Here is a 144,179-nt window from a genome sequence, read left to right as displayed (position 1 = left end):
ACCCTACCATACAATCACCTAATTACAAAAGCGAGAGAGAAAGATAGATAAGAAAAACCCCAGAAAAAAAGCTATACACGTGCACCGATCTACCACGGTATGTGTAAACCTTTTTACAAAAAGAGCGAGCTTTGACATTTCGTGACATGAGTCAAGATACTTCATGCACAATAATTTTTTTGACAAATTTAATTATATGTTGTATCATAGTATGATTTTGAAACATTGTGGTATCACAAAATGTTTTTAGAAAAATGAACAGCTGAACAGTATTTTGAGATTTGTCCCCTTTCTTTGCATAAAAAGTGGACAAAAACCGTAAGCTGCTAATTCCACACAAAATCTAAGCTTTGATGTTTTCCTCCGTTGTTGAACCATGCACAATCGTGCCTTCAGGAAATTCAACCTCTCTGGCTCTTTTGTAAACATGGGACTGTGATGTCATGGGTTACTCGTTCCGTTCATCAACACACTGAATATAATTATTTAGCGGTGCATTTTAAAGGCACTGGGCACATTTGGTAATTGCCAAAGACCAGTCTTCTCACGTGGTGTATCTCAACACATGCATAAAATAAACCTGTTATCTTTTTAGCTCAATTGGTCGTCAAAGTTGCGAGAGAATAATGGAAGAAAAACACCATTGTCGCACAAATTGTGTGCTTTCAGATGCTTGAATTCGAGACCTCCAAATCAAATATTATATTAGTGAGAAATTACTTCTTTCTCAAAAAGTACACGTTACTTCAAAGGAAGCCGTTTCTCACAATGTTTTATATTATCAACAGCTCTCCATTGCTCGTTACCAAGTAACAATTATTTTGAGTAATTACCTGCCAATAGTGTCATGAAATCGAATATAGTAACGACGGAACGGAATTGCTTCCACCACAGTCCATAATATTATTTACACAAAATGGGGGGTCTACACATTTCCAAGGTACAGAAATCCACTTTGAAGCCAAGTATAATTATTGTTTGCTGTCAAGTAATGGACTTAATTTATCACGAGCAATCCAGTGATCCTGCAATAGACACACGAGCATGAGATGAGGCTAGTCCTGTTGGATAATAAAGACTTGACATTCTCTCAAACAGGATTAAACGACTGCGCAAAGACACACTATAATATGCAGCCAGTCCTGTCGATAATTAATTTAGATGATATCTTTGCCAAATAGTCAGGCAATTTGCTCTCTCTCCGCAAACAGGAAGTACGGGCACTGCGTATTATACTGAAAGACGGCTTAATTATCATCATTATTTAACAAGTGCTTAATCTGCGGTGGATTCCATTAATATAATGGTTAATAAGAACATCTTGGATAAGGCATGGTCGGTCTTGAAGATAATGATAGTAGAAAGATTCCCGTAGAATATTACTTGCTGGGGTGCTGTAGTTTTTACGAAATTAGTAAAACAATCACACACAAATAACTGTCTTCTCGGTTTTAGCATGTGACACGTATTTACCAGTTATGGTGTTTTATCATGATGCTAAAATAACTTTCGTCTTACTGAGATGAACATTATTTTTGTGACTCTTTTTACCCCTTTTTAAAAAAACTACAGCACCCCAGCTAGCAAGTAATATTTAAGTGATGCTTTCTACTTTCACTTTCTTCAAACCGTGTAAGCTGAATGTAAATCTGTGGACATTGTGCTTTGTGTCCTACAAAAAGTACCCAAATCCTTTAAGGTAAAGTCATGCCATGTGAGAATCTTAATCATGTTTGCCGCCATTTTGTCTACTCCACGTTTTTTATATTAGCCAAACGAATGATCCAGACTATATAGTCCAGCAGCGGTTTGAATCCATCGATAAAGAACATAGGTCATCCATGGACGCTCAAGTTATCCCTTAAATACACCAAATCAATAGTAAATTCCCTTGCTTAGTAGACCATCGATAAACTAAAGCGTTTATGCAGAGAAAATACGTACATAAAAACATGTGCACTGTACTTTATACATCTTATAATATTTAAGCTAATGAATTAATTAAACAACACATCTATAAATAACGTCAACAGTATTTGTGAAACAAGCTCAATTGAGCCCGATGTTGGGCATTGATACTGTGTTTCACTGTTTGGATGGAATCTTGGGAATTTTTTAATCAGTTGAGGTTTGCGGTAGCACCAATAATGTAAATCTATTTTGAGTAGTGTTGGTTCTGAAAAGAACCGTTGGTTGACAACTCCAAATAACTCTTTAGATTTGTATCGGGGGAGGGGGCGACTTATGTATACAAGAGGAAGAGTGTACTATTTCAAATGTCCACAGATTTACAATAAACTTAAAAAGTTTGAAGATAGTGATAGTGGGAAGCTTCCCTTCAAATATTACGTACTGAGGTTCTGTGGTTTTTGAGAAATGAGTAAAACAAGTCACACAATAATTTTCGTCTCAGGAAGGTTGACAATTATTTTAGCATGTAAAATCCCATTAACCAGTTATGATATTATACCAAAACCATAGCATAACTGGTTAATACGTTTTTACACGCTAAAACTGAGACGAAAATTATTTGTTTTACTAATATCTCAAAAACAACAGCACATCAGTGAGTAAAATTTCAAGGGAAGCTTTCTACTATCATAATCTTCGAATGTAAGTTTAATGTAAATCTGTTGACATTGTGTTTTGTGTTAGGAAAAGGTACATAGACCCTTTAAAGTATGGGAACATAGGGGACCCTCTGACATGGTTTGAATAAGCTACATAACTAGAAATACACAGGACTTTATTGAAATTAAAAACTGCATTCAGGGAAGATGTTTGGGTATACAGAGCATGCGCGGACTTTTTTTAGTCATGGTTATTTATGATTGTAATGTGACGTAGGAGCGAGGATGGTTGAAGTAGGAACGGATGTCTAACATTACGTTGGGGGAGAGCGTGTAGTGTCTTCATTCATCTGTTTTCCCCGTATGATATGCCCAGATAATAAATTTTTTATTAGGCCTAACACAGTTAATTTAGAATTTCGGGATGAATTGTTATCAGATTGATAGCGATTATTTTCATTTCTATAGCAATGCCGCGGGGGGCGGGCGGGGGGAGGGGGGGTGAGGGACAGCGCGTACCATTCAATTCATTAGGGCCGGATAAGTCAATGTTCTCGTGTTACTTTAATTTGCCACCTTTGGTAATTGTCAAAAATCGGTATTCTCTTTTGCAGCATATGCAGAACATAGCAAACCTATGAACATTTTGCTAAAATTGGTCATCGAATTTGCAAGAGAACACGCTTGTTGCCTTACTTTGTGTGCTTTCAGATACATAATTATTTGATCGAGAAATATTAAAATTACCACTTTCTCAAAAACACTACTTCAGATGGAGCCGTTCCTCAACAATGATTTATACCATTAACATCTCGTCATGGCTCGTTAGGCTACCAAGTAAGTTTTTATGATGACATTTTTCATGATGAGAATATTATGATTCTAAAAATCGTTTGGCTTCAGGATTTTTCTGTTCTCATTTTGATCTTCACTTTCAAATAATGACAACCTCCTGACTGCTGCCTATACTTTCTCTTTCCCATTAGTTCGGTGACAGTCGTTCGCGTTATCTCTTAAAACGAAATTGATGATCCAGAGATTTATTGTGTCCTTATGCTCTACAGAGAATAGCAAAGAATAGCAGAGTCACATTGGTGATGAAATGATAACATTTTGATGACTAGGAAAAGGCTTTTTATTGCAACCAATAATCGAGGTGACTTAGTACACGCTAATGATTACAAAAGACGTCTACACGCCACAAAAGGTTATCGTCTGGGCAAGGCCCAAGTGTGTCCATACGAACCTTTTTGCATTATACCCACTGCGCAAGCGCTAACCGTTGAATGGGATGCATTCTGGTCTAGCTAGCGATCAAACTTGATCGCTATGTAGCTAGACCATCATGCATCTCATTTCATCTCTAAATAATCGCGTACCGATTATTTGCGATATGGTTTTTCCAAAAATATAGTTTACAGAATGCAAGTTATTTATTAATTCAGTACTCCATTTTCACGGATGCAATTTCAAGAAATCAAAATCACATGACGATTAAATGCTATCTCTTGTTATCAATTTTATTATTGTTTACATGAAGTTTTACGCTCTTGACTTGAAACCAAATCCCAGAGAGAAACAGACAATCATGTAAATGATGGTCACTGCGTCACTTTTTACATTTAGTAGACATTCAATGACTTTAAAGAAAGATTTCATTTTCATTTTTACATTAAAAAAAAACAACCTTGATACGAGGACCGTAAACTTTCTTTTTTTGGTTTTAAATTTTAATATTTGTTGATGATCTTTCAGTACAGTATGAGCATACTCGTGAATAGACGAAGCCTATGATGTAAGTAAAATCATTTTAAAATAGACATGTCCTGTTTGTTTGCTTATATGCCATTCTATTTATTAATTTTATTTATTTATTGTTATTTATTTATTAATAGGCCTAATTGTTCTTTGAATTAAGTTTGATAGAATTTTTTTATGTATCTACTTCTACTTCGACTTTACTACTCGGCAAAGTCCCATGATGGGATATCACGCCAAGATTACTGTATCCGTATTTTTATATATTATTTGGGCCGTATTATTCTTTGTATAATAGATGTACAATTTATATTTTTTGTATGTTACATGTTAAAATATAATATCTACTTGTTCCCTTTTTCATGCACTCACCTGTAACCGATTATATTTCTAAAATTTCCTTCATCTTTGTTTTAATTTATTTATAACAAAACAGGCCCACTATTTTATTCTAAAACATTTTGAAATATCCCTGAATGTCTCAACTTTTGCTTAGAACTATGTTTATCACACAGCATGTACACACAGAAAAACAGATATGTCTTTAATATTATCGCTGAGTGAGGTCTTGATTTTATGTTATCCTTTTTATTGTATATGAGAGTACATTAGCAGGCGGAAGCAGAATGCAATCTCGCTGCACGATCGCGCATAATAGACGCTGAGCATGACATTCAATTCTAAATCAAGTAAGAATCATTCGAAGATAAATTGACGATCAAAGATTGCGTCCAAACCTTCCATTAGGAAGGGTCGCCTCGCCCGAGTTCCCCCAAAGAGAATCGCAGATTCGAGGAAATTGGATATTGAAGAACGACTCATCCCCATGTTCAGATAACGGTGTTGATATTGTCGACTCATGGATGGGTTAGGTACAAGGTACAACTGGGTAACATGAAGCATGAAGGGCTTTTGACAATCAAAGATGTCGTCCAAACCTTCCATTAGTAAGGGTTGACTCGCCCGAGTTCCCGAAAAGAGAATCACAGATTCCAGGAAATCGGATATTGATGAACGCCTCATGTTGCCCATGTCCGGATCGTGGTGTTGATGTTTTTCGACACATGTGTGGCTTGGGTACAATCATAGAGCAAGGGTGCAAGTTAGGTACAACTGGGTAAAATACAACATGAAAGGCTTTAGACGATCAACGATTGCGTCCAAATCCTCCATTTGGAAAGGGCCGCTTCGCCCGAGTTCCCCAAAGAGAATCACAGATTTGAGGAAATCGGATATTGATGATCGACTCATGTTGCCCAGGTGTTCGGCTAATGGTGTTGGTATTGTTGACTCATTAGTTTGCACTGTGGGTGGGTTTGGGTCCAAGGTAGCCTACAACTGTGAAACAAATAAAACATTTATGAAGGGCCTTGGGAAGCTCATTTTAAAAACATTAATAAATCATACATAATTAAATAGTTTAACATAATGAAGGACCTTGGAAAACTCGTTTGATGCATAGTTAATTAGCCATGAAGCTTAAGGTTTGGAAAGCTTATTTAAATACATTAGTACAAAGTGGTAGCTAAACATTTATGAAGGGCTTTGGAAAGCTGATTCAATTTGTTGTTGCTAGTAATAAATCTCAAAGGAAACTGACTGGGTAAAAATTAACGAAACAAATTGGTTTGAATAAAGACAAATCTTACTACAGCGGAACCAAAGACATTCGGAGTACTGTGCCCGGCACTCTACCAACTGAGCTATAATTCTGGTTAAAGGGAAGGTACACGTTTGGTAGTTACTCAAAACAAATATTAACTTAAAAACTGACTTGGTAACGAGCATTTGAGAGATGTTGATAGTATTAAACATTGTGGGAATTGACTCCCTCTGAAGTAACGTTGTTTTTGAGAAATCGGTAATTTCTCACTAACATAATAAAAGACTTCTAGCTAGAAGTCTTTTATTCCTATCTGAAAGCACACAAATTCGTCCAACAAGGGTTTTTTTTTTCTTTCATCTTTTTCTCGCAACTTCGATGACCGATTGAGCCCAAATTTTCACAGGCTTGTTATTTTATGCTTATGATGGGATACACCAAGTGAGAAGACTGGTCTTTGACACAAACGTGTACCTTCCCTTTAAGCGCCGGCACGTTAATCCGTAGTTCACTGGTTCAAGTCCCGCTGTGGTCAATTTGTCTTTATTTAAACCCAAATTAAAAACATTAAAACAAACACATAGACTTAATAGCCAAGCAAGTGCCAACCATACACTTTTTGAAAAGTTGTAAATTTGTAAATTGTACGCAAATACAAAAGGTTTGATCCAGTTGAAATGTGATCCAAACTAAACCTAGAAAATTAAACATGATTGCAGACATTCATGAACTTGTTACTATAACCTACTAACCTTGTGTATATACAGACCATACAATTAACAGTGTTCATTTGAAACTTTCTGATCTGAGCTTTGAATGCCATTTTGATTGACAGATGGAAATAACGCTATAAGTCTGTGCATTTTTTTTTTAGCAAATTGTTGTGGATGTCCACCATTTTTACAACGTTCGAAGGGTACCCAAATCTATCATAAAGTTCGAAAACACACGAGACACATTCTGAAGAATAATGCAAAGCATCTTTCTCGTAAAGTGGTATAATGTCTGAGATATAATAGTTTGGCATTTGATGAGATTGTACCTTTGATGATACAAATATGTTATGATCGTACAGTCACAGTATATCATGGGAAAGATATTTCCCTACAGGGCCATCCATCCCAGATATTTTGTTCTTTGAAAATATTTTACGAAATGGCAGCCATTCTCCTTTTTTTTCCTAGTTCAAATCTGCGATGTTCATCGTAGCTTAATATCTTTCACGTGGCATACCTGAATGTGTGCTAAATTCCATGCTTGTATTATAACCAATTGCACATTCCCCCTAATAATACCCCTGTCTGCCCACTGGACAATGTTTCTATTGACGAGTGAACATTCATGTAACTATGCTACATTGTTATTAGCGATATTTATGGCCACCTTTTTTTGTTTACAAACTCCGACACCAATTTACATTTGGCAGTTTTTCGTATCAGAAAAAAAAAATGACAACATGCTTGGCATTATAATTTACCCGTTCTAATTGTTAAGCATTTCCTTTTTGTAAAGATGGTTTTGTTTTTGTTTTTTTGGCTTGCACATTTGCTTAATATAAATATAAACAGCATTTGTATTGAACGATAATTAGTTTATTTTGTATGCAGTGAGTAGGTCTTGATGACTCTTCTTAAAAATGCACTGGTTCGACAGTTGAGGGCGCTATGATATGAAATCACAATCGGTGATTCAGCCATTAAAGAGAAGGCGTATAACTCAATTAATGGCAATATATACTTTTGATTAGAAGCCTACAGCAGCTTTATGTATTCTGGTGGGCAGTACACATACCTTATGTCATTTGGAGTTGTAGATTTCCTTGCATGAAGGCCACGTAACCGAAATATACTAACAAACAAAATACAGTGGTGCAGGAAAATATACCCGGTCATAATAATTAGAACACAAGTACAAGCGTTATAAAAGTAACAACTGAACAAGTTTTGAGACTCGTCCTTTTTTCATAACAACAGTTGATTAAATGTGAGCTTATGTTTTTTTCCACTAAGGCGGTACGGAAGTCGTGCTTGCAGAAAGTCCAAGCTATGTGACTCTTCGTGTCTGTTATTAAGACTTTGTCACAGGTCACCCTTGCATAATCTCAGAACGCCAAAAAAAGTATGCACCAAAAAGGGATCCGTCAGTAATACTCTCAGATATAACATTTGCCTTATTTAAAGAAACACGTTGCCTTGGATCGGACGAGTTGGTCTTTGAAAAGTGTTTGAAACCGTTTGTTATGAAATGCATATGGTTAGAAAGATATTTTAAAAGTAGAATATAATGATCCACACAACTAACACGGTCGGCCATTTATGGGAGTCAAATTTTTGACTCCCTTAAATGGTCGACCGTGTTAGTTCGTGAAGTAAAAGGAAAACCACGCAATTTCGAGGCAAGTTTGTGTGGATCATTGTATTCTACTATTAAAACATCTTTCTAACCATATGCATTTTATAACAAACGGTTACGAACGCTTTTTAAAGACCAACTCGACCGATCCAAGGCAACGTGTTCATTTAAGGCATCGCATGTAAACTCAAATATTTACCGCAAACATAAAGTCCATGTCTGCGTCACGCGTGATGCTCAAAAAGTTATTATAGGAGTCATGTAATGATAAATGTAGAACGATTGGACACTTATTTGCTGAAGCGTCGTTTCCAAACTGAACGTTCCCGCCCGTTCGTCCCAACGAAACAAGGTCGTGTCACGGAGGGCAAGGTTGTGTCTAAGCCTACATGGATTCGTCCATGTTGTTTCGATTTAGACTTCAGAGTGCGGGGGTGGATGAGTTTTCATGTTAGAATCTATGTGTGTGAGCAATGGTTAATATAACATTTGAAAGCAGTTCGTTCGTGCATTGCCTCAAGTTTTCAATTAAATGAGAATGACAAATTTAACTGAGTGATTATATTTTTCGACACTCATTAACATTCAAGATGTTTAATGTTCGCATTAATTACAATCAGCTATGAACTTACATAAAAGATGCACCGTAAGTGACTGTTGCCACACATCTTGAGATATTAGGATGGCCAGCATGATAGTAGATTGAATGGAACCAAAATCCGCAGCATTTTGTTTCTCAAGGGTGCATTGTTAAAGACAGTGTACACTATTGGTAATGGTCAAAGACCAGTCTTCTCACTTGGTGTATCTCAACATATACATAAAATAACAAACCTGTGGAAAATTTGAGCTCAATTGGTCGTCGAAGTTGCGAGATAATAATGAAAGAAAAAACACCCTTGTCACACGAAGTTGTGTACGTTTAGATGGTTGATTTCGAGACCTCAAATTCTAAATCTGAGGTCTCGAAATCAAATTCTTGGAAAATTACTTCTTTCCGAAAACTACGTTAATTCAGAGGGAGCCGTTTCTCACAATGTTTTGTACTATCAACCCTCTCCCCATTACTCGTTACCAAGTAAGGCCTTATGCCAATAATTATTTTGAGTAATTACCAGTAGTTTCCACTGCCTGTAAAGACATGAGGTTACTGAGTTGTTCATCTACACACCCTAACTAAAACGCCACCCCAACCTAAAAGTATTCAATTAATGGAAACCACAATGAGCCTGCTGGGCAAAATTCTGTCCCGACCTTAAAGAGACAGCATGCAGTTCCCATGTTCACACATGGAAGGTATTTGACAAAACCCACATAGTGCTTCGTTTACCATTCACCGAGGCAGCAGACTTTCTTTAGTATTAGTGTGTGCATAAGGCAGTGATGTAGTCTTAGAAACTTAAATGTCAAACGCATACGATTAGCATATCGCACAGCACGGGTCTGTTACCCGCCGGATCGCAGTGCACAATGCAAACCATTTCCACGGAGTCGTGAACCAGACTGTGGAAGCTGCGCAAGATATTGCTCAAGATAACTCGCCTTTCTTTCAACTATAGAAACAGCAACTTACAGCGTTGATAGTTACACGAGAATCATTAAAACAATCGTGTCTAACCGCCAAAGGCCAAACTTGCACCAACAAAAACAAGACCAAGAGCCACACAAACCAAAAGCACAAGCACAAGCACATAAGCACATAAGCACATTGGCAACGACAGATCAACAATGACAGCGACAATGGCAACCTCATCCACCACCACCACAACAGTAACAACCACAATCACACAATTTATGTTTCAAATTTGACAAACGATACAAAAATTTTGTATTATTTGTCGTTTTCCACCACATACTCACAATATTTGCAACTGTTGTTTGGGTATACAAGCTTGTAGGGCGAAGAAAATAAACAAATAGTTGTAAAAATTGTTTGGAAATAAGGTTTTTTTTTAGTTCGTAATTTTCACTGTGTGAGCATCGGTGAACCATAGAGAAATACAGTCCTCCTATGGGTCTCTCGACTCCCCCCTTGTGCAAACAATTATGACGTGTCTCAGTTTGCTAATTCCTCAAGAAGTAACACTAACAGTGGAGGTGGAGAACAACATTCATGTCGCTTCACCCAAGAGTTCGCCATCCTGTCTCATATTCCCTGGAGGCGTACATTGTTACTAATGTAATGGTAAACAGACATTTTAATGGTTTATTGTATCCAGTTTTTATTCATTTTGTAAGGTAACCTTGGTTTTTAAATGCCAATTCTTTTAGTTAAACGTCATAGCTGTTTCCGGTTCTTCCGTTTTTTTTTTAATGAAATTGTGTCGTCCAACTATTGTTTTTTTAAACCACGGCTCCGGACTTCGGATTCGGTTTGGCACCTTCTGCCTGATTGAAGTCCCGTACCCAAAGTATATGTTTTCAAAATGACTTACGGAGCCAAAGTAGGAGCCAAGTCATAAGTCCAAAACACCCTTACTGTCTCACTTCGAGCCACGCGTGACGGACCTCTATCTACGAATCAAATACGGCGAATCAACAGTAGAAGACTCATTTGCCATACCTCAATTACTGTCCAACAATATACAATCCCAAAACGGTATTTATAAGATCTGACATCAAAATGACAATCCCTTTGTGGCATTTTTATAGTGCCAGTTAAGCTCTAAAAAATATTGCCAGTCTAATGAATGCGTCTCTATTATACATTAAAATTTATTCCGTGTGAAAAGAAAGTATTTATAACGGAAGTCTGAAAGATAAGGCTTAGAATACATGGAGTAGGCGTTGGCCTATACAAGTTTGGTAATTTGCATATTCAATTTTGAGATGCTGTAAATAATATTGAACGTTTAAGAGAATTTTTTACTCTTCCCTTTCGAGCGCCCGAAATCACACCTGGATACACAGAAATTATGTCCACGTTTTGTATTTAGCTTTTTGGAAAACGCATACAAATATTTTCCTTCTTAATTTAAATTAAAACGCGTTTCCCCCTTGCACCATATACAGCGACCATCCACCCGTTAGTTCTGCTTGTCGACTATGATGCACAAACTAAAAAAAGTTGCGTTCCCCGAAGAGGCTTGGGCCTACAGTATTAAAACAATGTGATATCCTTTTTTTTAAACCAAAAATTAAGAAATCTTGTTTTTCGTCCATTATATCGAAAGAAAATGTAAGCTGTTTATTGTCTTATGTATAGTTGGAACATAGCTCAATTTGTCATATATAGAGTTTTAACATAATTAATTTGTGCAATGAAGATTATATAAATTCTTGCTTAGTTTAAACAGGGATGGCTTCAGCCGATGAATCACGAGAGAGAACAAAAATTATAAAAAATAAGTCTCAATATGCCCAGCCTTGATTCATACTATTTCACAGATATTTTTATTTTTGTTTACACAGATTTTTGCTATTTATTTTTTACTTTACTGTTACACTTAGACCTATAACAGTGTTTATCTTCTCAAAATACACCAACAAACAAGAACACATAATTTTATTGAATTAAAGACTGCCCTTTGTCAAATTGAGCTATTGTGATGCATATTATTTCCCAATACATACTTATACCCACAAGTGAGGAAAAAATACAAATCCCTAACTCAATTACAGTTATGCGAAATGTAATTTTACTTCGTACTCTTTCAGAGCGAAATTTGAACAATGATGTCATCGGAAATAAACAACAATTGGACTGTAAATTCCAATGGGGAATTTATTTGCCAGTCATAAAGTCAAACTCAATGCCATTTTGATTGAAGATACATTCAAATTCAGGAATGAACTGAAATTTCTTTGTACAGACCATTATTATTTGAAATGCGACGACATCGGACATACACTGAAGGGTATCACACACAGTGACATTTTACAGCATTTAACGTGAGGTTAGAGACTTGTCTTTTATTCCCATTTCATGAGGACTCTATCCATTGAAATATGACGGGATCGCAAGACTAAATTTGAGCTCTTTAAAGAAATGCATGACACTGCAGCTGTGTATGTTCCTCACAGGAACTCATTGATGTTCGCAGTCGGTATTTGCAGAGCAGAGAAAACGCCCCCAGCGGTCACACATTATCTCTATTTATCAACTACAGTTGCAGGGAGTCCAGCCAATATCATACCTCACATTGCTCCAAGCACATTCTCGCAAAGCGGTGGCTAGAAATTGTTATTTTCTTTGACAGGTCCCCGCTAGTAAGACGAAGTGCTGACTAAAGTCTGGGCATTGAACCATTGAGATATGAAACATGGAACATTTAAATGTACAACAATTAGGGTTTGATTTCGAATAATTGAGATAAAAAGAGCTGTAAATTGAGTGTTGGGGCGACAATGGAGTTCGGTTACTCACTTTTCCTCGGGTTGAACGCTATTGGGCTGGGGCTGTTAAAGATCGAAATATGACCCAGCCAATATAAATAGAAATTGCTTGTGAGACATGTGTTGTTGGATGTATTGATTTACTTTTGTCTGGAGACATGCAGCCACGAGTTATACAATACCACATTTATCGAACTTTTTATTCCCATCTCATTTCAAATCGTATGGATCTCAATTGTAATTGAAGTGGGGGCCCCTAATGTTTATGACCATTAAATATGTAAAGAAACTGTGAAAATGTCAGCAAATTTAAAAAGGTGTTTGTGGAAGTGTCGTTTTTGTCTTTGTTTTGTTTTTGCATGTGGGTGTGGCTTCACGCTAGGGGTTATTCTTCATGCCATAAAGTGATCGATTGAGACCATCAATCATCTGCCAGTTTCCAGTGAAAGCTAATACAGGAATAGAATAGAGAAATATTATCCTGAATTCTTAAAGGCACTGGACACCTTTGGTAATTGTCAAAGACCAGTATTATGACTGGGTGTATCCTAACATATAGGCCATGCAAAAAATATTCTGACTGGGTGTATCCTAACATAATTATAGGCCATGCAAAAAATAACCAATTAATCTGTGCAAATTTGGACCCAATTTGTCATCCAAGTTGCAAGAGAAATTAAAGGGAAACCTTGTTGCACATTATTATTGTGCTTCCAGTTGGCCTAACAAATATATTAAAAAACTTCAGACCTGAAGCCTTGTATTATTGCTTTAGTAAGAGGGAGCCGTTTCTCACATTGCTGTTTACTATCAACAGCTCTCAAATGCTTATTACCAAGTAAGTGTTTATGCCTACAATTAAAATACATTAAATACAAGGTATATTTTCGCTTTAAGTAGCTGGTTCGCATTGAAATATTCAATTTGTATTTTAGCGGATGAACACAAACTATTGGGTTGTAATTTAGTTTTGTTCACTGTTCGATGAATGTAATTACTCGATTAACATTTAACAATTTCACGCGCAGAGTTTTACGCGGCTTCGGGCTATTGAGGTAATCTCCATAAGTGACTACTCCATAAGTGACTAAGTTGAAGTGAAGATTTTAGGCTTATAAGTACCCGGTATTTAAAGGCACTGGACACCATTTTTTAACTAGCATAAAAACTTACTTGGTAACGAGCAATGGAGAGCCGTTGATAGTATAAAACAGTGTGAGAAACGGCTTCCTCTGAAGTAACTTAGTTTTTGAGAAAGAAGTCACTCAGATTAAAATACTTCAGACCTGTAACCTTTTCAGGCATCTGGTGTTTTCTCTTTGATTATTTTCTTGCAATGACCAAAAAGACAAAATGAGCCTAAATGTTCTCAGATTTTATTTTATGCATAATGTTGCGATAAACCAAGAGAAAACACTGGCCTTAGAAAATTTTACCAAACGCGTTCAGTGCCTTTTAAGAGTTAAAGTAAGAAAACTAAACATTAAATAGTATCCGAACTGAGCGAAAACCGAGACAGGGGTATGTAGCAGCAACGTCATGGCTACCATGGCAATTTTTATTCAATTTGAAGAATTCCAATTGAATTTTCCACACTGTGATAAAAATACAAAAAAGGTACATTTTCAGTCTTTATTGGTGCCTTGAAATGACTTGTCAATTGGTCGAACGAAATTCGAGTCAAGTGAAACGCTGCGAGGCTTTTTTGACAATCTTCATTGCTTTCAAAATGAAGAAAACAAATCCAAACTTCTCCATGGTTATTTATGAGCATTGAATCATCTCTTGCCTCTGTAGTCAATAATCGGCATCAATGTTTTCGTGACTAGAGATAAGTATTACATTAAAGTGCTGTTTCTGTATTGAATGTTAGCAACAACAGACTACCACAATAATGTAAACCCCTCTATAGCGGAAGAATAAGGAGTTGCTTATCATTACTGAAGTAATACACAGGACAACACAAATGTAAGGTTTAAATCCAAAAGGCAAACGATGGCAAACAAAAACCCTTAATTTATAGCGCCTTCACCCTGACAGCGAATGTGATGTAGTCCTATCGCTTGATTGGTGATGTCACGCAGGGGTCGATTTACGGCCGACTGCATTCACACCCTGTTCAAGTTTTAAACAGTATATATGGATGTTTATTTTTCAATTAAATCAACGTACGCAGTCGAGAATCATTATTTTAAGGCAGTGGACACTATAGTGGTAATTACTCAAAATAATTATTAGCATAAAAACTTACTTGGTAGCAAGTATTATGGGTATCTGTTGATAGTATAAAACATTGTGAGAAACCGCTCCCTCCCTCTGAAGTGACGTATCTTTCAAGAAAGAAGTAATTTTCTACGAATTTGATTTCGAGACTTCAGAATTAGAATTGGAGGTATCGAATTCAAACATATGCAAGCACACAACATCGTGTGACAAGGGCGTTTTTTCTCTTCATTATTCTCGCAACTTCGACGACCAGTTGAGCTCAAATTTTCTCAGGTTTGTTATTTTATGCATATGTTGAGATACACCAAGTGAGAAGACTGGTCTTTGACAATTACCACTAATGTCCAGTGTCTTTAAAAATAATATAAGGCTATCTCCTGTTAAAATATACTGAAGATTATGAGTTTCGGCGTTTGTTCGTTTTATCATGAGCGTGAGTTCAATAACATGCACACTATACACCAGCCAGCCTAGACATGGAAATGTATGGATTATTCACCATGAAGACCTGAAATTATTCACATTCTAACCTTTGGAAATATTCTCCTTGGAATCAAGGTGTTTTGAATTAAAAAAAAAACCGCTAAACACTGATGGTGTCTCTTTCATGATGTGTTGAAGTCTACGTGACATGGAAATGTACTGAATGTTACTGAATCTTGTGTTAACGAAAAATCATCTGATAATACAGTTCCTTTGAAAAGTCACGGCCGTTCCAAGTGAGAGGAGCTGTTTAAGAAAACGGAAATAATGAGCATTGACTTGCAAATTTAAAAGACGAAACTGTCTCTAAATGGGTTTGAATCGACATCGGAAAGTGCTTATCAAACCAACTCAATTCAGGAGCAAGATATACTCACTGCTGGGAATTCTATGGTTAGCTTCTTACCTCGAATATTGATTGGTGAATTGGGCCCAGAAACACACGGCTGTATTGTAAATCTAACTAAAATTTACCAACTTTTAGCGTGATTTTTACCCTTTTTGACACCTTTTTATGTGTATTAAAACTCTCTTTAGAATGCACGTCAGTGAATAAATGTCACTTACAATACAAACTTTGAAGGTCAAAGACGTTAAGGCAAATTCTGAATTACAATATTTTCTGATCTTTATAATGTTAAAGGCAGTGGACACTATTGGTAATTACTCAAAATAATTATTGGCATAAAACGTTTCTTGGTGACGAGTAATAGGGAGAGGTTGATGGTATAAAACATTGTGAGAAACGGCTCCCTCTGAAGTGCCGTAGTTTTCGAGAAAGAAGTAAATTTCCACGAATTTGATTTCGAGACCTCAGATTTAGAACTTGAGGTCTCGAAATCAACCATCTAAACGCACACAACTTCGTGTTTTTTTCTTTCATTATTATCTCGCAAGTTTGATGACCGATTGAGCTCAAATTTTCACAGGTTTGTTATTTTATGCATATGTTGAGATACACCAGCTGTGAAGGCTTGTCTTTGACAATTACCAATAGTGTCCAGAGTCTTTAAAACGCTCTTAGAATGCACGTCACTGAATAAATGTCACTCATAATACAAACGTATAGAAGGTCAAAGATGTTAAGGCAAATTCTGAATTACAATATTTTCTGATCTTTATAATGTTAAAGACATTTCTTGTAAAAGGGAATTCAAAATTCTCAATACATATTCATTATTGACACGGTATTGGGTGAATTGTATGTATAAATCCATCATAAATACATTGATAACAAAAATTACAAAGTACAGGATTTGAAACTTTGCATGGTGGAAAAACAATATGGAAAGGTTTGCGGTAGCACCATGTAATGACTATCTTTGTGTTCTGAAAATAACTGTTGGTTTCAACTCGACGTTCTGATCTTTATAATGTTAAAGATTGACAAATTATGGATTACCTCCAGATCTCTTTATTTGTTTTAATGTGTCAATCAAATGGATTATATTTAAAGATTTTACTTTGATTAAACCCCTAACATATTATAACCTTCTTTCCCCTAACACGTCAGAAAGAAATCCGAACAGAAAATAATCATGAGGCCCCATTAAGCCGCGCATTTACATTTCTCCGCTCTGGGCATACTATACCCATCTAGATTATTCACGCATATTATAACACGTCTGCTTGATTAATGCCTTCAACCAGTGCCTCTTTAATTTAGATCGCGCGGTTTCGTATTTCAAAAAATGTTTTCTGCATTTCATTTGATTATGCATGTCCATTATGTCCAAATTGGAAATAGTGGCCCCATGATCTTATTTGCTTTTTGGCGTGAATTATCATAGCCTGGGTTTAATGCTGCGTATACGGCGTTAACGTACGCTAATAGAGAAAAGTAAGAAACTACCAGGCTATGTAGTACGGGCTTTGAACCGAGCGGACGGGCAGACTCTGCGCACTAAAAAAGCAAAATTGCAGACGGAGGTAAAATGCTGAAAAGATTTGATGAATTGTGAAATGGCCGACTGAAGATAAGGCTCCAGGGCGCAGACGACATCTTCGCTCAGCCCCTTCGTCAAGAAAAAAATAATGCCGGCTAGAATATTTGTTTAAAACCCCGACAATATTTGGTTTAAATATGCGGGATGTGTTAAAACGGAACTGACTTTATGAGTAATGTATTATTGCATTCATTGACAGTGAGTGTGGAGAGCGGGGGTACACAGTCTACCGCAGCGGTCGGCCTTGCCTCGTGGGTCGCGCATTCAAAATGAGCCAGCATTCAATGTAGACATTTTCGTGCATCATGTGCAGGTGTTACTAGTCTGTCTGACGTGCGCGTCGCCTCAAAACAAAAAGTGCTGTTATGATTCATTCTACTGATTGTCTTCGCTCGAGAAGGATCAGGATGTTTTATGTTGCCGTGGTGTGCTTGAAATGACTCATCCGTTTCTACTGTCTTTCTCTCTTGTTCACGACAGGGACCATAAACGCATTGCCGAGAAACAAGCCGAGAAGCGGGAGCAGCAGCTGCTGGCCATTAGCGAGCAGACAGCCACGGCACTGTCGCATACAGAGGAACCCCCGACCAGGACATCTCGCTCCCTTAGCACACCAGGTCTCCTGCTTGAACAGAGGCGACCGTCTGCCTTCGCTCCTCCTCCACAAGCTATGGAGAGGCGCTGGACACGCGCCGGGCTCGAGTACCGCCATGAAGGAGGCGTGGTACACATACATAAATCGGAGGACAATGCTCCGGACTCTGGAGACTCCGACTCCAATATTGCGTACAAGCGTCATCATGATAGCGGTGAGCCACCGATATCACCAAGGGGCAAATCAACCCCTGGAACAAAACCAAAGAAGCTTCCATGCGTACCGCCTCCGCAGGTCCAAATTCAGGTGTCTTTGACCCCACAGAGCGACTCCAACGGTGACACGACGTCAGTGGAAGAAGTGACCGTTACACCGAAACCCGTAAATGTATGCACATCGGGTGACGGGTCCCGAACTCAGACTGTAACGGAGATATCAAGTAACGAAGGAAGTAGTAACGTCACTAAGACCACTAAGGTGGCTGCGGACTGGGTTTAATGATTGTATTGGTCACAGCAATTCTATCAGATCAGACTATGAAACTGACAAAATCTTCGATGGGTTATCTATGGAGTTCATTCAAAGTACGCCAGCTAACAACCAAGTTGGATTATGTTAAAAGTAACCTACTGTCTTCACTTCATTATGCATTATGACCATTCGGACTCAAACCAGTTTTACATAATAATGCAAAATAAACGCTTCAGACTTCAATCTGTGAAAAAAAAAAAAAAAAAAAAATCCAAAACGAAAATGTAACAGATTTTTGAGGTCGAATCTACTTCCCCTGACAATGAGTCAAGAAGAATCATCGGTTTTTACTTAAAGCTTCGCTTGGAATTGAATGTAATTATCATCGATCCAGTATTGGGCCCGTCTGGCTATTCCGCCGCAATGGAGCAATCGTCATGGACAAAGGAAAGATGCACAAACTACACTGGTTACATCGTACATCACGGTCGGGGATGCGGCGTAAGATGATGCCTCTATATTTACGAGCTGAGCATCATTATGGTTGAAAGACTGCATATTATGGAGATGAGGGTTAGACCATGGAGGAAGAAACCTCCATGGTTAGAGCTTGTCGTATTTAAATTAACCCAACCTTTATAACGATTTATACAGTGATCAGTGGGGACTGAAGTGGCTTATGGTTGTGTGCCACGTGGGTTGCGTCAGCCATTTTGAACGACTTCGTTCTGTGGTCTCGTTGACGCTGTCTGGCAATGGCGTGATGGCTTCGGCTATGTCCCTGGACAATGGTCATAGCCAAAGTCACCCAAAGTCGGACTTAATTTTACAAAATAAAACTAGCGAATTGATGTGGAAAGCTATGGCTGTGATGCGATGATTTGATTCAAAGTATCAGTAGCCCAAAAATATTACAACTTTGCGTCCGCAAAAATTCATAATGATAATGTGTGTCTATTACTTTGTCCGTCTCCATCAGCGTAGCGTGTTAATATGCTAAAGGTGCATTTCCGCATACACAATTAATGAATGCAACTTCAAAACGTGCTTTAAATAATGGTAAGAGTGCACTCTTTAACCCAGCCGGTTGTTTCTTCTTGTAGAATGAGATTACGTTTTGCTCTATCGACGAAACACTAAAGGCACTGGACACTATTGGTAACTACTCAAAATCATTGTCTTTTTGTTAGCATGAAAACTTACACGAGCAATGGAGCCGTATGAAACATTGTGAGAAACGGCTCCCTCTGAAATAGGAATTTTTTCACTCAAATAATAAGACTTCAGGCCTGAAGAATGATTTTAAAAGGCATCTGAAAGCACACACATTTTGTGCAACAAGGGTGTTTATACCAGTTGAGTCCAATTGAGTCCACAGATTTGTTATGCCTATGTTTTACATGTGTTGGGATACACCAAGTGAGAACACTGGTCTTTGACAATAGTCAAACGTGTCCAGTGCCTTTAAAGATGTAGCAAGTTTATATTACATATGAATCTATCTATCTAATCAAACAAATCTAATCAAACAGTGTAGTTTTGATTGAGATAGATGAAAATTGCTTTATAATTACAAGTTCTGTTTCACAGGGTTAGCATTTCTAACCTAAACTAAACTGCAAACAACACGTCGAAAGACCAGTTTATGCCCTTTTCTCTGTTAAAGCTTTTGTTCTAATGCATTATCAACTAAAACATCATACATTTATTGCTGGCATGTTTTTTTGGCAAAAGTAAATGCTTAGAGAAATAAAGCCAAAGTTAAAACATTCACCGATATCTCCAAAATGATATCTTTTTACTTTGCTAACAACCTTATGAGTGCTTTAATAGTATGCACATCGGTGGTATTTGATATTATCAAAGCGCTACTTTTTCTCACTATAACTTGCTGATCTCCTTATAATATAATGTGCAAATGCTATCGTTTGTATCTAAAAAATCATGATTTGAATCCTATTATAATCCTATATTAACCCTAGGAACAAGTTCGTGGAATTCTATAGGATAATTTATAGGATTCTATGGAAAGGTTTTTCGTCACTTCCTATAATAGGATTTATCTATGATTCGATTATTTGTTGTAGATTCCTGAGTGATTTGTTTTTTGTTTTATATAAAAGGGATCATTAACATTATTGTAAGAGTACTATCCCAGCCTTGTGTAGGCCTCGTATTTTTTATTGTGTAGACAGTTACAAAAAGAATAACATTCCATTATAGCCAAACATAAACTATTTGGGAGCCATTTTGTTCCTTCAAAGCAAACACTTCTAGCTATAGACAGTTACAATACAAGCTTTGTACAGTATGGCACTCTTGCTGGTTACCATTATGGCTTTCATGCTAATAAATGAAGATAGATTTGTGCGTTTAACTCTGGGAAAAAAAACCTGGATGACTTCGAAACACCAGTTAACATGACTCCGGATTTCCAACATTGATTTGAAAAGGTCACCAAGCGTGTGTTGAATGCACGTATCGATGTGTCCGTCGGTGTTTTGGACACTTTCTCTCTGCGGTCGCAGAAGTCAGACATGTTGATTTAGCGTTTATTTCTTCGGCTGGGTGACATAACTTACATGCACTCCGGACGTCTGACATTTCTCCATCCTCTAAGAGGTTGAAAACAACAGCACTAAATCGCCCACGCTTTCATAAGACACAGGTACATCTTTGACAACACATTGACAGATTTAACGGGAGTGTATTAACCGAAGGCATATTTTGTGCAAAACTGCTTCTTGAAGCTTTAGGCATACCACTACTTCTCTTTGAAGTAAAATCGATACCGCAAAATAGTATTTTCCGAGAGCCTGTCGGTATCGTAACAAGCAGGCATGTGGATGTTTTCAAACTCCTGTATTACGTCATAAATATTTTTAAGCTCCATGCTTGGCGGTAGTTAATGCTAACTGTCTCTAATCAATTTCTGAAATAAAAAGGAAAACATTATTGACGATACTTCCCTTTTTGTTAAGTTATGCATGAGCACGATGAACAAATTTGTTCATTCGAAACAATGTACTGCTTTTGTTACACACATTGTTTAACAGGATCATCTGTCTTCTCAGTGTCTTAAATATTTTGTACCTTCTAATTTATCTAGTATGGTTTGATGATAACGCGTATAATAGTCATCAAAACGGATAGATTGAAATGTTGATAATTATACAAGATTGACTCGTAAGATTCGCAGTATGTTTTTGCAGATCTGCTTCGATTAGAAATAGCAAATGGCATCACTATAAATTTTGTTTTAGCAAAAACAACACATCAGAAAAACTTGCCGAGGTGTTATTCTTTGACAACGAAATAACATTGAAATCTGCCTTAATTAAATTTGTATTTTGTGTTTTCTACGGGACGACCTATTTTAAATTTAGATGCCAGTCGTTTCTCAAACACCTCACAATTTCCTTTTACACCAAGCAATAACTTTTTTAATCAACGCACGTGGGACTCAAATTCTAGTTTATTTCGGAAGTTCAAAACGACTGATTGTTTTTCACCTGAATAACTTGATCAAGTCTTCTCGATCAAACCAAGGAATGACCAATGGCACAATCAAGTTAACCATCAAAACAAGAGGCACTCTCGCTTGAGTGGTTCCTAGTGGAAAATTTAATAAAAGGTGGGCTGAGTTAGTAATGGTCTTGACGGTCAACACCTCTGGGCCGATTTGTTTATTTATATATTTTGTTCGAGCTACTATGCAGAATATTTCACTGATTGCAAGTTAAAGTTCAGATCAAAGTATAAACTGGTTAAACCGGTTACGTTAAAGGTTGGTCTTTAGTAACGTTCAGTTGTTTAAATACAGTGGACACTATTGGTTTTTGCCAAAGGCCAGTCTTCCCACTTGGTGTATCTCAACATAATGCACTCAACCACAAACCTGTGAAAATTTGAAGAAAAAACACCCTTGTCACACGAAGATGTGTGTTTTCAGATGCTTGATTTCGGGACCTATAATTCCGAGGTCTCGAAATAAAATTCGTGCAAAATTACTTCTTTCTCGAAAACTACGTTACTTCAGAGGAAGCCGTTTCTCACAATGTTTTATAACATCAACAGCTCTCCATTGCTCGTTACAAGTTAATTGTTATGCTAACAATTATTTTGAGTAATTACAAATAGTGTTCACTGCCTTTAATCCTGTAATATAGATACAATACAAGTAACATGTGAATGCATTTCAAAGGTTGTAGTATTATTGAGATATTGCTCAATTTCTAGAGTGGTTCTGTTCACGCAGGAAGAATAATCCGTGATTGGAATACACAATCTGATAAATATTTCATGCAAAAACATTTCTCAGATCGAAATATATTTGGAATCCCACTCTCTAAAACCACATTCCTTTTAATTGTTTCTCATAATGCCATACATTATCAACAGCTGCAGTGCTTCTTATACCAGATGTAATTTTTAATAGTCACTATTTTTGGAGTAGTTACCAAAGAACAAAGATGCACATTGTGGCAAACATTGAAAGAAATCACGTGATTCTGAAACTGGCAAAATATTGTCAGCAACTTGCTTAGCACAATGCTTAGCACCAATACTCACCCCTCTGGGAGCGTTTTCTTATTCCACTGAACCAGAGTGAAATGTGATATGAAATTGACCCTGTGTAGCTTAAGGGGATTATCTGCTGGGGGTAAATAAGAGATTAAGGACTCAACCAGAGGATTATTCCTGAACGCATTTCCCCAAACGGATTAAAATTAAATCTTGAAGGAACTTGTTGGGTTACGGAAGGTAAGGGGTGCATAAATCAAAACAATAAATGGAAAGTATATATAAAACGCATATGCAGTCAATCGTTTTCGACTTCAGTAAAATCTGTATGCTTTTCAGAAAATGTGTTGAACGATTTCTGGATTCAAAACACATCACTGGGGAATTTCCTTTCATCAACAACCAATGCTCTTTAATTGTCAATACACCCTCGATGTCGTCGAACCAATGCGTTCAATTTCACCGCAAAAACAAAGAGGCTTCAAGACGGTAAATTAATAATATCCCGACTACACCCGAGTTTGAGATTTTACTTGGGGCTATGAAATCATCCGTGTTATTTACAAACGAAATAGAGTCCACAGCGTTTAATTACTTTTGTTAGGTGAGAACACTTTCGGTTTTCCCGCCCTCAGCGTGAAATCGTCCGTAAATACCGTACTCCTTATGAAGTGTATACCTGAAACAGTTGATATGTCCTTTACGCAGACATAATAGGGCCTACAAAATTTCTAATTTTCTGAACTTTTATTTTATTAAAACATAATGAAGCAGTCATTTTTACTAGACCTATGGTGGGACTCGAGGGTTAATGTCACACATGCAGGGATCCCTTCCTGTACACTATAATAACTGTGTTTAAAGTTTAAACAAATATGTTGCACCCACTTTTTAAACATGTTTAAATGATAAACATATTTGGAAGTTGTAGCAATCAAACACACACAAGAATCTAAACATGTTTTAGGTTAAACATGTGAAAAAAATGGGTACAAAACGTATGCTTAGAAATGTGTTGAAAATCTGACATTGTTTCTATAGAGTGTAGTTATTATTCGTTACTCGCTGAAAGTGTTGAGTTCTCTAATGTTTGGTCCACCATTTCCAGAGCCAACCACTTCGGTATGGAGTTAGTTGTTGCATTAATTGCCATGCAATACTTATTGGAATGCAAACTGTTAAATTCTGGATCGGCTACACTGTGGGCCCATTGGATAATCACACATGATGTTATGACGTCATCTTTTATGTCTGGTCTGGCTCCTTGACTCCTTTAAAGAGACACGTTGTCTTGGATCGGGCGAGTCTATGAAAAGTGTTTGAAAGCGTTTGTTATAAATTGCGTGGTTAGACAGATGTTTTTAAAGTATAGAATAAAATGAGAAATTGCGTGGTTTTTCTTTGCGAACTAACACGGTCGGCCATTTTGTGGTCTCAAAAGTTTGACTTGTAATTTTCGAGGCATTTTTGTGTGGATCATTATATTCTACTTTTTAAAACATCTTTCTAACCATGCATTTTATAACGGTAGGCTAACAAACGCTTTTCATAGACCAACTCACCCGATCCAAGGCAACGTGCCTATACATCTTTTTCATATAGACGCTATAAATATAATATGAACAACAAAGTAATCTATAATTATTTGACGGTCTGAAGCATTCTTTCCTTGTGATGACAAAGGCTGTTAGATGATTTGTAGATAATGTGCAATTCGGCCTCACTTAAAATGCTTATTGAAAGAATGGCCGCACAATTTCCATTTAAGCGTACCGCTAAAAACCATTACATTAAATATATATACTGTATGTACATGTTGTAAATGCAAATTTTTTGTTGTTAAAGTAAATTAAGTCGTTCTTTTCTAAAATGGTTTTGTTACTGAATTATTGAAAAAAGGTGCAATATTGTGTAATGTGTTTATTTATAGACTTTAAAAAATGTAATGAAAGGCCTAACCTACAGTGTAAATAATCGGAACGTGTTGGTACCTAATACAGCCCTATTGGGAAACACAAGTTGCAACGAGCCATTTATAGCATAGCCTAACGTGCACCTTGGTACCCTGAAACTAAAAGCGGTCTAAAGCTACTGTGTAATGGTGGTTTTTATGTGTCCCCTCGCGAAAGTTTGGGGGCGGGCGGTAGGGGGCACATGCACACACCGAAACACATGTCGCATGCAATTATGTCCTCTATGCAATCATGTCCGCCGGACACATTTGCATATGCAGTTGTGTCCGTCCCCGTGCAAAACCGCCATTGCAGGTAATTACACGCCCTTGGTCGACGGAACACGTTCGCAATTTTTGTTTACAAGCTGAGTGGATGTCATGAATGACATGGGAAATGTTCGGCCGTTGGGTATTCGCTGCAATCATAAAATATGTGAATATTCATGCTGCATATATGTAGGTTCAGTACATGTACAGTCATGTACAAGTCCGCCGGACGTTTTTGCATAGCCCCGGACACGATTGCATATGCAAAAGTGTCCGGAGCGGACACTATTGCATGGCGGACACAATTGCATCTGGCACCAGCCGCATTAGGATTTGGTACCTTACCATTGTCGGAAGCACATCACTGCTCAGCTCAGCTGATGTCTTAAGCAACAGGGGTCCGTGATTTGGTTCGGGAGGGACAGGCGAAAAACTCTGTCGAAATCGGTAAGGCCTACGTCTGACTGTTTCACTTATCAATGGTGGATAAGTACAGAAAGAAAAAATACTAAAATTATTCCATGCAATACACAGACAATGTAAATAGTACACTCGAATAAATAAAAATGTGTTTTTTGGTGGAAGTGCAAAACAACACTCTAAATAAACTATGGGCAACTTAGAAGCATTTATAGGCCTACTGGAGTTTCAACAGCGACATTGATGGGCTGGATAGGTTAACTCGTGAAGCTCACTGCCTCAAGTTCCAGTGAAACAATTATAACTTGTTCAAAAACAGTTGCTGATTATTTTCATTATCGTAACCTGTAATTATAATGTAATGCCTTTGGTGAGAATTTAAAATTGTTGTTAATCCTGTATAAACGACCCAAGAATTAAAATCAAATTTATCCACAATTTACTAAGTGTGGTTTCGAATTTGTCACTGCTTCTCACTCTTTCTCTCCAGCTGTGTTTCTCCAAATTCCTTCGTCCCTGCTCAGTTGACTCGGTGGTGAACATGGAGCAATGGTGAACGAGATCAATACCCCAGTACTAGTACTTATAAACCGTACTAGTTGCTGGAGTTCACAGTTTGATTTAGAAACAAAGAAACTAAAAGATCCAACCTTCTCGTAATCCCATTGCTCCCTAAATCCCTACAAAATGTTAGTCTCAAAAACAAAATCGAGTTTATGACATTTTTCTAAATGGAAACTTTCTGTGCGGGATATCACTCAAAAACCCCAAACTGGAGGACCGTCTGCATGCACTGCAACGTTTACGCTACGTGTAAAAGTGTGCCATGATTATTCAAACGAGCGTGCGCAAAATGTGAGGAAAACAAATCAAAAATGGCGGACCGTGAGAGTTTCTGCCCAAGATGTCCCACTTTGGGTGCGCCGTTTTACTGCATTATGGACACTGTAATTCATCCCAGAAAGAATGAACATCTACCAGAACCACTGTGGCTCAGGTAAGTTATGATTAATGGTATGTAGAAAACTTGGAACATCTAAGAAAATCCAAAACCAAGTCAAAAGTAATTTGAAATTGTATCGTCCACCCACCAGCCGAACCATGTTTCGCTGGTAGTTCGTATCGTGACGTTATTTTTAGGCGCCTTTTGTTGGTTGGTTCACATGATTATAAACAGACGTTACGTAATCTGTATTTTAATTCAGTCTCTGGACTGCGACAAGCAGATGTTTTTACAATAAACCAATAATAATAATAATGAGATGGGCTGTCAAAATCACTGCTTGAAATATATTTCTGAAAAAAATTAGACCAAGTTACTGGGATGCTTACCATTTTTTCTTCGAAATTTGTCATTTTCGGTCGTACGACCAATATAAAAAGACAAATTTCGAAAAAGGAGTAAGACCCTTACAGCGCCCCAGTAACTAGGTCTAGGGAAGAATTGCTATTGCAATTTCTGCAAGTTTTTAAATTAAATTTTGAACTTAAGTTGAAAGTTGCTTTTTATTTAAAGGCGCTGTACACGTTTGGTAATTGCCCCAAAACCAGTGTTCTCACTAACTTGGTGTATAAATAAGCATAAAATAACAAGCCTGTGAAGATTGGGGCTCAATCGGTCATCGAAGTTGCGAGAAAATGATGAAAGAAAAAACACCCTTGTCGGACGAATTTGTGTGCTTTCAGATAGAAATAAAAGACTTCTAGCTAGATGTCTTTTAATATTTTAGTGAGAATTTACCTCTTTCTCAAAAACTGTTACTTCAGAGGGAGTCGTTTCCCACAATGTTTTATATTGTCAACAGCTCTCCAATGCTCGTTACCAAGTCAGTTTTTAAGTTAATATTTGTTCTGAGTGTGTACCTTCCTTTTAAGCTAATATCAGATCGAAATTTCAATAATGATGGTTAAATGAATAATAACTTAACAAGATGACTGTTAGGCTACAAGCTTTTTGCTTGGCTCTCAACTTTTTCACAAATATTGCTGTCTATGATCCTCAAAGTAGTGTAAATTCCTCAACACATGTTAGATTAGTGGTTGCTGATCATACTGGATACTTTTCTCAAAGATTGACTGCTGAGAAAAGTAACATCTGGAGTGTTTTTCCAACAAAAATCCTTCATCTTCAAGTAGTCTTGCAAGCCAGTAGCATCATTCAGTGCACCCCTGACCGACCCCATTGTCCTGCCAGCCATTGCCAACATCCTGCCAGCCTGAGCCACTACCAGTATCCTGCCAGCCATTGTCAGCATTCTGCCAGCCATTGTCAAAATCCTGCCAGCCATTGTTCACCTCAACTCCCTGTGCACTACACCAAGCTCTCTGTTGGTGTGCATCAAATATGGCTGAACATTAAACCAATATATGGATCCCACAGACGCAGTAAGTTTGGCAAAGCTCAAGTCAACTACTATCCTAACTCCACAGCTACATTTAACATCAATCTTAATGTCTGTGGAGATATAGAAGTTAATCCTGGACCTGTTAAAGATCCCTGTGGTAAATGCAGTCGTCCCGTTAAGTGTAATCAAAGATCTCTTCTTTGTGAGGACTGCAATTTATACTGGCATCAGAAATGTATTCCTGACATGACTGTTACTCAGTACACATTACTCATTGCAAGCACCATCGACTGGATTTGCCCTGGATGTACTTTAGCTGCATCTTTACCATTTGCTTCTTGTAGTGATGCTTCATTCCTTAGTGTCTTTGAAAATCACACCACTGACCAACTTGAATCTTCTGACACTGCATATTCCAACCAACATGAACACAAAGATGTCTCTCCTAAGACAATTTCTGGATTGCTGTTTAACGCCCGCAGTTTAAGCAGTAAACAACAAGATTTTCGATCGTTCTTGGCACTCAACCCCATGGACATTGTGTTTGTCACTGAGACATGGATGTCACCCAGTCACACTGACACAATTTCTTCTTGCATATCCGGTTACACAAGTATTCGGCGTGATCGAGACAGTCGAGGCGGTGGCATTATGATAACAGTCAATGATCAATTACAACCAGTCCACCTTGATCAGTTTGACTCTATGGACATTGAACTTACTTGGGTGTCCTTGACTTTTAAGAATTCCAAATGGCTGGTTGGTCTTCTCTACAGACCTCCTAACTCAGACATCGCATTTTTTGACAAGCTGCAGAATGCATGTGATTCAGTTCAACCTCATCTTCATAACTACGAAGGTGTTATTCTACTTGGAGATTTCAATATAAATTGGCAGCATGATTCTGCATCTACTGCGCATCTTCAAGAAATCGCTAACTCTCTAGAACTCACACAAATAGTTAACGATGTAACGCGACCTTCAAACAACTCGTCCTCATCAGGGTCCACAATTGACCTCATATTTACAAATCGGCCAGAAAAGTTTGCCCAAGTGGAGTCCTTTGCAAATCCAGTCAGCAGTGACCACCATGCTGTACACTTTACATTCAGTGCACACAAAGCCCCTCCACCACCAGCAGTCGTCCGATCATATCTTCAATACAGGAAAGCTGACATGACTCATTTGGAAACTCTTCTACACCTTGCACCATGGTCGGCCTTCATGGATGATGCTGATCCCAATGCATCGTGGGAAGGCTTTCTGGATATCCTGCATGCTGCCATTCGTGACAGCATACCAACTAAACAGCGCTGTCGTAATAAAGCCTCTCCATGGATAACCCATGAACTGAAAAAGCTGATTCACCTCAAGCACAAACTGTTCTCAAAAGCCAAACACTCCGGCTCCAGTTTGGCATGGCTCCATTACAAACAAATACGCAATAAAGTGAAATATTCAACAAAATCAGCCTACTGGAAGTATGTCAACGGTCTTTTTGCAAAAAAAGACAACAAGCGCAGCTTTTGGTGTTTTGTCAGAGACCAGCGAAAATCTAAATGTCCACCAACCTTTCAGCATGCTGACCAACTTCTTCACAAGCCTAGTGCCATCGCTCAGGCATTCAACGAATTTTTTACTTCAGTTCATTCTCCTCCAGGATCTTGCCCATCAATGCCTCCATCCTGTACCTTACCGATTCCTGAACTACCGCCAATTCAAATTGAACTCGGATGGCTGACAAAGTCGCTGCAAAATCTCAACCCTCTCAAGGCACCTGGGCCTGATGGGATTTCACCAACAGTTTTGCGTTCAACTGCCTCCTCAATCGCCCCACCGCTATTACGTGTGATGAATTTGTCGCTCTTACACGGCTCCCTACCCTTGGACTGGAAATTATCTAATATCACCCCTGTGTTTAAATCTGCCAACCGAACCGACATCAAAAACTATCGTCCAATTGCTTTAACCTCCATTGTCTGCAAAATCCTTGAAAGAGCAGTCGCTAACAATATCAATGAACATATTTCTTCAAACTGTCTTGGTAATGATGAACAACATGGATTTACAGCACATAATCCTGCGTCACCCAGCTCACAAATGCTATTTATGACTGGGCTACAATCATGGACAAACCCCGTCCACCTCGCATAGACATTGCTTTCCTGGACTTTAGCAAGGCATTTGATGTTATGCCTCATCACACAATCCTCAATAAACTGGCAGAGAACTTTAACATCCGTGGTCAAACTTGGTATTGGCTGAAAGCATTTTTGACTGGCCGGTTCCAGCGGGTTATGTACCAGGGAGCTTTATCGTCCATGTCTCCGGTTACATCTGGAGTCCCTCAGGGAAGTGTCCTCGGTCCCCTCCTGTTTAACTTATTCATCAGTGACATCTCCCATTCCCTCAATTCCAAGTGTTTGCTCTTTGCTGATGACACCCTCATCTATAGACCTATCCAATCCCCTGCAGATGAACTTTCCTTGCAAGCTGACCTTGATGCCATCGATTTGTGGAGTGTGGCCAATGGGATGAAAATAAACACCAATAAGTCTATGATTATGCATATGACTAGATCTACAAAAACACTAGCCCTTCCAGAGTACTCTATTCATGGATCCTCCCTCAAAATAACTGCCACCTACAAATACCTTGGAGTCGTGATCAATCATAACCTCACTTGGTCTGACCATGTCAACAGTGTTGTCTCCAAGGCAAATAGGACTCTAGGTTTCATCTGGCATACGGCAGGTGGAACATCCCCAACTGCATTAATGTCCCTTTACAGATCCCTTGTATTACCTATTCTTGAGTATGGGCTGCCTGCATGGTGCCCATATACTACAACACTTTCAGCAAAACTTGAACGTGTCCAAAGGAGAGCTACGAGGATGTTCCTTAGGCAACAACGAGGTGCAATGTCATACGAGGACAGACTCAAAACTCTAAACTGGCAAACGCTTGAATCCAGACGACAAAGACTCATTGTGCAATTCACCACTTGTTGTTTATTTGGTTTAATTAATTGTCCCATCATCAACTTGAATACCTCTGTCAATACCCGGCACACCGATACACTTGTATTCAACCATTTGTATGCTAGAACCCTCAGCCTAAAAAACACTTCAGTTCATTCTTTCCCTCGTGTTTGGAGCGGTCTGCCAACAAATATCTGCAACTCCCTCACCCTTGATTCATACAATTGTTTTAAAAGATACCTGTGTCAGCACTTCCAGAACCTGTAGAGTTTTTCCAAATTGTTTTTAATTTATCTGTTGATAAAGATTGGCCCTTTTCTTAATTTCTATATTTTTATTTCCTCATTTGTTCATTGTTTTTAGGTCAGCTTTTTTAAATTCAAATGTGCACTTCCAAATAATCTTGCTACAATGTACATATAAATAGGTTTTTCTTAACATATACATATTTATTTTGTTCTTAATATTTATTATATTTTCCAAAGTTTATCTTTACTGTTTTTAAATGTTTGTTAAAGATTCTATTCCTATTTTAAGATTGGATTGATAGGCTTTCGAGTCACAGTGGTTAGGTTCACTTTTATTAATCCTGGCCATCTTAGAATGGGCTTGTCCTGTCTGTTTTTATAATTGTCTTGCTTGATTGCCAGTGCTCTGTCTCACTCAATCATTGGTTTACAATTGTTCTAGATGTCATAAGTTTACATTCATTGTTTCTTATACTGTTATATTTCTTTATTTATATTTCAATATTGTATCTTGTACTGTTTGTTGAAATCTTGGCCGAATTATTTTTTTTTTTTTTTTTTTTTTTTTTTTTTTTTTTTTTTTTTTTTTTTTTATATCTGGGGAAAATGGAGAATTTAAATCTGTCAACATTTTCATTCAAGGATTCAAAATCACTGGAGTCTGTTAAACATGGAACTGTATGACTAAACACAGTATAACTAGACCCAATATGACTAGATCAGAGTTCAAATTTTTAGTTGAAAGGGTTGGAGTGAAAAGAAGAACAACATCATTCATCATTGAATGGGGGTAGAATCCCCCAAATTAGGGGCTTTGTGGTTGATGTGCCTTGAAAAAACATTATGACAGTTGAACAAAATGAGAATAGAAGTAGGTAAAGCCATTATACACTTTCGGTAAACAGTATTGTCCACAAGTCCCACATTCGTGTATCACAACTTATATATAAACAACAAACCTGTGAAAATTTAGGCTCAATCGGTCATCGGAGTCGGGAGAAAATAACGGGAAAACCCACTCTTGTTTCCGCGCGTTTCGCCGTGTCATGACATGTGTTTAAAATAAATCCGTAATTCTCGCTAACGAGAATTTATATTGTTTTACTGTTTTCTCAAAAAGTAAAGCATTTCATGGACTAATATTTCAAGAGAAGTCTTTCACCATTACCTTCTGTAAACCCTGTAAATTATTTGTAAAACTGTGAACTTTTTTTTTTTTTTCTGTACCGAAAGGGTCCAATGGCTTTAAACTATACAACAATAAACAGCGGACTGACAAAACAACACATTAGAGTATGCTTTAAGTGAAATCCCAATAACAAACTGGGAAGGACTAGGACTAAATCATGGCAGTTGAGCTACACAATAATGACAAAACAAGAACCAAATTCCCCCACCATTCTGTATTTCTGGTCTGCACCTGCAGTTTCAACAACACATTGAATCAATTTTAGGGCAACCATAGGTCATCTGTCTAGTGCATAGACAACGACTGTTTTATGAAACAGCATTCACTACTTATTACATTTTGAACACCTTAATACAAATAGTTCCAATCCATAACACTTTTTTTCTCCAATTGAAACCATGATCTAACTGGGGTGTTTGGGTTGCTCTTTTATTAGCTCTGCCTTGTCATTTTGTTTTACTTTAAATTTTTCGCTATTCAAATTGCTGTTAATTCAGGGGCTTAAACAGGCCTGCAGGAACAAGGGTCGATGTCGGTGCAGTCATCATCAGCCCCAACCTATTGGAGAGGCTGCTGCAATATAATACAGTACCACCCCACCCCCACCCCACCCCTATTTTTTGAACATTCTATCAATTTAGGACTAGTTTTTCAATTACCGCCTCTTGAAATTTTTGGAACAAAATTATATACATTTATAAGGAAGTCTTATATAGCGTAGGTATCTACCAACAAGGTACTCAAGGCGTTTAGCATATAGTACACTTATTTAGAAAGAGAGGTTATTGAAAGTTATGAATTCTGAGACCCAAATATGTAGCACCTTATAAGGGTTTACAAGGTGCTACGGCGCATTCAGCAGCCACAGCCAAGAACATCGGGGCGAACCCCTTCTCTTTTCGATAAATCCTTCAACATCATTTAGCTTACAGTGCACCAGTGCACAAGTAGGTAAATTAGATCAGTGGGTGAGACTGGACTTTATAAATCCCTGAATACTTCACGTTGAATCAACTGGAGAATCAGGGCATGATGGTTTACAGATTGGGTTGAATTCTTTTTTTAAAATAAGCTTCAATGATGGGAAAACTTATTTGTATTTGCGTGAAATATCTTGCACCAGTAATATTTTAAATACCTTAAAATTTGAAAAGACCTAAAATCCTCCAGAATCCTTCAAAATTTAACAAAGGCATTGTAATGTTGGTTTTATTTTAAGGTATAAATCCATAATCCTAGATGCATAAATTGTCGGTAATCCACAATGATATGATATAGACATTATGAGCGTAGGTATCATAAATAAAATTGCAATTGCTTCATGCTTATTGAGTCCTAGTGATGCATGAAATCAAATGTCAATTTCAGAGAAAATGCGAGGCTTAAAGGTTGACGTAGTTTAAAGAGTCCATTTGTGAGCAGTATGATGTATTCACACTATAACCAGCAGTGGACCCATACTTGATTTACTTTTAACATTATGTTATTCAAATGGAAGGTATACACTCATGGAAATTTCTCCAAAACTAATGTTAAAAGCTTTGGTCTAGAGCATGAAGTTTGAGAGAAAAATATTTTTTTTACGAATAAATTTGAATCTGAGAAAGGCTTCTTCAGGCATCTGGAAGCACCCAATTCTTTGCAAAATTTTTTGTTTGTTTTTCTTTCATTATTTTCTTGCAACTTTACCGATTGAGCCCAAATTTTCATAGGATTATTATTTGTGTGCATGTGTTGGGGGCACATCAAGTGAAGATACTCTACCCTGCCTTTAAATAGGTCATTCACAAATTAAAGGATTTGCATAAACAATTATTAAAATAAAACTTTAATTTTTTATTAGTAATTAACATTATTTTATATAAATTAAAAAATATTTTGATTAATTATAACAACGTTGTGCCACACCGAAGGTTTCATTTTAAAAACACAGCACAAGGCCGTGCATTTAATTGCAATCAATCAACAGTGTCTGCAGCTTTCCGTGTTATTTATCACATGCGCACTGTTTTACCAGTGTATCATCCTTTATATTATTCAGATGATGTGAGATTCTACTCTACTTGGTCTTGCTGCTGCAGCTGAGACTTTTTGGTCATCTTTAAAGGGTGTGTACAACATTGGTAAGATAGAAAATTTAGATGTTTACAGATCAGCACATACATGGTGTAAAACTTTCCTTAAAATATTTGTGCTTGTATGCTATTATTTGAGGTAAGAGTAAAACAAGTTCATAACTTGGTGTTCCAAAACAGTGAAATAAGAGTTTGTTTGAATGGATCGATGACCAGCTTAGCTCAAACTTTCACATCTAGGGTTGCTGTTTGATGTTGGGTCACATAATGTGCAGGAACTGGCTTGAAAAGGATAAAAAAAAATAAGACATTCAAATGCAACTCCTGAAACTATTTCCAAGAGGGCAAGGCCATTTTCATTTTCAAAAGAGCACTTCCATTAGAAACCAAGGCCAAGACCAGGGCCAAGTGTATTTCCAGGCCCGCTGTTTCTATTTTGGAAGGTCTGTCACAACAATCTTTAGGAGTTAAACCGTACTATGAAAATCACATTTAACAAGGAGCAAAAAGAGCCAGAACTTCCTGCAAGCTCCATGCACACCCTACACTGCTCGGATTTCAGCTGAAAACGCAGCATATCATTTTGATCAACTTTTGATAGTGAAGAAAGTGGCATGTCTAATAAACTATCCAGCTGTTATTTCTAACAATACTGGGATTTATGTTGAAAGTACATCATTTCAAAGTTCCTATACAAACAGTGTAGTGTTTTGCCTGCAAGTAAAGTGCAAAAATTGCAAAAGGTCTGTATTTTTTGTGTGAACAAGGTGAGATGGACTAAAGCTTTCACTGAGTGGTTTATAATAATAATACATGTATCCTGCCCTCTCTATTCTCTTACTGATTAGATCTCAGATGAACTGTGACTTAAGGAGGGCATTCTGTTTTCCCTACAATCAGCAAGCCTTGTTTGGTTGGATTTGGTGGAATGTTCCAACTTTATTGTCATTGTATCAAAGTGAGTAACATTAATGTCAACACAAAGCCTTCTGGAGTCTGCTAGGCATATCTACACAAGCCTTATTATCTTAAAGGCAGTGAACACTATTGGTAATTACTCAAAATAAATGTTATAAAACCTTTCTTGATTACGAGTAACGGGGAGAGGTTGATAGTATAAAACATTGTGAGAAACGGCTCCCCCTGAAGTGACGTAGTTTTTGAGAAAGAAGTAATTTTACACGAATTTGATTTCAAGACCTCAAGTTTAGAATTAGAGGTCTCGAATCATCTAAAAGTACACAGTGTTTTTTTTTCTTTCATAGTTATTTTGCAACTCTGATGACCAATTGAGCTAAAATTTTCACAGATTTGTTATTTTATGCATATGTTGAGATACACCAAGTGAGAAGACTGGTCTTTGACAATAACCAATAGTGTCCAGTGTCTTTAAGCATAGACCTTATGTGTATACCTTATCGCAAATACACAGTACGCACAAGTTCGAATGAGGTGCATGCTGGTCTAGAGTGATCAAGTTGATAGCTGGCTAGTTGATCGCTAGCTAGACCATCATGCACCTCATTTAACAGTTAGCGCTTGCGCAATGGGTATTTGCCTAATTGTCTATAGACCTTTTCGCAAATACCTTTGCGCAAGCGCAAACTGTCGAATGAGGTGCATGCTGGTCTAGCTAGTGATCAAATTTGATAGCTAGCTAGACCAGCATGCACCTCATTCTACGTCTTTTATGCGCGTACCGAGTATTTGCGATAAGGTCTATGCACATGATGTCCTTTGAGTATGGCGCACTCGCATAGAGGTAAAGAAGATGCATGGTACAAATCTGTGCGTTTCCATTGTTTAGTCACCGGTTTACCTCTAACATGGTGGCTTGATGAGATCTTTGATGACATCAATGCTTAAGGTTTATTGGTGCAGGGAGGAGAGGGGGGGGGGGGGTCCTCAGACTAATTAAAAAAAATGTCATTTTCAATTCTTTTTTCAACCCAGCACCCGCAGGTCAGAAAAAAAACCAAGTTATGTTGTGCTTGGAGACCTTTAAATATTAAGCAAACTGTGCACAGCTAATTTTGTCAGAGTTAGTTTATTTCACAATTTGTTCAAAATTTCATATAATTATTTTTTAAACTGGCTTCTTTTTCAAAATAGGAAACAAATTAAACATGAATGTTAAGCAAGATTTACAATTCATAAAGTAATTAACAGTGCTTGAATAAGTACAGTGATCCAAGTTGACACTGGACTGCTGGCTGAAGGCCAGTGATTTTTGCTTTGCGCCAGCAAACTCAAGACTGTACAAGTTTGGCAGGGAAAAAAAAATTCTTCAAATGTTGACTTTCAGTTTTATAATAAAACTGTTCAATTCTGTTGAGTATTGATGCATACATGTCCACAATACAAATTAGTGAGGTATTTTTCTCGTTTCAATTCAGCCCTGTTAAACCAATTCTGGTCCAGTAAACATTCAGTGGTTTTTGGAATTTCCCCAAATTCTTTGAGTCCAGCCGTCGATTTCACAAAGAGTTAGGACCCGTCTTATCTCAAGTTAGGACGAGTTACTCATCCTAACTTAGGGTTAATCTTAAGGTCTGCATGCTACAGTGCAGGTTGGGACTTGTCCTGAATCATAAGATTAATCTTAAGTTAGGAAGAGTTTTGTGAAATCGACGGCTGGGTTACCATTAACTGCTCGGTTAAGTTTTCAAATAATTAATTATAATAAGAAGCGGGTAAACATGAACCCTTTTATAGATGGGGGAGCATAACCCAAACTAAATACCACCTCAATCTGAAAAATCAAATATTAATCCATTAAAACTTATTACATTTGTAAGGAACCAATAGATATGGTGATTTATATTCTATAGTGTAAAACTTCAACTGCGTAGTTCAACCCAAGATGAATAAATTACAAAATTTGTAAAAAGTAATAATGCTAACCAATCTTCTCTTGAACATGAGATTATTAGGCTGTGTCAGAAATGGCAACTTTGGCTACAGCTAGATCGCACGTGTCTGCCTATTCTACAACACTGGCAGATGCACTGATCTAGCCAGAGCTGTAGCCGAAGTCACCGTTTCGGACTCGGCCTCAGATTGTTGACTGTAGATCATGATGCAATCATCTTCATTTTCTTTCCAGAGTACAGCAAATTATATGAATACTTCAGTGAATAATAAAAAATAGCCATGTTAGTCTGACAGATAAAACGTGGAAGGAAGATAGTAGCACTAACTAATTACATAATAAAAAAATGATCTTTTATGAAATTAGTTACTTTAAGTACTACTACTGCATTCCTTATATTATTTATAAGTGAGTCAGACTTTTTTGACCTGTAAGCCTCATTTTGGTTATCATTGTTTTGAATAGGAGGAAGATCAAAGATGGCAGCAACTTGATATGGGTTCAATCTTCCCTTACTGTAACCCAAGTCCAAGTGAGGTGAAGACTTGTTCACTTTGAACAAAAAGACTTGAGAGGACTATATCACTGTACAGTAAACAGGTTAAAAAATCCTGAGTCTTCAAAGGCAGTGGACACTATTGGTAATTACTCAAAATAATTATTAGCATAAAACCTCACTTGGTAACAAGTAATGGGGAGAGGTTGATAATATAAAACATTGTGAGAAACGGCTCTCTCTGAAGTGACGTAGTTTTAGAGCAATAAGTTATTCTCCACGAACTTGATTTCGAGACCTCAGATTTAAAATTTGAGGTCTCGCAATCAATCATCTAAAAGCGCTCAACTTCATGACAAGGTTTTTTCTTTTCTTTCTTAGTTATCTTGCAACTCCGACGGCCAATCGAGCTCAAATTTTCACAGGTTTGTTATTTTATGCGTATGTTGAGATACACCAAGTGAGAAGATTGGTCTTTGACAATTACCAATAGTGTCCAGTGTCTTTAACCTGTCGTAAGTACTCAATGTAAATGTTGTCATTCTAGATGAGAGGGAGTTTCTTCTTTCAACTGTTCACACACTGAGCTAAGATTGTGCTGTGCCTCCAGGTTAATGAACCTCTCATGAAAGAATTCATTTACAGAACCTACTTTCTATTAACTAGGACTCGGTTTACTTTTCAAGGCGTTTGCTTTGTGCCTAAGCCCTAATATCGGTATATAATTTTGTTTACCCTCATACTAATGTTTTTGGAGTCCCTCTCTCCAACTCTCTCCTTTGAAGGGAATTGTTTCTCAAAATGTTATAAATTATCAATAACTGCAGTGCATCTTACTAACTTCTCATGGTCATTAATTTTTACCAAAGGTATATACTTCCTTTAAAAGTGTTTTGTTGTGTACAAAACAAGAGACATTTTAATTTGTAATTTTATCAATCAACAAACTTATGGCGGTTTCTTTACAGAAGCTCATAATTGTTTCCATAAATATGAAATTGCATCAAAGGAAAACGGTTTCACTTCACACTAGGTGAGCTTTACACAAAAATGATTTATTTCATTTTAATTTGGGCCATAACCAACAATTTCATTTCTCTATATTTCAACACAGATTTGCCAAAAGTTAAAACAGGTCAATCATGCCCTTAACATCTTACTCCCATTTTGCATTTAACTTTAACAGTAACATGATTTTGTTTGGTTAACATAAAATAAAACTTTCCATTGTTAAATCTCGGTGGTTATATTTACATGTAATCAAGCATGATTGATTGAAATAAAACGGTCGAAAAGAAAAAATTTAATTTTAAATCAGAAAGAACATAGTGTATCTCCACTTTAAGAACCATATGCACTCAATAAATGGTTTATCTGGATAATATTAAGAAAAAAATAGTTCATGGCCTGACGTTTCAACCCTGCTAGATCAACTTGGGTAAAAGTAAAACCTACAGTGGTTCAGGGGCAAAATTACATGGAGCATAACAAGTAACTATGCAAAAATAATTTTGCTTACCAGAATATAGTTACCAGCCAAAATACTAAGCCACATGTACTTGTATCCCGCTAATATTTGCTTAGCAGAAAATTATAGATCAATGTCATATTTGGCTACTGTCTGCTACCCTCACCATTTTTTTGAGTCAAATTGCACTTGCGGTAATAGTATGCGTGTAAATGCTGCCTTGCCTAAAATATGCACTACACTGTACAACAAACTGGTATATCGACTCCCAAAATGGTGCAAGCAATATTATAGTAATGAGGACGCCAGGTGAATTGGGTCAAAAGAAATTGTGCTTGAACCTAGAATGTTTGAACGCAATCAAAAATCTTGTCATTTAAGCATCAGTGTGCACACCCCTACCTGATCCTCTCTTATCGACTTTTAAGATTGCATTCTGTAGATACAATCCTTGATCTTTGCAAGTACAGGGTCAGTGCCATATGTCCATGATGGTGCTGTAAGAATCCAATCATCAGCCCTTCAAAGCATGGTCTCACATTAGTCAAGCTCATATTCCTCTAGAACTATCAGCTGTTTAAATCAAGGATCATCCATTTCTTGTAGAGAGCAGAATATACATCCTGCTCCCTCCCATGATCTTGAACAAGACAATAACTCACTTTCTCAGGATTCAAACTGCCTCTAGCTACCGGGCAATCGTGGTAGTCTAGTTGGTAAGACACTGCTCTAGAATTGCAAAGGTCCTGGGTTCGAATCCCACCCAAGTAAATATGCCTGTGATATTTTTTTCACAGGACTCAAGAAAGCACTTAGTTAGTATACAGTGCTAACACACATCGGTGTATGGGTAAAAACCAAAAATTAATAACTCACTTTCTTGTTAATGGATCAAGTTGGTTAGATTGGACAAACATTCCTTATTATTTGTAAAGTCAATACTACACTAAAAAATGTGTACGTTTGGTGGCAGCGTGACTGGATCATCCAGTTGATGTATTTTCCTGATTTACAATTGACGGAGGCATTAGCAAGTATTAAATGAACTATACAAATTTATTGACTACTTGTATAATACAGTGGGTCTACGTACCTCTACTAATACCATTGGTGAACCAATTGCGTAGCCAGGTTTCACAGATTTGTTATTTTATGCATATGTTGAGATACACCAAGTGAAGATACTGGTCTTTGGAGCCCTGAAACCGTTTAAAGGCAGTGGACACTATTGGTAATTGTCAAAGACTAGCCTTCACAGTTGGTGTATCTCAACATAAGCATAAAATAACAAACCTGTGAAAATGTGAGCTCAATCGGTCATCCAACTTGCGAGATAATAATGAAAGAAAAAACACCATTGTCACACGTTGATTTCGAGACCTCAAGTTCTAAATCTGAGGTCTCGAAATCAAATTCGTGGAAAATTACGTCTTTCTCTAAAACTATGGCACTTAAGAGGGAGCCGTTTCTCACAATGTTTTATACCATCAACCTCTCCCCATTACTCGTCTCCAAGTAAGGTTTTATGCCAATAATTATTTTGAGTAATTACCAATAGTGTCCACTGCCTTTAAGCCTATAACCCAAACCTAGTATATACATTGTAGTCTATGCATAGTAACAAGGAGACACTAATAGATTGGTTAAGACTACTAGTTGATCATCGGTAAACTGTTGTTTATGTTCATGCCAGTTGTCATGATGCGTCCTTCTGAAGTCGGATAGAGTCTTTCGTACAGTCATCTACAGAAGAGAGAGCGAACATCAACGTATAATAACAACGGCAATATAAGGCATGTTGTTTTGAGGTTATCCGATTATGTTGCAAAGTTTCTTCCTGTATACTTGTAAGCATTTTAATTGCCCTTTTGAGGATATAATAAAGACCACGTGAATTGAAAATCTCCCTGATTGTGGAAACTTTTTGCAACAAAAGTAATTCTAAATATCTCCCCGATTGTTGTAGAAAATCTCTCAGATTGCAAGATGCAAATGTAGGCAGCTTCAGTTTACTCATATGAAAATTCAATCCCCCATAACATGGAAAGGTAGTTTGAGCGCGAATATATTGTAATTGTAATAATGAGGAGACAACCATGTGAATGAGCAATGACTTTTTTAACAAACTACTTTTCAACACCTTGTAGCAAGGTACTAGAACAAGAGATGTACATGACATGTTAGAAAACTATTTGGGGAGCTGTGGACATTATTTGGTGTGTAAGTCGTACCGTGAGAAAATAGAATTAGCTGTTGCAAACTGCTTACCAACCAAAAGGACCAATGGTATGATAGCAAAAAGTTGTTAATATCACGGCATTTCGACTCTAGCAGAGTCTAGAAAGACTCGGGGCCATTAACATACAATGTCATACAATGTAGACAAACTCACCTCTATGGGTTGAGGGTCGTGTAAATGACCTGTAAGATCCATAAGAATTGCCGGCATCCACTCCGGTACATCATAGGGGTAAGCCTGCACACAAGCACTCAGACCAATGATACCTGCATGACGCTGAACCACTGACGCTGAAAACTCTGTTATAAAGAGATGATCAAGTCCACTTGTTATAGTAGTCAGACTCGGGCATGATATTTGGCCTTAGACTGAAACAGGACAATTTTGTTGAGTAATAGGCTTTATATACCTTTTTTACGGCTATTTAGGGAGCATCTTAAAAACTGTAAAGAATATTTTCAAGTTTTTTTTTTATTTCTGACCACACTGCCAGCATAGCCAAAGATTTTATCATTTTTCAATAACTCCTTTACGTCACAGTTTCCATGCACTTTGTCACAGTGAAGAATAAAATAGCCTATGGTAACCAGCGAAGCAACCATGTTTGATTGGCTGGGTTCAAATAGTTGACTAGAAAAAGATCAACCACAGGCAACTGGACATAGTTGAAGGCACTGGACATCTTTGGTAATTGTCAAAGACCACTTGGTGCATCCCAACACATGTATGTATCAAATAACAAATCTGTAAAAATTTGAACTAAATTAGTTGTCAAAGTTGCAAGAGAATAATAACAGAAAGAAAACGTCCTTGTTGCACAAATTTGTGTGCTTTCAGAATAAGCCTGAAGTCTTGATATTTGAGTGAGAAATTACCTCTTTCGCAATAACTACCTTCAGTGGGAGCTGTTTTTCACAATCTTTTATACTATCAACAGCTCTCCATTGCTCGTTACCAAGAAAAATTTTATACTGAAAATTATTTTGAGTAGGCCTAATTACCAATATTGTCGAGTGTCGTTAAGTCAAAGAGCCCAACAATAGTCACCAACTTACCTTCATTATTGAAGTCACTCTGTAGACGTACCCTCTTGGCTGGTAGTCTCGTCTTACACAAACTCTCAAAGTGATTTTGTAGTTTAGGCTCAATGGAGAAGACTCCACAGTGAAAGAGTCCACTTAGGGTGGTACCTGCCATCTCTCTCACCTATAAGCATTGGAAAAACCATGGTAAATCAGACAGGGAAAGGGATCATGACTGCTTTAAGCGGTTGCCCATGTAACCCATACTGAGGGTTCATCATAAGGGGGGAGCCCATACATTTCTCATGATAAAGTGTACATTAAGGAAAACTTGAGAGAAGAAAAAACCCACCCCAAAACCACTGAGTCATTGTTGATTGGTGGTCTGGAGCATCAAGCTCAAGTTCTGATGGCTGAGTGATGAGGGCTACACTTGCCCGAATTAGGGCTGAAACAGGGTTAACACCTTCACGTTTTGTAATGATGTAGGCATGGTTATTATCCACTACGAGCATGGCTGGTAGAGCATAATGCACTACCTTCACAACTTTTTATAAAGCAATTATGGTCAAGTGCGTTGCTCAAGAACACAAGAGTCATGGCTGGGTATTTAACCCTCACTCTGCTGCTGACAACTGTAGAACTAGAACTAGACTCTAGCTCTGGTGAACTATCCACGACACGCTACGACTTGCAAAGCGGTCTAAGCCCAAATTCATGGATAACAGACTTGTGCTGACAAAACCAAGCTCTGATGAAGTAGGCCACTTCGCCACGACAACAACAATTTGCAACAATTTGCAACGCAGCTCAAGCCGATGTTAGAGTCCAAGCTCAAGGTCATGGATAACGGATTGCGCATTATTCACACTTGTCTACTTACCTCTAGTCGGTCATCCTTGAGCAGCTCAAGCCGATGTTAGAGTCCAAGCTCAAGGTCATGGATAACGGATTGCGCATTATTCACACTTGTCTACTTACCTCGAGTCGGTCATCCTTGAGCAGGTCTAGCACTAATTGATGTATCGTTGCTACTGACTGTGACTGGTTACTCACAGTGAAGAGGTTATAATACACCATGACTTGAAGATAACCTAGGAGTGTCACTTTGGCTCTCCAAGATGTACCAAGGGCAATCTGAAAACAACAACAAAAACAACATTCAGGCGGGTTCACGTTGGCTCAGTGGTTTCTTTCCCTGCTTTTCACCACTATGGATCCCAATTCGAATCCCACCTCAGACTGAAGCCTTGCTGTGCGGGTTTTCCCAGTATTTTTCCATTCTAGTATCCTAACTCTTTAGTAATTAATTACACTTGGTGCAAGTTGCAATCACCAAACTGTACTCAGTGTCAGAAAACTCATTTATAAAAACGAAAATGTCATGCAATTCTTGGACCCTTGTATCAAAGTCACACTCGGCTACTGAACTCAATACTCATGTCAACAACGATAGAGCCCTTGTTGTTAAAAAAAAAATATTGGGAAGTAGGTGAATCACCCCTGCCATGATTGATGGAAATAGTGTTGTCAAGATTACTAAACAGATTAGCACTGCCTGTAAGGATTGTAACTGTGATAGGGACGCTACCAAAACTCTGGCATTGGGCGCCATTGTAGATGAAACATGCACGTGTGAAAGGCTATTATTGGCCGACAGTTGTGGGCAGTCGTACACGTGTACTTTTCCATTGTTTATCATCAAAGATGTTGGTCATTGACACCATGTGCAGTCCATCTATTGCCCGTTAGGAGCCCTCAGTCCATTAACCCTTTCTGTTGCCACTGAGAAAGGTACTTGCTGAACTGAGAAAAATGTTTCAAGCCACCAGTTCGGACATTTAATCTCTTGTCACCTTGTCAATATGCACATGTCACAATCATGGGTAGACTTTTTGTTACAAAGACATCAAACGAACTTTGCAGATCTTGGATTCAACAAACTCGAGCACTTTTTATTCATCATGGACACAGCGGTTGTTAACTGATTGAAGAAAAAAACCCATTGAGATAACTACTACATCAGCGGTTTTCAAACTGTTGCTCATAAAATGGATAAAAGAACAAATTGTGTACGCAGTATTGCAGCTGCGTACCCATGTAACTCATTAATGACTACACCCCTTACCTGTTGTAATGAGCCAAGCACTATTGGGATAGTCTCAGGTTGAAGGAGAGCCTGGGCCATGTAAGCCATTAAGACTTTAGCTAGTAGACTCAACTCCTCGTCACTCTCAAAACCCTCCAGAGGAGCAAGCTGAACAAAAGAAATAGACAAAGCAACGTTCTTAGTTTTCATCCAAAGAATATTATGTAAAAATTGACATGTGATTGTTCTTTTCTTCTTGGAGATTGCCTAAAACTGGTTGCCTGTAAATTGCCTCGTGTGACACGACCCTACAACACCCTATTTAAATAAGGTGTTGCAAAGTCTCATGATTTAATTTTCAGAAAACCCATACCATAAACAGCAGGACATGCCCCTCTATCATGAAGAGTGTGCTACGTTCTTTAAGCAACATCAATACACAAAACACATAAGAAGCCTATTATCTGGTTTTACCCGTACACTGATGAGTGTTAAGCACTGTAAACTCAGTGCACCCCCAACCAGCTGTGTCAAAACACCAAACAACTTTTACCTGTCTAAATCCCGTGTACAATAAACTACAGCATAAGCTGACCCTGCATTCAGAAGAAAACCCCAGAAAATTGAGAAAAGTTTCGACTTACTAGTGGAAGAAATTGGAATATCTCAGACGGGGTAGATGGGAACATTCCTCCAAGGGTACTCACGAGCCACTTCATTACTAGAAAAAAATGAGAGAAATATTAGTTTCCATAACTTTGTAAGAGCAGAAAAATAGAAAGGAGACTGCCTTACACTTGAACCTTTTAACAGTGTTTTTTTCGGGCCACTTCAAAACGAATGATTTTCTTTTGCCTACTCAATGTTCTCTCATGACATATCAAATCCTGGTGCTAATTATGAAAACCTTTGTAAACTTTCCTTTGTTAAGCCAGGGCAATGATATTTTCAAAGGAAAGTGATTACTCAAGGAGCTCCAAAGAGTTCCAAAAATAGTGCCGCGGGTGGACACGGAAGTTGTTCTTAAAAGACTGTCATGAGGTGGTTCAGTTGTGTATGGCACAATAAAAGAAAAAAAGGGATTTCAATTTTGAATTGCGCATTATGAATTTTCTTTATTTATGCTTTCACTATTTTATAAATGATAAGAAACACAATTAAGTGAACCACTTGGTACCCATCACAGAAGCAGTTTTTCAAATGGTTGCCAGATGGTCAACAACAGGTAGGCAAACAAGGTAATCTCACCTGTTTTGCACAATCTAATCGCAGCCTCTTTTTCTGCAGACACTTTATCATTCAGCGCTGCCGTTCCATGATTCAGGCCCTCTGTTGACGGTGAAGAGTCCAGGTTCTGAATCGGAGCCAATAGGGGGATCACACGGTCCACAAAGTTCTTGGCATGAGGTGATGAAGGTTTTCCATTGGGCAAAGCGAAGTCATACAAGAATATGGTCGCTAAGGTACTGAAAATATACACACACAAAAAACATCTATTAAATTTAAAGGAAAAAGTGTTTCTCTCTCTGCCTTTCACAACCTTTGAAAGGAAAATTTACATTCCTCCATTTGTGACCCCTTCGTTAAAAGGAATTCCTCCAAGCAGCTAAACTAAAACAGTCCAAGCTTGAACAATGTGGAAATGCCAACATGAGAAAAGCATTTTTGTACTTTGCTCTTCAATTTGATGATATTGCATTATCTTATGATGTCATTTATTTCACCCAATAAGCCATTTGCAAGTTAGATTTTGAACAATGTCTAGTACAACGACTTGATAGGTAGCAAGTGAGCACTCAAATGGAATTACCGAGACTAAAGACAGTGTTGCTACATTACATGGTTCAGGGCAAGCTTCTGTTAAGTGATGAACAAACCCTGGTACTATTGTCCCACAGATGTCCATTCAAAATTGGGTATGGGTTTTTGTCGTCTCTTACTTAACTAAGCCAAGCTTTCCCTGAACCATGTGACATAGCAACTGTCTCTAGTCTCAAGAACTCAAGCTGATAATCATACCTGCCGATGTGGTCTCTAACATTCTTATAGCTGTGTGCCAAGTTTTGCTCCAAGTAATCCAACAACCCTCGGAGTAGTTCGGGTATCCTCCATTCCTGCTGAGCAAAGCCACCTTGGAGTATGTACAGCCAACTGAAGAGAATACAAAGAAGAAGCAATAACGGTTACTTAATCATTGGAAGCCACGATTAGGATTCAATTTCAGAAAATAATTCTGAACAAATTCATCAATGACAGTACATATAGACAGGAACCAGACAGAAACATTTTTATTCAACATGGTGGTTAGCTCGTTACCAGTTTTGGGCTGTGTAAAACTTTCTATGCCAAGTTAGTTGAAGGTCTAGAAACTTTTCCTAAGATAATGGTTGGGTCCTTTTTATGAATATTTGGTCATAATACCCCTTGCAAATTACTTCAGAATTATGCTTTTTGGGGAATGCTCTTTTAGTTATGCTCAATCACTGTGTATTTTTTATCAATCAGCAAACACACTCCTCGCCTATAGTGATTTGGAAAGAGTTCAATTTTGGATGTATCAGAAATACATTCTGTTTAATAATGAAAAGCACAGCACTCAAACTTCTGTTGATGTTTTTCAGTTTCCAATGTAACTAAAAAAAAAAAAAATGAAATCAGCTGAAAAGTTGCATGCATATATAAAAAAAAAAACACACCTGTACCACAAACTGAACTAAATTATTACTACTACACAGACCTTGAAAACAAAAGGCATTGAAAATGAATCTTACAAGCGATGAAATCTTACCTGGCTTCAAGGAATGAGCCTCCTTCCACATACGTTGGGAACTCCATCAGTGTCTCAAAGAGCCAGTGTAGTTTACGTGGATCTCTGCTTTCACTCATCGTAGAGACGGCTGTACCCCAATCAAAGAGCGTCTCAACCGTCACCTGAGAGAGGGCGCTCTTCAGAATGGGACTCAGGAACTCCCACAATTGTGATGTCTGGAGGAGGAGGAGAAGAACATTTCAGGAGGGTAAAACAAATTATTTGATCAATTTTTTTTTTCGACCATCTTTTTTGATCAGGAAGGATACGGGTAGATTTTTCCCCATTTAATGTTAATTATCTCAACATATGGAAATATGGTATGGGTCTCTTAAGCCCGGTTCATACTTCCTACGAATGCGATGCCAATTTGATGTGAATTTGACGTCACAACTCTGTTTTCGCTGCGATATTCGCAGGAGAGTTGAGCACAACTCAACTCCTGTGAATTATTCGTTGACGTCAACATTTGTATCGCATTCGCAGGAAGTATGAACCGGGCTTTATTTGTGTCGCGGCTAGTGCATCAGACTCAAGTTCTAGTGGTTAAGTCATCAGGGTGTTAGTTCAGGATGTTGTTAATATTATTAAGGATGAAGACACCTTGAACCTCCTGGGAGTTGAGACGAGTGTCATTACAGCAAATTCATAGACTTTCCTACTTTACCAAATAAGAAACAAAAACAAATCAAACAATATGGGAATTCCCGAAGAAACCTCTCAAAAAATGAGAGAAAATCTCAGGAAAGACTGTTTGGAATGTGTAGGACATTGAAATATAAATTTTTCAACAAAACTTAACAACTTCAAAATTAGTAATGCTCTTTCATAATTAAACATTGTGTGGATGTAACCCTTTAAGCATAGGTTGAATTGCAATCTGCCAGTGTTTGCTAAATTTCGCCCATTCCGTGTACTTTGTTCAAATAAACTGTCAGCTTACCCTACCTTATGCCTTGATGAAGGACAGTACGACACATAACTATGTTTACACAACTCAAGTGTGTACTCAGCATTTCTATTTGTTTATATGTAATACAAATAGAAATGTTGAGTACACATATGTAATACAAATGGATGTACATCTGTGTAATATTAAGCATTGAGTGTCACCATAGCAACCATCAACACTACTCTAATTCAACCACTTAAGGCTTCCTCTACTCTTTGCTTTGTACAAATAAAAGATCTGGGCTCGATTTCACAAAGCAATAACATTCATCGTAAGACAAATTGCCAGTATCACCATAGTGATTTGTATTGTGACATCTCACTTTACATACAGCAACTACGATTGATCTTTGTGAAATCGGTCCCTGTATAATTAACCCCAAAGCTTAATGATCTCAAATTACTCTACTCGTCTGCAGAGAGCTATTGCTGACAGTCAAAAGGAATAGGGCTTTTAAAGGGAAGGTACACCATTGGTAATTGTCAAAGACCAGTCTTCTCACTTGGTGTATCCCAACATAAGCATAAAATAACGAGCCTGTGAAAGTTTGAGCTAAATTGGTCATCGAAGTTGTGAGAAAATGATGAGAGAAAAAACATCCTTTGTTGGACGAATTTGTGTGCTTTCAGATACGAATAAAAGACTTCTAGCTAGAAGTCTTTTATTATTTTAGTGAGAAATTACCTCCTTAAAATCTATGCTACTTCAGAGGGAGCCATTTCTCACAATGTTTTATACTATCAATAGCTCTCCAATGCTCGTTACCAAGTCAGTTTTTAAGTTAATATTTGTTGTGAGTAATTACCAATCGTGTACTTTCCCTTTAAGCAAAAATATTTGTTTCACCTTCCTGAGGTTTTTATCAGAGGTTATAATGTCCAGTGTCTTTAAACACAAACATGTATTGTTATAAAATTAATTAGTATTCTCACTGGGTGTGTCCCAACATAGTGCATAAAATAACAGTCATGTGACAATTTGGGCCCAATTGGTTATCAAAGTTGCAAGAGAATAATGAAAGAAAAAACACCGTTGTTGCATAATGCTTTCATGGATGCATAATAAAAGACTTCAGGTCTGAAGGCTTTTATTATTTGATTGAGAAATTACCTCTTTCTCAAAAGCTATGTTACTGCAGAGGGAGCCATGTTTTATACTATCGACGGCAGCTCTCAATTGCTCGTTACCAAGTAAGTTTTTATGCTAACCATTATTTTGAGTAATTACCAATACTGTCCAGTGCCTTTAGGTATGAACTAAAAAGTGATTTGATGTGGTAAGCTACAGCTGGGCTGCGTTCTTACCTTGGTGAATCCCCAGTGTTTGCTGCCTCGTACCAGACCAGTCATGATCTCAGCCAGACATCGCTGGTCACTCTCCTGGGAGCTTTGAGCTAGTCGACTCAGATGAGGCTTGAAAACTGGCAAGAACGCATCTCCAAAGTTACGGAACAGACCCTGTGTGCCAAACCCAAAATGAACATGTCATCGTCAAGATTATCCCCAGCGCTCGCCTCTCACCAAGGTGACCCCGGTTCGATTCCCGGCCACGGCCATAAGTGAGTTGAGTTGTGCGTTGGTTCTCTGCTGTGCCACAAGGGTTTTCCAGACTATCCGGTTTTCCTCCCCAGGAAAAATCAAACACTTTTAATCTTTGGCTGTGCTCCCAGGTCATAATGGGTTGATGTGGCCCTGGCAGCCAAAGGCGCCCTTGCATGCCTGCTTCTCGAACATGTTGTATCCGAGTTCTTCGCAATTCAGCTCTTAGCTGCGAGTAAGGATGATTAGCCCCCCAAATTATTATTATTTATTATTGAAAGTGTCCACTTTGAAACCTGAGCCTAATTTAATACAGCTGCTTAAGCAGACAACATTGCTTAAAAATTTTCTAAGCATTTTAGAATGTGCATGATAAAAGTTATAAATGGTACATATGAAATGGTATTTTGTAGGGTGACCATATTCTGCTAAAAAAAATAAAATTGTCTTGCGCTTAGTTAATTTTTGTGCTCAAGCAACTTCATAAAATTGGGCCCTAAAAATCTGTGACTAGACTGAAAGGTCTGAACTGAGCCTGACTTAGAGACCCCCCAAAAATTAGACATCTACTTGGAAAACAAACTGAAGTATTTTGATTGGAGCTGTACTTCCTGCAGGACGTTGGGTGTGTGTGGGGTAGGGGTCAGAAACTGGGCACACAGGGCTTCATAACGGCTTCAACAAATGTAACACCAAAATTAATTGTTGAAACATTTCAACTAATGCTACATTGTGAATAGATTGTTAAACTTTTCTTAAAACTGGTCAATCATTACTTATCACAAGAGTCATTTCACAGTCATTTAGTCATCGTGGTCCAGTGATTAGACTGTTATGAAAAAGGTTGTGGGTTCAAACCCTATCAATCTACCCACTGATTTCAGAATGACTAGAGAAAGTATTGTCATCTAGTTACTGAATCACAATTTTCGTGATTTGTGCAATGCTGTTGCCAGCTTGGTGTTTATATCCCCTTGTGGGAGTTTGCCGGGGAAGATCATCTCAACAAACAGAGCTGTTTCCAATAAATAAATTTTAAAAATACAGTGAGAATAACCACGTACCTTGAAAAGGATGAATCTCTTGGTGCTGAATTTGTCTCTGCCTTTACGATCCTCTAACGATAGAAACTCAATCAATTTCTTGACAAACTCTTCACTGGAGAAACAATCATGTACTGCTCTCTCACTCTATAATGAAAGGGGGACAAGAAAATGAATGGATTAAATACCACAAAAGGGTCAGATGTTTTATGTAATAAACAACAAAGGAAACTGATGGGTAGTCAGTTTCCCTTGTGGTTGATTACTTGATATTTATTACTAAAAAAGCACATCCTCTTTGGTGATCCTCTGGCAGGTTGTATCGTAAGCTTGAGTGTTATCGCTGGCTACGTGGTAGCTAACACTTGGCTTCTGACTGCCATGTCCGAACAAAGATATCAACTTAAAGGGAGACCGCCAACATAAGGCTGGATAGCTCAGTTGGTTCAAGTCCCACTCCAGTCGACTATTAAGGGAATCAATGTGTGGTGAATAGGTTTTCAACTAGTGGTTTAATCCCAACGAGGCCTGGTTCTTGATAATTTTACCGAGACGAAGTCGAGGTAAATTATCAAGAACCAGGCCTCGGCAGGTTTAAACCACTAGTTGAAAATCGATTCAACACACTTTGCATAAATACCTTTTCGGTCAAAAAACATCAACGCTTTTTGGTCAAAACGTAAAATAAATGCAAAAATTATAATTGTTAAATGATTTCTTTCAACACAACACCCCTCCAGCCATGAAATGGTAAAGCCCTCTGCCGCCCTCGGGTAAACAACTCCTTATAAGGGAACGCTGTGTGCGTCGCGTGATATGGCACAACTGTTTCAGCCGTTGCTCTCGATCAATAGGAATGAAGAAACTGTCTTATAAGAACAGGTGCAATGTCGCGTGTCACGCCCATGAATTAAACAATTTTACCGATCATAAACAAAGGTTTATACAGACCCACGTGAGGCGCTCTCCACCAATAGGAATAGCGAAACTGTCTGAGGTATTTATGAATCATGGTTCAAACACAAAATGTTTGTGTAAGATTACAACAGGGTATTATCATTTCACTTATAAGAAGAAATGCAAGTAAAGAATGAAAAAGAAACATAGAAAAGTGTGTTTTTTCTAAATGGATAAAAATGGATTAAGAGAAGCACAGAAAATACCACTACTAATGGAACTGTTGTCGGACTTGAGGTATTGCATGGTGAGGTATCAATGTGTATTTGGTTTGCGGTAACACCATGTGTGTATCTACTTGCTGGGTAGTTTATGTTCTTTTTAGAACTTTTCTTGCTATTATTCTACTGCTCGTCAGTAGATTTAGAATTCATTTATAATAATAAATGAATGTGCTGTGAAAAGCAAAACAGCTTTAAGTGCACACCATGTACCTCAGATAACTCATCCACAGTCCTGTCTAGTTTAGGTTGCTCACTTTCACCTGCATACACCTTCATGTCCCTTCAGATACAAACAAGAAGAAAAGGAGTTATTCTCAAATTCTTAAACATCTTTTTCCGAGTTTATGATGGTCTTTTTGGATTTTGTGCATTGAGAGTTTGAAACAATGAAATTCAGTCACAGCTTAGTGGAATCATGTATACAATATAGCAACTGAATGAATACATAAACCTAACTTGTCCCCAAAAATCTTTACAAGTTTTAAAAGGTTCAACAAATCATTTTTACCCCTGTAAGTTTCATTAGGAATTGTCAGGCTGTTACATTGGCCAACAGGTTTAAGTCCGACTAATTGTCTAATTTTCTTGATGCCCGTCGATTGTGTCCACTTATTCTTACAAAATGCTACGTCAACTCTTCCTCTAGAACGGAGAATGCACCCCCAGGTCAGACATGACACGCATGCCTTCATCATACAGGTAAAATATCACTTGTACACAAAAAAAAAAAAAAGGAAATTTTGATATGTAATCGACTATATCTGTGCTCAAATTATTCTGTTGTGTCATGTGAAATCTTGCCAAAGCAGTCAAGCTCGAGATGATTAAATAAATAATCTGTGATCAGTGTTATCTAGGTTTTTTTGGGGCCATATAAAAAGGGCTTAGAATACATAACATAGAGTCTGCGAGCCTTGCTTACTTCGGCCAGGTATAAAAGCTCCAATGTGTCTTCTCCACAAAGACACATGCGTCCCACTCTTCCTGCGTTTTGGGCAACGTGGAGGAGTTGAAGTGATGCCAGGCGTTGTCTGGTCTGACCCCCGGGGTTATCGTTGCCGGTGGGGTGCTACCAGATACCTTGTAGGGGTCTAATGGGATCATCTTGTGAGGGCGCTTTAGGACTTTTAAGATGGCACCAACTGCTGCAATAGCCATCTATGGAGAGATAGGAAAACACTGCATCAAATTTAACTAACATGGTGGCAGCTGCCCTTAAAATATTACTTGCTGAGGTGCTGTAGTTTTCAAGAAATTAGTAAAAAAAATTAGCATGTACGACGGACTTCTGCGTCTCTCCTGAAAACATTGCTCTGTGATTTTCACTTTTTTTTCTGTGAAAAACTTGATGACCAATGAAGCTGAAACTTCTACAGATAAATTAAATCTACATGTACATACATCTTCATTCACAGTTAGTACGGATTCATGTAATGGCCAAAAACCTGATCTACAAAAGGTGTCAAAAGCCTTTAAGGATTCGTCTGCTTGTTTGTTGATCATACCTTGCGTACATGTAGAGTCTCATCAACCAGGAAGTTGACAAACAATCGAACTACTGGTGTAGGGGGTGGAGTGTCATGTCTCAGAAGCAGCTTCAACATGCCTGTCGCCATCTGAGAAAACTTCCAACGTCTGAAACACCAAGAACAAATATTCAATTCAAGTGGACACTTTTGATTAATTGTTAAAGGCAGCGTAGCCATGTATAGGACTCTTTCTCTGTACACAGGAACAGAGTCCTAACTATTGAGGCCTGTTTCTGGGGCAGAAAAATTTCACAGCTTCATAACTTAAATCTTACTTGCAACAAGCCACTAATATCAACAGATTCACATTCCATGGCGGCATACATTTTTCTGCGGTGGGTTTTGGTCCTCATATTTCCTGACAAATCTGTCATTTTTCGTGAAATAATGCAGCTTCCAACGTTAAAAAATTCCTGTTTCGATCGTTTTCTCACAGTGTTGTCTGTTGTCGTGCAGACGTGTATACATTCGCGTACAAGACGCACGATGCAAGCTTAGACGCATGAATTCTTGGTCACCGTATCTTGACTGCACATCGTTAACAACACAATTCAAAATGTGCGCGTCGTGCGTCTTGCGTACACACGGCAGACTGTGAGAGTACGAACAAAAATGGGAATTCCTTAACGTTGGGAGCTGCATTATTTTATGAAAATGACGGATTTGTGAAGAATATATGACGATCAAAACCCACCTCAGAAAAATATATGCTGCCATAGAATGTGAATCTGTTGAAATTGGTGCTTTCTTGCAGGTATGATTTGAGTTATGAAACTGTACAAAATTTCCGCCCCAGAGATGTACCCTGATGTCCAGTCCAGGACGTCACTGTAGTACAAAACGAAAGTGTAAGGCCGCCAGGGCTAAAGGCAGCGCTACTTCTGGTTACTACTAAAACAATTGTGTATAGATACACAAAATTTGTGAAGGTTCCAGCTTATGCCGTCATACTGCTTTTGGTTTACCAGCAATGTTGTCCTGAAGGATCAGAATCAAAACTATTTAAAGGAATCGGACTCAGGTAACGTGATAGGCTATAGACCGTATTGAATATAACGTCACTACTCAAATATCTGCCCTCCATAATGGCATCTGTGAGCGTGTGCATGGGGGTGCCCGTGCATGTGCTGTAGAAATCAAACCGGGGAACACTGCGTGCTTCATTGATATACCAATAAAGACAAGCATACAGTTTGCCCTACAAGATGGCGACTTTCATCACAACAAAGTGGTTATTCAATATGGTCTATGGAGAAAAAAGACTGACCTCTGAGCGCAAAGTGTGAAAGCATGCTAGCTCAGAAAACTTACGAGCATGAAGCCATTATAAGAACATTTAGCTTTAGTTTACAAAGCCCTACTCTGCTATCTGGGGAGTATTGTATGGCTATATCTCCATTTCTTCTAGGATTTGATCTTTAAAAAAAATATATATATTTTTTTGTTTACACCCCTGAGGTAAGGAGATGGAATATACTTACAGATTACCGTGTTCTACCAGCTCCACTAACGTCGTGCACATGTTGGTGTAGATACTGAAATGAATCCAGAAACAATTTTCAAATGATTACTCAAGAATACATCCCATGTCAGCAACCCACATGGGTTTGAATCACACATGAGTGATATGCCTATGACTTTTTTCCTGCACGACTCTGGAAAGACTCTTAAAAGCATCAAAGTACACAGTACTCATCGCACTTAGGTAAAAACCAACAATAATATTACAGAGAAATTGCTTTGTGAAAAATAATTTGAGATAAATCATTGCAAATCTGACAAACCGATGAATAAGTAATAGTAACATGCTCAAATAAGTTGGTTTGTCAGACTTTCAAAGCTGTTTTATGACAAAACAACTGTTGACTGCTATCATGAAAACTGACTGAGCTTTTTTAAGAAAACATTCACATACAAAAAATACAACTCTTATACACATTTATAACTTGATCTCCTATATACCTGAGATTTTTCTCATTCAGGGCATTCAACCTGACGAATGCCTGTTCCATTTCTTCAGCAGTGGGTGCTGCAATATCTGTGGAGGGGCAACCAGACATCAGAAGCTGGCCAGCCACATCTATACATCCTTGTGACACCTGTTCACAAAATGGAATACTCGTCAAATCAAGATATATTTTGTTTGTTAGGGATCCAATGGTTTCCCCAAATAAAAAATTTCTATGCATTGTTTCTTGAATGTCAAGATTGCTAAGTTCAATAACCAGAAAAAAAGTGATTTTCTTTTCGGACAGATTTATTGCGGACATTTCTCAACACCTGGAACAACTAAGGATTGTTCTCAATTGTTTTGCTGCCAGCTTCGTGACAGGTGTTTAAATCAATCCAGACTTTCTAGTGTGTAGGGAGGCACCTAATATGATAAGCTTCACACATACAAAGAGCAACACAGCGTCTTGAAAACACCTCCTTCTAACCACACCCCTCTTACCTTATGAGTAATAGCCACCGTGTCATACACCCTGTGAATCTTCATGACAATCCCATCAATCACTTTCATGATTGACAGCTTCTCGGAGTGACCAGCTTGCACCAACGCAGTCCAGCATTTCTGCAATAGTTCCCAGTCGTGTACGCATGCCAAGGTCCCCATACTCTGAGCATGTAGTATATGCAGAGCACCCTAAATGGATAGACGAGAACAGAGTAAGAGGAGCAGTATTGACAATGATCTTGATGTGATGCCATCTCACTGATCAAATCTCTGGTGAGCTGTGGTCGTTCTATAATTATTTGACCAAGATTTCAAAAAACCATACAATACAAGAAACTAAAATAATTTACTCTTAAAGTCTTAGGATAACTTGGACAACTGTCAACCAAAATGCATTACTGATGTTGGAATGGAACAGTAGCACTGACAGATCAAGGCAAGACCTATTGGAATCAGATGACAATACTAGCCCATTCTAAGATGGCCAAGATTAATCAAACCTAACCACTGTGACTCAAGCCTACTATAATTCAATTTTAAAACGGTACTCCAGATGAAGTAATCACATGCCAGTTGTCAACAGACCGTCTTAACCACTTGCATCGGATGATTTTAATCAAACTATTTGGAACAGACTTATGGCCGATGTTTTTTTAACGCCCGGAACAACTTACTGGCCGTTTTGTTTATATCCATCCGGATTTCCATTTTGTAGCATGCATAGGGCTGCACCTCCTGTGATACACAGAAACAGGTTCTGGGAAAACACCCCTTCCTACCAAGGAACAAGGAACTTCAAAACTTGCCCTCTTGGTTACTACAAGCTGGAGTTGAAAGAGTGAAATCCAGATCATGCCTTACCTTGAAGGTATGATGTGAGATGTTTTCATCTTCCTTTAGCTGATCAAGCACCTTAGGGATGATGTCATAGCGACTATACATCAAACGATCTATGCTGGAGAAAAGGACATTCTGGGCAGCCTTGCGAACCTAAACAATAAAGATCATGGCATTTAGTTTCAGAACAATGTTGTATCGATGTTTGCTGCCTATTTGTGACTACATAGCTAATAAGATGACTGGGTTAAAAATAGTTCAAAAAAATATAATACATTGACAACCAAAATTAATGAAATGAAATAGAGATAGAAAAAAGAAGCAAACTCACCATACTATATCTACTCATTGACAAGGTGGTAAGGTCATGAGCAACAATCTGATCCATCTCTGTGTAGACCACTTGTCTCAGTTGTTGCTGGAGTCGCTGCTCATGCTGGAGATGTACCCGGTCAACTAGCAAAGCTCGCATCAGGCTTTTATTGCCATGTAACTATCATAACCAAATCAGAATAACATTAATCATGACTAGAACTAACAGAGCTAAAAACCACCCATGGACAAGGTTGTCTGATCTGATCCATCTACATGTATGTGTAGACCACTTGTCTCAGTTGTTGCTGGACTCTTTGCTCATGTTGGAGATGTACCCGGTCAACCAGCAAAGCTCGCATCAGGCTTTTATTGCCATGTAACTATCACAACCATAACAACAATACATTACGTTAATCATAACTAGAACTGTATAAAATGATATGTCAGCCAGTGTTTTAGCGTGCCTGCCCACAACTAAAAAAATTCGCCCAGCACTCTGAGCAAAATACACTCTCCCCCAGATTGCACTTCAGCAAAAATGGCCCCATATCTAAATATGAATAATTTTGTTGAGCCGCTGGCCCTTGGTGGACTAAATTGGATTTAGAGCCCATCACTAAAGTTGTTCAAGCTACAACACTGATGTCAGCTCAGTGTGCTGAGGACGGACAGAGCATACCGTCTAAAACGTTTCGAGTCTACCGGTACCAACCACACATGCTCAAAAGAGAGATTATATCTGCATGGTGTAACTGCAAAACTTTACAATTATTTCACATTTGTTTCAACCAAAAAGGATAAGAACAAATGAAGTCTCAACAGGGATGCAAATATTGGAATGTGTGAGTTCATATTTGTTAAAAAACAGGATCTATCAGGTCCAACGGCCGCTCATACCCCTACTTGGACCACTCAGAATTATTTATTTATTTATTCTTTTCACATTCATCCCAAACTAGGCTGAAAACCACTCTTGGTAAAGAGCTACAAGAAGAAAACATTTGAGATGAATTAACTCGGAGGAAACGAATTTAGGAAAAGATATTCCTCTTCCAACAGTCTAGATTGTAGGATGGAGGGAAACATGCACCAGGCAAGGAGTTCCAATGAGATGCAGTAGGTGGAATTACTACAGTTGGAATGGTGTATCATTCGTACTTACCTTATCTCCCATGGCTTTCTTAATCATCTTGAAGTTCTTCCAACGACTATCAAAGTTGTTCTTGAAAGTGCCAGTGTACCACAACAATGTGTTGTGGATCTGTTTGAAGGACAAAAAGAACATAATTTAAATCTCACAGAAAAAGTGAACAAATCTCTAGAACAAACTTAGGCCAGTGACGAATTGAAAATCTCTGGCACTTAACCTCATTCATCTACCTATTAATAGCCTCTGCTCCAGAGATTCTATACAAAAAAGCTAAAAATAACAGAGTCTTGTTTTTATTGGATAAACTTAAGAGTAATTCAATTGCACTAATAAATATCAGTTAAAAGACAATACCATGTTTTGGTGACAAACCTATTTTGAGACAATTGCTGCAGAATGATTGGTTCCAGACCTTTGTCCCCTTTTATACAAATGTTGCATACACGAATGGCAAGCTGCCACCATTGTGGCATTGTATAGGGCTCAATGAGAGTCTGAGTGCTCTAAAAATCAAGCTAACCATGTCAGATTATCGGCCAAGGCTTCTGTCTGGGGGTCTTGCAATTCACGGAAAGTGCTCACTGATATTTTCTCATATGAGAACCACAAATCCCGGTGGTTATTATGAGGACCTTGTTGTCTTTCCTTTGTCCAGTCGAAATTTCATAGAGGCAACAATATTTTCAAGGTGAAACCAATTATTACTCCAGAAGCTTAAAGGCAGTGGACACTATTGGTAATTACTCAAAATAATTATTAGCATAAAACCTTACTTGGTATAGAGTAATGGGGAGCTGTTGTTAGTATAAAACATTGTGAGAAACGGCTCCCTCCGAAGTAGCGTAATTTTCGAGAATGAATAACTTTCCACGAATTTGATTTCGAGACCTCAGATTTAGAATTTGAGGTCTCGAAATCAACCATCTAAACGCACACAACTTCGTGTGACAAGGGTGTCTCTTCTTTCATTATTATCTCGCAACTTCGATGACCGATTGAGCTCAAATTTTCACAGGTTTGTTATTTCATGCATATGATGACATTTACCAATAGTGTCCACTGCCTTTAAAAAAGTTCCGGAAAAAAAAAGGAAAAAAATGGAAAAAAGAATATCGCCATGGAAATACCAACGTGAGGCAGTTGAGCCACCTGACAATTAACTAAGCACACAAATCTCATATACATTACCACCCTACAAGGTATCTTACCTTACAAATAAGCTGAAGTGCTTTAGTATCATCCTCGCCTGTTGCCAACATGTGTTCCAATAGTTTATGATTCATATGAATAACCTCTTCCCTAATGCCGGTGAAAGCCTTGCTAAACTCTGCGGTTCCCAACTGAAGCTGGGCTGACACCTTTTGCTCCATCACACTTTCAACTCTGTTGAAATGTAATATTTTTTTCATTTTCGAAGGTATTAACCCTTTCAACTCTAACCTATATAAAGAAAAATCCCAAACCTTGTGGGACGTAAAACATCAGGTACTGTATGTGTCCCTACATGTATGTAAGCTTTATAGTGGTGTATAATGTCGACTGGTTTATGAGAAGTAAACAGCGGGTTCAATTAAAACAAACTGAGCACATGATGCAAAATTGCTAAAAAATATAACAGATAACTTGATAGCCCATCCAATACATCAGAGACTACTAAACCATGTATCACATTGAATCCATCATTGATGTTAAGCATTATATCACCTACCACTTTTACCTGACGAGTCCCTTTGGAAGCTCACCCACTGAGGATGAACATGGACCTTTTCATTGAACTCATTTTGCATTTATTAAGTTGCAGGACTCATGTATGATTTATGTTTTTACATCTCTTTCTATCAAAGATTTCTTTTACAAATAAAAACTTGTATTTTCGAACTTGCTTTGATTCGAACCGGAAGTGTTCGTTATTTTGTGGTTCCCGCTTTTTGAAGGCAAAACCAGGGGTAGGTACACAAGAAAAAAAAAGTTATTTGTGTTTTTGTTTTTTTCGTCTTTTACAGACAAATTTGTTTTACCACTTGGATGACATGTATGACATGCAGTGTGGGATCACTGGGTCCAATCTGCATACTGTAGTAACAACTGAACAAACTTGAAATCCTTATGTGAAAATTGTTATCATAATAGAAGTTGCACTTACAAATTGGGTACAACGGGCTTGTTCCATCTGGGGATGATTGAGCCAGCTCCCGTAATAGCTTCATGTATTATGGTTAGGCTTTGGAGAAGATGCTCCCTGAAAAAAAAAAAAGAATTTTACAAATTAAGTGGGTTTTTTGAAAGTCTGAATCGTTTCAGAGAGGTTTTGAAACTACCTGTGGAAACCTACAGGTTTACGTCTCATCTCAAACTACCTGTGACAGTTTCATTGTTACCACCCATTACCTTGACATCTCAGCACCCTTGATGAAGTTTTGTATCTTTCTAATCTCTGGATAGTAGAACAGCTTCATTAGATCCTGGATTGCTGCTATACTGTAATCTGTTGGAAGGTGCCACTTAATATCCAGGTTGTCTATATCACCAGATTTACCCCAATCCTAGAGAGAACACAAAAGTTTGAAAATGTCGATTGTTAAACACTGCTTATGGTGGAAGAACACAAGAAAGATACCAAGACACTTCACGATAAGCGTTAAGTCTGCATTCATAAATACCCCAGCCAGTTTCGCTATTCTTATTGGTGGAGAGCGTGTCACGGGGGGTGTTTAAACGGTTGATAATGACCAGCCGGAGATGTTTAAAGGGTCTGGGTACTTTTTGTAGGACACAAAACACAATGTCCACAGATTTACATTTAACTCTTGGAAGATACTTCATGAGGTGCTCTAGTTTGTGAGAAATTAGTAAAACAAGTCATGACAAATTTGTTTTTCTATAATAGATGTTAAATTTGCATCGGGGATAAAGAATTTAAATTTTTTGTTTTTAATAAAATAAATTTCATCTCATTCAGGAGACCAAAATTGTTTTAGCATGTAAGATTATATTTTCTTGACCATTGTTTTACTCATTTCTCAAAAACTACAGCACCTCCCCAGCAAGTAATACTTTAGGGCTTTGTAGGATGGTTAGTGTTGTTTCTTTGTTTCTACATTTTGTTCAGACAAAGTGACTAGTAGACACTATCAACAAATATTCAAACACTGTTTACCACTCAAGCTAAAACAAAAATCGTACCCCTGTCTTACCCTGATTGGTAGATACTCCGTAAACGGTCGGTCTAGTTTCCCAGGTACACTGCAATGTTCCAGTGGGTATGTAGTGCAACAAGCCTTCATTATGTGCCTCAGCAGTACACAGCCTAACTGGTAACCCTCTTTGCAGGTAAGATGTAGCGTTGAGCGTAGGACGTCTTCAAGAATTGACCGGTACTCTAGAAGCTCCTGACTTGGGCACCGGACAATCTGTAAGGAAAACAAAGTCAGGGTTAAGAGATTTTGGATCATGCCAAACCGATGTGAATTATTAGCATCCTGTGCGCCCATTTGGATCCTGATGCTGCATACTCCAAAGGAGTTGGGGTGGTTTTAGAACAGGGGTACTAATAGTGTAAAGCCTGGTTCCGTTTCCTTGGAAAGCGAATGTGATACAAGTTGTTGATGCCACAGGGCCTTTTTCAAGGCCAATGTTTTGTAGGAGTTGAAATTATGGATTTTGGATCTTGCCAATGAAAACAAATATTGGAAAAAAGTTTGATAATGCAGCTTTTGTCTTCAAGAAGGGAAAATGTCGAAATATAACTGGTCATATAAATTTAGCTCACAATAAGGACAAAACAAACACAGAAAGTTTCCACCCAACATTCTGAAAATTAAAAAAACCACTTCTTAACATTGGCGATTCCAAGAAGACAGCAACCTTGTCCAGTGTGTGCTTGCTTTGTTTGGACATACAGGCTGTGACCAACTTTTACGCTGTAAGTACTTACTGCTAAGCGTCCAATAGTTATCCACATTGGACAGGCTAGTGTCCAATAGTTATCCACATTGGACGCGGGTGCCTGTCCAACATAAAATATTGGGAGTAACTCAATAGTAAGTACATGGCAAAATAATGGATGACACATGACGCGTTTTCCACAAAAAAATAAGAATGTGGTAAATAAGAATAAATATTTTGGTTGCTACCTCCGATAGAATTTGAAGATTGAACAGAAGCTGGCCGTCTAAATCCTCCTCTAGTTGAACGTCTTCAGATGAAGTAAGATTCAAGACAATGCCACTACAATGAGGGATAAACTTCCGTAATGCCATCTTCGCATTGGTCTGGAAATCAATCAAGATAGGATTATTATTTAAGTATCTAAGAGATAAGTGCACTGGATTCTTTGATGTGCATTTGACAATAAACAGCTTGACATCTCTTCCGAAAGACAAAGCAAAAAAATTGACACAAATCCTTAAAGGCAGTGGACACTATTGGTAAGTATTCAAAATAATAGTTAGCATAAAACCTTACTTGGTAATGAGTAATGGGGAGCTGTCGTTAGTATAAAACATTGTGAGAGCGGCACCCTCTGAAGTAACGTATTTTTCGAGAAAGAAGTAATTTTCCACGAGCTTGATTTTGAGGCCTCAGAATTAGATTCTGAGGTCTCGAAAGCATCTGAAAGCACACAACTCTATCTGAAAGCACACAAATGAATAGCTAAATATTTGAAGACATCACTAGGTGCAAAAAGAAGAGAGGGATCTGACTGAAGAAGTATGAAATATGTAAGTTGTTACCTTAGTTGCCGATCTACACATATGAGCAACCATCTTCCCCGCTATTTTAGTCTCAAGAACTTTGTTAGCGACAAAGGAGAACAACTTATCAAGAGCAACCTGTATCAAAAGAATACACAAGATAAAACGTATTCAAAGATGAACATTGGTAACAAGCTGGCACGCAACGATCCTTCAAGGTTTTAAACGGACGTTTAAGAACGAGTCATTCCCATTCATAAATGCCCTTTTGTTAAGAAACGTTAAAAAAATACAATTACAGAGCCTTTGACAACTGAAAATTAGAGGTTTGAAATCATGTTTTCAAAAACTTAGAAATATATGGGGCACGCGCGCTTAGAAATAGATTACGCGGTGTTACTAATAGCTAGCTATGAATAGGCCGATCCAGTAAGCTCCGCCCACGAAGCACGTGTGCGCAAGAACACGTGAGCCTCTCCAATGCCTTTCTGCACAACTCTATCGCGCACGCCGAGTATACGCGCACGCATGTCGGACTTTATTTGTCGGACCTTCGTTGTATTGTGATTGGTCAATACGCAATTGGGCGGAGCTTAATGGATCGGTCTATTGCGTTCCGCGTGATAATCTTGCTCGCCCGATACGCGGAAGCCAGCCGGTCATAAACACTGGTCATTATTAACTGTTTAAACACCCCACGTGACGCGCTCTCCACCAATAGCAGTAGAGAAACTGTCTGGGGTATTTATGAATATTTATTTATAGTTTCTTCTTATGGTCTGCAGTGTTGTAGCCACAGTGGGCGGTGACAGGTGGGCCTGCCTAGAACTAGACAGTTTTGCCAAGCACTCTCAAGCAAAATACCCTGTGTGCAACCCAGATTGCACTTGATGGCCCCATATCTAAACATGGTGGACTAAATTGGATTTAGAGCCCACCACTAAAATTGTTCCACCTGTATACAACATTGACGGCCTATTGTTTCATGTGCACAAAGATTTACACAGCATCTCACACATCATCTAACAGCCCTTAATGAGCAAGCTACCCCCTACAGTGATTATACCAACCTTAAACAGTTGAGGTGAACATTGTGATAGGATTGTATTGAAGGTGGATGTGAGACCGACGTCCACTAATTTCTCTTGGTTGTTAGCTCTGTTGGGGTTACTGTCTTGGGAGCGGATTTGCTCCATACAACTATTCTCAATCAGACTGAAGCATCTGTAACAAATCAAAGGTTAATTGAGACGTTATCCAAGACAAAAAAGGAGAACAGTAATTCTGGTTTTGAACTTTGCTTTTGAATGGGCACGGCAACTTCTCCTGGTCAGGGGCACTACTATTATGACGAAAATGTAAGTTTGTATTTAATTGGAACCTTGCAGAGGGCACAAAGTGCTTGGAGTTTATCCCTCAGTGAGCATTTTATTAATTACAAAAAAAAGTATGTCATGCAAAACTCTAATATGTTTTTTAATGTTTTCTCGTGACCCAGATGGCAGATCGATGTCAAACTTGTACAGGTTTGTATGTCGGAGTACCTAAAGTGCTTACACTGCCACTCTGCCAGCACCTGTTTTCACACCAAAAACCAATTCTGAAATGTTCCTCTAAGTGTCTTGCTCAGGGACACAAGTGTCATGACTGGGATTCAAACACCTTAATGACTCAGCTACAAGAACTTGAACTTGAATTTGATGCACTAAACCGACCTTCCAGGACACACCGTATTAGGAGAATGAATGTCTGATGTCAAATAATATGGTCTGTACTTTTCAAGCACCCCTTTTCAGAGTACATAACCCATCTCTTACCGATCCATAAACATGAGTATAAAATCTTCAAATCCTGCTGTTGATGAGCACAGATCCCTCTCCTGCTCGCTGAGATCATTCCTCACTAAGGGAGCTTCAGAACAATCCACCAAGGGCACCAAAGAGACAAATGTTGAGATGGTCTGAAAGGTTATCTATAGTGCACAGACAACAAGTTAATAGGAACAGTCAGATTGTCTTCAAGTGTTAGGCCAAAGAAAAGTGCACAAACAATATCCGAGTAATATTTCTGATTGATATGAATTGGATTTATTTAACAGGACTTAGGAAAGTGCTGAGTGTACAGTGGTTAACACACATTGGTATATGTGTAAAACTTAAATAATATTCTTTGCAAACTTAAAGGGTCTGGGTAATTTTTGTAACACAAAAAACACAATGTCCACAGATTTACATTAAACTTACATAGTTTGAAGATAATAGTTGTAGAAAGCTTCCCTTAAAGTATTACTGGCTGGGGTGCAGTAATTTTTGAGAAATAGAGTCACATAAATAATTTTCGTCTCAGTTTAAAATGTATTTACCAGTTATTTTACCATACATGTCACTCATGAGACGGAAACTATTTTTGTGACTTGTTCTACAAATTTCTCAACAACAACAACACCTCACCAAGTAACATTTTAATGGGTCTATGTACTTTTTGTAGGACAAAAAACACAATGTACACAGATTTACATTAAACTTACACAGTTTGAAGATAACGATTGTAGAAAGCTTTCGTGAAAATATTACTTGCTGAAGTACCACCGTTTTTGAAAAATGAGTAAAACAATGGAATGAAAATAATTTTCGTCTCAGTGATCATGAGACGAAAATTATTTTATAAAGTAAAAACGTATTTTCATGACATTATTTTACTCATTTCTCAAAAACTACAGCACCTCAGCAACTAGTATTTTAAGGTACGCTTTCTACTATCATTATCTTCAAATGGTGTAGTTTAATTTTAATCTGTGGACATTGTGTTTTGTGTTACAAAAAGTAACCAAATCCTTTCAGGGAAGCTTTCTACCATCATTTACTTCAACTTGTGTAAGTTTAATATAAATCGGTGGACATTGAGTCCTTAAAAAAGTACCCAAATCCTTTAACATCTTTCACAATTTCTGTGACCACCTACCCATGTTTATGGCAATTGATAATAAAGCAAAGGTCCCATCACACAAAGATAACAAAAGGTGTAACTATATAGTAGACAACATATGGAGCACTTCTCCAAAAAAATGAGCAACACTTACTGGGACTTCATACAATTGTCTTAAAATTGAGAAACTCAAAGCTCAAAAACTCACCATACACTTTGAGAAATCATTCGGGTCGATACCAGGTAGCATGGCACTAAGGATGGGAAGGAGATGACTGGGTCCCTCAGGGTATAGCTTGCTACTAGTGAGTAGACTCTTGGAGACAGAGACCATACAGCTGACTGTAGCTACCAGCTGGTGAGGCTCAATTAGTGTGTCAAGAGCTGTGTACGTCCTGCAAGTAGCCAATTGAGAATACATGAACAAAAAATTGTCAACATGAACTGACGTTCCGACCATAGCAGAGTCATTTTTTAGTCAAGTTGACTGCTTCCGTCACACTATGTGTGTTGTGTTGTCATTTTGCCTTCAAGAAAGACTCTGCTAGGGTCGAAAGGTGAGGAAGTAAAATATGTTTGCATTTATACCATAGGTCATTTTGGTTGGTAAGTAGTTTGCAACAACTAACTTTATTTTCTAGAATACAACAGTTCTCAAATGAATAAATTTGAGGGGGAAAATTTCGGATTTAATTCGGAAGACCAATTTGACATTCAATCAACATTTAATTTCATATTGGTCAAAAAAGGAGATAATACACCAATTAAGTACTTTTATTTAAGTCAAAGTCAATCAAGAACGGCTCAAGAAAATAATTAATGACCACTGGGTCAAAAGAAAACTTGTCATTCATACTAACTTCTCTAATAGCTGCGGGAGGACCAGCTCTGGTCTGACCTGTGCCATTTGTTGCAGAGCTATCGCAGCATCCATGCTTCCCATCTTGCTGTACATTGAGAGGAATACAGCCGCCTTGAGACACTCGACGAACGATGTGATGTCATCCTCATTTAATTTATGAGAATCTGGGATGGGATGCTTCCACGTTGGTTTCTTGAATCGCTCTCTATAATGTGGGGGAAAAAAAAAATAGACTGAATGGGCCTAATTTCATAAAGGGTGTCAGCACAAAAACTTGCTAAGCGCAGAAAAGTATTGCTTAACAGGAACAGGTTCCCAGCCAAAATTACTTTAAGTTTACACTGTTGTGACTGATGCCCCACTAAATTTTTGCATCGCAAAGAAGTTTGTCAAGCAATATTTTCTGTTTAACAGCTTTATAAAATTGGGCTCTGGTCTAGTGATAAGCTAGCGTTAACCCTTTTTACTATCTTTGATGATTTCAACCAATGCGATCATCACTGAAAATGTGTGGTTAACACGCTTATATAGACCACTCATTTCTGTATAACCACCACAACAGTGTTGATTTGCTGTCTTAATTAATCATTGAAAATGTCTGGAAAATAATTATTGAAACAGAAAATTTGTTTGGTTTTAGAAATATAGACACTATGTTTGATTGGAAAAATGTATAGCCAGGACATGACCATTACTTTGCTTAACGTTGCTTTCATTATAGGCACGTTGGTACAAGCAGCTTGCGGACATGATGCTCTCTAAATGATTGATATTGCACTTTATAAAGTTTAACTTTTAAAGACACAGGGAACTAGTAGTTATTGTCAAAGACTAGTTTTCACAGTTGGTGTATCTCAACATACGCATCAAATAACAAACCTGTGAAAATTTGAGCTCAATCGGTCGTTGAAGTTGCGAGTAGTAATGAAAGAAACAAACACCCTTGTCACACGGAGTTGTGTGCTTTGAGATGCTTGATTTCGAACCCTCAAATTCTAAATCTGAGGTCTCAAAATCAAATTCATGGAAAATTACTTCTTTCTCGAAAACGACGTCACTTCAGAGGGAGCTGTTTCTCACAATGATTTATACTATCAACCTCTCCCCATTACTCGTAATCACGAAAGGTTTTATGATAATAATTATTTTGAGTAATTACCAATGGTGTCCACTGTCTTTAAAACACCCATAAAACAAAGGTATTATTTGAAATTTCTACCCTTATGTCAGTAAGACATATTCTTAAAGCAATACCTTCGTAATCTTCTTGTGAATGCATTAGGAAGAGCCGACAGAAGCCGCTGTAACTTTATCTAAAAAAGAGAATACAAAAATTGTCAAAGTTATCTTCAAATCATGCAGGACCTTTAGTTCAAAATGACAACAAAATGTATTGCTGTTACTATGGATATATGTCTGCTACATGTGAATACACAAAACACAGACATTCCAAGTAAAGAAAGTAACTTGTCCTAACTCAAGATAAGACTAGTCTTAACTCTTGGTGAAATCCAACCCAGGAGGCATGAAGAAACACAATCAAGCCAGGCCAACGTGACCATGCATCTAACCCTCCACTTTGTGGATGAAGCAACATTAAACAGTGTTGCAGTAGGAAATGTATGGCTTTCTTACCGTGTACTTGCCAATATTTGATGGATGGAAATAGGACTCCACAGCATTGAAGAAGTTTGTAAGGTGCTCCTGGCATAGCTTGGTGTTCCCCTGATTAAAATAGCAACGCAAAAAGGGGTTGTGTTAATGTATGTACCATCATTCCTCCTCATTAAACACAGGAGTACATTCAGGCATGATAATTGGTCCTTAGAACTAAAGTAGGGAAATTATATTTAGAACAAGGGCTGACCTAAATGTACATGTGGTATATGATTTAATAGACTATTTAAACACATTTCTCCCTGATTTTTCCAAGGGCAAAAAATCATAAATCATACTCAAGTAGGGATAATATAATGCCTGACTTTCCATTGGCATGCCTCATAGATATCTAGCAACTAAGACCATGTTGAACACCTTCATATTCTGCTACACCTTTTTTCAAATTCATAGATTCCAGAAAATGTTGAATGGAATTGTTTTCCCTTTGTATTCCCACTGTACAACCGCAATAATTCATGCCAAGTCCATCAGTCACAATCTTGTTAGTGTTAAGTCTGCTGCACTCATAGAAATAGAACTTTGTGAACGTTGTGTGTAGATATCTGTGTGTCTCTGTTTGAGGCAAATCGTACGAGCCACTTTTTTTCTATGTTTGACAAACTGCAGACTTCACATCGGTTGATCAGGGCAATATTTCACAGAGCTGCTTAAGCACAAAAGTTAGCTAAGCTAAACAAAACTATGCTTACCAGAATAAAGTTACCAGCCAAACTACCATGTCACATATGTACAATTTGTGACTGGTATCCTGCTCATTTTGGCTAAGCAGAAATAGTTAAGCAATATTTGTTTGCTTATGCAGCTCAATGAAAATGGGCCCTGGTCAGATGCCTGAAACATATGATTGTATAAAATGCATTGTTTACACCAGGGGCTCCATTCAAAGCAGCCACAAATCCTAAGAAATTATACCAGAATCCTTGGCCTACCATCATTGATACGATCCAGGAAGAGGCAACCTGGATGTCATACCCTTTGCTTGCACTACCAATGATGCGCTTCTTGGATCCAACTGGCAAATTAAAGCCACGCATGAAACGCGTGAAAATCTGAAGATGAAAAAGTATTAACAAAATCATCAAAACATAAAAAAATACGAAGTAACCGAAGAATCCTTATCGAGAGAGTTGATAGTTTGTTATTTTTGTTTACACATAATTTATTAAATCATAACTTTAAAGAAAACTAAAATGTAATTTTTAAGCCAAATGTTCATTTAGTACAGCTGCAGTCAATCATTTTTAAAAATAGTTTCCTATGACGACCTGCTCTGAAAAAGTGAGTTTGAATCCGCTCATTTCAAAACCCCTTTTAAGAACAAGGCTTTTTGAAAAAAAAAACATTGCTAATTGTGCTGATTTGGGAAAATTGTCTCTCAAGTGAACATGCTCGAGTATAAAAACAATTTCATTTTACAAAATATGTAATGAAATGTTCATCATGCGACCAAGGTCTTGGACTAGACCTCTATGGGTGTATTGGTGTAAAGTGTAAAGACCATGTCACACAGGCCAACCTTTTTTCAGGCAACTGCTTATAAAGAGGACACTTCAGAAACACAAGAGACACTCTACTAGCAGTCGTTTATCCATAGTAAAAATTATGAGGAAACGTAAATATGAAAACATTTTCTTATTGGAGATTGCCTGGAGCTGATTGCCTGTTAATTGCCTCATTTGACAAGGCCTTAATAATGGAAACTGTAACAACTGACCAACTCCATACAGACACTGGAGTTTCCGTGTTTTTCTTGCTCTTGCCATATCAGGCATTATGTTAGTCATCATTTCTCAAGCCTTTTAATCAAATTTGACAAAACTGACCGAAGACATTGGACCAGGAGTTGAACCCCCAAAGACTTTGTTGACGAACAGAGAGTACATACCTTTGCCATGAAGGGTCCCCAATCAATGTATCCAATGTTGTCATTAGCAACCCTTGCGAAGAGCTCTACCAGTGTCTATTAGAAACACGATATTACAATCAAGGATAAAAACAACATTACATTTAAAGGCAGTGGACACTATTGGTAATTACTAAAAATAATTATTAGCATAAAACTTTACTTGGTAATGACTAATCGGGAGCTGTTGATAGTATAAAACATTGTGCGAAACTGCTCCCTCTGAAGTAATGTAGTTTTCGAGAAAGGAGTAATTTTCCACGAATTTGATTTTGAGACTTCAGAATTAGATTTTGAGGTCTCGAAATCAAGCATCTGAAAGCACACAACTTCACGTGATAGGGTGTTTTTTCTTTCATTACTATCCCGCAACTTCAACGACCAATTGAGCTCAGATTTTCACAGGTTTGTTATTTTGTGCATATGTTGAGATACACCAAGTCAAAATACAAATGAGATAAAGCTTTTTTAATAAAATGCTTAATTTTCTATCTTGAATCAAAGGATTCAGGTTCAGTAATAATTCTGACCTTCTGACCTTCAAGCCCTGCAGTCCTGTAAACCCCGGACCCCCAAACTCAAGTCTTTGTATACTTGCACAGAATCTAAAAACAACCGACTTTTTGGGGTAAAATTGACGTTGGTTGATTTGGGATTATCGGATACCTCCAGGCTGACTGCCTCATAACTATTATTATTAGTACTATTTCTTATTATTATTCGGCATAACAAAAGAACAATACAAAATAAAGGAATAACAAAACAAAACATTATGGACAATAAGCCTTTTTGAGGTATGGCGGACGTGATACGCGCGCGTCACACGCCACGACTGATGCCACGCTCAACCCACGCTCACTATGTTGGTGGTCATAGGTTTACGTGTAAACCCCGCTTCGCCTAAAATGCTCACTTCACTGAATAACATACATTCTATTTCTATGGTCAATAAGCACAAATTTACCACAGCTTTACAGTGTTGTAGCATTGTGTCCGCCATACCTCAAAAAGGCTTATGGCACATGCCTGGAATATAAAAACTAAATAACTATGACTTGGACGCCTTCAAGTCCAATGCCACTGGCATTCAAGTATTGAATGAAATACTAGCACCATGATCAAGAATCAGACATCATTACTTACTTCTTCCCATGAAAAACAATTGTGTTGAGAATCCCATATACCAATCATCTCATCAAGCCACAACCTGGTAAAAAAAAAATGACATTCTTACAATCAACCAACATGGAAACTGCTTTGACAAGAGAAAACATCTGATAACCAGCCAAGTGGGTTATTTATCACAGGCTTTTGGAAGAGACCCATTTAAAAAAAAAAAAAATTACTGCTGCAAAAAAAGAGAGCAAATGGCCACCACACTCAACTTTGTACAATGTTTTCCCTTTTTTTGTATGCCAATATTATTACCATTGCTTTTATAAATTGTATTATTTATTTGGTGATAAGCACTGTATACTTTGTGCTTACCCCAGAGGCTTGTGGAAGAAAAATCAAACAACAGGCATACTACTTGGTTGGGATTCAAACCCATGACCCCCCTAAAAATATATTAAACACTGAGAATGCCCAGTCTCGATTTCGCACGGCACTAAGATTCATCTGAAGACGAGTTGCCATTGTTACCATAGTGATTTGCATCGCAACATCACACTTTGCCTCTCATCTAAGATGGCTTCGCACTTCCAGATCAATCTGAACGCTCTGTGAAATCTAGCCAAGGATATTTAACATTTTCAGACTTACTTGAAACCAAACTGGTGATGTTCAGGGGGTAGGAGTGTAGGGAGGAACAGCTCCATGCAACTTATTCCTTTACTCATCATCTCATCAAAGGGACATAGAAGAGGCCTCCATTCATCTAGCATCTCTTGGGTACTTTCAACTGAGAAATATCTAATGGACCCCAAAAAAAACATACATTAAAATAAAAATCTCTTCAAGGGAAAAACTTAAAAGAAGCAAGATAAATTGACTCATGTGCGCATGGAATCAGCAAGATATGATGCGTTACCTAGGTAACGGAACAACTGCATTGTTTTGCAATGCTGGTTTCCCTGCTTTAGAAACAGGACACAAATTGTGAGAGGGCAAGGACTATTACAGAAAACTTCCATTGGAAAATATTAAAGTCTATGGAAAAAAACAGAGAGGCTTCAAAGGACCAAAGGCTGAGCAATTAAGGCTGTGGCCACAGTGACCTGTGTAAACCCAGGCCTGGTTAAGTGACACAAATGTAAGACCACTTTGAATATGCACAGGTGCTTTCCATACTTCTTGATCATTTGGGAAAAATCACCGCTGATTTAACACTTTTTGTCATGTAATAAGCACACAAATTTACTTTATGGTAAACAAATTTATAAAAAACACGGCCTTCAGCAACATGCTTAAGTCAAATCAACCAGATCAACATTTACACTGCAGAAATAATAACATTCCACTTTCACATCAGCATTAGAAAAACCTTCATTTATGACCAACCACGAACTATATTTTAAATTGGCACATCCTGTATGCGAACTCATTTCAGTGATGAGGCATTAGGGAGGGCAATGTGGTAGCAAGGCAAACTCCCTCAAGTTTAGAAAACTATGTTGTGGAAAGTGACAAACTTGGAAACGATAGTTAAAAATGATAGGCTTCTGATGTATTTATTGTTAATACTTACGGTCTGGAAAGCTTGACCACACTCTTTAAGCTTCCTTCCAATGTCCTTATATAATAAACAAAATTAGAAATATCTTGGTAAAATAGTTAAACATAACAGTTGGAGTGGCTTTAACCAAGTTAGCCTGATCAGTAAAATATTGGGGAAAATATGATAAAATTAGTTTTAAAACCTACATTTTGACAGTGCTTTTTATTCGTGGTCTATTTTAAATATACAGTATCTCAACCACAGACCTTGTAGACAGTAATGAGATTGATTTGACTAAACCATACTAAGCATGCTTGATGTCACATTTTGTTTAAAAAATTCACTAAATTTCAGTGAAAACAGAGATTGGAAGGGGGTACTTCTTTAATTCACAGCAGGGGAGTTTAATAGATATTGCGAAAGGTTTCGATAAACTTACATTGTATTACTTTAATTACAGCAACAAATATTCAAGTTACAATGAGATAGCTCCTAATAAACCCCATTTCAGAGATATTTTATTTGGCTTTGAGCTACGTCAACTTTTCTATGTTTTTGCTAAGTGGTTCATCCACCAATCATGCAACAAATTTGACAAAACTCAAGCAGTTACAGATAGTCTGCCTACAGGTACACTTTGAGGCAATGTGACTAGGTGGAGCGGTAGAAGTGTAGGAGAGCTGAGAAGAGCAGTGATTAAAAGAGACCAGGTGATGACGGCGACTCCAAGAGTGCGCCTCCATTACAATTTGAGGATGAGGCAGCCACGGACGTAAATTTTAAGTCTTTGCCGAGTGATGATGAAGCATGCTGTACAAAGTATTTAAGCACAGCTGCACATTCAAATCATTAACAAAATGCACTGCCTAGAGAGATGGTTGACATTACACAACACTGTGTGGAGTCAAATGGGAAGTATTATCAATTCTAATCAATAGCAACGAACTCCCTAAATTAACCATTTACCTTGGGGTCCACTCCAGACCCAAAATCTCATACTGTGAACACAAGATTCGCTCCAACAATTGGTATAAAGGTTTCCATGGCAACACCAGATCATCTCTGGAAAGCAGCTTACTCTTTCTAAATTGGAATAAAGAAATGTATTTTTTTGTGATAATAGGTCAGCTCATATACACAGTAAAAATGAGAGGGAAAATTATATCCAATAAAATCATGTTTTCCTACTCTGGTTATTGGAGGTTAATTTGTAAATTTAATGAATGTGTTCAGTGAGAGTAAGTTTGACATCTCGGTTGACTAAATTTACTTACAAGACCTTGTGAAACTGTATGTCAAAACTTAAAATGTATTTTTTGACAACTTTTTTAAATCATCTAATAACCATCCCAAAAAAATGCACGAAAAGCTCAGGAAGTTTGTTTACTTTTTCATTAGCAGTTTCTCTATCTGTATTCTTCATAAACTCTGAAAGAAGTTTTCATTTTTTTACCATTTAACAATTGTACTCTTCACAAAAGTATGAGATCATCTTTTGATTTAAAACATTGTAAACCCAATTTTTTTTTTTAACCCAAATATGTATCGAGTTCAGCAAAACGATCCCCTACAATGGCAAAACCTTTTACATTTCCAGTTGAGTATAGACCACATGGGTTTCATTTTGTGTTCAGATTTTTTTAAACCAAGTATCGAGTATGAACTCTGAGTACGGATTTTGAGTACGAGTACTTTACTAGCTGAGTACCAGTACAAGTACAAACACCATCAATCCAGTACTCCAGTCTGAGTACTGAGTACTTCTACTTCAACACTAATACTTCCTTTTCGTAATTGAACTTACTTAAGAAGCCAAGTCAGGGAGCGAGCGAATTTGTCGAGAAGTGCAAGCTCCAAATCTGGCATAATAATGAGCTCATAGAGCAGCTTGATCAGTATCACATGATCTTCCTTGGAGAATTTATGTCCATACAAATTGATGTACCTGCAGAAATGTAAGTTACAAAGAAAAAAAGTTAAACAAATAACCAATGCAGCTACACAATCATATTTAAATACATTTAGGTATGGCATATTGTAATGAGGTCGATTGCTGCAGCTGATTCGCAAACAAGGAAATTCCAGTGACAGCCCCAGATAGTAGTAGGGTAGACCCAGTATTATCTGTGGCTCTGTACGAATTAAAAAAACAAATTGCCATTTGCATTTTTGAAAAAATATTATAAAAAAAGGTATGAAAATGCAAATGTCAATTTGTCAATTTTTATAAAAACAAGTTCAGTGTCAGAGCCCCCATTTCTGGGTGTAAGTAGTATTCTTTATTCGGTAACTAAGGCACTGCACTGTCTGTACTCCTTTTTATTAAAATTTGACATCTGTCTGTGTTTGACCGCATACTACCGATGTCAAATTGTTAAGTCTCACATAAGATATTACTATAATGCAGCTTAATTTTCAATTACATAACATCGTATTCGATGCCAAGGCCCCGCCCACACCCCTTCCATTCCATATGATAGGCGCTAACTCTTGTTCTTTTTAAGACTTCTGCTGTTCTGGTTCTGTTCTTCCCCTTGTCATGCTTGTTTTTGGGCCAACTAGACATGCTAGACTTTAGCCCACCTTGTTGAGCTGTTAATGGCTCCGCTTTTAACATCGGTCTCATCACTGTCACCATTCCGCTTTTAACATCGGTCTCATTAACAGCTCAACAAGGTGGGCTAGCTAGACTTGATTGATCGAACAAAATCTGTAAAATGTTAAAATGTGATCACATTTTTGTGCTAGCCAAGCATTAAATAACATAAAATCATCCCTTTGTTTTAGTATTAAAACTGGTGTTACGTATGATAATTGATTCTCAAGGCCAGGGTCTTACGAGTTGAGCCTCGAAGTCCAATACAGCGCACCAGGCCGGAGTTCCCTCAACCGGACAGCACGGCCCAGGTTCCCCTTGATCTCCGCCAACTGCTTCGTGGACTCCTCGTCCAAATCCTCGGAATACGGAAGAAGTTTATTATACACAATTTCTTTCTGAGGCTTGAAACCAAGCTGTCGTGTTCTGTCCTCCTCTGCATCCATCGTTCTTAATGATTAAAACTCAACCAGCACTTACATTCCACCTTTCCAGAAGACCACTCAAAATAAAAATATCACCGTGAAGAGGCAGATTCTACCTCTCGATAGAAAACCGCCATGTTGGACTGTTCAATGTGCTCTTCTCATGTTATAAATATTAAACATAGGGTGCAAGGGAAACAACATATTTAAGTATTTAAGAAACGAACATTTGAAGACATGCCAAAGAATTAATTGTGAAATTTACTAAATTACATTTACTTTTCAGATAAATCTACTTTATATAGGCTATATTATTGTTAATTTATTTCTACTGATCCCCCCTCCCATTTGAATAGTTTAGCCCGATATATTTACGACAGGTACCGGACTCGCGGCGGTGTAATGCCCTCAACATTCACATACACATCTAGAGCCGGCCGTGTACCAGGCTTTAAAACAAAATGGCTGCTAATGTGGTGAAAGTTGCGTCGTCTGCGTTGGTTTCGGTTGAGTTTGAGGTTTTTGGTAAAGTTCAAGGTAAATACTAAATGACAAAAAACGAGTAACCTTGTTAAAGGCAGTGGAAACTATTGGTAATTACTCAAAATAATTATCATCATAACCTTAATTGGCGACGAGTAATGGGGAGAGGTTGGTGGTATAAAACATTGTTGTGAGAAACGGCTCCCTCTCTGTCTGATTCTGAAGTGACATAGTTTTCGAGAAAGAAGTAACTTTCCACGAATTTGATTTAAAGTTTAGAACTTGAGGTCTCGAAATCAAGCATCTGAAAGCACACAACTTCGTGTGACAAGGGTGGTTTTTTATTTCATTATTATCTCGCAACTTCGACGACCAATTGAGCTCAAATTTTCACAGGTTTGTTATTTGTTGACATACACCAAGTAAGTGTGCAGACCAGTCTTTAGGTGCGTTCGTTTAGCTTCCCTGGGTCGACCCCGGTGTGTGGCGGTTTTTTCTTCCATGACGAACGTGGGTAATTATTTGCACACATTCGTCCTGGAAAAAAAAACACGTCACACACCGGGGTCGACCCAGGGAAGCTAAACGGACGCACCCACTGGCTTTAAGATCATTGTTCCCCAAACTCCTCGATCCCAAACTCCCAGTCCAAGTCGCCATCGTCGATCTCCCATTGACACATAAAATCATTATGCAACAAACAGTCAAAACTTTTTTAGTTTTTAATGAGATGTATGATTATCATTGTTATAACTGCTGTGGTGATGGTGGGTATCGTGCATATAGATGATGTACTGTTTTAGGAAAAGTTTCCGTATGGCGCCACCACTTTTTCATTCGATATGAAATAACATAGTATCTAATTTACCTCAATGAGATATCCCTTTTTCTAAAAATGAGTGAAAAAGTGGTGGCGCCATACGGAAAGTTATCCCTGTTTTAAAACATTGTGTTTTGGGGCTATCAACACTCAATCAATAAATCAATCAACTAATATTCCTCTTGTGTTTTGTGTTGTATATTTACAGGTGTGTTCTTCCGAAAGGTAAGTTTATATTATTTAAATATTATTATTAATTTAATATCACTGTTATACAAATTATTTTAAACAAATGTTTTTGAAGGTTTGTTTACCTTTTTGGTGTATATTTTGTTTACATATCGAGACTAACAATTGATATAGTTTTCTTTGGATTTAATTTTGGTTAGAGTCCCTTAAATTGTTTTAGAATAGATGTGTCAAAATCCCAGAAGAATTTGGTTTTGCTTGACCATCAAATATTGTCAATTTATGGACCTAAGTTCATCCAGTTTAAAACAAGTTACCTTCTTTTGTATAATTAAGTACACAAACTATCCGCCCACAAACCATCAGTCACATCATTCATGACTGCCCTGACTTCAGACTACTCCTAGAACTGTGAGGTTTCGTTCCCCTATCGCCTCCCTAATAGTTCTAGGAGTAACTTCAGACCATCAAAAGGAGCGCAGGGACTCAGATGGACTCGGATCAGAGAGCTCGACGTGGATACAGTGAATCAAGTGGCTTAAAGTCATTAAACTACCATGTTTTTGTATATTCAATGTTTACCTTCGTGCAGAGATCAATCGAAAGAAGTTCAAATTATTTTTGTTCTTCTTTTAGTGTACTAAAAAGAAAGCTATCGAGCATGGCCTTGTAGGCTGGGTCAAGAACACAAAGACAAACACCGTAGTTGGACAAGCTCAAGGATCAAAAGACAAGATAAGCCTACTGTGAGTATATTTTCTGTTGACCCTCCCGTTGCCACCACGTCAAGTTGAGAGAGCTCTGTCTTTCAGTTTTGTATAGCTGCACTTATCATAACCCTCCATCCTCCCCAATGGTTGTAGGGAGGATGGAGGGTTTTGACTGTCTCAGTTCTTTTCTACAGAGCATATGTGTCAAACATTCGATATATAGATGCACTTTGATCTTTTGTCAAGATGTGCCTTCCTGATTGTGAAGCTTGAATTAATTGAGCATAATTTTTTAATAAAACGCAAAAAGAAGAACATACAAATATATAGTCTGAAGAGCCAAATTTTAAGAAGCCTAGTTTACTATCAAATGAAAGTTGGTTTAAAAAAAATGGCTTTGGAAGAGTTTTCATGGTGTGGCAAGATTTTTGTATTTTCTTAAATCATCTTGTAGACTAGCCCACCTTGTTGGGCTGTAATGGCTCTCTTTTAACATCAGTCTAATCACAGCCGAAGACTGATGCTAAAGACAGTGGACACTATTGGTAATTACTCAAAATAGTTATTATCATAAAACCTTTCTTTATTACGAGTAATGGGGAGAGGTTGATGGTATAAAACATTGTGAGAAACAGCTCCCTCTGAAGTGACAGAGTTTTCGAGAAAGAAGTAATTTTCCACGAATTTGATTTTGAGACCTCAGATTTAGAATTTGAGGTCTTGAAATCAAGCATCTGAAAGCAAACAACTTTGTGTGACCATGGTGCGACAAGGATGTTCTTTTTTCCCATTAATATCTTGCAACTTCGACGACTAGTTGAGCTCAAATTTTCACAGGTTTGTTATTTTATGCACATGTTGAGATACACCAACTGTGAAGACTAGTCTTTGACAATTACCAAAAGTGTCCAGGTCTTTATAAGAGAGCCATAACAGCCCAACAAGGCGAGCTACCTGTAGGCCTATGACACCTATTTCATATCATGGAGGTTCAACATTTGTACACAGCGCATGTATTAACTTTCTTTTCCATGGGTTTAGGTTCACATCTGATGTCCTCATTAGACCTGCATTGTTTACCTTTCTTTCAAAACCTTTTCTAGGAAGACTTGGCTTCGCACAAAAGGCAGTCCACACTCGGTTGTCCAACGGGCAGTGTTCAAGAATGAGAAACCAATTGATCAACTTGTCTACACACAATTTGACATCATAAGATGAAAAGAGATTACTGTTTTTTCTTACATTTGTAAATGAAAGTGTAAATATTATTTTTAATATGAATATGGATGCTGGTTACCGTGTGTTGGTGTTGTGTGGCTGCAGTGAACAATTCTGTGTAAACTACATGTGTCATCCCAACTACATTTGCATTGTTTAATACTATTTATTTCATATTTTAATAATATGAGGCACACACAATGCTGTATATTGTGTCTGCAGAGGGCGCTATTGAAACTTCCTTAGTAATGCAAGTAAATATGACCAATAAAGGTGTTTTTCTATCAATGGTTCAGATTTTGTATCGTAGACACCATTTATACATCAGGTCAACTGACAAGCGATCACTTTTTAGCCTTGTTGACAGATCACACTTCGAATACTTTGACATCACTGGGTTTCAATCAGTTGTGCAAATTGGCATACACCATAGATAGAACTAGATGGAAGTGCCTGTGTGATTTGTTAACATTTGGGTTTTGTATTCACACCAAATGAAGTATTCCAGACAAGCAACATTTTTCATTTGCGTGCGATGCCCGAAGATAGATTATAAAAAAATTATATTCTGTAAAAAAATTAACAAGTTATAAATTAATTAATATACATCCGTCCTAAGTTTACTCAGTTTGTTTATTAATCTAAATTTAAGTGTCAGTACTATTTGGATCAAGGTCAGTTTTAATGTCCACAGTGTATCATAATACCAAGTTTAAATCTTATTTGTAATTCTAATTTTGTGGGGTCAACTACAGCCTTAGCTGCCGACCTGCAGAGCTTAAATAAAATTGTTTGCTTCTGTAGAATTATTTATGTTTTTATACCACCAAAGCTGGGAGATTCTATTCTATTCTAAGATGGTACGTTTCAAATGGTGACGGTTTAAATTCAGTTCCATTGTAGCTACTATAGACCTTATGCATATGATGTCATTTAATTTAGGCAACCTTGGCTAGAGGTGAAAAGAAGGCTGCTAATGGGAGACTTTGGATCGCTAGTTGGCAGCAGATTATCCAGTAAAATTCCAACGATTATTAATTTTAACGTAGTTTTGAGCTTGCACACATAACCTGAAGTCTGCTACCATCTAGTGTCCCAAAAGTCCCACATTGGCTCATCTTGTTTACCTTGCATACATAAATGTACGGTTTCCATTGTTTCATTCTACATTGTTTTACCCTATGACAGTGGCATGATTACTTCGACAAAAAGGTCTTTTGTGCTTTCATGAGAGTCATGGAAATAAACGAGCAATCCAGACAGAAGTCCATGTTGTTTTGTGTTTAATTTTCCTTGTTTACAGTCTGATACATAAATGATAACATAAATCTTCAAAAAGAAACACATTGAGTATTAACTATTACAGGCACCTTGATAGTTCATGTAGTTTAGTTCATGAAGTCTACTTGACAACTTTATGAAATTGGGCCCTGGTGAACAGGGTAAATAGACTCTTCTCACTGACGCCACATATCTGTAGCAATCTGGGATGATGGCTGGAGTACTACAGGAATGATACATACATGTAGTGTCATCAACTGATGGGTTTCAAGCACTTGTTCATAGATTTACATGTATACTAAAAAAAAAATGTGCATGACTTGCCTGTGTAATTACTCCAGCATGACCGGAAGTCATCTGAGAAGGATCTACATAAATGTATCCTTGGCTTAAAATGATTCAGATCTGAAACTAGTGGTTATTCTAGCTTAGCTACATGTACTTCACATCAATAATAACTCTCTTTAAACACTGGTTAGCTGGCCCACTGAATGTATTAAACTCGTGTTCCATATGCTCCAACACTGCCCTCTATAGACCTTTATCACGGTCACCATTGTTGGTCATGTTCCTTGTTTCTGATAACAGTAATGAATGCTGACATTCATTTTTAAAAAAGGGCCCAGACTATTTGCCCTTCAAGCCTCGGTTTGGTTACATTGATTTGAATAGGGGAAAATCAAGATGACCACACCAGGACAAAGGTACATGTATATTGGTGATCTCAACACGGTGGTACTTGAAGTACATGTAAAAGTTATGTTGCAGTATTAACATGTAAAAGGCCATGTACAGGCTGGCCATGTAGGGTCACTTTAAGTTGACATCAACTACAACATGCATACAGAACATAATAAGAGGATAGGGAAAAGTGAAAATGCTGAAAGTGGGGATAAAACAAAAATGATAAGGCTAACTACCTCAGAAAATCTGTTGAGGCTAACTACTTCAGCCAACTTCTGTTGGGAGAGACAGAGGGTGGTTGGAATATTAATAAAATGGATGCAAGGACATCAAAATAGTGGAGTTGTAAAAACCACAAGTTCAATGAAATTCAGACAAGATCTGAATATCACAGAAGTTCCATTACTGCTCCAGGATGTACAATAATAAACAGGTACTAATCTTTCCACTTGGAGTTAGCGATGTAGTTGTTTGGGTTCAGTTCCAACTGTAATATGTAAATGGCTAAAATCCATGAGGTTGCCTGCAGATGATGGGTAGTTCTCATCTCCATCCTGTTCTCGGCTGGTTTCACTGGGACAATTTCATTACTGAAGCAACACCTGCAGCAAAGAAGCATATAATACAAACACTTTGAACAGAATATTTTGTTTCCCCTCCAGTATTTTGAAAAGGTACTGGAAAATGCCCCAGACATTAAAAGCAATGAATAGTCAAATATCTGAGCAGCAGCGTTGTAGACTTGTAGCCATGGTGGGAGTTGCTTGACGAGCCTGCCCAGAACTAAAAAAATTCACCCAGCACTCATATTGTCCTGCTCAGCACAGATTTCCCCCAGATTGCACATCAGCAACGATGGCCCCTTATCTAAACATGAATAATTTTGTTGATCTGCTCACCCTTAGTGGATTTAGAGCCCACCCCTAAAATTAATAATTATAATATCAAAGTCTTATATAGCGCATGTATCTACCAAACAAGGTACTCAAGGCGCTGAGTATATACAAACTTTCAGAAAGATAGGTTACTGCAGTGATGAATTCTGAGACCCAATTATTTAGCACCTTATAAGGGTTTACAAGGTGCTACGGCGCATTAAGCAACAATGCTTCAACAATGCTGAGCAGTCCCGTCTTTTGATTTAAGTTTGGGAGGCCAAGTTATATCAGAGTATAGGTTAGAATAGAATCCTTGTCATTTGCTTTATGCGACTTGTTCCACTGAGTACTATAACTATGGGTGCGTTCAATAAGCTGCCCTAGGTGGACCCCGCAGTGCTCACTCGGGTGATCCCCTGACAAGAGCTAAACGAACGATCACACTCACCCTCTTGTGGAGACGCGCACTTGGGGCTGACCCGGGTGAGCCCCTGGAATGACACCAAAGCTATCCGAACGTACCGGGGGCAGACCGGGGTCGACCCAGGGAAGCTAAACGAATGCACCCATTGTTCATCACTTGCTTTTGTTGACCCAGACATAGAGATGGCCAGGATGGACTACCAAAATCAAGCCAATGTCTCCGCAGTGGTAGAATATTAGCTACACAAATTCTCACAGGAACAATTGACAGACCAAAGTAGATACAATCACATTAGCCTTTTTGAGGTATGGCCCACACAATGCTACAACACTGTAAAGTTGTGGTAAATTTGTGCGTATTAACCATAGAAATAGAAAGTATGTTATTCAGTGAAGTGCGCTTTTTAGGCGACGCAGTGTTTACACGTAAACCTAACGACCACCAACATGGTGAGCGTGGCATCAGTCGCGGCGTGTGACACGTGCGTATCACGACCGCCATACCTCAAAAAGGCTTATGTCTCCGCAGTGGTAGAATATTAGCTACACAAATTCTCACAAGAACAACTGACAGACCCAAGTAGATACAATCACATGGCTTTACTGCAAAACCGAATATTAATATGTACTTACTTTCAAAGCTAATCTTCTCTGTGATATTCTTAGTTTTAATACTCTCTTCTTGTTGGCTAATAAAGACTCGGTTTCCGTCTAACGGCTTCCAGCCATACTTGTTCATCCATTGGTTCAGCTCCTGGTCGCTCAGGTAACCTAGTAAATCTCCCAACTGCTGCCTATCAATTGTTTGGTATGTGATTCGTAAAATGTGACAAATATCTGCGAGAGGGGAAGACAAAAATCAGTAAATATTGAACTACAGGGTGAGCTGGGATTGGTGATGTTTTTCAAAACAAACATGACACTCAAAAGTTCAGTAAAGCATCAATCACTCTTTCCTGCTTATTACAAAGAAAAAAAGAAGACAATTTATCATTCCTAAGAAAGAGAAGTTATGTCAATTTTAAAAAAGGATACTCATTTTGTAAGCTGAACACAGAATATGTATTGGTTGCATTGCGACAACCTGCAGGCGATCAAGAATTCTGGTTGATTCGCCCGCCGAGCGATAGAAAAAAAAGTTTAAGGAAACCCATGCAAAAAAAACAAAAGTGAGTGGGTTAGCATAAACAAATCAAGCCTTCACTCACATTTTCTAATGGAATCTTTAAATCCTGTTATTCCTGCAAACAGTGTACTCGTTGCTCCATCACACTCGCTCTAAAAATAAATAAAAAAGTTTTAAAAAAAGTAAGCATTTCAAAACCGTAAACAATCGTAAATTCACGCACAAATTGATACAAAAGACCTGAAACATTGACACCATCACACAAGTCAAGATGTATTAACGATGAAGAAACAATGCAAAAACGCAACACTGTGTAAGAATTGGCCAATGAAACCTATTTTGACCTCTACTCCAAGGCACCCTACTCTAATGAGGTCAGGTGTATAAGGTTTATAGCTAACATTCTTGACTTACCCAGAAGCTCTTAAATTCACAGGTTTCCAAAAGGTTTGCAAGATACATGATGGTAACCAGAGGAGGTTCTTGTTGCTGAAGGAATTCAAGATTGTCAAGGAAGTAATCAAATTCATTAGACGACAGATGGAATTTTATTAGAATAAATAAATTATTTCAACTTCATGAGATGGGTATCATATCTGACTGAAAAAACCAAACAAATTGATGAATTAGGAACGATGTAAAAAATAACAACTGGTCTGTGAGTCTCAGTGAGTCTCAGTACTTAAGACATGAACCGACTTTTCTTGTGCGTAATGTACTATTAGATTTCTTGACTCGATAGTTCTTGCCTGTATTGTACCGTAGCATGCAAAGTAGCGACACAACAAAGACTACCATCACATTTATGCAGTCGCACTACACACAGAGACACAGCCAAACAAAATTCAACACAAATCTTGAGACCAAATCAAACGGTACCAATTTAAAATTGGCTAGGTCAATGAAAAAGCGAATATCATCAAAGATTTTGTCGGCTTGAGTAAAGGATACATGGATCTCATCTATGAGACATTTGCAGAGGATGAAGTCTGTGTGGGGAAGGTTCGTCAGTGCCTTTAGGAGGACTGTGGCCGCTGTGCTGACCTTGAATGTGCCTGGATTCAACTGGTACCTGGTAAACAAAACCAACAAAATTAGTTGTGTTAGTCGCACAACTTTTTCCTAATTCAGCTTCGATGTGAAATGCAAGCTTTAGAAATTGAACTGTAAATAGTATCTTGCTTAAAATAACCCAGCTATACAAAACAAAGTCAAAAGGCCATTTGAGATATGGTTGACCCACTCATGTGATACCATTAGGTTTGGGGTACATTTGTTTGTATACACCCAAACCAAACAATGCACTCCTTTAGTGTCCTCCATAACTCAAAAGGCTAATGGATACAATGTTTGCATGAGAAAGGACTTTTCCCAAAATTAAAGGTGCTTATTTTTGAAAGCATGCCTTATCATGGGACCCTCAAGTACAAAAAGAGCACACTGAAAAGAGTGACCTCTGATTTAGCATGAGCATCTCACTAAGGAAAACATAACTAACTTTCAAGACGCAGAAAGGTTTCTTACAATTTCAAAACAGCTAAGTTGGCTTCAAGATCGTATCTGTTCTCTGTTGCCTGAATCTCGACGTATCTTTCCAACTTTCCAAGATTTTCAGGGTTGTATCTGTTAGGAGAAGGCAAACAGAGAAAAGTGTAGATTTATTATGATCAGGCCTGACAGAGCGTAATCCTGAAATTTTGTAACGGGCAAATGCAATGTTTATATTAAAGGTTAAATAGGATTCCTCTATGGTGGAATTAAAAATTATTTAAATTGGTTTATAGAACTCCAGGTGCGCACCGTGCGTGTGAAAATTTTTCTCCATTTCCTCTCTCGGCTATCAGACCTAAGCTTGGGCGATATCGATTTATTTTATTCACGATATATCGCCGACAATATATCGCGATATTCGATATAATCGCGATTAATTAAATTTGACATCATCAGTCTTCAAACTCCAAGTGAAAGTTGTAGAAGAGACAGTCATAGCATTAGAGAGGTGTTCTAATGACCTATTCTTCTGGTTTTACTCCAAACCTATGGGGTGCAAGATGTCTCAGCTAGCAAATACATTGCGATATTTAATCGATATCGCGATATATCGCGATATATCGCGATTAGCGCGATATATCGATATTTCGATTAAAACCAAATCCATCCGATATCGAAATCGTTTCCAAATTAATATCGCGATATTCGATAATATCCTGATATCGCCCAAGCTTAATCAGACCCACATTTTTTACAACAAATGAAATTAAATGAAATAAGTTATGATGTTCATAATCGTTCTGTCTTTGGCAGAACACAAAAGATACAAAATCTGGCCCCAAATTTTTCATTAAACAAATTGGTTAGTAAGACATTTTTGGTCATTCTTGATTCTTGGTCATGACTGAAATATTGATGTTTCAAGAGAACATCTTTCATGGATTCTAAAATTTTAAGTTGAACACCGTGGATAGAGTAAAACACAACTTCCAAGTAAACATGGTAAGTAAAAGTGGTGCCGCCACATATATAAAATATGGAAATCCTTTATTGCGTTTATCACTCAGGATGTGTACTGTACTATACTATATAGGGCCTTGAATTACACATTACTTTATTTAACCACATTTGACTCGCTTCCAACCAAACATCTTTGCTGACCGGTGCTGAAATGGGAAAAATTTCCGTATGGCGCCACCACTTTTTCATTATAATAATATTAATAATAATAATTTGGGGGCTAATCGTCCTTACTAGCAGCTAGAGCTGAATTGCGAAGGACACAGCTACAACGTATTCGAGAAGCAGGCATGCAAGGGCGCATTCAGCTGCCAGCCACATCAACCCATTATGTCACGGAGCACAGCCAAGATCAAAAGTGTTTGATTCTTTCCTGAGGGAGGAAAACCGGATGGTCTGGAAAACCCTTGTGGCACAGCAGAGAACCATCGCACAACTCAACTCACATATGGCCCTGCCGGGAATCGAACAGGGGTCACCTTGCCTTGGTGAGAGGCGAGCGCTTTACACACAAGCCAACCGTTCATTCAAAATGAAATAATATAGCATCTAATTAAACCTCAATGAGATATCCTTTTTTCAGGCATGTGAGTATCCATGATAAAAAGGGAGAAAAAAAAAAGAGAGAACCGGGAAAGAAAGAGGAAAAGATAATAGGCCCTATTCCTATAATATTCTTTTGTACACAGAAAGTGAAGAAAAAAAGAGAACAATCAAAACCCCAAAAGAGGAAATCAGCTGAAAAGAGGAAGTCTCACATGCCTGCTTTTTATAAAAATCAGTGAAAAAGTGGTGGCGCCATATGGAAAGTTATCCCTGAAATGTCCAGCGTATTCGGTAATAAATGCTGGTCACATCATGTTTATCATCTCGCCAATAATCACCACCACCAACTAGTTGCGATAACGTAACCCTCATCCCGACGGCCGCCAGGCCGGAGGGTTACGAGATAGGTTCGAGCGGCAATGGTTTCTGGTCCAACACGTACAATTTCGACAGCTAGTCACCAGATTTGCCCCATTTTTACCACTTTCAAAAATCATGACACAAATTCTGAGGGTACGAACTTAATCCGCAATGTCTAATGCAGCCTGCTATTAATAATACTCAAAACACCATTTAAGAAATATTCGAAGAAAAATTGACAAAAACTTACCAGATCCCGGAGCGAATTCCAATGTTGCAGTGCTGCAGTGCGTGCGCACCATAATGAGTGAACGGCGTGCAATGCAAACGGACAGCGCGCATACGTACTGCAACATTGTCATTGTAACACCCCTTTTACAGAATGGTTTAGCCCAACAACAAAATAATGCGTTTGCAAAGCGGTGCGACAGGTTCAAAATATGAACCTGAGAATTCGCTCCGGGATCTGGTAAGTTATTGTCCATTTTTCTTCAAAAGGGTTACGTTATCACAACTAACCACCAACGGGTTGTTTCATGGAATTTCTACCTCCATCCATCCCATGGTTGTTGCAAAGTCGCCCCGGACTGACATTCCTATTCCTTCCTCCATGGTCGCCCTAAACAATGTCGCCCCCAACCAAGTGTCGCCCCCAACCAAGTGTCGCCCCCAACCAAGTGTCGCCCCCAACCAAGTGTCGCCCCCAACCAAATGTCGCCCCCAACCGTGCCAAAAATGTCGCCCCCGCTGTCTGTAGCAAAGTCGCCCCATTCGTTTACACACAAGACCGCCCCATTCGTTTTACACACAACAAAACACCACACACACAGCTGGATCCAGCTTGTCGGCAAAAGCAGTTGAAATAAATGAACAGAGTTAATGAATTCAATAATCTTTAGGCACACTGGTGATTTGTAACTGTAGTGTGAAATATGCGGAATCCCACGGAAAATAAATACTTCTGCATAAACCAAAGAACAGCATGTTTACCTATCAATTCCCTTCAGCATGGAAGTCACTGTCGCACGAGCCTCGTCAAACGCCATCTTGAAATTTGAACTGGTACTACTCCCTAACACAACCTGCCAACACAAAGGGATTTGGAAACCAGCTAACTTTTCACCTGCAATGCACTACACGTGTGTCGCCGCGAACCAACCCAGTATAGTATAGTCTAGGTTCCTAGACCATTGGTGTTGCGTGGTCGCACACAACCAACGTTCCGATTATGCACGGCAAAAACTGTACACGCTTGTAATGAACGAACGCTAGCGGGCGCTCTGTTTCTCTGATTTCCGGATCTCCCTGTGCTCACAGGAAATCAGAGAAACAGAGCGCCCGCTAGCGTTCGTTCATTACAAGCGTGTACAGTTTTTGCCGTGCATAATCGGAACGTTGGTTGTGTGTGACCACGCAACACCAATGGTCTAGGAACCTAGACTAAGTATAGTACGACGTGTGGGGCCGGTGTCAGATGCAATTGTGTCTGCCATGCAATACTGTCCGCTCCGGACACTTTTGCATTATTATGCGGTGGACGCGCGTAAGCGAGTGTGAAAGCACTCACTGAACCTATATGCAGCATGAATATTCACGTATTTTATGATTGTAGCAAATACCCAACGGCCGAACATTTCCCATGTCATTCATGACATGCACTTAGCTTGTAAAACAAAAAAATGGCGAACTCGTTCCGTCGACCAATGCCGTTTAATTTACTGAAGGACGGTTTTGCACGGGGGCGGACACAACTGCATGTGCAAATGTGTCCGGGCGGACACAATTGCATTATGCAGCAGCGTCCGGGCGGACATGACTGCATGCAAAACTGTCCGGAGGACATAATTGCATGCGACCACGGCCGTGTAAATCAACCTCATTCCTTATCCTCTCGCACTCGCTCGGCGTAAAGTGGACAACGCAATTTTCAAATTTGTTGACTGAGTAGAAAAAAAAGAATTTACTTTCAAGTAAAAACATTTTTTCAAAATCTTCATTTTCTGCTAGCAGAAATTTTGAATTTATTTTTTGCCAGTGACTGGCGGTCGAAAAGTAGAAAACCCAAATTTCCAAATTTGTACTACTGTCTTACTGAGCAGAAATCTGAATTTTATTTTTTGGACCAAACCAATTTTCCAAATTTGTACTAGCAGAATTATTGATTTTACTTTTTGGACCAAACCATTATTTCAAAATTTCTGCTAGTAGAATTTTTGATTTTACTATTTGGGTTTCACTTCGGTCCTCGACCTTAGCCTACACGTTTTCTCATTGTTTCTGCAAAATGTCTTGCCCAATTAAAAATTTCGCCATAAGGGGATCACACAACAATGTCACACACAAATGATGGTTGGCTGGACCTTAATTTCAAGATCACGGTTATCTTGTCCCCAAATTTGGAAATTCGGTTTGTCTACTTTTCGAACGCCAGTCACTGGCAAAAAGTAAATTCCAAATTTCTGCTATCAGAAAATGAAGATTTTGAAAATAAGGTTTTAAATACTTGAAAGTAAATTCTCATTTTCTACTATCAAAAATTTGAAAATTGCGTTGTCCACTTTTGGTCCTCCATACTCGGCGGCACAGCAGGTCATTATCACTGCTGGTTTCTCGTGTTTTACCACGGAGGAATCAGTTAATAGAGGTTGTGGGTGGGAGTGCCCCCCAGCCCCCCCCCCCCCACAAATTTAACCCCGTGTCGTGTTTGGACCCGCCTCATAGGCCCTGTGAGGCCAATATAGGCGCCTTTTGCCTTAGGCGCCTTATAGGCGATCTATTTGGGAAGCCCTAATTCTTACCTGCATATCACTATTAGAGACAGTTTAACAAGGGCGCTGAATATAAAGGTGATTTCTATGAAAATACATTAATTTTGTTCGGAAGATTGGCAAGCAGTAGACCTACGTTCGGCTTTACTCAATCTGGTGCTTTCTCGCCAGGCCCCCACCCGCCTCTGGCGTTCCATTGCGAGGTTAGTGGCAGTGATTATACTGCATTGGGCGGAGTCGGTGAGGGGGGGGGGTGGGCTAGAACAGAACAACGTCATAAAGTCATTGCCCGATACCCCCCTGTTGAATTGAACCGCACTCTCACGATCTAACAACCATGACTTGAGTAGTGCCACGTTGCTTCAGCAGGCACAAGGACAAAGCATCCGAACACCTGATGTAATGTTCGTCTCTTTTGTAATTTACAGATGTTCTTAAACTATGGGTCGCGCATCCCGAAGTTTTCGCTATGTTTCGTATTGTATAGTTTAGCCGTGATACCCTTTCACATCGCTAAATAGTGTCGTATATCCAACAGCGCTGTTTTGTCTAAAATATCGAATAACAATACCCATAACACAATACCAGTGAATTAACACATATTCCACACTTCCGTTTGCAATAATATCGACTACGATCAACACCTCTTCCAACAAAATTGCGTGCTCATGACAGTTGAACGAACTTGGATAAAAACACTAAAACAAAGGCATCTGCAAAATTTATAACAAGTTGGGAGGTTTTGCACTTCGCAAGCCCAATTGTTTCTCTTTCACGTGGAAATGTTGCCCTGTCACACCCCATGCCCCCCCCCCCCCGTGGTAGAGTTTCTCTTTCGCATGGTTAACTTTGCTTTAAAAAAACCAAAAACCTTGTCACACATGTGAGGTGTGTGTATCGAATTCTAATTCAAATATTTCAGCGAGTAATTTATTCTTTCTCAAAAACGTCGTTACTTCAGAGGGAGCCGTTTCACACAATGTTTTATACCATCAACAGCTCTCCATTGATCGTTGACAAGTAATATTTATGCTAACAATTATTTTGAGTAATTACCAATAGTGTCAAGTGCCTTTAAAACAATAGAACGAATCCAAAAAAACTACAGGTTTAAACGTTCCCTTAGGTTGATGTCTATCTCATTTCAAGTTGTTTTTCTCCATTTTGCTCAGTTTGGTCGACCGAGACAGGAATGTTATTATTTTTTCCCACGATAGAATTCAATTCACATGCGTCACACAAGTCATCAAAACAAACGAGTTGTGATCGTCATCCAAATGAGGCAATTATGAACATCTGTGTACATTCATGCAGACAAGGTTAACACCTGTGCACATACAGGTGTTCAAAATTGCATATTAATTTTAGACTTTCATGTGAACAAATTTAAATGCGTTAATGAACGAAAAACACAAATGCTGATTACATAAACACTGCCCTGTAATAGAGGCAGAGTTGATTTCCATTGTCGTTTCAAGGTGCTAACTCCGACTTTCTGTTAAATGCATTAATGAAAGAAAAACACAAATGCTGATTACATAAACACTTTCCTGTATTAGAGGCAGAGTTGATTTCCATTGTCGTTTCAAGGTGCTAACTCCGACTTTCTGTTATTCGTAATTTGCCCCGAAAATTTGCATTAAAACCATAATTATCTCTTTCCTATACGGGCTAATAAAACTGAAAAATGATAAGTGGCAGATAATTAAAAAACGAAAAAAATGGATCTCACGTCCATAAAACAAGATGGATAATTTTTACAACGCGCCCATTGCCAGCTACAACTATTGTCGTACACATTGAATTGCCCCTTCTCCTAATGATTTTCGATTAAAAACAGCATCACCTGTCAAAGCTCTTTTAAAATTGTCAAGTGCAATGGACAAAAGGTCTACACTACACTCTAAAAACAGTGTTTTATATGTCTAACACATTTCTAAGCATAACTTTTGGACCCACTTTTTCACATGTTTAACCTAAAACATGTTTATATTTTTGTGTGTGTTTAAACCAAAATAAGCAGGTGCCAGAATGATACACATTTAAATATTATTATGTTTCAAAGTGGCCACAACAAATATGTTTAAACTCTTAACGTGCACCGTTTTTACACTGGAGCATTTCTGATCAACAGAGTGAGAGTTCGGGTGTCAATTAGACACTCATTGCTTTAGTCCTTTGGAAAGGCGGAGGTCATGTTTGGTCTGTAATACATGTAAGGAACTTTTAAAAAAAAAGTCGCGGCAAGAGAATGGGTTTGCCCCCTTGCTTCTGGCAGTGGCTGATAGGCGGACCCCCTTGCTTCTGGCAGTGGCTGATAGGCGGACCCCTTGCTTCTGGCAGTGGCTGATAGGCGGACCCCAGCACACTTTAACTCTTTGCTATTATAAATCGCTACAATAGTTCAAAGACTTGCCTTTGAAATGTTTCTCTTTCCTGTGCCTTGTCCACATTGGTAGATCCGTGAGTTATTAGATCCTTTAAACAATCTCAGCTCATGGGGAGTATACAGCCGGTGCTGCAAGTTACTGCACTCCAAGCTAGTTAGTCACATAAACCATCTCTGCCCTCACGTACCCATTTTATCCCATGTGTGAAGGGAAGCAATGGTTAAGTGTCTTGCTCAAGGACACAACAGACACAAGTGTCAGGACCGGGATCGAACCCACATCCCGTTGACTTTACTAACAGAACTTGAGTCCGATGATATCGGCATTATTTTATTTATAAAACATAAACATTATTTCGGTGGAAATCAGGCATTGAAACTTAACGAACCAAGTGAAATAAAAAAAAGGTTATAAATGCACATTTAAAAAAAAAGGGAAAAAAAGGCCTATTTGGATTGTTAAATAAGTTTCATTACAAGCCATGGGTAGATAATGCCGATCGACAGCTGTAAGATTCCATAATTATGGCAAACACAAAACGTCAGTTTTCGGGTGCATTTCACAAGCTTCGGATCCTCGGCCTCTAATTGGCCATTTAATGGGCAATTGCGCATCCAATGGGCGTGGTTTATGTGGGTGTCATGAAGTATGAAACCTTACTGCGACAGTTCAGCTTTTCATATCATCGGAGGTTTTGTCAACTCAACAGGTAAGTGAACAACTCAGCTTGTAATACTTTTATCGTCATAAAGTGATAGCAGACAACTGACACAATCGATCGGGTCTGAATTGTACAGGATTCGGGGACAGGAATATATGTGTGAGTCAATTGGTCTGGCGTTCCAAAATGACTCGAAATACGAGTAGAAATTACACGACCTTGTGGATTCCTTTGTCCCGGTACGCTATCTTCTGCCTGTAAAGGTTTACACATTTGGGATCTGAATCCTGAATCTATATGTTCTGGTAACTTCCCCGCGTCTCTATACCGCACGTCTGCTTGTTGTTTAATTTTACAAACAAATTAAATCTTCAAAATTTTAATATTGTTTGAGATGATTTTGAGTTTTTCCAGCTGAAGTATTTATAGCACACAAATTTGTGCAACAAGGGTGTTTTTCTCTCTCCTTGTTCTCTTGCAACTTCGATGACCAATTGCGCCCAATTTTTAACAGGTTTGTTATTTTGTGCATATGTTGGGGTAGCCCTACACCAAGTGAGAATACTGGTCTTTGGCAATTGCTAAAGGTGTCCAGTGACTTCAGATTGGAAGTAAAAGGTTTCAACTGACAATATGCTTCTTTACAATTTATTCCGGGCTTCCCTTACTTATAAACATGTATAACTGTTGTTTTAGGTTTTACTGGTAACACGGCTGGGCAAGATGATTGAACTAACGCGTATCCTGGTTGGGTCTTTGGTACTCCTAGTCATGATCAACGAATCCTATGGTAAGACAGTGTAAACTGTACTCCCCTGGTCAGAACTTCGACCCGGATCCCCGTGGGCCTGATCCGTTTCCGAGTCAGTATGACCCGGATTGTCAAAATGACACAGAAACGTGCCAAGTTGACGCAGAATCCGAGCTGAAGTCCAATTTTTGAAGGCACCGGACTAGTCACACGTTTGGTAATTGGGGCCGGAATCCGGATCAGGAGTTTTAGAGTGTGTTCAAAATAATTACTGTACACCAACTCTGAGTGTAATTTTGTTATAGGCTAATAATAATATATGAAATCTAATTAAATTTCGTTTACGATGGGCCGAGTCAATTAAATGGAAAAGTGGTATATAATATGCACTGTGTCTGCATAAAACCATACATAAACCTAATTTAACAAGCTTGAAAGTACAGACGCGCGGCATACACAATATTCTTTATTAATAAAGGCAGTGGACGCTATCAGTAAATACACAAAATAATTGTGTAATAAAATCTTACTTTGTAACAAGCAATGGAGAGCTGTTGATAGTTATATAACACATTGTTAGAAAAGGGCTCCCTCCGATGTAACGTAGTATACAAGAAAGAAGTAATTTTTTACGAATTTGGTTTCGAGACCTCAGGATTAGATTTTGAGGTCCTTAAATCAAGCATCTGGAAGCACACAACTTAAGGGTGTTTTTTCTTCCACTACTATCTCGCAACTCCTAAGACCAATTGAGTTCAAATTTTTACAGGTTTGTTATTTTGTGCATAATTTATGTTTAAATACACCAAGTGAGAAGACTGGTCTCTGACAATTACCAAAGGTGTCCAGTGTCTAATTTATATTCATCAATACACATAATAATATTATGCAACGTCATACAGATACCATCTATTTCGGTGGACACCTTTTTTGCCTTAAACAAGAAGGATTACAACATTCGTATTGCATTCGCATGAAGTATAAACCGGGTTTTATATGTGGGGTTGGAATAAATAAAGAAACAATGCTTCATTTTCAGCCGAGTGTTATGACCGTGATGGCACCGTAAACCCCAATGGCCTCTTCTGCTTTAATAGCGACGAACCATGTTGGTCCAGTTTGGACCCATCTCGTCTGGCAACCATGGACAACCAGTTCTACCTGTTCACTCGTGAACTGACGGGTGAAAACAAGTGCTCGGGCGGCGGGAATGAGCTTTCCTGGGACGATCCCAACACTTTCGGCGATATCTCCAACTCTAGAGAAACAGTTGTGATAATCCACGGTTGGACGAGCAGCAGTGGAAACGAATACGAATCTGCGATGTGCGATGCGTTCATGGAATTGGTATGTAGCCTATTATGTTGTACATAGACTTCCAATAAGCCATTTGCGTGTTAGATTTGAATGTTGTTTGGTAATGGCGTGTGGATCAAAAGTCACCACTTAAGTTTGAATTCCTCAGATGACAGTTGCTAAGTGACATGATTAGGACAAGCTTTTGCGTAGAGGTAAGAGTGGCATGGTGATACCCTGGATGTTGTCCCGCAAAAATTGTTTTATGGGTGTTAACCCATAACACAGTTCTGTCTGAAAGGATGTGTATGGCACAATATGGGTCTGCTCATCTGATGGAGGTTAACCTTGTTTGGAGCGAACTTGGATAAAAAAATAATAATGAAACAATCATCTGGTATATATTTGCGAGTATAGTTTGACGAGCACATGGCTATATGAACGTGAGATAGGTAGGCCTATCACATGAGACTACAACCTCTCCCTAAGATTGATCGTAATTAGCTGCAAATCAGTCGTAGTTGCTAAGAAAAGTGTGATGTCACAATACGAATCACTATGGTGATACCTCAAAATTTGTCTTGCGCTGAATTTTATTGCTTGGTGAAATCGGCCCCTGGTCACACAGGCCCCAATAACGAGAAAGAAAACGAGAACGATAAAAATGCACGCCCTTTAATGGTTGAATAAGCGTGGGTGTATTCTACATTCAACCAATCGATGGAGTGCATGTTTATCGTTCTCGTTTTCGTTCTCGTTTTCGTTCTCGTTTTCGTTCTCGTTTTCGTTCCCGTTATTGGGGCCTGTGTGACCGGGTCTTTATGTCAAATTAATAAGTAGTCTTTAAAGGCTGGTCCAGGTAAGTTTGCCATGATTGCTTCTCCGCTCACTGGAGTTGTTGTTCCCCCTAGGTTTAACACAGTATGTCATTTACAGGGCGACTATAACATCATCATGGTAAATTGGGAGTTAGCGGCCGATAATATAAACTACTTTCGGAGTAAGATGGATTCCAGACTAGTTGCAAGGGAACTTGCAGTACTACTGAAGAAGTTGCACGAGCATCCAGGATTACACCTAGATTACGCCAACGTTCACTTGGTGGGGCACAGCCTTGGTGCCCATTTGGCGGGCTACACTGGCGATTTCTTACTAGGACAGATCGGGCATATCACAGGTAAGGACATTAAGACTTGACTTCAGTTCTGAGGTTGCGTTTTTTTATCTACATAAGCCACACCCCCTGCGTTCATGCATAAGAATTTCAGGAAGATTTTTTTTATCCTAAAGGATGAATTTTATTTCACAGACGCAGATTCCCAGATCCACCTGCTCCTAACAATTATTGTACAAGTAAAAAGAGATATGATGAAGTACAGTAAAAACAAATAGAACATTCGATATTACTATACCTCATACATATTCATGACCGAGAGTCGAGTTATCAGCATCAACATCACATGACCCGATTTATGCCAAAAGACATTTCTGAAAGATTTGTTTCTCGAAAGACGAATGTTGACAAATGATGCTGATTCAAAACATTTGTACATGTCTGGTGGACGTGAGATAGTGTCATAGCAATAATACATTGTTTATAACACCGTTAACATTTGGCCACTTGTTTTGTGAAAAATAAACCTTAAACGAATGCTTGCATAAAAAAAAAAATGAAAACAAAATAGCTATTCAAAAATTTAAATCTCAATTTTCAGGTAAAATCGGCCACCCAATATAGTTGGACCTTGCGTATGAAATCAGAAGGAAGACTTTGTTTGTTTTTTAAATGTTCGATTGTTTAAGTCATAAATGAAGATAATATAATTTACTACATCGAAATCTGCTGCACTTCTAACCAAGTCAGTTTTTGTTGCCGTTATTTCACGAGTGATTACCAAACAGTTGCATTTTTCACGTGAATTTTAATCTTGTCTTTTTGTCTGGTTAATTTAACAAATTCTCACGTACAATCTAATACTGCTGGACTATGAATTATTACAGTGGACACTCGGTAACTGTCAAAATATTAATCTTCTCACCTTGTGTATCTCAACATACGCATAAAATAACAAACCTGTGAAAATTTGAGCTCAATCGGTCGTCGAAGTTGCGAGATAATAATGAAAGAAGAAACACCATTGTCACACGAAGTTGTGTGCTTCAGATGCTTGATTTCGAGACCTCAAAATAATTCAAAATCCGAGGTCTCGAAATCAATTTCGTCGAAAATTACTTTTTTTTTTATCGATAACTACGCTACTTCAGTGGGTGAGCCGTTTCTCGCAATGTTTTGTTATCGTCAACAGCTCCCCATTACTCGTTACCAAGTTAGGTTTTATGCTATTATTTTAAGTAATTACCAATAGTGCCTTTAATTGTGTGCAGTTCTAATGTTTTTGAATTTTATTGTGTTAGTGTGTATGTGTGTGTGTTTATTTGATATATTTATATATTTGATATTATTATTGAGAGACGACGTCGTGTTATATCCAGCTTTGGATTTAACAATGTTATATCTATCTAATCTATCATAACTACAGGCCTTGACCCTGCGAGACCAGATTTCAAAGATTATGTGGCAAAGCCGGAGTGCGTTTTGGATAAAACTGATGCCGACTTCGTTGACGTCATCCATTCGGATGGAAGCCTCCAAGCGTATGGACTTAAGGAACCGGTAAATCTTGTTTAACCGCCCAACCCTTTCATAATAATAATATGTATTCGGGCAAACACATTTACAAGTACGTGAAGTATACTTGTAAAAAAATATTTAAAACAAAGTAAAACAACAGCGGGATACCAAGAAGAGCTTTTAAAAACTAAAATAAGTATAAAAAAAAATAACTATCGCCGAAAGGCGTATGTCTCCTAAATCCGAGAAATTAAAAAAAGCATATACAAAAGCACATAAGAAAATACAAACTACTCAACAACTAGACTATGAAAGGCCTAACAAGCATAAAAATGAACACAGATGAACATAAAGGAGATACTTAAAAAGCCAGACTTAACATCAAAATGAGTCTTGAGCTTTCACCCCCCCCCCAAACCCCCAATCAATAACAACAAGATGAGGAATTCGGTTGATGCCCGTGTCCAAGGGAATTCTGTCCGCCGGAGATTCGGTCCCCCATTAACATTGGAGGAGGAGGATTCAAAAGAGGGCGCTGTAGAAGAAGTTTGTACTAAGTTAAAACTGTGTATAGTCTGGTTCCCTGACCAAAGATTCCTTGACGTCTCTTGTTAAAAATCTTAGGTCAGGTATCACCCACGGTTAAAAATAGAGCATGACGCAACTTGTCAGGGTCGGGGGTCATCTCCAGGGAAACCATGTCTGCACGTACTACTAGTTGCGATAACGTAACCCTCCTCCCAACGGCCGCCAGGCCGGAGGGTTACGAGATGATTTTGATCGTCAATTAATTACAATCTGGTTCAACACGTATAATTTCGACAGCTAGTCACCAGATTTTGCCCCATTTTTACAACTTTTAAAAATCATGAAACTTAATCCTCAATCAATGTCAAACGAACACCATATGGAGGAAGAAACACTCAAGTCAAAACACCTTTGAAAAAATATTTTTGAAGAAAAAGGACAAAAACTTACCAGATCCCGGAGCGATTTCCCAGGTTTATATATTTTGAAGTTGTCGCATCGCTTTGCAAACGCTTTATTTAGGCACAACGCCTGCATTGGCAATAACTGACATAAAAACTCCTGGATCTACGGCCGACAGGACTGACATTACGAGTCCGTACCGAACATCAACGATACTGTCCGAATGTTAACGACAACACGTTCGGAACATTTCGGATAACTTCGAGAGGAGGAATTCCTCCTTTTTGGTCACGTGATTTTGGGTGATACCGGACCCTAAATTCGACAGAGCCTAGTCGGAGATTTTTGGGTCTGGGAACCAGACTAAACTGTGTACAAACTTCTCCTGATAGCGCCCTCTTTTGAATCCTCCTCCTACACCTACGTTAATCCGACCCCTACGTTAATTTCCAATGAGAAGGACTGAATTTCCGGCAGACAGAATTCCCTGGTACCCGGCACTGATCTCCAGGGGGACACAATTCCCGCCACAACCCCACTCAACGAGAACGACAACGAAACCGATAAAAATGCAAGCACTCGATTGGTTGAAATGCTCCACGCAGAATACGTCCACGCTAATTCAACCAATCGAGGGCGTGCATTTTTATCGTTCTCGTTTTCGTTCTCGTTATCGGGGCCTGTGTGACCGGACCTCTAATCAATGTTCCTTCTTTTTACAGTTGGGTCACCAAGACTTTTATCCGAACAAAGGAACCTTTATGCAACCAAAGTGTTTGTGGAAGGTCGCTTGCAGTCACGTGCGGGCATATGACTTCTACTTATCCAGCATAAAGAACTTCGACATTCAGCCCGGCCAACCCTGTTCCTTCGTCACTGAAGCGTGCAGCGGGACGACGTGCAGCGGTACATGTCCCCGGATGGGCATCCATGCTGAGAAAGGAGACGGCTCTGGAAGTTTTAGCATCACGATGCAATCAAGCAACTGCGGATGTGCATACATTGTCTAGGAGACGTTTGGATGGGTTATTAACAAAAAACAAAAAAAGAGGAAGAAATACCCAAGTATGCCTACACTTAGCCTCTGCCCTTACTACCAAATTTAAGGGGGCACAAATTCTCCTCTAAAGTGTATTGGGCTTATTTTGGTGATAGTATTTTACTGAGAATTTAATTATGTTAAAGGAATGAAATAAAGTTTGTTATTAGGACGCACACTTATTACATTAATGCGGGTGAATTTTTGGGGTTAAATAAAGTTCAGCAATTAAGTGAAAATTGAGAAATAGGCAATGATGGGCAAATTCATCAAAAAACAAATACATTGCCCTATTTGCTTCTGGTAAACGGTGGATGAGTCAGTTTAAATAAAGGGGGTGGGCGTGACCTATAGTGGGATTGCGTCCTTACCATCTCTCTCAATGTAAAAGAGTGAAAACTACTCGTTTTGTCCGCCATACCACCGTTGCAAAAAGCCATAATGACATGCAAATATTTGTAGAGTGAACAACGGGTACTTTTAACTCATTTTAGAGAGAAGTTCATACCACTTTCACGCAAAGGAGTGGTGCAGATTTCACTCTCAAAAAAGCGAAACTGACACAGCTCGGAAGAGAGTGAAATTGTTCACTCTTTTTACCTACGGACATAATACTAGTTTACATTAAAACAGAAACTACAGGTGCGAATGAATCTGCATGCCATTATACACAAGTAAATGTTATCAGTAAAGGAAACGTTGTCATTATTATAGATCTGTCCATGACATTTTGAAAAGATCAAGCATAGCGAAAATTATGTCCATTTTTTTTGCCGTGATACATATACACTTTATAGTCAACAATTTTACGATCTGTCTGTTCAACGCTAGGTGGCAGCAGACCAAAGTAATTGTCATAGACCCGTCGAAATACCCATTGCGCAATGAGGTACATGCTGGTCTAGATAGGGACCAAGCTTGATAGCTAGCTAGACCAGCATGCACCTTATTTCACGGCTAAGACGCGTGTACAGAGAATTTGCGAAAAGTTCTATGTTTACGTCGCTGGACATGTTCACATTTCCACTGGTAGGTCTGCTGCCATCTAGCCCCCCCCCCCCAATTGAAATTATTCTGTTAGTGCTGCATGTCATTGGGAGATAACGACTTTTAAGAAAGGTGAAATAATTTCACTACATGGTTTTATTTGGCAATAACCGTGAATAAAAAAAGGAATGCGAGATAGTAACAACTGCAATTGTACGAGTCAGTTATTGAGTAATCCTGTGTAGAATCCTAAATTGTAAACCATTTAGCAAAAGTGCAAAGGATAAGATTTAACAAATTTCTGAGTGTTGACTTATAAAAAACCAAAACCAAAACAAACTGTTTTATTTCTTTATTAGCCAACTTTCACAGTTTGCAATTTTGTTAAGTTTTATTTTATTCAAAAACCACAAATCGGGTCCAAAATGCCAAATTGAAAGACACCTGTTGATATTTTTTATTATAACCATTAACTTTGGAACTTTTAGGGCATTATTCATATTAATATGTATCACAATTGCGTTATATATAGGGCCTTTGTTAAATATAGTTTTTGCTGGATAATTTGAAACTTTGGAAGGTACCACAAGGAGCGTGACGAGTCTGAAATGCAGTACCGTCAGAACGGCACTCAAGACGGCATGAAGCTTCCGTGACTTCATGCCTCATTCCGATCATGACTTTCGAAATACACTGCTAAGGTCTTCCTACTTCACGTTGAGTACAAAACGGCTTTGGTTGGGGCTGGGGGGGGGGGGGCTGACAAACTTATCCAAACCAAATCGTGTTTTACAATGTCATAGTATAAATATTATAACTGAATTGATATCATGATTTACCAGAAGAAAAATGTAGAACGATGTTACGTCCAGAAATTTTCGAAAATCCAAATGAAGGGCTTGTATCATTATTATTGATCTTACCTTCACAATCCATCTCCCATGTATTTGGACCTTTAACAAACTTGCATACTTTACTTTAAACGTGTTTAGAGCCAGCTATTTCCCACTGATACACACGATGGCTAATGTACGAGATCACACCGACACGAGTCAAAAACTCACGCCGTGGAATTGCTCTAAAGAGTAGGCGTATACTACCAGGTAATCCACGGTGATCCAACAGTGAGGCAGGATCAGTTATGAGTCAAAATGAATGTTCGTATTATCACACTCAACTTCCTCATTCCTAAACCTTGGATTAACAGACGGAACACGCATGAAACAACGCGATGTGCAATTCCATACTGATATTATGTCACCACTGTAGTCAACATCAGTCATCTTGTATTTTTAAGTGTTTATAACGTGTTTTAAAGTGATTTAACTTTAAAGTGATCTAACTGCATAACATTGACACAAATTTAGACAGTATAGTCTGCTAAGGTTGACCCCAATGAACTTTACCGTGCATACCGTTTGATTGGAGGAGTTTACATGAACAGGGGCATCATGAAAATGTCACCCTCTAAATTTCCCCCTTAGAAACAAAAGCGCATTTGTTTGTCCACCATTTGGTTTTGTAACCTCCATAGACCAAGTAACAAACCGGAAATATTTGAATAAAAGAAACATTGAATTAACAAAAACATGATCTAAGGTATTATGAAGTCGCAATACCGAGTTGAAATCACTATATTACCATCGAGGTAATATACCTCCATGATATTACAGCACTGGTACTTGCCATTAAAATGATAGAATTACGACTGGATTAACCTTGTATGTGCAAAATGTTATCCTCAAGAATTGACGAACTCATAATTGTCTCAGTTGGTTCCTTAAACGAACATTTGAAAACGAACATTAAAACCAAATGGACTTTTACCCATTTATCCCCCTGACTGACATTTATAACGCAATAAAAGTTCAAAGGTTATACAAATTAAGCCGCGGGTACCATGCACCTTCAAACAGCCTGAAGGCATGAAGGGCCGCCTACCAGCTACACCAACGGGAGCTATTGCTTGAATGAACGGATCGTCACGATCCAATGCGAAACTAAACACTCCAAACATTTGCACATAAAACAGAGACTACAACTTCCTGTGGCGAGGTAAAAAAAAAACTATATGGCTACGTGAGGCCAACACCTTTGGCCAATGTTTATAAGAATCTAAGATATGTCAGAGAATCAACCAAAGTAAGTGATGTCTTGTTCCATTGTTTCGAAGAACATCAATTCGATAGTTGTTGAACTGAAACAGTGGACAATTTCACCAATCAAGTTTGAACTCTCTAACTTTATGAAAATATCGAAATGTTCTGCACCAGAGAATCAAGCATCAGAGTGTCAGACACAATCAAGCAATGTAGGTGGTAGCTTGTTCCATTGTTTCGAATAACACCAACTCGATAAGTTGAACTGAATGAAACAGTGGACAATTAATTTCACCAATCAAGTTTGAACCCTCTAACTTTATGATATATCGAAGTTGTCTGTATGTTAGATATTTTTTCTTCCACTATATCTTTTATGATATGTTACTTCTGGGAAAAGCTCTGACCACTGGATATGTCCCTTATTTAGCAATTATGTCTCTTCAAAGGTTATGTTCACGAAAGTTCTCTATGGTATCTCGCATCAGCGGTACAATGCACTGTTGGGGAGGAGGCTGTCTAGCAAACTTTGCAATACGAAAAACCATCATTCAAAAAGACGTGCACTCAGCTCTTATTTTTAAGACTCTTCTCACTTTACTGTTATTTTATGCACGATCGATTATTTGAAATGACAGACAATGTAAAAGTTACAAACCATTTTACTTGCGACAGTCAAAAAAGGCGAACATCTACTACAGACAACACTGGCGATAAAACAGAAGTTTCCAGTTTGACCATTTCAATTTAAAACCCGCACGGTCTATCAAGATGCCAATGTCAGTTTCGCAACAGTTTGACGAGCACTTGACCAATGAAATGTTTCGGACGACTGCTTCGTGTAGCCTGAGGTATAGATAGTAATAAGGTGCAGTCTTCTGGGACCTGCCCCTACGGAAATAGAACACCCAAACTATACCCCGCCTTGGGACTTGACTTAAACACTATGCCGTGGACTACTTTAACGTTACACTCTATTAGCCCAACATGTCAGACAAGATTTAGTCAACTCGACTGTGAGTTTTTACATTCACATTGGTATCCAACCTTTGCAAGCATTCGGTTTTCATTCTTGCTTTTGCGATGTGGGCAAAAATTCGTAGTATAAATCTCTTGTTTTCAAAGTTTAACAAGGGACGTACAATTAATATTGAGTTGCGGTATCAACCATAACATGAGAAATAACTGTGTTGGTAGTGAATGTTGATTTTGTGGTGGCTTTTAGATGTAAAAACCAAACTTGCCTATAAATGAACATTTTCAAGAAGGAAACTATAAATTAATAGTTAACTTGCAGGTACAACCATGTGTAAATCTCTTAGGGTGAGTGTTGGCTCTGAAAAGAGCCGGTTGGGTCTCGACGTTTCGAACAGTGTACTCTGCTCGTCTTCAGGAGAACATTTTCTAAGAGTTGCGGTTACACCAGCAGGACACAAATATTGGCTGGGCAACCAACCGTCTTGTGGAATGTCTCGAAAGACTGTAGATTGGTAATTACTTCAAAAAATTAATGACCATAATAACTTGCTTGGTTAAGGGCACCAGAGAGCTGAGAAACGACATTATTTGAAGTAAAGCAGTTTTGGTGAAAGGGGTAATTTTTCAACCAAAAATGTATCTGAGAAGAAGCCATTCTCATGAATCTGAAAGCATACAATCTATTATGAAAAAAAGGGGTGTTTTTCTCCATTATTTTCTTGTAAATTTTCCACCCTCATGTATCTAAGAAGACATCTGAAAGCACACAATATATTATGCAACAAGGGTGTTTTTCGACCATTATTTTCTTGCAACTTCGACAACCAATTGAGCCAATATTTTCAAAGATTTGTGTTGTTTTATGCATGTATACCAAGTGGGGAAACTGGTCTTTGACAATTACCAAAAGTAATGTTCTACCATTAAAACTGAACACCACAACGCGGTTTTAATTTACCACACCGTGTATTGTTTCCCTTTCTCAATCTTCTCAAATTGCAATGCATCTTTCACCAAATATGTCCCATGAAAAAACTATTTTGATGAAGATAAACGTACCAGAATAAAAAATATATATTGGTTTATTTTCTAAACTTAAAAACTATCAGCCGAAACACGTCTTTAAAGGCGGTGGACACTATTGGTAGTTACTCAAAATAGTTATTAGCATAAAAACTTACTCGGTAACGAGTTGGGGAGAGTTTGATAGTATAAAACATTGTGAGAAATGGCTCCCTCTAAAGTGATGTAGTTTTCGAGAAGTAATTTTCCACGAATTTGGTTTCGAGAACTCAAGTTTAGAATTAATTTTTATTGAGGTCTCGAAATCAAGCATCTGAAAGCACACAACTTCAGGTGACAAGGGTGTTTTTCTTTCTTTCATAGTTACCTCACAACTCCGAGGACCAATCGAGCTCAAATTTTAACAGGTTTGTTATTTTATGCATATGTTGAGATACACCAAGTGAGAAGACTAGTCTTTGACAATTACCAATAGTGTCCACTGTCTTTGAGACATCAGTGTGCTTTATGCATCATTTAAACTGTGCTAATTATTTAGCTATCAAAGTAAGGCTACGTTGGGTTTCTGACCAAAATACATAAAAAGAGAATCACCTTTTTGGAATCGTCTTTCCCCTTGATTGCCAGCCCTCACTGGTTTTCCCACCAGATCAATCCAATGTGGTTTTCTCATTTATTCCGATATTGACATAACACGCAGTAACACATGATTTAAATTGACAGGCCTGGGTACCTGTAATGTCCACGGACAATCAAACCATTTGATGTTAACATTCCACTTTTCAATTCGCTACTATTTGAAAAGCGCTGGCCAAATTGAAAGGCATTTTCAAATGTCAAGATTCACTATCGGGCCCTGAGATCTGGCAGAAATTTTGATTTTTCGAGATAATTAGGGAATTTGTGGGATCACGGTTAAATAGTTTACCAAATTGTCCGCATTAAAATATCATCAATAAATATCATCAATGAGCTTCTTAACGTTTAGTCTCTTTGAATAGTTGGGAGGTATTTTGATATTTGTATAATCCCTATATGAAATGTTAAGATCTGACAACATTCATAGATATAGATTTAATGATAAATCTAAAAGAATTATTTAAATATATCGAGTATGTCTGAGTTCTGTGATTATTACTTATGGCCATAGAAACGTCTTATGTTTATCTCCTATATTAAAATGTTTACCTTAACATTGGTTTAAAGATTATTAACACAAGTGTATCTCATAAATAAAGTTATCTCTACTAACTCTACTCTCTTGTGCAAATTTAAGACATCGTTTCGAAGTAAATTGTTTTCTTGATGTTAAGAATATCCGACAAATTATAGCCTACACTCTCACATTCCTTAAACGTTTAATATTTAATAATATTCCTTTATGAGCTAATCACGATGACTTGAAATTCCACCAATAAACATTCTCTCTGTGCCATTCTGTTAATTTTATTTCTATGAATCTTTTACAATGGCTTTGTGGTTTCTGACCATGGCTTTGGTGTACATTTACAAAATCAACTGATATTTACCAGAAAACATGTTATTCCTGTAAAGTGTTCGTTTATGCTACAACAAGAAAACAGTAATAGTACACGGTCAAGCTGCTCATATGAAATTAAAGAAGGGGAAATGGAGGGAAATATTGTGTATATCAGGGGCGGTCTGACACGAGCGTGCCGAGCAACAACACGCCGTGGGGGCTATCCTGCTGTGACCTGCCCCGACCACCGCCGCTAAGGTACCCCGAAATACGGCGGGTAGACTCTTAATTCGTGCCCACCGCCTCATGGTTGTTTTCCTGGGCTTGGGTTGATTCCCTCATCCGACTTGAGCTCTGGGGTTTCCTTGGATCGGTAGCATTGGATCAATTCAGTTTAGGGTGTTTTGACAGTGGAATCACATTACGACACGTGATTGGGGGACATTATAAAACATGATTTCAGCCCTTGTATGTTTTAATTCCACGCATACTGTGTGGCATTTCAGAATATAACAAAATATAATTACTTTATTTTCCCGAGTAGGTAGGTTTCAAAGTTTACATTAGAAGTAGGCCCAGCGTGTGTGTTGTTATGAGGGGATAGGGAAAAGCCGCGTTGGCAATGCACTTTAGATGTGGTTTCTTGACTCTGTTGACAATCGTACCACAAATCTGGGTTGTAACAAAATCTTAACTTAATCTCCAATAAATTGAAGGTTATTTTTCTGGAATTTTCCCAAGCATTGTTTTTCTGCCAAGATCTTTACACCCGTGCACTATATACCAAATCTCTGATATGTTTTTAACTGCAGTTTTTTTGTTTTTATACTTGCGGTGTTTTCTCGCGTGGTGTACCGATCGCGAAGCCATAAAGTTACCCCTCTCTAGAGTCGGCTCGAGCCATAAACCCCAGCAACTCCCGAGCGTCAAATAATTCTTCCTGCCTGGCTCCCGTGTTCTCGCCCAAGCTCGCTACCGCTAAATTAGACAATTATCGGCGGGGATCAACCTTCGCACGGTGAAATAGCTGGCTGGATGTTTTGGGTCTCAATGGTGATCTTTGGCGCCCGATTTAGGTGGAGATATACGACATCGTATTAAATCGTCTGCTTGTCCGCGGTAAAGAATAAGAATGCGCGCTATGTGAGTCACCAACCTTCACCATAACTTCGTGCTTTACCTTGAAAACGAAAACGGATAAATTCTCACTTTTTACTGCGAGAATAATTGAGTAAATTTCTAATAGCGGTGGTATCCATCCAGTTAATAATACAATATTTTGGGAAATTACAAAAAGCTAGTTGGTTATCAAGGCGTTAATTTCGGTGTAGATTTGTAATTTATGATCAGAAACTAAGTCAGATGTTGATGACCTGAGATATCGTTTGTGAAAACCAGTGTCGTTATCAATTAATATTAATCATATCTTATCATATCATTATCACTTTCTTTCGCGTGGGGTAAAACGTCTCTATGGGCTTCATTGTGGAAAAGAGCAGAGCAGTTCCCAATCTTTACCGCGCGCTTTCTTAATGTTGTTCATCTATGAAGTTCATGTATATGTGTTGGTATCGTGGCGTTTACTGCTTTCTCGAACACAAATCTAAAAACAATATTGTCTTTGTTATTACATAATCAGCAAACCGATGATATAAGAATAGTATTTTGTATCACACAACAGTATATCACAACATATTGAGAACTTGGTGAGTGGGGCTTGTTGTTCCCTATGATGGTGACGTCACACTTGGATGCACCAATATGACTTGGTGTTGACGATTTTCGCTACCCTGACCTGTGGTTGTTGTTTTTCCTAAGATGTTACACGAGTAAAATGAAGCATTTGCAATGCAATTAAGAGCATAACGTCACACCTGATACCAGTATTTGAAACGTTAGTTCCCATTACCCAGACAGTGCAACTTCATGATATCAAGGTTGTTTTTCAACTTGAAAATCACGAGTTACTACTATCTTGTTTGTCCACTTTGATTTGCAAGTGATTGTGGGGGTGGGGGGGGGACGTGTACATTTTTAAAGCAATAAAATCAAATCAACAAATGAATGTTTCACACAGAAAGTGAATGTTTCTTATTTGCCAAACGAATACTTTGAAGACTATTCTAAGTATTCGTTTACCAGGATCTCCAAAATATGCAAAAACAATTTTATGAGACCCATACAAATTGTTACAATGATGAGCCGAGTTTGCTGTTCAGAATCAGAATGTCAAAATCGTTGTGATATTTGTATTGTGCAAGGCGTCACTACTTCCTAATGTTCACAATGAAACGGATGAAATTAACCGCGCATAGTTCCATTCGCGTTGCGCCCAATAAAATATATAATACCACTGTCCAGAAAGGGGTAACCTTAAAATAGACAACAAAGATGTTATAGTTTGGGGGAAGTATTCTCAAGATGTCGAAGCTGTACTCGCATAATACAATCACTTTAAGAAGCTATTGCACACACTCGTTTTTGATCGGGTTTTATCACAAAAAATGAAAAGTTGCAGACGTGAAAGTTTACTTGGTGTAAACTCAGAACTGATATCAATCAAGCTGCGAATATCAGATAAAGTAAGAATTATGTCATCATTTAAAACAAAATGTGACATTACTTCAACATTGTATACCACCAGGCAAAAGCTGTTACGCTTTGTTTTGTTTGTTAAAGGGGAGCACCTGTTTTCATGGGAACCTTCTTCCTCACATAATTTTTACAGTTTTTACTGAATTAATGATGTGCTTATTTAGTATTGCCTTTCTCGTCCGCATGATTTAACATAAGTTAAATTCAAAGCTCGGAAATTACACTGGCAATGTAAATTCCAGTCCTGTCATAATTAACTAAAATATAAATTAATATTCAAAACTCATCATGTATTTATGTCACTTTGATTTTGTTTAAAAAAAAGTTATGTTTTAAGTCTGTTAAAGTTGCCCGGGCACGAGCAGATTTGTATCAAATTTGAATTGACATCGGACGAATAGTGCAGAAATGTAAATAGGCGTACATTTTTTTGTAACATAGTAGACTATTACCAATGTGCTGTATCATCCAGCCAACGATTTCAAACTCTAAACGACCTTACGAAGCTAGTTATTGCTAATACTGAATTTGCATGAGTCGAGCATGATTTGGTAAAAATCGAAGTCCAACCACCTTTGCATCTGTATAGTTATAAAACTGTCATAGTTAAAAATACAAAGTTGACAACCGACTTTTTTTTTTTTTTTTTTGGCCAGTGTTCAATTATATCTAAGGATGACTCGATTTGATATGTTTTTATGACGAAGAAGTTGTGGTTGCCTCTAAGACTTGATGACCAAGGTCGGGTTTGTAATCGCCAACTTCACTCTGAGTCACATGTAAACGTGTCCCAAGAACACACACACACACTGTTTTGGGTAACTACGGTCCGGAAAGTACAGCTGAACTCTAGTATCCCCGCACCCGAATCATCATCGAAAATAGAGAGATAGAAAGGAAAGAAAAAAGTGCACCCACCCCAAGGGTCGACCCTTGGGCCTCCAAGTACAAACCCAAGTCCAGGCATTCTTCAACAAGCCTTTTCCTTAGAGATAATCGAATTTGGTGATACTCCTCGCGTCCCGTCCCGGTGCAAGTGATGTGGGTCGGACCCACGACTTCATCGCTGGTAACGAAGACAGGTTTCCCCCCTGCCGTTTGTATTATGGTACATACGATTTGACACATGGGAACGGACAGGCTAGTTAGCTACCAAAATACCTTACATCAGAACACCTGATATTGCCCTACGCAAAGCAAAGCAAAGCAAACGCCAACTTTGCTTGAAATTCCTTTAAAAATATATTCAGCCCGTTATAATATACAATGACGTAGTTGTTCAGACTAATCACACTCTCGTACTTTGGTGTCCATTCGACAATTTTGTAGTTCCACTCAAAGTTTGATTATTCTATTTTACCCTGGTTTTAGCTAGTATATAGTCACTAAACTACAATTAAAGAAATACTTGTTGCCTACATGTAATTATATTTAGCTCCACTCCTAAGATCAACAAAACAAGCTATTTGTTTGTTTAGTCTTGCGCATTATTTTCGGTATATGAGGTGTTGTGACGTATGGAACTATGTATGCGAACAGAGTGCGTTCCTTCTAGGCATATTTCTAATAACAGTGCGGAGTGGTATCCATTGAGTTTTGTTGCAGTTTGCTCACAGGGTGCCTTCATTTCCCACTGGTACTTCGTGCAACTTGGTAAGGTTGAAGGAGTTGGTTGTGGATCTGGTGAGTTTATTGCTTTATTATCTAAATCATAAATGGATGTTATTTTACTTGTCATTGTCTTAAAATAAATTGGCTTGCCTTTACAATACTTTATGTTAACACCCATATGTTCCAATTACAGCTTGGCGTAGTGAACATAGTAATTGCTTGCCACTTTGGTGTTAGGCAAGATAGTTGACTTTCTTTGACGCAGTTTCTCATAAACATATAATGAGCTTTCATAAAAGATTATGGGACTCTGTTTCACAACTTGGATTGTAATTGATTAAGTTTGGTAGCTTTACTTAATTTAAACTGAGTATACTGTCTAAAAAATTGTTGTTCTGATTTGCGTTAACAAAGTTGTCTTTGTTTGCTTTTCGTTCATCATAACTCGTCCATACGTATGAAGTTGTAATAACCGAGAGTCGAACAAATTAATTGAATCAATTAAATCAACAATCAAGAATGTTTGTAAGTTGCATCGATCCCCTCTGAATGAATACTCCAACCCTTGGCATTGTGAGGAACACTAGCTAGACTCACAAGCAGCCTTAGCCAGGAACCGGGGTGAACCCTTTCTCTTTTCGATAAGTGGGTTCTTTTATATGCGTTACGCAACACACGGGACCAACGGCTTTACGTCCCATCCGAAGGACGAAGCAATGGTTAAGTGTCTTGCTTAAGCAAACAAGTGTCACAACTGGCGATTCGAACCCACAAGCTATGCTGATCAGAAACACCAGAGTTTGAACTCGGTGCTCTGATTCGCTCGGCCACGACACTTCCACGCATGCAAACATATTAAGAGAGGCGTAAAGAGGTACCCTGTCCTTAAACTGTCCTTTTTCTTTAAAAATCCCTTGTGGGACATTGTCCACTTTCAATTTACTTGTGGGATACCAATGTTCGCTTTTTTTTAGGTACCCCACAAATAGGCATTATGTGAGTAGGGCATGGAGTGTAAATATGCCTCTAATGTCCTTCGTTTGCTAGTCCTAACATTTTGTTAACAGCCATTGTTCTCTTTTGTTTTATGTTGTTGAACTATAACCAGCGATCTGGGGACCTCTTCCTTTTTCTCTTTCGTTTTTTTCAGTATGGTGTTGTTGCACATGAAGAGATTTCCCCCATCATCTTCCTGAGGAAGTTACAAACAGAACTTGGCCTTGTATTTTCAAACAAACACTTCCTGGACGCGAGACTGGTACCGCGTTGAAGGTTGAAGTATTACACCCCCCCCCCCTCTTTATGAAGGGTTGACTCTTTGAATAACCAAGAATATTGTAGGAAGGGATGGTGGGGAAATGCAAAAAGTACAAGTATGCAGTACTACCAGACTTGATGGCAGGAAACAGGGTTGGACTACTGATGTTTTTTGAATAAATTTGTCATTCTACACAAGATTTGGTCTGCTTGTTCCTTGTGTTAACGTCATAACTTTGAAAGCCTTGAACCCTCGCTCTATATTTGAACAAATACGATACTTCATAAGCAACAACAACCCTTCCACCAAAAGACGCCGTAAAAGGACGCCCTCTTTCGGTGCTCCGGGCTCTTCACAATGCCGACATTCTCATTAAGTTTCTGTCGTAACAAAATGGTGCCCAAAGTCACAGTAATTAAACAAATGCAATAGAAAAGGACCAGGAAAATATCAAGACGATCAGAAACATTGTACGAAAACTAGCACCAAGTTCCGTTCTTTTCGTGGGCCGTTATAGGCATGGCAGTGGTGAGGTCTGTCTATTTGAAGACCATTAAAGATCTTTACTTGAACTTATTTGCATTGTTTTCGGACTTTTGGGGTGAGTGCATATTTTATACCAAGATATATGTAGTGTTAATTTTGTCCCAATTTTATTTTTCTCTCTCACCCCAGGAGCACACTGATGAGCGTCTCATGCACCTATCTCTTTTTCCTCTTTTAAACTCACAGGAGGCGCTGGTTTGGTTTATTTTTGGTTCCCCTTTTCTTCACTATTTTTGTCTGTTGTTGTCTCAGACTTTTTCCAAAATGACGAGCGTGAGTTTTGTCTGTTTCGTGTCTGGGAGCTTTGGGGTCGGGTTTTGCTGCAAAACCCCGGGGTAGCATGTCGTGCGGAAAGAGGGAGACCGAAAGCCAGATTGACCGACAACATTCGTGCACTGAAAATAAGTTTGCATGAGCTAAAGACAGCTGCTCTAGATAGATGTCTTAGAGAGAGTTCGTTTCTCAGACCACCGCGGTATGGCGGACGGCCTAATGGACTTATTCAGAGAGAGCATGTTTGAGTGCTTTGTATCTAGGCCGTATGGTGTTTCCTTTCAAGTCTTCTTCGCAAAACAGAAAGTGTATTGTTCGTATAGTGATAACACGTACTTTTTGTCCCTCCGTTGTTACTGACGTTCTGTTTCACCATGCAATCTCTCGATACCCTCGATAAATTTCCAACCAGGCAAAATGTGTATTTTTATTTCCTCAAGTCAAAGAACTTTTCTGTGTAGAGTTCGCTCAATAAGATATTTGTTAAGGAAACACCATGTAAAGCAGACAAACATGCTCGTTCCGGCTCGGGGCAATATGCCAATAATATGGCAAGATGTATAGGCGTACTTTCAATTTCTGATCGCGCCATAACCATAACCATGTCTTCTTATTCTACCAAAAACTTTTGAAAGGTTGAAAAATAGACTTGAAGCTTTACGTGTTCTTAGACCTTATAATGAAAATGCTACTTTTTCTGGTAATGATGAGGTCATCGAAGACGTCATAACATAAAGTTTGAAGGCATTGGACACTATTTGAATTTACTCAACATAATTGTTACATAAAACCTTAATTGGTAACAAGTAATGGGGAGCTGTTGATAGTTTAAACATTGTGAGAAACGGCTCCATCTGAAGTAACATAGTTTCGAGAAAGAAGTAATTTTCCACGAATTTGATTTCGAGACCTCAGATTTAGAACTTGAGGTCTCGGAATCAAGCATCAGAAAGCACACAACTTCGTGTGACAAGGGTGTTTTTTCTTTCATTAATACCTTGCAACTTCGACGATCGATTGAGCTCAAAGTACAGATTTGTTCTTTTATGCATTTGTTGAGATACACCAAGTGAGAAGACTGATCTTAGACAACTACCAAAGTGTCCAACGTCTTTAACAAATATGTATATATATATATATATATAATGAATAGGGTAGATGGCCTTAGCTTTCGATCCAATCCGGACCTTCTTCAGAGGCATAAGACAAGTACAAACAAATACATATCCATTTATAGAAAAAGAGAGGGGGAAAGGGATTAAGGAAAGGATCCAGAAAGAAGCGGGAAAATAACAGCCAATCAAAGTTCCTATTTCAGAAACAATATTGGGGGCTATGAACCAATAGGAGTGAAGTGGCGAGGACAAAGGATGTTTAGAATGAAAGGAAGGGTTACTGGACCATAAAAGTGGTAAATGTATTGTTCGACAACAATGGAGGGAGACATGAAAGGGTAGGATTAGAGAGCAAGTTGCATCATAATGCAACTAACAATGGTCAATTAATAAGAATAGCAAGATCAAAGGTATGATGATTTTAAAAATAGGTATGAGGGACCTGTGGAAAAAAAGGGGGGGGGGGGTTACTTACATCAGATAGTTACAGTGATGAATTTATAAAAACAACTTTAAACTAGGTTAATTTATATTTTATGTACAGAATATATACAACATATGAGTTCTTAGGCAGAAGTGAAGTGGAGGGTAATGAGAAGTTATTTAACACCAGTGTTTATGTATAGTCCAAAGGGTTTGACTGTCTTGAGTTGGTGAATCCAGTGTGATTCTCTATTCTTGCGGTGTGTGTCATCACCATTGCAAGCTTCAATCACCAGAAGTTCAACATCAATGACACTATGATTGGGGCTGTTGAAGTGGATAGAGACTGGGTACGGTTTCTTAGTCTTTATGGAAGAGACATGACAGGCACCCCCGAACAAAGATATTGACAAAATTGGGAGACCACCAACATAGGGCTAGATAGCTCAGTTGGTAGAGCGCCGGCACGTTAAACCGGAGGTCGTTGGTTCAAATCCCGCTCTAGTCAATTTTCTTTGTTCAATCCAAAATCATTTAAAAAAAATGTTCCCAGTCAGTTTCCCTTGTGGTTTATTATTTGAAATCTGATATAAAAAAGTCGCATCCCCTTAAGGTGATCCCCTGTCTGCCGCTTCCCAGGTTGTATCGTTACCCGGGTGTGATCCCTGGCTACACGGCAGTTTGCGGTTTAATGGCTTCTGACAGGCACCCCCGAACAAAGATATTGACAAAATTGGGAGACCACCAACATAGGGCTAGATAGCTCAGTTGGTAGAGCGCCGGCACGTTAAACCGGAGGTCGTTGGTTCAAATCCCGCTCTAGTCAATTTTCTTTGTTCAATCCAAATCATTTAAAAAAAATGTTCCCAGTCAGTTTCCCTTGTGGTTTATTATTTGATATCTCATATAAAAAAGTCGCATCCCCTTAAGGTGATCCCCTGTCTGCCGCTTCCCAGGTTGTATCGTTACCCGGGTGTGATCCCTGGCTACACGGCAGTTTGCGGTTTAATGGCTTCTGACAGGCACCCCCGAACAAAGATATTGACAAAATTGGGAGACCACCAACATAGGGCTAGATAGCTCAGTTGGTAGAGCGCCGGCACGTTAAACCGGAGGTCGTTGGTTCAAATCCCGCTCTAGTCAATTTTCTTTGTTCAATCCAAAATCATTTAAAAAAAATGTTCCCAGTCAGTTTCCCTTGTGGTTTATTATTTGATATATATATATCTAGAGAACATTAAACGATAGACCTACAAAATATTGGCACCATGAAAGCTCTTGATGCATGCATAATACAAACTTTACAATCACCTCTACTTTCGGCCGAAACCGGACGTTGAAATCCGTATGCAAGGATGTATGTATAAATTGAAACACCTATACTAAATATCCGTAACCTACGCCATCTTGGATAAAAAGTGCGCAATCGAAAAGCTCCCGGCCTTTAGACTTGCTATTTTTTCTATGATGTCTTAGATCAGATTGTATTTTTCCTTTGAATGCTAATACTTATCACATCCTCATGTTAAAGCCGTTTTTGCATAAATCACCAAGCTAGATGCAACTCCTATGGCCGTCTGGTAATCAGTGGAGCCATCTTGCGTAAAGTGGCGCGGCTTACAGTGAATGGAAAGAAGCAGACCTTTGAAGATCCCTAACTTTCCCCAAAAATGTTTCTATGAAGCAAAGAGCACATCACCAGTCTTCATTTGTTGTTTGTTAATGGACAGAAATACTTGGTTCTTAATGTGCACTTAGTTCTTCAGCATGTGTAAGTAATAGTAATAATAGTAATAACTATATAGCGCATTTCATAATAATGCACTTTACTTGTGCCCTGGTCATTTGGCCAGTAACTTCCCTTTAATTCTTTTCAGCTCCATGAAAGCCCTGAGCTGCCGTATTGCTCCAGGTGCTTTTTCGTACACAATATCAACCTCTACCTTATCAGGTACCCATTTATACCCCTGGGTGAAGAATAGTAAATCATTTTGCTCAAGGACAAAAGTTCACGACCATCACGACCGGGATGTGAACCGTCACTCCGATGATCCTAACCCCCAGAACTTTAATACGAAGTTCTAAACCATTCGTCCATGGCACTCTACAATAGGGCTGAACCTTCAATATGCTTCGTTACTAAGTTTCAATAATCCAATTTTTTGGTTTAATAAATTACCTGTAATCATCGACATATCTGTATCATTACTGAGTCAGTGTGAAATAAATGTTGTTGTTGTTGTTGTTTTTGTTGTTGTTGTTGTTTTAGTTGCTGTTGTTGTTGTTTAGGCTAATGTGATGTCGTGATTTTGAGGCACTTCACTGCTTCAATTATGCAGACATATCAAACTATATTGATAGTCATGTTTTTTTCCAGGTTTTACTGGTATCAAGGCTGGACAAGATGATTGAACTAACACGTATCCTGATTGGGTCGCTGGTACTCCTACTCATGGTCAACGAATCCTACCAGAGTAAGACAGTGAACTGTATTTCCAAATAATTACTCATATAATAACTGTGAGGAATTTTGCTAATTTGAAATTCTAATTCCACAATCTTATAATCCGGTATAGAGCTCGCCATGTGTTCTGAGAAGGGCGCTCTTCATGTATGCAAGGATGTGGAAGATCTATACTAAATAAATCTGTAACCTACGCCATATTGGATAAGAAGCACGCCATCAAAAAGCTCTCGGACTTTGTTTATATTTTTTTGTGATTCTTATTTGTTTTTCTTCGATCAGTTATACGATTTTCATTTTGCCCAATTCTCATTATGCCCCTCATCATAAAGACATTGCGTGATATAATGCCCCTCATCATACCTGACTCCTTTGATTCAATTGAGTCATGTTTCATTAGAAGAAATAACATTGTTTCGCACTACTTAATGTTCTTCCTTTATTATGATATATTTCTAGCCAGATGTTATAACAGTCGGGGCGTCCGCCAATCCTATGGCCGCTTCTGCTTTGATACCAGCCTCTCTTGTTGGTCCGGGTTGAATCCAGCTCACCTGTCAGACATAAACAACGAGTTCTACCTGTTCACCCGTCAGTATAATAGTGACAGACGCTGCTATTACCAACAAAAGTTATACTGGGACGACCCCAACACATTCGATAGTTTCCACAGCTACAAGAAAACAATTGTTATAATCCATGGCTGGCAAACAAGCTATCGGAACAGATACTTCATGTCACTCTGTCATTCGTTCATGAAATTGGTATGTATAACTTATGTGTCTAGATACCCTCCGCAGCGTTCTCATTGGTTGTTCGAGTGATGTATGAAGTGCGTTTTGGCGACCCCAACCAAGCCCAACCGAGAAACGAGTCGGTTACCGTTTGGTTTGAACAGCCTCGCCATCGCGGTTTAAACGCGAAAACGCTCAACCGATGACTACAGTTTCTGGTTGGGGTCGCCAATACGCACTAATATACAAATACCCTTTCGCACTCCATTGCTCAAGCGCTTACTGTTGATTTGGGTGCATGCTGGCCTAGCTAGCGATCAAACTTGATCATTTATAGCTTAACCACAGTGCATCTTATTCCACGTCTAACGTGCGCGTAACGAGTATTTACGATAATGTGTGCGTAAATCCGGGGTGGGGATATTGAGGATTGCATCAGTCACACTTCGTTGAGATAGAATCACATACGGCAGGCCGCGTATTTTTTTGCCCAGGCCTGGGCAGGACAGATGAGGCCACTTACCATTTAATGGTCGCATGCTAAGTGGCCTCATCTCATCTGGGGAAAAAATACGCCAGCAGGCCAAATCTTATAACACTAATAAAACAATACTGTCATATTATACAGGACAACTACAACATCATCATGGTGAGTTGGCCATCGTCCCGATGGAGTCGCCTTCATTATCAAAAGAGTGTGATGGATATCGTACTGGTTGCAAAGGAACTTGCCTTACTGCTGGAGGAGTTGCACGAGCGTCGAGGTTTACAGTACGAAGACGTCCACATGTTGGGGCACAGCCTTGGTGCCCATCTGGCAGGGTACACTGGCATGTTTTTACACGGACAGATCGGGCGTATTTCAGGTATACATCTAGACTTGAGTTAAAATCTAGCTGAGACCGCGATTGTTTTAGCTGAATCGGACAGGCAACCCCAGCCCGGCACCTCGCGCGTTTTGCGTACTACACATTATGGATTGATGATAAAAACTATTTTAAACATTCAATATATTTCGATACTTTCAAATCACACTTCCAGTGGGTTACGATCGGGCAAGGCACTCTGGGAAAGAAAAAACATGGCCAGGCAAGGTTATACACCGATGAGAACGAAGTTGATATAATTATCAATGGTAAAAACTAGTATGTGCCTTATTTTTAAATTTATTTAAATTTCGGGTCAAACTGATCGGCCAACCAAAAATTTTACACATAGCAGTTATTATTTGGCTCTTTATAATTGTGAGTTTACCCTATACAGGCCTCGACCCTGCGAGACCGGGTTTCAGGGAGTACCTCGGCACTTCAGATTGCCATTTGGATAGAACTGACGCTGACTTTGTTGACGTCATCCATACGGATGGACCCGTCCATCTGTTCGGACTTTATGAACCGGTAAGTTTTTGTTTAGCCCGAAAAAATAGCCTCAAAAGAAGATGTGTTCGGCTGAAGCTCGAACCCCTAATTAAAAAGTAAAATGGCATTTTGTGCACCTAATCTTTGTGTTAAATTAATGATATGAATGAATACCTCTGACACAGGTGGGTCACCAAGACTTTTATCCTAACCATGGCGACCTCGACCAACCAGGCTGTACGTTTGTCGTCCACTGCAGTCACATGCGAGCAATTGACTACTACTTATCCAGCATGAAGAACTTCTACATTCAGCCCGGCCGAACCTGTTCCTTCGCCACCCTGACTCGGATCTGGCCGCCCTATTGCAGCGGGACATGCCCCCGGATGGGCATCCATGCAGAGAAACGAGACGGCTCCGGAAGATTCTTCATCAGGATGGATTCCAACAACTGCGGATACGGCTTCCTTATGCCGTAGTTTTGATATATTAGTTGTCTTTTTTCTCGTATAGAGACCTACTCAGAACTCGGTTGAGTATCTTTGTTTGATCAGCAATCGAAACGTTTCTATTATTCTGCAAGTTTGATAAACAGATATTGTTTAAAGGCAGTGGACACTATTGATAACTACTCAAAATAATTATTAGCATAAAACTTACTTGTTAACGAGTAATTTGGAGAGGTTGGTAGTATAAAACATTATGAGAAACGGCTCCCTCTGAAGAGGAGTACTTTTCGAGAAAGATGTAATTTTCCACGAAATGATTTCGAGACCTCAGATTCTGAAATTGAGGTCTCGAAATCAAGCATCTGAAAGCACACAACTTCGTGTGACAAGTGTTTTTATTTTCTTTCATTGTTATTTTGCAACTTTGACGACCGATTGAGATCAAATTTTCTCAGGTCTGTTATTTTATGCATGTGTTGAGATACATCAAGTGAGAAGACTGGTCTTTGACAACTACCAATAGTGTCCAGTGTCTATAAAGGTTTTGTGTACTTTTTGTACGACACAAAACATAATGTCCGCAGGTTTACATTTTTTTTACACAGTTTGAAGATAATGATGGTCAAAATATACCCGCTTAAAAAAATTCTTGCTGAGGTGCTGTAGTTTCTGAGAAATGAGTAAAACAATGTCACGAAAGTAATGTTCGTCTCAGGAGACAAACATCATTCTAATTTGTACAACGTATTTACCAGTAGTGTCATAAAGAGAGTCTCCTGAAAACATCACTCCCTGATTTTCACCTTTTTTTCTCTAAAAAACTTGACGACACAAGAAGGTGAAACATCTACAGGTAAGTTTTACATACGTCTACCATGAGTTTAGGGATCCCTGTCATGTTCAAAAACCTACAAAAGGAACCGACACCCTTTCAAACTCTTAGCCTATATTATTTACTCTAATATAATATAACTTTGACAATATTTAGCGGCATGTTAATTGGCTTCTTACTTTACATATTTAGTCTGTAAAGCGCATTTTTCCCTGTAAAAGGGGGTGAGGGTGTCTGGTATAGTTTAAATAAATAAATGATAAGGGTGAAATAGTGTGTTTAACAACGCAAACATAATTGCATTAATATGAGTAGATGGTCTTGGATTAAATTACATTTCGATCATCGGGGGAATATGTGTTTAAATGGAGGTCAAATTTGGTTGTAAACGGAGGACTCATACGGCAAACTATGCACACACTTCTTCTGTAAGCGCCCTCTTTTTAATTGCCTACCTCCGTTAAGCCCGGTTCATACTTCCTGCGAATGCGATACGAATGTCAAAGTTACGTCAAAGTCGCTTCGCATTCGCATTCGCAGGAAGTATGAACCGGGCTTTAGTGTACGGTGGGGGAACTATCCCCGGCGTACAGATTTCCATAAGACACCATCACGTTAAAGGCACTGGACACTATTAGTAGTAACTACTCAAAACAATTGTTAACAACAAAACTTATTCGCGGTAACGAGCAATGGAGAGCTGTTGATTCTTTTAGAAACGGCTCCCTTCTGAAGATACAATTTTTGAGAAAGAAGTTATTTCTCACTTAAAAATAGAGGAGTTCAGGCCTGAAGCATTTAAATAAGCATTTTAATGCACACAAACTTTTGCAACAATGGCGTTTGTTCTTTTACTATTCTCTTGCAACTTCGATGATCAATATTGAGTCAAATTTGGCAGATTCGTTTTAATGCATGTGTTTGGATACACCAAGTGAGAATACTGGTCTTTGACAATAACTAAACGCCAGTGCCTATAAACCGGAGATTTTTGGTTCAAATTACACTCTGTCAATTTGTTTTTGTTAACTTCGAAGTTATTTAAAAACAAAACTTGTAATGCATGAATTTGTCTCCCCCTGACAGTTGTTATCATGGCACCTTCAAGAGTATGACGCAAGAGAACATTAAACAAAAGAAAAGACAATAATAGGCAGTATTGAATTGAGTTTTAAAGGTTTCTATTAAGCTTGTATTATAATGATGCAAAATGTATAATGAATTCTACAAACAAGTAGCATACGCCCTCTAACACCAAATTTCTTTAGTGGGAACGAGGCTCAAGGACGTTTTGAGAGTCTCGATGATCGTGAACCAGGCAGAGGGGAATGAATGAAGAACAAATGTATCCAGGGGCTAAACCATTGAGGGCCCGAAAATTAAAAACTAAATTTTTCAAAGAAATTCAATCTCGAATTATAGGAATCGGGTTAACAGATTTTACTAAGCAACACGTTGCCTTGCATCGGTCGAGTTGGTCTTTGAAAAGCGTTCTGTAACCGTTTGTTATAAAATGCATACTCTCCAGAAGACGATCAGAGCATACTGATCGAAACGTCGAGTTAAACCAACGGTTTTTTTCAGAACCACCCCAACTCATTTAGAGATTATTACATGGTGTTACCGCAAACTCCTCTATATCTTATCTCCACCATGCAAAGTTTCAAATCCTACTTAAAATGCATATTGTTAGAAAGATATTGTAAAAGTAGGTTACAATGATCTACACAAATATGCCTCGAAATTGCGTGGTTTTCTTTTTACCTTGTCGACTAACACGGTCGGTCATTTCGGGAGTCAACATTTTGACTCCCATAAATGGCCGACCGTGATAGTTCGCGACGTAAAAGGAAAACCGTGCAATTTTGAGTGATACTTGTGTGGATCAGTATATTGTACTTTTACAACATCTTTCCAACCATATACATTTCATAACAAACGGTTTTAAACGCTTTTAATAGACCAACTCGTCCGATCCAAGGCAACGTGTTCCTCTAATTTGTCACAAGAAGTATCACATCGTTTTGTACCCAGTAACACTCGATTTTAAAAATAAATCACACATGTTTTAACAAGCTGTAAACCAAGGACTTCTCTTTGAGTTCCGATTCTTGTTTAAGAATGTTGTTTGGTCATTTTTGAAGCGACGTCCTAATTTGTACGCGAAAGCGCAGCAAGGACCCAATCCGTAAGATAAACCGGATCCATGTTGGGTAAATTCCCCACTCGGTTTCACTAGACAGTATAGACACTCACGGTCTAAGTGCACCCCGAGGAAATGTCTTTGAACCTTCCTATTGTCCATGTACTTAACATTTTCCCATATACACATGTGTGTACTTTGTACACAAATTTCCATTTGGAGCATCCAATGTAGTCTTCAGATTTGTCCACTTGGAAACCTTTTATTTTAGGTTTTCTTGTGACCTGATTGTACCGAATTGAGCACACAACCACACATGTTTTAAGACATACGAAGTGACAAGTGCGTGAAATAGCTGTGCTGTATTAAATTTATACGAGTAGTGCAGAGGTACATGCAGCTGGCCAAATTAACACAGTAGGCAATAACGCGGTAGCTCAAAGACATTGTTGAGTTGAAAGTTGCCTGATTTTAAACTTGATCGGCCAGGGATAGACCAAGGTACAGGCAAAAAGGAATGAATCGTTCTGCTGAGTTTTGTTTGTATCCTCATTTATAATAGAAGTTATGTGATGGGATCATGCCTCAAACTGAAGTTGGCACACGGTTTAGTGTTGCGACTTTGCGTCTCGGGCGGCAGAGGGCGTGCTTCGTGTGCACGATAAAAAAAAAAACGAATACTGCGCTTTAGGAAGCCGTTGTTTAAAAGCACGTGACAAATCTGATGTAGTCGATAACTTTCACGCTGCACAGAATTGCAGGTTTTTAGGGTTCAGAATCAATCATTATTGGCCTAAAGTCCAACTGCAGCCAGGGAGGGTTGCTCCAAGGGAGGGACTGCTATTAATATTGATACAGATTAAACATCCTGCCTTGTCATAAACCAGGCAACGAGAGAACAGATTATTAAAAACAGAACAGAAGCACAGTGGGCCTACTACTCCGGTGTGCGACGGTGTTTTGCTTGGTGTATGTATCACTTTAAATAAATTGGGGAACTTAAGGTCTCTGATTAACAGTTCTATAGTTAGAATGCCATGAGATAGTTGAGTACAGGTCCATTGCAGATTTGTCTAGAAAGAAAACATTAGGATAATAACAAGAAACTTAATTTAACTTACATCAAATGTATATCAAACATTTCCCCTTATTTGCCTCACTTTTTGAGTTTCATAATACAACTTGGTGTTGTTCCACGGCCGAACGCAAGATTTTGTATATCAGAAAAAAATACTTAAGTGATGATGGGAATAAGTAATTTCCCATGAGTCATTTAAACGCCCCCCCCCCCCTTTAAACCAACCTCTGGTAAAGGAGAAAAATCAGTTTTATACTATGATAACTTTTGTGACTTTTTTCTGCTTTATTTCTATTTGAATTGCTCCCCGAATAGAAGCCATTAGGACCAACAGTATAATATGACAAAAGGGAAGAAGAAGGTGGAAAAAAGAAAGAAAAAAAAAAGACCAAAATGATGAAACTTAAGTTAAAATCAGAGGTCTTTGTGTGAATCTGTTTGGGGGTATACCCCGTTGTTACAGTGCTTGTGAGTAGGTATACATTATTCAAACAGGGAGGCGTTATACATTCTAACTTGTGTGCGTGTGAAAAGAATTGTTGATTTGCCTCGCTAATTATCACAATTAGATTAAACCATGCGAGTAAATCGATGGAAACAGAATGACAAGGAGGGGGCCTTGGACTCGCTAAAAGAAGATTGTGGTTCAATGGAGAAAGTACTTCGGAATCCACAAAATGTAGCTAGTTTTACAAGCACACATTAATTTTACATAAAATTCGACGAGGGGAAACGTACTCTGTTTTAGCAAAAAGCACATAAGCCTAATGTAGATTGGAGAGGCCTTTTAGAGGTTGGGTATGGGAGCATTAATGTTTATCTATGCACCATGTTTTGATCATTCTATCAACAACAAACTTCACACAAAAGTCTCTTGAATTGTCTTTATATCAAACAAATAGCGGGCTATATATCTGGCACGACCTAAAACGGTTGGGAAACCTTCGCAGAAATAACGATGAAAGCCAGTATGTGACATAGTATAACTATTTTGTCCTTAACGTCTAGGGCATGAGTAGACCATAGATTAAAGGGACAATCGGACGAGTTGGTCTTTAAAAAGCCTTTGTAACCGTTTGTTATAAAATGCAATGTTAGGAAAACCATGCAATTTCGAGGCATGTTTGTGTGAATCGTTGTATTCTATACTTTGAGAACATCTTTCTAACCATTATGCATTTTATAACAAACGGTTACAAACGCTTTTCAAAGAACAACTCGACCGATCTAAGGCAACGTATTCCTTTAACATGAAAGAAAACAAGCACCCTCCCCGCAACCCCCCCCCCAAAAAAAAATTTCAAAAGAAAATTAAATAAACCTCCCCTTTACGGATGATGAAAGGGTGAATGGGTATATACATTTCTTCAAGATGTATATTTCATTCATTGTGTTCGCTCCATATTTTAAGGTCAGTATGATTTTTGTTATGGTTGATATAATTACTTTAGTATTATAATGGCAACGTCTAAGGATGCGGCCGTTGTCGGTGCTCGTTACTTGGGTGCGGACGCGTTGTGGCCCAATGTTGCTTGGCAACGCAATCCTCGGTATCATGATCAATTTTAGTATTTTCCCTTGGATGTGTAATGCACATAATCTTCCTAGTTATATTTTCTGCGCGTGCCCTATTCAAAGCTTGTTTCATCAAATGCAAACCCCTATAAAAAAAAATACATATTATAATATTAAATCCCATATGTGCCCGGCAACCTCTAAAACAACGACTTCATCAACAAAATCATAATAATAATATGGAATACCCGCGTCTGTTGGAGCAATATGACAATGCAGAAAACTCAAATATTCGTTGGTTCGAATTAAACTATGGAAGCCTCGGAACGTCATATTGTTTAAAACAACAAGTATTTTTAAAATATACAGATCAGGCTATATTTCGGCGTGTCTAAATGTCAAATGAAACACATTGTGAACTCTTGTTATGAAATGATTTCGGGGAAACGAAATTATATTTCGAGGTTACGAAACAATATTTTGAGGACACAAAATATTTTGAATTGTACAGTTTAGATTGTTGTTAACCTTTCTCAGAGGGGCTCCATAATACCTTAGCTATATTATGTAAACATCTCTGAACATATTTTCGAATTTACCTTTTGACCACAAAATTTCGATTGTGCTGCGACATCCTTTAAGTTAAATTAAAAACATATTACGGAACGTCTTTTGGCAACAATGTCATGTTAAACATAGTGGTGCGTGTCAGTTGGTAAGTATTATTGGTTCTGATCAAATAGTTACAATGTGAACGTTACTCTCGTTGTTTTAAGCTTTCAATGCGATCATTCATTTGCAACCATACTATATTTCAACAGTTTGTAATAATATTATGACTATATCTAGATAATATGTTTCGAACTACATAGTCAATATAAGTCATCAGAACTTGAGTTCAAAATAGCATAATTTTCGAGAGTTTCCGAAAAAGACTCTAAGAACGTATTAGGCATACGAAGAATTGTGTCATTAATTTTAAATCAAATTGTATGCGCATATTGTACGAAGAATGGGTTAAGTTGTACCTTTCGTCAAATTTGAAGACACCTGTGTCTGATGACTTTATAAATCGGGAGTCCGTCATTTACCCCCCCCCCCAACCCCTCTAAAAGTATGTTTTAAATACACGTATCAAATAAGCACGGTCATTAAGAACCAATCGATCGGTATACCTGCTATAGCCAATTCACGAATGATAATCAACATTTCAATATCATTACTTCACTCAATTAAAGAGTAATTCTCACTACTGATATACCTGTTTATCGTTCAATGGCAACTAACATAAGCAAGGTGTATTCACGGAGCAAGGTGTAACTAGAGGTCCTGACTCTTTGAAGGTGCTTCAGCACAAACAAGCAGCTAAAGCACAACATTAGGCTCACCACAATAAAGTTACCAACCAAAGTGCCATGCCATGCCATATTTGTATTGACTGCAAACATTCATTCAAACTAAAGTTTGGAAACGTACACCAGGTATAGTCACTCAAATTTAACGACCATCGAATTACAAATTTAACGTGCCAACGACTATCGAATTACAAATTATGAAAAATTGTGTGATAAGCCCACGGTATCCGATTTTACGGTCCCAATTACCTCAAGCATTACGTAATGACGTCGAATCGGGTAGGCGTCCCTGGTTTTGACCCTTCCCCACACAAACCCCACAGCCAACTATACAATATCGTTGCACGTTTTTCTATATTATTTGGTGTAGTTATTTGTATATTTTGTTGTTCCTTTATGTGCCAGCTTTACTTGTAATGTGTTCTTTTTGGACTGCCTGACCGCCATTGTCGGTAGAGGAACCGGTAAACCTTGTTTCAACCGCCCCAATAAACACATTATTTTACAAGTGCGTGAAGTATACTTATAAAACAATATTTAAAACAAACAAAGTAAAACAACAGCGGGATACCAAGTAGAGCTTTTAAAAACTAAACAAAAGTAAAAACAAAATAACTATCGCCGAAAGGCGTATGTCTCCTAAATCCGAGAAATTAAAAAAAGTGTATATAAAAAAGCACATAAGAAAGTACAAACCAATGAACAACTAGATTTTAAAAGGCCCGACAAGCATAAAAAGGAACACAGATGAACATAAAGGAGATACTTAAAAAGCCAGACTTAACATCAAAATGAGTCTTGAGCTTTCAACCCCCCCCCCCCCCAAACCCCCAATCAATAACAACAAGATGAGGAATTCGGTTGATGCCCGTGTCCAGGCCCGCCGGAGATTCGGTCCCCCATTAACATTGGAGGAGGAGGATTCAAAAGAGGGCGCTGTAGAAGAAGTTTGTACTGAGGCCGTGTCCGAAACGGCGACTTCGGCTACAGCTACGGCTAGATCGCGCGCGTCTGCTATTCTTCAACACTGGTAGACGCGCTGATCTAGACGTAGCTGTAGCCGAAGTCGTCGTTTCGGACACGGCCTAAGTTAAAACTGTGTACAAACTTCTCCTGATAGCGCCCTCTTTTGAATCCTCCTCTTACACCTACGTTAATCCGACCCCTACGTTAATTTCCAATGAGAAGGACTGAATTTCCGGCAGACAGAATTCCCTGGTACCCGGCACTGATCTCCAGGGGGACAGAATTCCCGCCACAACCCCACTAAACGAGAACGACAACGAAACCGATAAAAATGCAAGCACTCGATTGTTGAAATGCTCCACGCAGAATACGTCCACGCTCGTTCAACCAATCGAGGGCGTGCATTTTTATCGTTCTCGTTTTCGTACTCGTTATCGGGGCCTGTGTGACCGGACCTCTAATCAATGTTCCTTCTTTTTACAGTTGGGTCACCAAGACTTTTATCCGAACAAAGGAACCTTTATGCAACCAAAGTGTTTGTGGAAGGTCGCTTGCAGTCACATGCGGGCATATGACTTCTACTTATCCAGCATAAAGAACTTCGACATTCAGCCCGGCCAACCCTGTTCCTTCGTCACTGAAGCGTGCTGCGGGACGACGTGCAGCGGTACATGTCCCCGGATGGGCATCCATGCTAAGACAGGAGATGGCTCTGGAAGTTTTAGCATCACGATGACATCAAGTAACTGCGGATGTGCATACATTGTCTAGGAGACGTTTGGATGGGTTATTAACAAAAAACAAAAAAAGAGGAAGAAATACCCAAGTATCCCTACACTTAGCCTCTGCCCTTACTACCGAATTTAAGGGGGCACAAATTCTCCTCTAAAGTGTATTGGGCTTATTTTGGTGATGGTATTTTACTGAGAATTTAATTATGTTAAAGGAATGAAATAAAGTTTGTTATTAGGACGCACACTTATTACATTAATGTGGGGGAATTTTGGGGGGTTAAATAAAGTTCAGCAATTAAGTGGAAATTTGGAAATAGGCAATGATGTGCAAATTCATCAAAAAACAAATACATTGCCCTATTTGCTTCTGGTAAACGGTGGATGAGTCAGTTTAAATAAAGGGGGTGGGCGTGACCTATAGTGGGATTGCGTCCTTACCATCTCTCTCAATGTAAAAATGAAAACTACTCGTTTGGTCCGCCATACCACCGTTGCAAAAAGCCATAATGACATACAAATATTTTTTAGAGTGAACAACGGGTACTTTTAACTCAATTTAGAGAGAAGTTCATACCACTTTCACGAAGAGGAGTGGTGCAGATTTCACTCTCAAAAAAGCGAAACTGACACAACTCGGAAGAGAGTGAAATTGTTCACTCTTTTACCTACGGACACAATACTAGTTTACATTAAAACAGAAACTACAGGTGCGAATGAATCTGCATGCCACAAGTAAATGTTATCAGTAAAGGAATCGTTATCAGTATTATAGATCTGTCCATGACATTTTGAAAAGATCAAGCATAGCGAAAATTGTGTCAATTTTTTTGACCGTGATACACTTAATGATCGACTTGGAAATCGAAAAACCAACAAGTCAACAATTTTACGATCAGGAATTATATTATGTAGGCCTGACGCAATGGGAGTCTGTTCAACGCTAGGTGGCAGCAGACCAAAGTAATTGTCATAGACCCGTCGAAATACCCATTGCGCAATGAGGTACATGCTGGTCTAGATAGGGACCAAGCTTGATAGCTAGCTAGACCAGCATGCACCTTATTTCACGGCTAAGACGCGTGTACAGAGAATTTGCGAAAAGTTACGTCGCTGGACATGTTCACATTTCCACTGGTAGGTCTGCTGCCATTTAGCCCGCCCCCCCCCCCCCAATTGAAATTATTCTGTTAGTGCATCATGTCATTGGGAGAGAACGACTTTTAAGAAAGGTGAAATAATTTCACTACATGGTTTTATTTGGCAATAACCGTGAATAAAAAAAGGAATGCGAGATAGTAACAACTACAATTGTACGAGTCAGTTATTGAGTAATCCTGTGTAGAATCCTAAATTGTACACCATTTAGCAAAAGTGCAAAAGATCAGATTTAACAAATTTCTGAGTGTTGACTTATAAAAAACCAAAACCAAAACAAACTGTTTTATTTCTTTATTAGCCAACTTTCACAGTTTGCAATTTTGTTAAGTTTTATTTTATTCAAAAACCACAAATCGGGTCCAAAATGCCAAATTGAAAGACACCTTACATCAGAACACCCGATATTGCCCTACGCAGACTTTGCTTGAAATTCCTTTAAAAATATATTCAGCCCGTTGTAATATACAATGACGTAGTTGTTCAGACTAATCACACTCTCGTACTTTGGTGTCCATTCGACAATTTTGTAGTTCCACTCAAAGTTTGATTATTCTATTTTACCCTGGTTTTAGCTAGTATATAGTCACTAAACTACAATTAAAGAAATACTTGTCGCCTTCATGTAATTATATTTAGCTCCACTCCTAAGATCAACAAAAACAAGCTATTTTTTTGTTAAGTCTTGCGCATTATTTTCGGTATATGAGGTGTTGTGACGTATGGAACTATGTATGCGAACAGAGTGCGTTCCTTCTAGGCATATTTCTGATAACAGTGCGGAGTGGTCTCCATTGAGTTTGGTTTCAGTTTGCTCACAGGGTGCCTTCATTTCCCACTGGTACTTCGTGCAACTTGGTAAGGTTGAAGGAGTTGGTTGTGGATCTGGTGAGTCTATTGCTTTATTATCTAAATCATAAATGGATGTTATTTTACTTGTCATTGTCTTAAAATAAATTGGCTTGCCTTTACAATACTTTATGTTAACACCCATATGTTCCAATTACAGCTTGGCGTAGTGAACATAGTAATTGCTTGCCACTTTGGTGTTAGGCAAGATAGTTGACTTTCTTTGACGCAGTTTCTCATAAACATATAATGAGTTTTCATAAAAGATTATGGGACTCTGTTTCACAACTTGGATTGTAATTGATTAAATTTGATAGCTTTACTTAATTTAAACTGAGTATACTGTCTAAAAATATGGTTGTTCTGATTTGCGTTAACAAAGTTGTCTTTGTTTGCTTTTCGTTCATCATAACTCGTCCATACGTATGAAGTTGTAATAACCGAGAGTCGAACAAATTAATTGAATCAATTAAATCAACAATCAAGAATGTTTGTAAGTTGCATCGATCCCCTCTGAATGAATACTCCAACCCTTGGCATTGTGAGGAACACTAGCTAGACTCACAAGCAGCCTTAGCCAGGAACCGGGGTGAACCCTTTCTCTTTTCGATAAGTGAGTTCTTTTATATGCGTTACGCAACACACGGGACCAACGGCTTTACGTCCCATCCGAAGGACGAAGCAATGGTTAAGTGTCTTGCTTAAGCAAACAAGTGTCACAACTGGCGATTCGAACCCACAAGCTATGCTGATCAGAAACACCAGAGTTTGAACTCGGTGATCTGATTCGCTCGGCCACGACACTTCCACGCATGCAAACATATTAAGAGAGGCGTCAAGAGGTACCCTGTCCTTAAACTGTCCTTTTTCTTTAAAAATCCCTTGTGGGACATTGTCCACTTTCAATTTACTTGTAGGATACCAATGTTCGCTTTTTTTTAGGTACCCCACAAATAGGCATTATGTGAGTAGGGCACGGAGTGTAAATATGCCTTTAATGTCCTTCGTTTGCTAGTCCTAACATTTTGTTAACAGCTCCCACGGGATTTGCTCACATTTTCCACCCTGAACCATTTAATCGTTCAGCCATTGTTCTCTTTTGTTTTATGTTGTTGAACTATAACCAGCGATCTGGGGACCTCTTCCTTTTCCTCTTTCGTTTTTTCAGTATGTTGTTGTTGCACATGAAGAGATTTCCCCCGTCATCTTCCTGAGGAAGTTACAAACAGAACTTGGCCTTGTATTTTCAAACAAACACTTCCTGGACGCGAGACTGGTACCGCGTTGAAGGTTGAAGTATTACACCCCCCCCCCTCTTTATGAAGGGTTGACTCTTTGAATAACCAAGAATATTGTAGGAAGGGATGGTGGGGAAATGCAAAAAGTACAAGTATGCAGTACTACCAGACTTGATGGCAGGAAACAGGGTTGGACTACTAATGTTTTTTGAATAAATGTGTCATTCTACACAAGACTTGGTCTGCTTGTTCTTTGTGTTAACGTCATTACTTTGAAAGCCTTGAACCCTCGCTCTATATTTGAACAACAACAAGCCTTCCACCAAAAGACGCCGTAAAAGGACGCCCTCTTTCGGTGCTCCGGGCTCTTCACAATGCCGACATTCTCATTAAGTTTCTGTCGTAACAAAATGGTGCCCAAAGTCACAGTCATTAAACAAATGCAATAGAAAAGGGCCAGGAAAATATCACGACGATCGGAAACATTGTACGAAAATTAGCACCAAGTTCCGTTTTTTCGCGGGCCGTTATAACCGTGGCAGTGGTGAGATCTGTCTATTTGACGACCATTAAAGATCTTTACTTGAACTTATTTGCATTGTTTTCGGACTTTTAGGGTTAGTGCATATCTTATACCAAGATATATGTAGTGTTAATTTTGTCCACATTTTATTTTTCTCTCTCACCCCTGGAGCACACTGATGAGCGTCTCATGCGCCTATCTCTTTTTCCTCTTTTAAACTCACATGAGGCGCTGGTTTGGTTTATTTTTGGTTCCCCTTTTCTTCACTATTTTTGTCTGTTGTTGTCTCAGACTTTTTCCAAAATGACGAGCGTGAGTTTTGTCTGTTTCGTGTCTGGGAGCTTTGGGGTCGGGTTTGTTTGCTGCAAAACCCCGGGGCAGCATGTCGTGCGGAAAGAGGAAGACCGAAAGCCAGATTGACACACAACATTCGTGCACTGAAAATAAGTTTGCATGAGGTAAAGACAGCTGCTCTAGACAGATGTCTTAGAGAGAGAGAGTTTCTCAGACCACCGCGGTATGGCGGACGGCCTAATGGACTTATTCAGAGAGAGCATGTTTGTGTGCTTTGTATCTAGGCCTTATGGTGTTTCCTTTACAAAAGTCTTCTTCGCAAAACAGAAAGTGTATTGTTCGTATAGTGATAACACGTACTTTTTGTCCCTCCGTTGTTACTGACGTTCTGTTTCACCATGCAATCTCTCGATACCCTCGATAAATTTCCAACCAGGCAAAATGTGTATTTTTATTTCCTCAAGTCAAAGAACTTTTCTGTGTAGAGTTCGCTCAATAAGATAGTTGTTAAGGAAACACCATGTAAAGCACACAAACATGCTCGTTCCGGCTCGGGGCAATATGCCAATAATATGGCAAGATGTATAGGCGTACTTTCAATTTCTGATCGCGCCATAACCATAACCATGTCTTCTTATTCTACCAGAAACTTTTGAAAGGTTGTAAAATAGACTTGAAGCTTTACGTGTTCTTAGACCTTATAATGAAAATGCTACTTTTTCTGGTAATGATGAGGTCATCGAAGACGTCATAACATAAAGTTTGAAGGTATTGGACACTATTTGAATTTACTCAACGTAATTGTTACATAAAACCTTAATTGGTAACAAGTAATGGGGAGCTGTTGATAGTTTAAACATTGTGAGAAACGGCTCCATCTGAAGTAACATAGTTTCGAGAAAGAAGTAGTTTTCCACGAATTTGATTTCGAGACCTCAGATTTAGAACTTGAGGTCTCGGAATCAAGCATCAGAAAGCACACAACTTCGTGTGACAAGGGTGTTTTTTCTTTCATTAATACCTTGCAACTTCGACGATCGATTGAGCTCAAAGTACAGATTTGTTCTTTTATGCATATGTTGAGATACACCAAGTGAGAAGACTGATCTTAGACAACTACCAAAGTGTCCAACGTCTTTAACAAATATGTATATATATATATAGAGAGAGAGAGAGAGAGAGAGAGAGAGAACATTAAACGATAGACCTACAAAATATTGGCACCATGAAAGCTCTTGATGCATGCATAATACAAACTTTACAATCACCTCTACTTTCGGCCGAAACCGGACGTTGAAATACATGTATGCAAGGATGGATGTATAAATTGAAACACCTATACTAAATATCCGTAACCTACGCAATCTTGGATAAAAAGTGCGCCATCGAAAAGCTCCCGGCCTTTAGACTTGCTATTTTTTCTATGATGTCTTAGATCAGATTGTATTTTTCCTTTGAATGCTAATACTTATCACATCCTCATGTTAAAGCCGTTTTTGCATAAATCACCAAGCTAGATATGCAACCCCTATGGCCGTCTGGTAATCAGTGGAGCCATCTTGCGTAAAGTGGCGCGGCTTACAGTGAATGGAAAGAAGCAGACCTAAAAATGTTTCTATGAAGCAAAGAGCACATCACCAGTCTTCATTTGTTGTTTGTTAATGGACAGAAATACTTGGTCCTTAATGTGCACTTAGTTCTTCAGCATGTGTAAGTAATAGTAATAATAGTAATAATAGTATAGCGCATTTCATAATAATGCACTTTACTTGTGCCCTGGTCATTTGGCCAGTAACTTCTCTTTAATTCTTCTCAGTTCCATGAAAGCCCTGAGCTGCCGTGTTGCTCCAGGTGCTTTTTCGTACACAATATCAACCTCTACCTTATCAGGTACCCATTTATACCCCTGGGTGAAGAATAGTAAATCATTTTGCTCAAGGACAAAAGTTCACGACCATCACGACCGGGATGTGAACCGTCACTCCGATGATCCTAACCACCAGAACTTTAATGCGAAGTTCTAAACCATTCGTCCATGACACTCTACAATAGGGCTGAACCTTCAATATGCTTCGTTACTAAGTTTCAATAATCCAATTTTTTTGTTTAATAAATTACCTGTAATCATCGACATATCTGTATCATTACTGAGTCAGTATGAAATAAATGTTGTTGTTGTTGTTGTTGTTTTTGTTGTTGTTGTTGTTTTAGTTGTTTTTCTTCTTGTTGTTGTTGTTTTAGTTGCTGTTGTTGTTGTTTAGGCTAATGTGATGTCGTGATTTTGAGGCACTTCACTGCTTCAATTATGCAGACATATCAAACTATATTGATAGTCATGTTTTTTTCCAGGTTTTACTGGTATCAAGGCTGGACAAGATGATTGAACTAACACGTATCCTGATTGGGTCGCTGGTACTCCTACTCATGGTCAACGAATCCTACCAGAGTAAGACAGTGAACTGTATTTCCAAATAATTACTCATATAATAACTGTGAGGAATTTTGCTAATTTGAAATTCTAATTCCACAATCTTATAATCCGGTATAGAGCTCGCCATGTGTTCTGAGAAGGGCGCTCTTCATGTATGCAAGGATGTGGAAGATCTATACTAAATAAATATGTAACCTACGCCATATTGGATAAGAAGCACGCCATCAAAAAGCTCTCGGACTTTGTTTATATTTTTTTGTGATTCTTATTTGTTTTTCTTCGATCAGTTATACGATTTTCATTTTGCCCAATTCTCATTATGCCCCTCATCATAAAGACATTGCGTGATATAATGCCCCTCATCATACCTGACTCCTTTGATTCAATTGAGTCATGTTTCATTAGAAGAAATAACATTGTTTCGCACTACTTAATGTTCTTCCTTTATTATGATATATTTCTAGCCAGATGTTATAACAGTCGGGGCGTCCGCCATACCTATGGCCGCTTCTGCTTTGATACCAGCCTCTCTTGTTGGTCCGGGTTGAATCCAGCTCACCTGTCAGACATAAACAACGAGTTCTACCTGTTCACCCGTCAGTATAATAGTGACAGACGCTGCTATTACCGACAAAAGTTATACTGGGACGACCCCAACACATTCGATAGTTTCCACAGCTACAAGAAAACAATTGTTATAATCCATGGCTGGCAAACAAGCGTTCGGAACAAATACTTCATGTCACTCTGTCATTCGTTCATGAAATTGGTATGTATAACTTATGTGTCTAGATACCCTCCGCAGCGTTCTCATTGGTTGTTCGAGTGATGTATGAAGTGCGTTTTGGCGACCCCAACCAAGCCCAACCGAGAAACGAGTCGGTTACCGTTTGGTTTGAACAGCCTCGCCATCGCGGTTTAAACGCGAAAACGCTCAACCGATGACTACAGTTTCTGGTTGGGGTCGCCAATACGCACTAATATACAAATACCCTTTCGCACTCCATTGCTCAAGCGCTTACTGTTGATTTGGGTGCATGCTGGCCTAGCTAGCGATCAAACTTGATCATTTATAGCTTAACCACAGTGCATCTTATTCCACGTCTAACGTGCGCGTAACGAGTATTTACGATAATGTGTGCGTAAATCCGGGGTGGGGATATTGAGGATTGCATCAGTCACACTTCGTTGAGATAGAATCACATACGGCAGGCCGCGTATTTTTTTGCCCAGGCCTGGGCAGGACAGATGAGGCCACTTACCATTTAATGGTCGCATGCTAAGTGGCCTCATCTCATCTGGGGAAAAAATACGCCAGCAGGCCAAATCTTATAACACTAATAAAACAATACTGTCATATTATACAGGACAACTACAACATCATCATGGTGAGTTGGCCATCGTCCCGATGGAGTCGCCTTCATTATCAAAAGAGTGTGATGGATATCGTACTGGTTGCAAAGGAACTTGCCTTACTGCTGGAGGAGTTGCACGAGCGTCGAGGTTTACAGTACGAAGACGTCCACATGTTGGGGCACAGCCTTGGTGCCCATCTGGCAGGGTACACTGGCATGTTCTTACACGGACAGATCGGGCGTATTTCAGGTATACATCTAGACTTGAGTTAAAATCTAGCTGAGACCGCGATTGTTTTAGCTGAATCGGACAGGCAACCCCAGCCCGGCACCTCGCGCGTTTTTCGTACTACTCATTATGGATTGATGATAAAAACTATTTTAAACATTCAATATATTTCGATACTTTCAAATCACACTTCCAGTGGGTTACGATCGGGCAAGGCAATCTGGGAAAGAAAAAACATGGCCAGGCAAGGTTATACACCGATGGGAACGAAGTTGATACAATTATCTATGGTGAAAACTATTATGTGCCAGTTTTTTAAAAATTTATTTAAATTTCGGGTCAAATTGATCGGCCAACCAAAACTTTTACACATAGCAATTATTATTTGGCTATTTATAACTGTGAGTTTACCCTATACAGGCCTCGACCCTGCGAGACCGGGTTTCAGGTTGTACCTCGGCACTTCAGATTGCCATTTGGATAGAACTGACGCTGACTTTGTTGACGTCATCCATACGGATGGACTCATGCATTTGTTTGGACTTCTTGAACCGGTAAGTTTTTGTTTAGCCCGTAAAAATAGCCTCAAAAGAAGATGTGCTCGGCTGAAGCTCGAACCCCTAATTAAAAAGTAAATTGGCATATTGGGCATCCAATCTTTGTGTTAAATTAATTATATGAATGAATACCTCTGACACAGGTGGGTCACCAAGACTTTTATCCTAACCCTGACTACCTCGCCCAACCAAGCTGTGTGGCCGTCCACTGCAGTCACATGCGAGCAATTGACTACTACTTATCCAGCATGAAGAACTTCTACATTCAGCCCGGCCGAACCTGTTCCTTCGCCACCAAGAGACGGATCTGGCAGCGCTCTTGCAGCGGGACATGCCCCCGGATGGGCATCCATGCAGAGAAAGGAGACGGCTCTGGAAGATTCGTCATCAGGATGGATTCCAACAACTGCGGATACAAATTCCTTATGCCGTAGTTTTGATATATTAGTTGTCTTTTTTCTCGTATAGAGACTACTCAGAACTCGGTTGAGTATCTTTGTTTGATCAGCAATCGTAAACGTTTCTATTATTATGCAAGTTTGATAAACAGATATTGTTTAAAGGCAGTGGACACTATTGATAACTACTCAAAATAATTATCAGCATAAAACTTACTTGTTAATGAGTAATTTGGAGAGGTTGGTAGTATAAAACATTATGAGAAACGGCTCCCTCTGAAGAGGAGTACTTTTCGAGAAAGATGCAAATTTCCAAGAAATGATTTCGAGACCTCAGATTCTGAAATTGAGGTCTCGAAATCAAGCATCTGAAAGCACACAACTTCGTGTGACAAGTGTTTTTATTTTCTTTCATTGTTATTTTGCAACTTCTCAGGTCTGTTATTTTATGCATGTGTTGAGATACATCAAGTGAGAAGTCTGGTCTTTGACAACTACCAATAGTGTCCAGTGTCTATAAAGGCTTTTTGTACGACACAAAACATAATGTCCGCAGGTTTACATTTTGTTTACACAGTTTGAAGATAATGATGGTCAAAATATACCCGCTTAAAATAATTCTTGCTGAGGTGCTGTAGTTTCTTAGAAATGAGTAAACTAATGTCACAACAGTAATGTTCGTCTCGGGAGACGAACATCATTCTAATTTGTACAACGTATTTACCAGTAGTGTCATAACGAGAGTCTCCTGAAAACATCACTCCCTGATTTTCACCTTTTTTTCTCTATTAAAAGAACTTGACGACACAAGAAGCTGAAACATCTACAGGTAAGTTATATTACATACATCTACCATGAGTTTAGGGATTCTTGTCATGTTCAAAAACCTACAAAAGGAACCGACACCCTTTCAAACTCTTAGCCTATATTATTTACTCTAATATAATATAACTTTGACAATATGTAGCGGCATGTTAATTGGCTTCTTACTTTACATATTTAGTCTGTAAAGCGCATTTTTCCTATTAAAGGGGGTGGGGGTGTCTGGTATAGTTTAAATAAATAAATGGTAAGGGTGAAATAGTGTGTTTAACAACACAAACATAATTGCATTAATATGAGTAGATGTTCTTGTATTAAATTACATTTCGATCATCGGGGGAATATGTGTTTAAATGGAGGTCAAATTTGGTTATAAACGGAGGACTCATGCGGCAAACTATGCACACACTTCTTCTGTAAGCGCCCTCTTTTTAATTGCCTACCTCCGTTAAGCCCGGTTCATACTTCCTGCGAATGCGATACGAATGTTGACTTCACAAATTCACAACGAATAATTCGCAGCAGTTCAACTTTGTTCAACTCACTTGCGAATATCGCTGCGAAAGGAGGGTTGTGACGTCAAAGTTACGTCAAAGTCGCTTCGCATTCGCATTCGCAGGAAGTATGAACCGGGCTTTAGTGTACGGTGGGGGAACTATCCCCGGCGTACAGATTTCCATAAGACACCATCACGTTAAAGGCACTGGACACTATTAGTAGTAACTACTCAAAACAATTGTTAACAACAAAACTTATTCGCGGTAACGAGCAATGGAGGGCTGTTGATTCTTTTAGAAACGGCTCCCTTCTGAAGATACAGTTTTTGAGAAAGAAGTTATTTCTCACTTGAAAATAGAGGAGTTCAGGCCTGAAGCATTTAAACAAGCATTTTAAAGCACACAAATTTTTGCAACAATGGCGTTTGTTCTTTTACTATTCTCTTGCAACTTCGATGATCAATATTGAGTCAAATTTTGGCAGATTCGTTTTAATGCATGTGTTTGGATACACCAAGTGAGAATACTGGTCTTTGACAATAACTAAACGCCAGTGCCTATAAACCGGAGATTTTTGGTTCAAATTACACTCTGTCAATTTGTTTTTGCTAACTTCGAAGTTATTTAAAAACAAAACTTGTAATGCATGAATTTGTCTCCCCCTGACAGTTGTTATCATGGCACCTTCCAGAGTATGACGCAAGAGAACATTAAACAAAAGAAAAGACAATAATAGGCAGTATTGAATTGAGTTTTAAACGTTTCTATTAAGCTTGTATTATAATGATGCAAAATGTATAATGAATTCCACAAACAAGTAGCATTCGCCCTCTACCACCAACTTTCTTTAGTGGGAACGAGGCTCAAGGACGTTTTGAGAGTCTCGATGATCGTGAACCAGGCAGAGGGGAATGAATGAAGAACAAATGTATCCAGGGGCTAAACCATTGAGGGCCCGAAAATTAAAAACTAAAATTTTCAAAGAAATTCAATCTCGAATTATAGGAATCAGGTTAACAGATTTTACTAAGCAACACGTTGCCTTGCATCGGTCGAGTTGGTCTTTGAAAAGCGTTCTGTAACCGTTTGTTATAAAATGCATACTCTCCAGAAGACGATCAGAGCATACTGATCGAAACGTCGAGTTAAACCAACGGTTCTTTTCAGAACCACCCCAACTCATTTAGAGATTATTACATGGTGTTACCGCAAACTCCTCTATATCTTATCTCCACCATGCAAAGTTTCAAATCCTACTTAAAATGCATATTGTTAGAAAGATATTGTAAAAGTAGGTTACAATGATCTACACAAATATGCCTCGAAATTGCGTGGTTTTCTTTTTACCTTGTCGACTAACACGGTCGGTCATTTCGGGATTCAACATTTTGACTCCCATAAATGGCCGACCGTGATAGTTCGCGACGTAAAAGGAAAACCGTGCAATTTTGAGTGATACTTGTGTGGATCAGTATATTGTACTTTTACAACATCTTTCCAACCATATGCATTTCATAACAAACGGTTTTAAACGCTTTTAATAGACCAACTCGTCCGATCCAAGGCAACGTGTTCCTCTAATTTGTCACAAGAAGTATCACATCGTTTTGTACCCAGTAACACTCGATTTTAAAAATAAATCACACATGTTTTAACAAGCTGTTAACCAAGGACTTCTCTTTGTGTTCCGATTCTTGTTTAAGAATGTTGTTTAGTCATTTTGAAGCGACGTCCTAATTTGTACGCGAAAGCGCAGCAAGGACCCAATCCGTAAGATAAACCGGATCCATGTTGGTTAAATTCCCCACTCGGTTTCACTAGACAGTATAGACACTCACGGTCTAAATGCATCCCGAGGAAATTTCTTTGAACCTTCCTTTTGTCCATGTACTTAACATTTTCCCATATACATGTGTGTACTTTGTACACAAATTTCCATTTGGAGCATCCAATGTAGTCTTCAGATTTGTCCACTTGGAAACCTTTTATTTTAGGTTTTCTTGTGACCTGATTGTACCGAATAGAGCACACAACCACACATGTTTTAAGACATACGAAGTGACAAGTGCGTGAAATAGCTGTGCTGTAGTCAATTTATACGAGTAGCAGCAGAGGTATATGCAGCTGGCCAAATTAACACAGTAGGCAATAAAGCGGTAGCTCAAAGACATTGTTGAGTTGAAAGTTGCCTGATTTTAAACTTGATCGGCCAGGGATAGACCAAGGTACAGGCAAAAAGGAATGAATCGTTCTGCTGAGTTTTGTTTGTATCCTCATTTATAATAGAAGTTATGTGATGGGATCATGCCTCAAATTGAAGTTGGCACACGGTCAGTGTTGCGACTTTGCGTCTCGGGCGGCAGAGGGCGTGCTTCGTGTGCACGATAAAAAAACGAATACTGCGCTTTAGGAAGCCGTTGTTTAAAAGCACGTGACAAATCTGATGTAGTCGATAACTTTCACGCTGCACAGATTTGCAGGTTTTTAGGGTTCAGAATCAATCATTATTGGCCTAAAGTCCAACTGCAGCCAAGGAGGGTTGCTCCAAGGGAGGGACTGCTATTAATATTGATACAGATTAAACATCCTGACTTGTCATAAACCAGGCAACGAGAGAACAGATTATTAAAAACAGAACAGAAGCACAGTGGGCCTACTACTCTGGTGTGCGACGGTGTTTTGCTTGGTGTATGTATCACTATAAATAAGTTTGGCAACTTAAGGTCTCTGATTAACAGTTCTACAGTTACAGTGCCATGAGAAAGATAGTTGAGTACAGGTCCATTGCAGATTTGTCTAGAAAGAAAACATTAGGATAATAACAAGAAACTTAATTTTACTTACATCAAATGTATATCAAATATTTCCCCTTATTTGCCTCACTTTTTGAGTTTCATAATACAACTTGGTGTTGTTCCACGGCCGAACGCAAGATTTTGTATGTCAGAAAAAAATACTTAAGTGATGATGGGAATAAGTAATTTCCCATGAGTCATTTAAACGCCCCCCCCCCCCCATTTAAACCAACCTCTGGTAAAGGAGAAAAACAGTTTTATACTATGATAACTTTTGTGACTTTTTTCTGCTTTATTTCTATTTGAATTGCTCCCCGAATAGAAGCCATTAGGCCCAACAGTATATGACAAAAGGCAAGAAGAAGGTGGAAAAAAGAAAGAAGAAAAAAAAGACCGAATTGGTGAAACTTAAGTTAAAATCAGAGGTCTTTGTGTGAATCTGTTTGGGGGTATACCCCGTTGTAAGTGCTTGTGAGTAGGTATACATTATTCAAACCGGGAGGCGTTATACATACTAACTTGTGTGCGTGTGAAAAGAATGGTTGATTTGCCTCGCTAACTATCACAATTAGATTAAACCATGCGAGTAAATCGATGGAAACAGAATGACAAGGAGGGGGGGGGGGCCTGGGACTCGCTAAAAGAAGATTGTGGTTCAATGGAGAAAGTACTTCGGAATCTACAAAATGTAGCTAGTTTTACAAGCACATATTAATTTTACATAAAATTTGACGAGGGGAAACGTACTCTGTTTTAGCAAAAAGCACATAAGCCTAATGTAGATTGGAGAGGCCTTTTAGAGGTTGGGTATGGGAGCATTAATGTCTATCTATGCACCATGTTTTGATCATTCTATCAACAACAAACTTCACACAAAAGTCTCTTGAATTGACTTTATATCAATAGCGGGCTATATATCTGGCACGACCTAAAATGGTTGGGAAACCTTCGCAGAAATAACGATGAAAGCCAGTATGTGACATAGTATAACTATTTTGTCCTTAACGTCTAGGGCATGAGTAGACCATAGATTAAAGGGACAATCGGACGAGTTGGTCTTTAAAAAGCCTTTGTAACCGTTTGTTATAAAATGCAATGTTAGGAAAACCATGCAATTTCGAGGCATGTTTGTGTGAATCGTTGTATTCTATACTTTGAGAACATCTTTCTAACCATATGCATTTTATAACAAACGGTTACAAATGCTTTTCAAAGAACAACTCGACCGATCTAAGGCAACGAATTCCTTTAACATGAAAGAAAACAAGCACCCTCCCCGCAACCCCCCCCCCCCAAAAAAAAAAAAAACACATTTCAAAAGAAAACTAAATAAACCTCCCCTATACGGATGGTGAAAGGGTGAATGGGTATATACATTTCTTCAAGATGTATATTTCAGTATGATTTTTGTTATGGTTGATATAATTACTTTAGTATTATAATGGCAACGTCTAAGGATGCGGCCGTTGTCGGTGCTCCTTACTTGGGTGCGGACGCGTTGTGGCCCAATGTTGCTTGGCAACGCAATCCTCGGTATCGTGATCAATTTTAGTATTTTCCCTTGGATGTGTAATGCACATAATCTTCCTAGTTATATTTTCTACGCGTGCCCTATTCAAAGCTTGTTTCATCAAATGCAAACCCCCATGAAAAAAAATACATATTATAATATTAAATCCCATATGTGCCCGGCAACCTCTAAAACAACGACTTCATCAACAAAATCATAATAATAATATGGAATACCCGCGTCTGTTGGAGCAATATGACAATGCAGAAAACTCAAATATTCGTTGGTTCGAATTAAACAATGGAAACCTCGGAACGTCATATTGTTTAAAACAACAAGTATTTTTAAAATATACAGATCAGGCTATATTTCGGCGTGTCTAAATGTCAAATGAAACACATTGTGAACTCTTGTTATGAAATGATTTCGGGGAAACGAAATTATATTTCGAGGTAACGAAACAATATTTTGAGGACACAAAATATTTTGAATTGTACAGTTTAGATTGTTGTTAACCTTTCTCAGAGGGGCTCCATAATACCTTAGCTATATTATGTAAACATCTCTGAACATATTTTCGAATTTACCTTTTGACCACAAAATTTCGATTGTGCTGCGACATCCTTTAAGTTAAATTAAAAACATATTACGGAACGTCTTTTGGCAACAATGTCATGTTAAACATAGTGGTGCGTGTCAGTTGGTAAGTATTATTGGTTCTGATCAAATAGTTACAATGTGAACGTTACTCTCGTTGTTTTAAGCTTTCAATGCGATCATTCATGTGCAACCATACTATATTTCAACAGTTTGTAATAATATTATGACTATATCTAGATAAAATGTTTCGAACTACATAGTCAATGTAAGTCATCAGAACTTGAGTTCAAAATAGCACAATTTTCGAGAGTTTCCGAAAAAGACTCTAAGAACGTATTAGACATACAACAAATTGTGTCATTAAGTTTTACATCAAATTGTATGCGCATATTGTACGAAGAATGGGTTAAGTTGTACCTTTCGTCAAATTTGAAGACACCTGTGTCTGATGACTTTATAAATCGGGAGTCCGTCATTTACCCCCCCCCCCAACCCCTCTAAAAGTATTTTTTTAAATACCCGTATCAAATAAGCACGGTCATTAAGAACCAATCGATCGGTATACCTGCTATAGCCAATCCACGAATGATAATCAACATTTCAATATCATTACTTCACTCAATTAAAGAGTAATTCTCACTACTGATGTACCTGTTTATCGTTCAATGGCAATTAACATAAGCAAGGTGTAATCACGGAGCAAGGTGTAACTAGAGGTCCTGGCTCTTTGAAGGTGCTTCAGCACAAACAAGCAGCTAAAGCACAACATTAGGCTCAACACAATAAAGTTACCAACCAAAGTGCCATGCCATGCCATATTTGTAGTGACTGCAAACATTCATTCAAACTAAAGTTTGGAAACGTACACCAGGTATAGTCATTCAAATTTAACGACTATCGAATTACAAATTTAACGTGCCAACGACTATCGAATTACAAATTTAACGTGCCAACGACTATCGAATTACAAATTTAACGTGCCAACGACTATCGAATTACAAATTTAACGTGCCAACGACTATCGAATTACAAATTTAACGTGCCAACGACTATCGAATTACAAATTTAACGTGCCAACGACTATCGAATTACAAATTTAACGCGCCAACGACTATCGAATTACAAATTTAACG

At 38.5% G+C, this 144,179-nt stretch overlaps 6 protein-coding genes and 1 long non-coding RNA gene across 8 annotated transcripts in view; 5 read left to right on the top strand and 2 right to left on the bottom strand.

Moving 5' to 3' along the window:
- Nucleotides 1-18,609, top strand: part of LOC117289958 — a 22,794-nt gene extending 4,185 nt beyond the window's left edge. The window contains exon 2 of the mRNA XM_033771170.1: nucleotides 17,754-18,609. Within this exon, the coding sequence (XP_033627061.1) occupies nucleotides 17,754-18,366 (613 nt within the window). The 3' untranslated portion in view covers nucleotides 18,367-18,609. The remainder of the gene's footprint in view (nucleotides 1-17,753) is intronic.
- Nucleotides 18,610-34,219: 15,610 nt separating this feature from the next.
- Nucleotides 34,220-37,904, top strand: LOC117297122. Its single transcript, XR_004519866.1, has 3 exons — nucleotides 34,220-34,390; nucleotides 35,191-35,300; nucleotides 37,680-37,904. It is a non-coding gene; the product is annotated as an uncharacterized LOC117297122 (long non-coding RNA).
- A 2,778-nt stretch (nucleotides 37,905-40,682) lies between these two features.
- LOC117287842 (proteasome activator complex subunit 4-like) lies at nucleotides 40,683-76,210 on the bottom strand. The gene is made up of 40 exons (XM_033768396.1): nucleotides 75,900-76,210; nucleotides 74,865-75,005; nucleotides 74,027-74,143; nucleotides 73,091-73,135; nucleotides 72,166-72,315; nucleotides 71,545-71,608; nucleotides 70,384-70,458; nucleotides 69,428-69,547; nucleotides 68,454-68,543; nucleotides 68,073-68,131; nucleotides 66,817-67,023; nucleotides 66,165-66,351; nucleotides 64,849-65,003; nucleotides 64,102-64,255; nucleotides 63,071-63,169; nucleotides 62,471-62,608; nucleotides 61,532-61,747; nucleotides 60,726-60,880; nucleotides 60,481-60,576; nucleotides 59,546-59,720; nucleotides 58,350-58,448; nucleotides 57,204-57,365; nucleotides 56,897-57,025; nucleotides 56,033-56,224; nucleotides 55,543-55,679; nucleotides 55,062-55,115; nucleotides 53,557-53,686; nucleotides 52,974-53,209; nucleotides 52,262-52,331; nucleotides 50,892-51,017; nucleotides 49,594-49,746; nucleotides 47,317-47,513; nucleotides 46,548-46,679; nucleotides 45,777-45,994; nucleotides 45,173-45,249; nucleotides 44,568-44,696; nucleotides 43,421-43,576; nucleotides 42,473-42,623; nucleotides 41,571-41,716; nucleotides 40,683-40,921 (listed from the first exon to the last, which is right to left on the bottom strand). Exons 1-40 carry the CDS (start codon nucleotides 76,100-76,102, stop codon nucleotides 40,787-40,789), a joined length of 5,475 nt encoding a protein of 1,824 aa, XP_033624287.1. The 5' UTR covers nucleotides 76,103-76,210; the 3' UTR covers nucleotides 40,683-40,786.
- Nucleotides 76,211-76,520: 310 nt separating this feature from the next.
- On the top strand, nucleotides 76,521-80,766 carry LOC117287851 (acylphosphatase-1-like). Its single transcript, XM_033768408.1, has 4 exons — nucleotides 76,521-76,618; nucleotides 77,593-77,609; nucleotides 78,210-78,319; nucleotides 79,387-80,766. Exons 1-4 carry the CDS (start codon nucleotides 76,543-76,545, stop codon nucleotides 79,499-79,501), a joined length of 318 nt encoding a protein of 105 aa, XP_033624299.1. The 5' UTR covers nucleotides 76,521-76,542; the 3' UTR covers nucleotides 79,502-80,766.
- Nucleotides 80,767-81,425: 659 nt separating this feature from the next.
- Nucleotides 81,426-88,426, bottom strand: LOC117287836 (eukaryotic translation initiation factor 3 subunit K-like). The gene is made up of 7 exons (XM_033768382.1): nucleotides 88,301-88,426; nucleotides 85,418-85,516; nucleotides 84,845-84,965; nucleotides 84,308-84,382; nucleotides 83,976-84,045; nucleotides 83,401-83,604; nucleotides 81,426-82,068 (listed from the first exon to the last, which is right to left on the bottom strand). Exons 1-7 carry the CDS (start codon nucleotides 88,354-88,356, stop codon nucleotides 82,037-82,039), a joined length of 657 nt encoding a protein of 218 aa, XP_033624273.1. The 5' UTR covers nucleotides 88,357-88,426; the 3' UTR covers nucleotides 81,426-82,036.
- A 4,710-nt stretch (nucleotides 88,427-93,136) lies between these two features.
- Nucleotides 93,137-99,786, top strand: LOC117300670 (pancreatic lipase-related protein 2-like). Its single transcript, XM_033784385.1, has 6 exons — nucleotides 93,137-93,177; nucleotides 93,826-93,919; nucleotides 94,920-95,227; nucleotides 96,113-96,353; nucleotides 97,717-97,850; nucleotides 99,461-99,786. The coding sequence occupies exons 2-6, from the start codon at nucleotides 93,853-93,855 to the stop codon at nucleotides 99,746-99,748; spliced, it is 1,038 nt and encodes a 345-aa protein (XP_033640276.1). The 5' UTR covers nucleotides 93,137-93,177; nucleotides 93,826-93,852; the 3' UTR covers nucleotides 99,749-99,786.
- A 10,732-nt stretch (nucleotides 99,787-110,518) lies between these two features.
- Nucleotides 110,519-136,991, top strand: LOC117299957 (pancreatic lipase-related protein 2-like). 2 transcript variants are annotated; one of them, XM_033783583.1, is made up of 7 exons: nucleotides 110,519-110,622; nucleotides 116,543-116,639; nucleotides 117,089-117,393; nucleotides 117,992-118,229; nucleotides 118,627-118,760; nucleotides 118,907-118,984; nucleotides 136,643-136,991. In XM_033783583.1, exons 2-7 carry the CDS (start codon nucleotides 116,570-116,572, stop codon nucleotides 136,856-136,858), a joined length of 1,041 nt encoding a protein of 346 aa, XP_033639474.1. In that variant the 5' UTR covers nucleotides 110,519-110,622; nucleotides 116,543-116,569; the 3' UTR covers nucleotides 136,859-136,991. The 2 variants fall into 2 exon arrangements, with proteins under 2 accessions (XP_033639474.1, XP_033639482.1); XM_033783591.1 differs by lacking the exons at nucleotides 110,519-110,622; nucleotides 116,543-116,639; nucleotides 117,089-117,393; ... (1 more) ...; nucleotides 118,627-118,760; nucleotides 118,907-118,984 and adding exons at nucleotides 129,731-129,836; nucleotides 134,202-134,298; nucleotides 134,748-135,052; nucleotides 135,651-135,888; nucleotides 136,288-136,421 and having other exon boundaries at nucleotides 136,568-136,991.
- The last annotated feature ends 7,188 nt before the right edge of the window (nucleotides 136,992-144,179 follow it).

Source organism: Asterias rubens, chromosome 1 (genome assembly GCF_902459465.1).
Source record: "Asterias rubens chromosome 1, eAstRub1.3, whole genome shotgun sequence".
In the NCBI taxonomy this organism is placed as follows: Eukaryota; Metazoa; Echinodermata; class Asteroidea; order Forcipulatida; family Asteriidae; genus Asterias; species Asterias rubens.
Note: the sequence above shows the minus strand (reverse complement) of the source record. Positions and strands in the feature narration are given on the sequence as shown.

Bases quoted from the DNA above. Each gene is read 5' to 3' on its own strand.
- LOC117287842 (XM_033768396.1), bottom strand. From the start codon at position 76,102: ATGGATGCAGAGGAGGACAGAACACGACAGCTTGGTTTCAAGCCTCAG. The intron at 60,577-60,725 runs GTAATGGGTGGT...TTTTTTTTTCAG, and splicing joins AAGGGTGCTGAGATGTCAAG to GGAGCATCTTCTCCAAAGCC. The intron at 53,210-53,556 runs GTATGATCAACA...ATCTCTCCATAG, and splicing joins AGACTCTACATGTACGCAAG to ATGGCTATTGCAGCAGTTGG.
- LOC117287851 (XM_033768408.1), top strand. From the start codon at position 76,543: ATGGCTGCTAATGTGGTGAAAGTTGCGTCGTCTGCGTTGGTTTCGGTT. The intron at 78,320-79,386 runs GTGAGTATATTT...AACCTTTTCTAG, and splicing joins AAAGACAAGATAAGCCTACT to GAAGACTTGGCTTCGCACAA.
- LOC117287836 (XM_033768382.1), bottom strand. From the start codon at position 88,356: ATGGCGTTTGACGAGGCTCGTGCGACAGTGACTTCCATGCTGAAGGGA. The intron at 84,046-84,307 runs GTAAGTCAAGAA...ATTTATTTTTAG, and splicing joins GTGAATTTAAGAGCTTCTGG to AGCGAGTGTGATGGAGCAAC. The intron at 82,069-83,400 runs GTAAGTACATAT...TCTTTGCTGCAG, and splicing joins AGAGAAGATTAGCTTTGAAA to GTGTTGCTTCAGTAATGAAA.
- LOC117300670 (XM_033784385.1), top strand. From the start codon at position 93,853: ATGATTGAACTAACGCGTATCCTGGTTGGGTCTTTGGTACTCCTAGTC. The intron at 95,228-96,112 runs GTATGTAGCCTA...TGTCATTTACAG, and splicing joins GCGATGCGTTCATGGAATTG to GGCGACTATAACATCATCAT. The intron at 96,354-97,716 runs GTAAGGACATTA...TCATAACTACAG, and splicing joins ACAGATCGGGCATATCACAG to GCCTTGACCCTGCGAGACCA.
- LOC117299957 (XM_033783583.1), top strand. From the start codon at position 116,570: ATGATTGAACTAACACGTATCCTGATTGGGTCGCTGGTACTCCTACTC. The intron at 117,394-117,991 runs GTATGTATAACT...CATATTATACAG, and splicing joins GTCATTCGTTCATGAAATTG to GACAACTACAACATCATCAT. The intron at 118,985-136,642 runs ATGCGAGCAATT...CACTGCAGTCAC, and splicing joins TTGTCGTCCACTGCAGTCAC to ATGCGAGCAATTGACTACTA.